This window comes from Amaranthus tricolor, chromosome 11 (assembly GCF_026212465.1).
Source record: "Amaranthus tricolor cultivar Red isolate AtriRed21 chromosome 11, ASM2621246v1, whole genome shotgun sequence".
Lineage (NCBI taxonomy): Eukaryota > Viridiplantae > Streptophyta > Magnoliopsida > Caryophyllales > Amaranthaceae > Amaranthus > Amaranthus tricolor.
In genome coordinates, this window is record NC_080057.1 from 6,585,556 (window position 1) to 6,716,620 (window position 131,065).

At 26.2% G+C, this 131,065-nt stretch overlaps 1 protein-coding gene across 1 annotated transcript; it reads left to right on the forward strand.

Moving 5' to 3' along the window:
• The first annotated feature begins 61,841 nt into the window (after positions 1 to 61,841).
• LOC130826470 (uncharacterized) lies at positions 61,842 to 114,189 on the forward strand. The gene is made up of 3 exons (XM_057692057.1): positions 61,842 to 62,027; positions 62,130 to 62,479; positions 114,114 to 114,189. Exons 2-3 carry the CDS (start codon positions 62,130 to 62,132, stop codon positions 114,187 to 114,189), a joined length of 426 nt encoding a protein of 141 aa, XP_057548040.1. The 5' UTR covers positions 61,842 to 62,027.
• The last annotated feature ends 16,876 nt before the right edge of the window (positions 114,190 to 131,065 follow it).

The window sequence follows — 131,065 nt, forward strand, 5'->3', positions numbered from 1 at the left end:
AAATCAGATCAATATTAATAAAAAAAATCAAAAACTAATCAAAATTAATAAAAAAAATCAAAATCAGATCCAAACAGAACTATTTACATGAGTAGGACACAACATAAAACTACAACAAAACAGATTAAAATTAATAAACAAATTGCAAGCCTCAAAAGGATAGTAAAAATCAGACCAATATTAATAAAATAAAAAATCAAAAACTAATCAAAAATAATAAAAAAAATCAAAATCAGATCTAAACAGAACCATTTACATAAGCATGACATAACATTAAACTACATCAAAACATATCTAAATGAATAAACAAAATAAACAAATTGCAAGGCTCAAAAGGATAGGAAAAATCAGATCAAGAGTAATAAAAAAAAATCAAAAAGTAATCAAAAATAATAAATAAAATCAAAATCAGAACCAAAAATAACCATTTACATGAGTATGACACAACTAAAAACTACAACAAAACAGATCAAAATCAATAAACAAAATTAACAAATGTAAAGCCTCAAAAGGATAGTAAAAATTAGTTCAATATTGATAATAAATAAAAAATCAAAAACTGATCAAAATTATTAAACAAAATCAAAATCAGATCCAAATAGAACCATTTACATGAGTATGACACAACATAAAACTACAACAAAACAGATCAAAATGAATAAACAAAATAAACAAATGTAAAGCCTCAAAAGGATAGTAAAAATCAGATCAATATTAATAAAAAAAAATCAAAAACTGATCAAAATTAAAAAAAAAATTCAAAATCAGATCCAAACAGAACTATTTACATGAGTTGGACACAACATAAAACTACAACAAAACAGATTAAAATTAATAAACAAATTGCAAGCCTCAAAAGGATAGTAAAAATCAGATCAATATTAATAAAATAAAAAATCAAAAACTAATCAAAAATAATAAACAAAATCAAAATCAGATCTAAACAGAACCATTTACATAAGCATGACATAACATTAAACTACATCAAAACTATTCAAAATGAATAAACAAAATAAACAAATTGCAAGCCTCAAAAGGATAGGAAAAATTAGATCAAGATTAATAAAAAAAAAATCAAAAAGTAATCAAAAATAATAAAAAAATCAAAATCAGATCCAAATATAACCATTTACATGAGTAAGACACAACATAAAACTACAACAAAACAGATCAAAATGAATAAACAAAATAAACGAATTGCAAGCCTCAAAAGGATAGGAAAAATCCGATCAATATTAATAAATAAAAAATCAAAAACTAATCAAAAATAATAAACAAAATCAAAATAAGATCAAAAAGAACCATTTACATGAATATGACACAACTAAAAACTACAACAAAACAGATCAAAATCAATAAACAAAATTAACAAATGTTAAGCCTCAAAAGGATAGTAAAAATTAGTTCAATATTACTAAAAAAAAAATCAAAAACTGATCAAAATTAAAAAACAAAATCAAAATCAGATCCAAACAGAACCATTTACATGAGTATGACACAACATAAAACTACAACAAAACAGATCAAAATCAATAAACAAAATTAACAAATGTAAAGCCTCAAAAGGATAGTAAAAATTAGTTCAATATTGATAATAAATAAAAAATCAAAAACTGATCAAAATTATTAAACAAAATCAAAATCAGATCCAAATAGAACCATTTACATGAGTATGACACAACATAAAACTACAACAAAACAGATCAAAATGAATAAACAAAATAAACAAATGTAAAGCCTCAAAAGGATAGTAAAAATCAGATCAATATTAATAAAAAAAAATCAAAAACTGATCAAAATTAAAAAAAAAATTCAAAATCAGATCCAAACAGAACTATTTACATGAGTTGGACACAACATAAAACTACAACAAAACAGATTAAAATTAATAAACAAATTGCAAGCCTCAAAAGGATAGTAAAAATCAGATCAATATTAATAAAATAAAAAATAAAAAACTAATCAAAAATAATAAACAAAATCAAAATCAGATCTAAACAGAACCATTTACATAAGCATGACATAACATTAAACTACATCAAAACTATTCAAAATGAATAAACAAAATAAACAAATTGCAAGCCTCAAAAGGATAGGAAAAATCAGATCAAGATTAATAAAAAAAAAATCAAAAAGTAATCAAAAATAATAAAAAAATCAAAATCAGATCCAAACATAACCATTTACATGAGTAAGACACAACATAAAACTACAACAAAACAGATCAAAATGAATAAACAAAATAAACGAATTGCAAGCCTCAAAAGGATAGGAAAAATCCGATCAATATTAATAAATAAAAAATCAAAAACTAATCAAAAATAATAAACAAAATCAAAATAAGATCAAAAAGAACCATTTACATGAATATGACACAACTAAAAACTACAACAAAACAGATCAAAATCAATAAACAAAATTAACAAATGTTAAGCCTCAAAAGGATAGTAAAAATTAGTTCAATATTACTAAAAAAAAAATCAAAAACTGATCAAAATTAAAAAACAAAATCAAAATCAGATCCAAACAGAACCATTTACATGAGTATGACACAACATAAAACTACAAAAAAACAGATCAAAATGAATAAACAAAATAAACAAATGTAAAGCCTCAAAAGGATATTAAAAATCAGATCAATATTAATAAAAAAAATCAAAAACTAATCAAAATTAATAAAAAAAATCAAAATCAGATCCAAACAGAACTATTTACATGAGTAGGACACAACATAAAACTACAACAAAACAGATTAAAATTAATAAACAAATTGCAAGCCTCAAAAAGATAGTAAAAATCAGACCAATATTAATAAAATAAAAAATCAAAAACTAATCAAAAATAATAAAAAAAATCAAAATCAGATCTAAACAGAACCATTTACATAAGCATGACATAACATTAAACTACATCAAAACATATCTAAATGAATAAACAAAATAAACAAATTGCAAGGCTCAAAAGGATAGGAAAAATCAGATCAAGATTAATAAAAAAAAAATCAAAAAGTAATCAAAAATAATAAACAAAATAGAAATCAGATCCAAACATAACCATTTACATGAGTATGACACAACATAAAACTACAACAAAACAGATCAAAATGAATAAACAAAATAAACGAATTGCAAGCCTCAAAAGGATAGGAAAAATCCGATCAATATTAATAAATAAAAAATCAAAAACTAATCAAAAATAATAAACAAAATCAAAATAAGATCCAAAAAGAACCATTTACATGAATATGACACAACTAAAAACTACAACAAAACAGATCAAAATCAATAAACAAAATTAACAAATGTTAAGCCTCAAAAGGATAGTAAAAATTAGTTCAATATTACTAAAAAAAAATCAAAAACTGATCAAAATTAAAAAACAAAATCAAAATCAGATCCAAACAGAACCATTTACATGAGTATGACACAACATAAAACTACAAAAAAACAGATCAAAATGAATAAACAAAATAAACAAATGTAAAGACTCAAAAGGATATTAAAAATCAGATCAGTATTAATAAAAAAAAATCAAAAACTAATCAAAATTAATAAAAAAAAATCAAAAACAGATCCAAACAAAACTATTTACATGAGTAGGACACAACATAAAACTACAACAAAACAGATTAAAATTAATAAACAAATTGCAAGCCTAAAAAAGATAGTAAAAATCAGACCAATATTAATAAAATAAAAAATCAAAAACTAATCAAAAATAATAAAAAAAATCAAAATCAGATCTAAACAGAACCATTTACATAAGCATGACATAACATTAAACTACATCAAAACATATCTAAATGAATAAACAAAATAAACAAATTGCAAGCCTCAAAAGGATAGGAAAAATCAGATCAACATTAATAAAAAAAAAAAGTCAAAAACTAATCAAAAATAATAAACAAAATCAAAATCAGATCCAAACATAACCATTTACATGAGTATGACACAACATAAAACTACAACAAAACAGAATAAAATGAATAAACAAAATAAACGAATTGCAAGCCTCAAAAGGATAGGAAAAGTCCGATCAATATTAATAAATAAAAAATCAAAAACTAATCAAAAATAATAAAAAAAAATCAAAATCAGATCCAAAAAGGACCATTTACATAAGTATGACACAACTAAAAACTACAACAAAACAGATCAAAATCAATAAACAAAATTAACAAATGTAAAGCCTCAAAAGGATAGTAAAAATTAGTTCAATATTAATAAAAAAAAATCAAAAACTGATCAAAATTAATAAACAAAATCAAAATCAGATCCAAACAAAACCATTTACATGAGTATGACACAACATAAAACTACAACAAAACAGATCAAAATGAATAAACAAAATAAACAAATTGCAAGCTTCAAAAGGATAGTAAAAATCAGATCAATATTAATAAAAAATCAAAAACTGATCAAATTTAATAAAAAAATCAAAATCAGATCCAAACAGAACTATTTACATGAGTAGGACACAACATAAAACTACAACAAAACAGATTAAAATTAATAAACAAATTGCAAGCCTCAAAAGGATAGCAAAAACCAGATCAATATTATTAAAATAAAAAATAAAAAAACTAATCAAAAATATTAAATAAAATCAAAATCAGATCAAAAAAGAACCATTTACATGAGTATGACACAACTAAAAACTACAACAAAACAGATCAAAATCAATAAACAAAATTAACAAATGTAAAGCCTCAAAAGGATAGTAAAAATTAGTTCAATATTACTAAAAAAAAAATCAAAAACTAATCAAAATTAATAAACAAAATCAAAATCAGATCCAATCAGAACCATTTACATGAGTATGACACAATATAAAAGTACAATAAAACAGACCAAAATGAATAAACAAAATAAACAAATTGCAAGCTTCAAAAGGATAGTAAAAATCAGATCAATGTTAATAAAAAAATCAAAAACTGATCAAAATTAATAAAAAAAATCAAAATCAGATCCAAACAGAACTATTTACATGAGTAGGACACAACATAAAACTACAACAAAACAGATTAATATTAATAAACAAATTGCAAGCCTCAAAAGGATAGTAAAAACCAGATCAATATTAATAAAATAAAAAATCAAAAACTAATCACAAATAATAAACAAAATCAAAATCAGATCTAAACAGAACCATTTACATAAGCATGACATAACATTAAACTACATCAAAACAGATCTAAATGAATAAACAAAATAAACAAATTGCAAGGCTCAAAAGGATAGGAAAAATCAGATCAAGATTAATAAAAAAAATCAAAAAGTAATCAAAAATAATAAACAAAATCAAAATCAGATCCAAACATAACCATTTACATGAGTATGACACAACATAAAACTACAACAAAACAGATCAAAATGAATAAACAAAATAAACGAATTGCAAGCCTCAAAAGGATAGGAAAAATCCGATCAATATTAATAAATAAAAAATCAAAAACTAATCAAAAATAATAAACAAAATCAAAATCAGATCCAAAAAGAACCATTTACATGAGTATGACACAACTAAAAACTACAACAAAACAGATCAAAATCAATAAACAAAATAAACAAATGTAAAGCCTCAAAAGGATAGTAAAAATTAGTTCAATATTACTAAAAAAAAAATCAAAAACTGATCAAAATTAATAAACAAAATCAAAATCAGATCCAAACAGAACCATTTACATGAGTATGACACAACATAAAACTACAATAAAACAGACCAAAATGAAAAAACAAAATAAACAAATTGCAAGTTTCAAAAGGATAGTAAAAATCAGATCAATGTTAATAAAAAAATCAAAAACTGATCAAAATTAATAAAAAAAATCAAAATCAGATCCAAACAGAACTATTTACATGAGTAGGACACAACATAAAACTACAACTAAACAGATTAATATTAATAAACAAATTGCAAGCCTCAAAAGGATATTAAAAACCAGATCAATATTAATAAAATAAAAAATCAAAAACTAATCAAAAATAATAAACAAAATCAAAATCAGATCTAAACAGCACCATTTACATAAGCATGACATAACATTAAACTACATCAAAACAGATCTAAATGAATAAACAAAATAAACAAATTGCAAGGCTCAAAAGGATAGGACAAATCAGGTCAAGATTAATAAAAAAAAATCAAAAAGTAATCAAAAATAATAAACAAAATCAAAATCAGATCCAAATATAACCATTTACATGAGTATGACTCAACATAAAACTACAACAAAACAGATCAAAATGAATAAACAAAATAAACGAATTGCAAGCCTCAAAAGGATAGGAAAAATCCGATCAATATTAATAAATAAAAAATCAAAAACTAATCAAAAATAATAAACAAAATCAAAATCAGATCCAAAAAGAACCATTTACATTAGTATGACACAACTAAAAACTACAACAAAACAGATCAAAATCAATAAACAAAATTAACAAATGTAAAGCCTCAAAAGGATAGTAAAAATTAGTTCAATATTACTAAAAAAAAATCAAAAACTGATCAAAATTAATAAACAAAATCAAAATCAGATCCAAACAGAACCATTTACATGAGTATGACACAACATAAAACTACAATAAAACAGACCAAAATGAATAAACAAAATAAACAAATTGCAAGCTTCAAAAGGATAGTAAAAATCAGATCAATGTTAATAAAAAAATCAAAAACTGATCAAAATTAATAAAAAAAATCAAAATCAGATCCAAACAGAACTATTTACATGAGTAGGACACAACATAAAACTACAACGAAACAGATTAATATTAATAAACAAATTGCAAGCCTCAAAAGGATAGTAAAAACCAGATCAATATTAATAAAATAAAAAATCAAAAACTAATCAAAAATAATAAACAAAATCAAAATCAGATCTAAACAGACCCATTTACATAAGCATGACATAACATTAAACTACATCAAAACAGATCTAAATGAATAAACAAAATAAACAAATTGCAAGGCTCAAAAGGATAGGAAAAATCAGATCAAGATTAATAAAAAAAAAATCAAAAAGTAATCAAAAATAATAAACAAAATCAAAATCAGATCCAAACATAACCAATTACATGAGTATGACACAACATAAAACTACAACAAAACAGATCAAAATGAATAAACAAAATAAACGAATTGCAAGCCTCAAAAGGATAGGAAAAATCCGATCAATATTAATAAATAAAAAATCAAAAACTAATCAAAAATAATAAACAAAATAAAAATCAGATCCAAAAAGAACCATTTACATGAGTATGACACAACTAAAAACTACTACAAAACAGATCAAAATCAATAAACAAAATTAACAAATGTAAAGCCTCAAAAGGATAGTAAAAATTAGTTCAATATTACTAAAAAAAAAAAAATCAAAAACTGATCAAAATTAATAAACAAAATCAAAATCAGATCCAAACAGAACCATTTACATGAGTATGACACAACATAAAACTACAATAAAACAGACCAAAATGAATAAACAAAATAAACAAATTGCAAGCTTCAAAAGGATAGTAAAAATCAGATCAATGTTAATAAAAAAATCAAAAACTGATCAAAATTAATGAAAAAAATCAAAATCAGATCCAAACAGAACTATTTACATGAGTAGGACACAACATAAAACTACAACGAAACAGATTAATATTAATAAACAAATTGCAAGCCTCAAAAGGATAGTAAAAATCAGATCAATATTAATAAAATAAAAAATCAAAAACTAATCAAAAATAATAAACAAAATCAAAATCAGATCTAAACAGAACCATTTACATAAGCATGACATAACATTAAACTACATCAAAACTATTCAAAATGAATAAACAAAATAAACAAATTGCAAGCCTCAAAAGGATAGGAAAAATCAGATCAAGATTAATAAAAAAAAAATCAAAAAGTAATCAAAAATAATAAAAAAATCAAAATCAGATCCAAACATAACCATTTACATGAGTAAGACACAACATAAAACTACAACAAAACAGATCAAAATGAATAAACAAAATAAACGAATTGCAAGCCTCAAAAGGATAGGAAAAATCCGATCAATATTAATAAATAAAAAATCAAAAACTAATCAAAAATAATAAACAAAATCAAAATAAGATCCAAAAAGAACCATTTACATGAATATGACACAACTAAAAACTACAACAAAACAGATCAAAATCAATAAACAAAATTAACAAATGTTAAGCCTCAAAAGGATAGTAAAAATTAGTTCAATATTACTAAAAAAAAATCAAAAACTGATCAAAATTAAAAAACAAAATCAAAATTAGATCCAAACAGAACCATTTACATGAGTATGACACAACATAAAACTACAAAAAAACAGATCAAAATGAATAAACAAAATAAACAAATGTAAAGACTCAAAAGGATATTAAAAATCAGATCAGTATTAATAAAAAAAATCAAAAACTAATCAAAATTAATAAAAAAAAATCAAAAACAGATCCAAACAAAACTATTTACATGAGTAGGACACAACATAAAACTACAACAAAACAGATTAAAATTAATAAACAAATTGCAAGCCTAAAAAAGATAGTAAAAATCAGACCAATATTAATAAAATAAAAAATCAAAAACTAATCAAAAATAATAAAAAAAATCAAAATCAGATCTAAACAGAACCATTTACATAAGCATGACATAACATTAAACTACATCAAAACATATCTAAATGAATAAACAAAATAAACAAATTGCAAGGCTCAAAAGGATAGGAAAAATCAGATAAAGATTAATAAAAAAAAAATCAAAAAGTAATCAAAAATAATAAACAAAATCAAAATCAGATCCAAACATAACCATTTACATGAGTATGACACAACATAAAACTACAACAAAACAGATCAAAATGAATAAACAAAATAAACGAATTGCAAGCCTCAAAAGGATAGGAAAAATCCGATCAATATTAATAAATAAAAAATCAAAAACTAATCAAAAATAATAAACAAAATCAAAATCAGATCCAAAAAGAACCATTTACATGAGTATGACACAACTAAAAACTACAACAAAACAGATCAAAATCAATAAACAAAATTAACAAATGTAAAGCCTCAAAAGGATAGTAAAAATTAGTTCAATATTACTAAAAAAAAAATCAAAAACTGATCAAAATTAATAAACAAAATCAAAATCAGATCCAAACAGAACCATTTACATGAGTATGACACAACATAAAACTACAATAAAACAGACCAAAATGAAAAAACAAAATAAACAAATTGCAAGCTTCAAAAGGATAGTAAAAATCAGATCAATGTTAATAAAAAAATCAAAAACTGATCAAAATTAATAAAAAAAATCAAAATCAGATCCAAACAGAACTATTTACATGAGTAGGACACAACATAAAACTACAACTAAACAGATTAATATTAATAAACAAATTGCAAGCCTCAAAAGGATATTAAAAACCAGATCAATATTAATAAAATAAAAAATCAAAAACTAATCAAAAATAATAAACAAAATCAAAATCAGATCTAAACAGCACCATTTACATAAGCATGACATAACATTAAACTACATCAAAACAGATCTAAATGAATAAACAAAATAAACAAATTGCAAGGCTCAAAAGGATAGGACAAATCAGGTCAAGATTAATAAAAAAAAAAATCAAAAAGTAATCAAAAATAATAAACAAAATCAAAATCAGATCCAAATATAACCATTTACATGAGTATGACTCAACATAAAACTACAACAAAACAGATCAAAATGAATAAACAAAATAAACGAATTGCAAGCCTCAAAAGGATAGGAAAAATCCGATCAATATTAATAAATAAAAAATCAAAAACTAATCAAAAATAATAAACAAAATCAAAATCAGATCCAAAAAGAACCATTTACATTAGTATGACACAACTAAAAACTACAACAAAACAGATCAAAATCAATAAACAAAATTAACAAATGTAAAGCCTCAAAAGGATAGTAAAAATTAGTTCAATATTACTAAAAAAAAATCAAAAACTGATCAAAATTAATAAACAAAATCAAAATCAGATCCAAACAGAACCATTTACATGAGTATGACACAACATAAAACTACAATAAAACAGACCAAAATGAATAAACAAAATAAACAAATTGCAAGCTTCAAAAGGATAGTAAAAATCAGATCAATGTTAATAAAAAAATCAAAAACTGATCAAAATTAATAAAAAAAATCAAAATCAGATCCAAACAGAACTATTTACATGAGTAGGACACAACATAAAACTACAACGAAACAGATTAATATTAATAAACAAATTGCAAGCCTCAAAAGGATAGTAAAAACCAGATCAATATTAATAAAATAAAAAATCAAAAACTAATCAAAAATAATAAACAAAATCAAAATCAGATCTAAACAGACCCATTTACATAAGCATGACATAACATTAAACTACATCAAAACAGATCTAAATGAATAAACAAAATAAACAAATTGCAAGGCTCAAAAGGATAGGAAAAATCAGATCAAGATTAATAAAAAAAAATCAAAAAGTAATCAAAAATAATAAACAAAATCAAAATCAGATCCAAACATAACCAATTACATGAGTATGACACAACATAAAACTACAACAAAACAGATCAAAATGAATAAACAAAATAAACGAATTGCAAGCCTCAAAAGGATAGGAAAAATCCGATCAATATTAATAAATAAAAAATCAAAAACTAATCAAAAATAATAAACAAAATAAAAATCAGATCCAAAAAGAACCATTTACATGAGTATGACACAACTAAAAACTACTACAAAACAGATCAAAATCAATAAACAAAATTAACAAATGTAAAGCCTCAAAAGGATAGTAAAAATTAGTTCAATATTACTAAAAAAAAAAAAATCAAAAACTGATCAAAATTAATAAACAAAATCAAAATCAGATCCAAACAGAACCATTTACATGAATATGACACAACATAAAACTACAATAAAACAGACCAAAATGAATAAACAAAATAAACAAATTGCAAGCTTCAAAAGGATAGTAAAAATCAGATCAATGTTAATAAAAAAATCAAAAACTGATCAAAATTAATGAAAAAAATCAAAATCAGATCCAAACAGAACTATTTACATGAGTAGGACACAACATAAAACTACAACGAAACAGATTAATATTAATAAACAAATTGCAAGCCTCAAAAGGATAGTAAAAATCAGATCAATATTAATAAAATAAAAAATCAAAAACTAATCAAAAATAATAAACAAAATCAAAATCAGATCTAAACAGAACCATTTACATAAGCATGACATAACATTAAACTACATCAAAACTATTCAAAATGAATAAACAAAATAAACAAATTGCAAGCCTCAAAAGGATAGGAAAAATCAGATCAAGATTAATAAAAAAAAAATCAAAAAGTAATCAAAAATAATAAAAAAATCAAAATCAGATCCAAACATAACCATTTACATGAGTAAGACACAACATAAAACTACAACAAAACAGATCAAAATGAATAAACAAAATAAACGAATTGCAAGCCTCAAAAGGATAGGAAAAATCCGATCAATATTAATAAATAAAAAATCAAAAACTAATCAAAAATAATAAACAAAATCAAAATAAGATCCAAAAAGAACCATTTACATGAATATGACACAACTAAAAACTACAACAAAACAGATCAAAATCAATAAACAAAATTAACAAATGTTAAGCCTCAAAAGGATAGTAAAAATTAGTTCAATATTACTAAAAAAAAATCAAAAACTGATCAAAATTAAAAAACAAAATCAAAATCAGATCCAAACAGAACCATTTACATGAGTATGACACAACATAAAACTACAAAAAAACAGATCAAAATGAATAAACAAAATAAACAAATGTAAAGACTCAAAAGGATATTAAAAATCAGATCAGTATTAATAAAAAAAATCAAAAACTAATCAAAATTAATAAAAAAAAATCAAAAACAGATCCAAACAAAACTATTTACATGAGTAGGACACAACATAAAACTACAACAAAACAGATTAAAATTAATAAACAAATTGCAAGCCTAAAAAAGATAGTAAAAATCAGACCAATATTAATAAAATAAAAAATCAAAAACTAATCAAAAATAATAAAAAAAATCAAAATCAGATCTAAACAGAACCATTTACATAAGCATGACATAACATTAAACTACATCAAAACATATCTAAATGAATAAACAAAATAAACAAATTGCAAGGCTCAAAAGGATAGGAAAAATCAGATAAAGATTAATAAAAAAAAAATCAAAAAGTAATCAAAAATAATAAACAAAATCAAAATCAGATCCAAACATAACCATTTACATGAGTATGACACAACATAAAACTACAACAAAACAGATCAAAATGAATAAACAAAATAAACGAATTGCAAGCCTCAAAAGGATAGGAAAAATCCGATCAATATTAATAAATAAAAAATCAAAAACTAATCAAAAATAATAAACAAAATCAAAATCAGATCCAAAAAGAACCATTTACATGAGTATGACACAACTAAAAACTACAACAAAACAGATCAAAATCAATAAACAAAATTAACAAATGTAAAGCCTCAAAAGGATAGTAAAAATTAGTTCAATATTACTAAAAAAAAAATCAAAAACTGATCAAAATTAATAAACAAAATCAAAATCAGATCCAAACAGAACCATTTACATGAGTATGACACAACATAAAACTACAATAAAACAGACCAAAATGAAAAAACAAAATAAACAAATTGCAAGCTTCAAAAGGATAGTAAAAATCAGATCAATGTTAATAAAAAAATCAAAAACTGATCAAAATTAATAAAAAAAATCAAAATCAGATCCAAACAGAACTATTTACATGAGTAGGACACAACATAAAACTACAACTAAACAGATTAATATTAATAAACAAATTGCAAGCCTCAAAAGGATATTAAAAACCAGATCAATATTAATAAAATAAAAAATCAAAAACTAATCAAAAATAATAAACAAAATCAAAATCAGATCTAAACAGCACCATTTACATAAGCATGACATAACATTAAACTACATCAAAACAGATCTAAATGAATAAACAAAATAAACAAATTGCAAGGCTCAAAAGGATAGGACAAATCAGGTCAAGATTAATAAAAAAAAAAATCAAAAAGTAATCAAAAATAATAAACAAAATCAAAATCAGATCCAAATATAACCATTTACATGAGTATGACTCAACATAAAACTACAACAAAACAGATCAAAATGAATAAACAAAATAAACGAATTGCAAGCCTCAAAAGGATAGGAAAAATCCGATCAATATTAATAAATAAAAAATCAAAAACTAATCAAAAATAATAAACAAAATCAAAATCAGATCCAAAAAGAACCATTTACATTAGTATGACACAACTAAAAACTACAACAAAACAGATCAAAATCAATAAACAAAATTAACAAATGTAAAGCCTCAAAAGGATAGTAAAAATTAGTTCAATATTACTAAAAAAAAATCAAAAACTGATCAAAATTAATAAACAAAATCAAAATCAGATCCAAACAGAACCATTTACATGAGTATGACACAACATAAAACTACAATAAAACAGACCAAAATGAATAAACAAAATAAACAAATTGCAAGCTTCAAAAGGATAGTAAAAATCAGATCAATGTTAATAAAAAAATCAAAAACTGATCAAAATTAATAAAAAAAATCAAAATCAGATCCAAACAGAACTATTTACATGAGTAGGACACAACATAAAACTACAACGAAACAGATTAATATTAATAAACAAATTGCAAGCCTCAAAAGGATAGTAAAAACCAGATCAATATTAATAAAATAAAAAATCAAAAACTAATCAAAAATAATAAACAAAATCAAAATCAGATCTAAACAGACCCATTTACATAAGCATGACATAACATTAAACTACATCAAAACAGATCTAAATGAATAAACAAAATAAACAAATTGCAAGGCTCAAAAGGATAGGAAAAATCAGATCAAGATTAATAAAAAAAAATCAAAAAGTAATCAAAAATAATAAACAAAATCAAAATCAGATCCAAACATAACCAATTACATGAGTATGACACAACATAAAACTACAACAAAACAGATCAAAATGAATAAACAAAATAAACGAATTGCAAGCCTCAAAAGGATAGGAAAAATCCGATCAATATTAATAAATAAAAAATCAAAAACTAATCAAAAATAATAAACAAAATAAAAATCAGATCCAAAAAGAACCATTTACATGAGTATGACACAACTAAAAACTACTACAAAACAGATCAAAATCAATAAACAAAATTAACAAATGTAAAGCCTCAAAAGGATAGTAAAAATTAGTTCAATATTACTAAAAAAAAAAAAATCAAAAACTGATCAAAATTAATAAACAAAATCAAAATCAGATCCAAACAGAACCATTTACATGAGTATGACACAACATAAAACTACAATAAAACAGACCAAAATGAATAAACAAAATAAACAAATTGCAAGCTTCAAAAGGATAGTAAAAATCAGATCAATGTTAATAAAAAAATCAAAAACTGATCAAAATTAATGAAAAAAATCAAAATCAGATCCAAACAGAACTATTTACATGAGTAGGACACAACATAAAACTACAACGAAACAGATTAATATTAATAAACAAATTGCAAGCCTCAAAAGGATAGTAAAAATCAGATCAATATTAATAAAATAAAAAATCAAAAACTAATCAAAAATAATAAACAAAATCAAAATCAGATCTAAACAGAACCATTTACATAAGCATGACATAACATTAAACTACATCAAAACTATTCAAAATGAATAAACAAAATAAACAAATTGCAAGCCTCAAAAGGATAGGAAAAATCAGATCAAGATTAATAAAAAAAAAATCAAAAAGTAATCAAAAATAATAAAAAAATCAAAATCAGATCCAAACATAACCATTTACATGAGTAAGACACAACATAAAACTACAACAAAACAGATCAAAATGAATAAACAAAATAAACGAATTGCAAGCCTCAAAAGGATAGGAAAAATCCGATCAATATTAATAAATAAAAAATCAAAAACTAATCAAAAATAATAAACAAAATCAAAATAAGATCCAAAAAGAACCATTTACATGAATATGACACAACTAAAAACTACAACAAAACAGATCAAAATCAATAAACAAAATTAACAAATGTTAAGCCTCAAAAGGATAGTAAAAATTAGTTCAATATTACTAAAAAAAAATCAAAAACTGATCAAAATTAAAAAACAAAATCAAAATCAGATCCAAACAGAACCATTTACATGAGTATGACACAACATAAAACTACAAAAAAACAGATCAAAATGAATAAACAAAATAAACAAATGTAAAGACTCAAAAGGATATTAAAAATCAGATCAGTATTAATAAAAAAAATCAAAAACTAATCAAAATTAATAAAAAAAAATCAAAAACAGATCCAAACAAAACTATTTACATGAGTAGGACACAACATAAAACTACAACAAAACAGATTAAAATTAATAAACAAATTGCAAGCCTAAAAAAGATAGTAAAAATCAGACCAATATTAATAAAATAAAAAATCAAAAACTAATCAAAAATAATAAAAAAAATCAAAATCAGATCTAAACAGAACCATTTACATAAGCATGACATAACATTAAACTACATCAAAACATATCTAAATGAATAAACAAAATAAACAAATTGCAAGGCTCAAAAGGATAGGAAAAATCAGATAAAGATTAATAAAAAAAAAATCAAAAAGTAATCAAAAATAATAAACAAAATCAAAATCAGATCCAAACATAACCATTTACATGAGTATGACACAACATAAAACTACAACAAAACAGATCAAAATGAATAAACAAAATAAACGAATTGCAAGCCTCAAAAGGATAGGAAAAATCCGATCAATATTAATAAATAAAAAATCAAAAACTAATCAAAAATAATAAACAAAATCAAAATCAGATCCAAAAAGAACCATTTACATGAGTATGACACAACTAAAAACTACAACAAAACAGATCAAAATCAATAAACAAAATTAACAAATGTAAAGCCTCAAAAGGATAGTAAAAATTAGTTCAATATTACTAAAAAAAAAATCAAAAACTGATCAAAATTAATAAACAAAATCAAAATCAGATCCAAACAGAACCATTTACATGAGTATGACACAACATAAAACTACAATAAAACAGACCAAAATGAAAAAACAAAATAAACAAATTGCAAGCTTCAAAAGGATAGTAAAAATCAGATCAATGTTAATAAAAAAATCAAAAACTGATCAAAATTAATAAAAAAAATCAAAATCAGATCCAAACAGAACTATTTACATGAGTAGGACACAACATAAAACTACAACTAAACAGATTAATATTAATAAACAAATTGCAAGCCTCAAAAGGATATTAAAAACCAGATCAATATTAATAAAATAAAAAATCAAAAACTAATCAAAAATAATAAACAAAATCAAAATCAGATCTAAACAGCACCATTTACATAAGCATGACATAACATTAAACTACATCAAAACAGATCTAAATGAATAAACAAAATAAACAAATTGCAAGGCTCAAAAGGATAGGACAAATCAGGTCAAGATTAATAAAAAAAAAAATCAAAAAGTAATCAAAAATAATAAACAAAATCAAAATCAGATCCAAATATAACCATTTACATGAGTATGACTCAACATAAAACTACAACAAAACAGATCAAAATGAATAAACAAAATAAACGAATTGCAAGCCTCAAAAGGATAGGAAAAATCCGATCAATATTAATAAATAAAAAATCAAAAACTAATCAAAAATAATAAACAAAATCAAAATCAGATCCAAAAAGAACCATTTACATTAGTATGACACAACTAAAAACTACAACAAAACAGATCAAAATCAATAAACAAAATTAACAAATGTAAAGCCTCAAAAGGATAGTAAAAATTAGTTCAATATTACTAAAAAAAAATCAAAAACTGATCAAAATTAATAAACAAAATCAAAATCAGATCCAAACAGAACCATTTACATGAGTATGACACAACATAAAACTACAATAAAACAGACCAAAATGAATAAACAAAATAAACAAATTGCAAGCTTCAAAAGGATAGTAAAAATCAGATCAATGTTAATAAAAAAATCAAAAACTGATCAAAATTAATAAAAAAAATCAAAATCAGATCCAAACAGAACTATTTACATGAGTAGGACACAACATAAAACTACAACGAAACAGATTAATATTAATAAACAAATTGCAAGCCTCAAAAGGATAGTAAAAACCAGATCAATATTAATAAAATAAAAAATCAAAAACTAATCAAAAATAATAAACAAAATCAAAATCAGATCTAAACAGACCCATTTACATAAGCATGACATAACATTAAACTACATCAAAACAGATCTAAATGAATAAACAAAATAAACAAATTGCAAGGCTCAAAAGGATAGGAAAAATCAGATCAAGATTAATAAAAAAAAAATCAAAAAGTAATCAAAAATAATAAACAAAATCAAAATCAGATCCAAACATAACCAATTACATGAGTATGACACAACATAAAACTACAACAAAACAGATCAAAATGAATAAACAAAATAAACGAATTGCAAGCCTCAAAAGGATAGGAAAAATCCGATCAATATTAATAAATAAAAAATCAAAAACTAATCAAAAATAATAAACAAAATAAAAATCAGATCCAAAAAGAACCATTTACATGAGTATGACACAACTAAAAACTACTACAAAACAGATCAAAATCAATAAACAAAATTAACAAATGTAAAGCCTCAAAAGGATAGTAAAAATTAGTTCAATATTACTAAAAAAAAAAAAAATCAAAAACTGATCAAAATTAATAAACAAAATCAAAATCAGATCCAAACAGAACCATTTACATGAGTATGACACAACATAAAACTACAATAAAACAGACCAAAATGAATAAACAAAATAAACAAATTGCAAGCTTCAAAAGGATAGTAAAAATCAGATCAATGTTAATAAAAAAATCAAAAACTGATCAAAATTAATGAAAAAAATCAAAATCAGATCCAAACAGAACTATTTACATGAGTAGGACACAACATAAAACTACAACGAAACAGATTAATATTAATAAACAAATTGCAAGCCTCAAAAGGATAGTAAAAATCAGATCAATATTAATAAAATAAAAAATCAAAAACTAATCAAAAATAATAAACAAAATCAAAATCAGATCTAAACAGAACCATTTACATAAGCATGACATAACATTAAACTACATCAAAACTATTCAAAATGAATAAACAAAATAAACAAATTGCAAGCCTCAAAAGGATAGGAAAAATCAGATCAAGATTAATAAAAAAAAAATCAAAAAGTAATCAAAAATAATAAAAAAATCAAAATCAGATCCAAACATAACCATTTACATGAGTAAGACACAACATAAAACTACAACAAAACAGATCAAAATGAATAAACAAAATAAACGAATTGCAAGCCTCAAAAGGATAGGAAAAATCCGATCAATATTAATAAATAAAAAATCAAAAACTAATCAAAAATAATAAACAAAATCAAAATAAGATCCAAAAAGAACCATTTACATGAATATGACACAACTAAAAACTACAACAAAACAGATCAAAATCAATAAACAAAATTAACAAATGTTAAGCCTCAAAAGGATAGTAAAAATTAGTTCAATATTACTAAAAAAAAATCAAAAACTGATCAAAATTAAAAAACAAAATCAAAATCAGATCCAAACAGAACCATTTACATGAGTATGACACAACATAAAACTACAAAAAAACAGATCAAAATGAATAAACAAAATAAACAAATGTAAAGACTCAAAAGGATATTAAAAATCAGATCAGTATTAATAAAAAAAATCAAAAACTAATCAAAATTAATAAAAAAAAATCAAAAACAGATCCAAACAAAACTATTTACATGAGTAGGACACAACATAAAACTACAACAAAACAGATTAAAATTAATAAACAAATTGCAAGCCTAAAAAAGATAGTAAAAATCAGACCAATATTAATAAAATAAAAAATCAAAAACTAATCAAAAATAATAAAAAAAATCAAAATCAGATCTAAACAGAACCATTTACATAAGCATGACATAACATTAAACTACATCAAAACATATCTAAATGAATAAACAAAATAAACAAATTGCAAGGCTCAAAAGGATAGGAAAAATCAGATCAAGATTAATAAAAAAAAAAATCAAAAAGTAATCAAAAATAATAAACAAAATCAAAATCAGATCCAAACATAACCATTTACATGAGTATGACACAACATAAAACTACAACAAAACAGATCAAAATGAATAAACAAAATAAACGAATTGCAAGCCTCAAAAGGATAGGAAAAATCCGATCAATATTAATAAATAAAAAATCAAAAACTAATCAAAAATAATAAACAAAATCAAAATAAGATCCAAAAAGAACCATTTACATGAATATAACACAACTATAAACTACAACAAAACAGATCAAAATCAATAAACAAAATTAACAAATGTTAAGCCTCAAAAGGATAGTAAAAATTAGTTCAATATTACTAAAAAAAAATCAAAAACTGATCAAAATTAAAAAACAAAATCAAAATCAGATCCAAACAGAACCATTTACATGAGTATGACACAACATAAAACTACAAAAAAACATATCAAAATGAATAAACAAAATAAACAAATGTAAAGCCTCAAAAGGACAGTAAAAATCAGATCAATATTAATAAAAAAATCAAAAACTGATCAAAATTAATAAAAAAAATCAAAATCAGATCCAAACAGAACTATTTACATGAGTAGGACACAACATAAAACTACAACAAAACAGATTAAAATTAATAAACAAATTGCAAGCCTCAAAAGGATAGTAAAAATCAGACCAATATTAATAAACTAAAAAATCAAAAACTAATCAAAAATAATAAAAAAAATCAAAATCAGATCAAAACAGAACCATTTACATAAGCATGACATAACATTAAGCTACATCAAAACAGATCAGAATGAATAAACAAAATAAACAAATTGCAAACCTCAAAAGGATAGGAAAAATCAGATCAACTTTAATAAAAAAAAAAGTCAAAAACTAATCAAAAATAATAAACAAAATCAAAATCAGATCCAAACATAACCATTTACATGAGTATGACACAACATAAAACTACAACAAAACAGAATAAAATGAATAAACAAAATAAACGAATTGCAAGCCTCAAAAGGATAGGAAAAGTCCGATCAATATTAATAAATAAAAAATCAAAAACTAATCAAAAATAATAAAAAAAAATCAAAATCAGATCGAAAAAGGACCATTTACATAAGTATGACACAACTAAAAACTACAACAAAACAGATCAAAATCAATAAACAAAATTAACAAATGTAAAGCCTCAAAAGGATAGTAAAAATTAGTTCAATATTAATAAAAAAAAAATCAAAAACTGATCAAAATTAATAAACAAAATCAAAATCAGATCCAAACAAAACCATTTACATGAGTATGACACAACATAAAACTACAACAAAACAGATCAAAATGAATAAACAAAATAAACAAATTGCAAGCTTCAAAAGGATAGTAAAAATCAGATCAATATTAATAAAAAATCAAAAACTGATCAAATTTAATAAAAAAATCAAAATCAGATCCAAACAGAACTATTTACATGAGTAGGACACAACATAAAACTACAACAAAACAGATTAAAATTAATAAACAAATTGCAAGCCTCAAAAGGATAGCAAAAACCAGATCAATATTATTAAAATAAAAAATAAAAAAACTAATCAAAAATAATAAATAAAATCAAAATCAGATCAAATTAGAACCATTTACATGAGTATGACACAACTAAAAACTACAACAAAACAGATCAAAATCAATAAACAAAATTAACAAATGTAAAGCCTCAAAAGGATAGTAAAAATTAGTTCAATATTACTAAAAAAAAAAATCAAAAACTAATCAAAATTAATAAACAAAATCAAAATCAGATCCAATCAGAACCATTTACATGAGTATGACACAACATAAAACTACAATAAAACAGACCAAAATGAATAAACAAAATAAACAAATTGCAAGCTTCAAAAGGATAGTAAAAATCAGATCAATGTTAATAAAAAAATCAAAAACTGATCAAAATTAATAAAAAAAATCAAAATCAGATCCAAACAGAACTATTTACATGAGTAGGACACAACATAAAACTACAACAAAACAGATTAATATTAATAAACAAATTGCAAGCCTCAAAAGGATATTAAAAACCAGATCAATATTAATAAAATAAAAAATCAAAAACTAATCAAAAATAATAAACAAAATCAAAATCAGATCTAAACAGAACCATTTACATAAGCATGACATAACATTAAACTACATCAAAACAGATCTAAATGAATAAACAAAATAAACAAATTGCAAGGCTCAAAAGGATAGGAAAAATCAGATCAAGATTAATAAAAAAAAAATCAAAAAGTAATCAAAAATAATAAACAAAATCAAAATCAGATCAAAATATAACCATTTACATGAGTATGACTCAACATAAAACTACAACAAAACAGATCAAAATGAATAAACAAAATAAACGAATTGCAAGCCTCAAAAGGATAGGAAAAATCCGATCAATATTAATAAATAAAAAATAAAAAACTAATCAAAAATAATAAACAAAATCAAAATCAGATCCAAAAAGAACCATTTACATTAGTATGACACAACTAAAAACTACAACAAAACAGATCAAAATCAATAAACAAAAATAACAAATGTAAAGCCTCAAAAGGATAGTAAAAATTAGTTCAATATTACTAAAAAAAAATCAAAAACTGATCAAAATTAATAAACAAAATCAAAATCAGATCCAAACAGAACCATTTACATGAGTATGACACAACATAAAACTACAATAAAACAGACCAAAATGAATAAACAAAATAAACAAATTGCAAGCTTCAAAAGGATAGTAAAAATCAGATCAATGTTAATAAAAAAAATCAAAAACTGATCAAAATTAATAAAAAAAATCAAAATCAGATCCAAACAGAACTATTTACATGAGTAGGACACAACATAAAACTACAACGAAACAGATTAATATTAATAAACAAATTGCAAGCCTCAAAAGGATAGTAAAAACCAGATCAATATTAATAAAATAAAAAATCAAAAACTAATCAAAAATAATAAACAAAATCAAAATCAGATCTAAACAGACCCATTTACATAAGCATGACATAACATTAAACTACATCAAAACAGATCTAAATGAATAAACAAAATAAACAAATTGCAAGGCTCAAAAGGATTGGAAAAATCAGATCAAGATTAATAAAAAAAATCAAAAAGTAATCAAAAATAATAAACAAAATCAAAATCAGATCCAAACATAACCATTTACTCAGTATGACACAACATAAAACTACAACAAAACAGATCAAAATGAATAAACAAAATAAACGAATTGCAAGCCTCAAAAGGATAGGAAAAATCCGATCAATATTAATAAATAAAAAATCAAAAACTAATCAAAAATAATAAACAAAATCAAAATCAGATCCAAAAAGAACCATTTACATGAGTATGACACAACTAAAAACTACAACAAAACAGATCAAAATCAATAAACAAAATTAACAAATGTAAAGCCTCAAAAGGATAGTAAAAATTAGTTCAATATTACTAAAAAAAAAATCAAAAACTGATCAAAATTAATAAACAAAATCAAAATCAGATCCAAACAGAACCATTTACATGAGTATGACACAACATAAAACTACAATAAAACAGACCAAAATGAAAAAACAAAATAAACAAATTGCAAGCTTCAAAAGGATAGTAAAAATCAGATCAATGTTAATAAAAAAATCAAAAACTGATCAAAATTAATAAAAAAAATCAAAATCAGATCCAAACAGAACTATTTACATGAGTAGGACACAACATAAAACTACAACAAAACAGATTAATATTAATAAACAAATTGCAAGCCTCAAAAGGATATTAAAAACCAGATCAATATTAATAAAATAAAAAATCAAAAACTAATAAAAAATAATAAACAAAATCAAAATCAGATCTAAACAGAACCATTTACATAAGCATGACATAACATTAAACTACATCAAAACAGATCTAAATGAATAAACAAAATAAACAAATTGCAAGGCTCAAAAGGATAGGAAAAATCAGATCAAGATTAATAAAAAAAAAATCAAAAAGTAATCAAAAATAATAAACAAAATCAAAATCAGATCCAAATATAACCATTTACATGAGTATGACTCAACATAAAACTACAACAAAACAGATCAAAATGAATAAACAAAATAAACGAATTGCAAGCCTCAAAAGGATAGGAAAAATCCGATCAATATTAATAAATAAAAAATCAAAAACTAATCAAAAATAATAAACAAAATCAAAATCAGATCCAAAAAGAACCATTTACATTAGTATGACACAACTAAAAACTACAACAAAACAGATCAAAATCAATAAACAAAATTAACAAATGTAAAGCCTCAAAAGTATAGTAAAAATTAGTTCAATATTACTAAAAAAAAATCAAAAACTGATCAAAATTAATAAACAAAATCAAAATCAGATCCAAACAGAACCATTTACATGAGTATGACACAACATAAAACTACAATAAAACAGACCAAAATGAATAAACAAAATAAACAAATTGCAAGCTTCAAAAGGATAGTAAAAATCAGATCAATGTTAATAAAAAAATCAAAAACTGATCAAAATTAATAAAAAAAATCAAAATCAGATCCAAACAGAACTATTTACATGAGTAGGACACAACATAAAACTACAACGAAACAGATTAATATTAATAAACAAATTGCAAGCCTCAAAAGGATAGTAAAAACCAGATCAATATTAATAAAATAAAAAATCAAAAACTAATCAAAAATAATAAACAAAATCAAAATCAGATCTAAACAGACCCATTTACATAAGCATGACATAACATTAAACTACATCAAAACAGATCTAAATGAATAAACAAAATAAACAAATTGCAAGGCTCAAAAGGATTGGAAAAATCAGATCAAGATTAATAAAAAAAATCAAAAAGTAATCAAAAATAATAAACAAAATCAAAATCAGATCCAAACATAACCATTTACTCAGTATGACACAACATAAAACTACAACAAAACAGATCAAAATGAATAAACAAAATAAACGAATTGCAAGCCTCAAAAGGATAGGAAAAATCCGATCAATATTAATAAATAAAAAATCAAAAACTAATCAAAAATAATAAACAAAATCAAAATCAGATCCAAAAAGAACCATTTACATGAGTATGACACAACTAAAAACTACAACAAAACAGATCAAAATCAATAAACAAAATTAACAAATGTAAAGCCTCAAAAGGATAGTAAAAATTAGTTCAATATTACTAAAAAAAAAATCAAAAACTGATCAAAATTAATAAACAAAATCAAAATCAGATCCAAACAGAACCATTTACATGAGTATGACACAACATAAAACTACAATAAAACAGACCAAAATGAAAAAACAAAATAAACAAATTGCAAGCTTCAAAAGGATAGTAAAAATCAGATCAATGTTAATAAAAAAATCAAAAACTGATCAAAATTAATAAAAAAAATCAAAATCAGATCCAAACAGAACTATTTACATGAGTAGGACACAACATAAAACTACAACAAAACAGATTAATATTAATAAACAAATTGCAAGCCTCAAAAGGATATTAAAAACCAGATCAATATTAATAAAATAAAAAATCAAAAACTAATAAAAAATAATAAACAAAATCAAAATCAGATCTAAACAGAACCATTTACATAAGCATGACATAACATTAAACTACATCAAAACAGATCTAAATGAATAAACAAAATAAACAAATTGCAAGGCTCAAAAGGATAGGAAAAATCAGATCAAGATTAATAAAAAAAAAATCAAAAAGTAATCAAAAATAATAAACAAAATCAAAATCAGATCCAAATATAACCATTTACATGAGTATGACTCAACATAAAACTACAACAAAACAGATCAAAATGAATAAACAAAATAAACGAATTGCAAGCCTCAAAAGGATAGGAAAAATCCGATCAATATTAATAAATAAAAAATCAAAAACTAATCAAAAATAATAAACAAAATCAAAATCAGATCCAAAAAGAACCATTTACATTAGTATGACACAACTAAAAACTACAACAAAACAGATCAAAATCAATAAACAAAATTAACAAATGTAAAGCCTCAAAAGGATAGTAAAAATTAGTTCAATATTACTAAAAAAAAATCAAAAACTGATCAAAATTAATAAACAAAATCAAAATCAGATCCAAACAGAACCATTTACATGAGTATGACACAACATAAAACTACAATAAAACAGACCAAAATGAATAAACAAAATAAACAAATTGCAAGCTTCAAAAGGATAGTAAAAATCAGATTAATGTTAATAAAAAAATCAAAAACTGATCAAAATTAATAAAAAAAATCAAAATCAGATCCAAACAGAACTATTTACATGAGTAGGACACAACATAAAACTACAACGAAACAGATTAATATTAATAAACAAATTGCAAGCCTCAAAAGGATAGTAAAAACCAGATCAATATTAATAAAATAAAAAATCAAAAACTAATCAAAAATAATAAACAAAATCAAAATCAGATCTAAACAGACCCATTTACATAAGCATGACATAACATTAAACTACATCAAAACAGATCTAAATGAATAAACAAAATAAACAAATTGCAAGGCTCAAAAGGATAGGAAAAATCAGATCAAGATTAATAAAAAAAATCAAGAAGTAATCAAAAATAATAAACAAAATCAAAATCAGATCCAAACATAACCATTTACTCAGTATGACACAACATAAAACTACAACAAAACAGATCAAAATGAATAAACAAAATAAACGAATTGCAAGCCTCAAAAGGATAGGAAAAATCCGATCAATATTAATAAATAAAAAATCAAAAACTAATCAAAAATAATAAACAAAATCAAAATCAGATCCAAACATAACCATTTACTCAGTATGACACAACATAAAACTACAACAAAACAGATCAAAATGAATAAACAAAATAAACGAATTGCAAGCCTCAAAAGGATAGGAAAAATCCGATCAATATTAATAAATAAAAAATCAAAAACTAATCAAAAATAATAAACAAAATCAAAATCAGATCCAAAAAGAACCATTTACATGAGTATGACACAACTAAAAACTACAACAAAACAGATCAAAATCAATAAACAAAATTAACAAATGTAAAGCCTCAAAAGGATAGTAAAAATTAGTTCAATATTACTAAAAAAAAAATCAAAAACTGATCAAAATTAATAAACAAAATCAAAATCAGATCCAAACAGAACCATTTACATGAGTATGACACAACATAAAACTACAATAAAACAGACCAAAATGAAAAAACAAAATAAACAAATTGCAAGCTTCAAAAGGATAGTAAAAATCAGATCAATGTTAATAAAAAAATCAAAAACTGATCAAAATTAATAAAAAAAATCAAAATCAGATCCAAACAGAACTATTTACATGAGTAGGACACAACATAAAACTACAACAAAACAGATTAATATTAATAAACAAATTGCAAGCCTCAAAAGGATATTAAAAACCAGATCAATATTAATAAAATAAAAAATCAAAAACTAATAAAAAATAATAAACAAAATCAAAATCAGATCTAAACAGAACCATTTACATAAGCATGACATAACATTAAACTACATCAAAACAGATCTAAATGAATAAACAAAATAAACAAATTGCAAGGCTCAAAAGGATAGGAAAAATCAGATCAAGATTAATAAAAAAAAAATCAAAAAGTAATCAAAAATAATAAACAAAATCAAAATCAGATCCAAATATAACCATTTACATGAGTATGACTCAACATAAAACTACAACAAAACAGATCAAAATGAATAAACAAAATAAACGAATTGCAAGCCTCAAAAGGATAGGAAAAATCCGATCAATATTAATAAATAAAAAATCAAAAACTAATCAAAAATAATAAACAAAATCAAAATCAGATCCAAAAAGAACCATTTACATTAGTATGACACAACTAAAAACTACAACAAAACAGATCAAAATCAATAAACAAAATTAACAAATGTAAAGCCTCAAAAGGATAGTAAAAATTAGTTCAATATTACTAAAAAAAAATCAAAAACTGATCAAAATTAATAAACAAAATCAAAATCAGATCCAAACAGAACCATTTACATGAGTATGACACAACATAAAACTACAATAAAACAGACCAAAATGAATAAACAAAATAAACAAATTGCAAGCTTCAAAAGGATAGTAAAAATCAGATTAATGTTAATAAAAAAATCAAAAACTGATCAAAATTAATAAAAAAAATCAAAATCAGATCCAAACAGAACTATTTACATGAGTAGGACACAACATAAAACTACAACGAAACAGATTAATATTAATAAACAAATTGCAAGCCTCAAAAGGATAGTAAAAACCAGATCAATATTAATAAAATAAAAAATCAAAAACTAATCAAAAATAATAAACAAAATCAAAATCAGATCTAAACAGACCCATTTACATAAGCATGACATAACATTAAACTACATCAAAACAGATCTAAATGAATAAACAAAATAAACAAATTGCAAGGCTCAAAAGGATAGGAAAAATCAGATCAAGATTAATAAAAAAAATCAAGAAGTAATCAAAAATAATAAACAAAATCAAAATCAGATCCAAACATAACCATTTACTCAGTATGACACAACATAAAACTACAACAAAACAGATCAAAATGAATAAACAAAATAAACGAATTGCAAGCCTCAAAAGGATAGGAAAAATCCGATCAATATTAATAAATAAAAAATCAAAAACTAATCAAAAATAATAAACAAAATCAAAATCAGATCCAAAAAGAACCATTTACATGAGTATGACACAACTAAAAACTACAACAAAACAGATCAAAATCAATAAACAAAATTAACAAATGTTAAGCCTCAAAAGGATAGTAAAAATTAGTTCAATATTACTAAAAAAAAAATCAAAAACTGATCAAAATTAATAAACAAAATCAAAATCAGATCCAAACAGAACCATTTACATGAGTATGACACAACATAAAACTACAATAAAACAAACCAAAATGAATAAACAAAATAAACAAATTGCAAGCTTCAAAAGGATAGTAAAAATCAGATCAATGTTAATAAAAAAATCAAAAACTGATCAAAATTAATAAAAAAAATTAAAATCAGATCCAAACAGAACTATTTACATGAGTAGGACACAACATAAAACTACAACAAAACAGATTAATATTAATAAACAAATTGCAAGCCTCAAATGGATAGTAAAAATCAGACCAATATTAATAAAATAAAAAATCAAAAACTAATCAAAAATAATAAACAAAATCAAAATCAGATCTAAACAGAACCATTTACATAAGCATGACATAACATTAAACTACATCAAAACAGATCTAAATGAATAAACAAAATAAACAAATTGCAAGCCTCAAAAGGATAGGAAAAATCAGATCAACATTAAAAAAAAAAATCAAAAACTAATCAAAAATAATAAACAAAATCAAAATCAGATCCAAACATAACGATTTACATGAGTATGACACAACATAAAACTACAACAAAACAGATCAAAATGAATAAACAAAATAAACAAATTGCAAGCGTCAAAAGGATAGTAAAAATCAGATCAATATTAATAAAAAAATCAAAAACTGATCAAAATTAATAAAAAAAATCAAAATCAGATCCAAACATAACTATTTACATGAGTGGGACACAACATAAAACTACAACAAAACAGATTAAAATTAATAAACACATTGCAAGCCTCAAAAGGATAGTAAAAATCAGATCAATATTAATAAAATAAAAAATCAAAAACTAATCAAAAATAATAAACAAAATCAAAATCAGATCTAAACAGAACCATTTACATAAGCATGACATAACATTAAACTACATGAAAACTAATCAAAATGAATAAACAAAATAAACAAATTGCAAGCCTCAAAAGGATAGGAAAAATCAGATCAAGATTAATAAAAAAAAAATTAAAAAGTAATCAAAAATAATAAACAAAATCAAAATCAGATCCAAACATAACCATTTACATGAGTATGACACAACATAAAACTACAACAAAACAGATCAAAATGTATAAACAAAATAAACGAATTGCAAGCCTCAAAGGGATAGGAAAAATCCATCAATATTAATAAATAAAAAATCAAAAACTAATCAAAAATAATAAACAAAATCAAAATCAGATACAAAAAGAACCATTTACATGAGTATGACACAACTAAAAAATACAACAAAACAGATCAAAATCAATAAACAAAATTAACAAATGTAAAGCCTCAAAAGGATAGTAAAAATTAGTTCAATATTACTAAAAAAAAAATCAAAAACTGATCAAAATTAATAAACAAAATCAAAATCAGATCCAAACAGAACCATTTACATGAGTATGACACAACATAAAACTACAATAAAACAGACCAAAATGAATAAACAAAATAAACAAATTGCAAGCTTCAAAAGGATAGTAAAAATCAGATCAATGTTAATAAAAAAATCAAAAACTGATCAAAATTAATAAAAAAAATTAAAATCAGATCCAAACAGAACTATTTACATGAGTAGGACACAACATAAAAATACAACAAAACAGATTAATATTAATAAACAAATTGCAAGCCTCAAATGGATAGTAAAAATCAGACCAATATTAATAAAATAAAAAATCAAAAACTAATCAAAAATAATAAACAAAATCAAAATCAGATCTAAACAGAACCATTTACATGAGCATGACATAACATTAAACTACATCAAAACAGATCTAAATGAATAAACAAAATAAACAAATTGCAAGGCTCAAAAGGATAGGAAAAATCAGATCAAGATTAATAAAAAAAAAATCAAAAAGTAATCAAAAATAATAAACAAAATCAAAATCAGATCCAAATATAACCATTTACATGAGTATGACTCAACATAAAACTACAACAAAACAGATCAAAATGAATAAACAAAATAAACGAATTGCAAGCCTCAAAAGGATAGGAAAAATCCGATCAATATTAATAAATAAAAAATCAAAAACTAATCAAAAATAATAAACAAAATCAAAATCAGATCCAAAAAGAACCATTTACATTAGTATGACACAACTAAAAACTACAACAAAACAGATCAAAATCAATAAACAAAATTAACAAATGTAAAGCCTCAAAAGGATAGTAAAAATTAGTTCAATATTACTAAAAAAAAAATCAAAAACTGATCAAAATTAATAAACAAAATCAAAATCAGATCCAAACAGAACCATTTACATGAGTATGACACAACATAAAACTACAATAAAACAAACCAAAATGAATAAACAAAATAAACAAATTGCAAGCTTCAAAAGGATAGTAAAAATCAGATCAATGTTAATAAAAAAATCAAAAACTGATCAAAATTAATAAAAAAAATTAAAATCAGATCCAAACAGAACTATTTACATGAGTAGGACACAACATAAAACTACAACAAAACAGATTAATATTAATAAACAAATTGCAAGCCTCAAATGGATAGTAAAAATCAGACCAATATTAATAAAATAAAAAATCAAAAACTAATCAAAAATAATAAACAAAATCAAAATCAGATCTAAACAGAACCATTTACATAAGCATGACATAACATTAAACTACATCAAAACAGATCTAAATGAATAAACAAAATAAACAAATTGCAAGGCTCAAAAGGATAGGAAAAATCAGATCAACATTAAAAAAAAAAAAATCAAAAACTAATCAAAAATAATAAACAAAATCAAAATCAGATCCAAACATAACGATTTACATGAGTATGACACAACATAAAACTACAACAAAACAGAATAAAATGAATAAACAAAATAAACGAATTGCAAGCCTCAAAAGGATAGGAAAAGTCCGATCAATATTAATAAATAAAAAATCAAAAACTAATCAAAAATAATAAAAAAAAATCAAAATCAGATCCAAAAAGGACCATTTACATAAGTATGACACAACTAAAAACTACAACAAAACAGATCAAAATCAATAAACAAAATTAACAAATGTAAAGCCTCAAAAGGATAGTAAAAATTAGTTCAATATTACTAAAAAAAAAATCAAAAACTGATCAAAATTAATAAACAAAATCAAAATCAGATCCAAACAGAACCATTTACATGAGTATGACACAACATAAAACTACAATAAAACAAACCAAAATGAATAAACAAAATAAACAAATTGCAAGCTTCAAAAGGATAGTAAAAATCAGATCAATGTTAATAAAAAAATCAAAAACTGATCAAAATTAATAAAAAAAATTAAAATCAGATCCAAACAGAACTATTTACATGAGTAGGACACAACATAAAACTACAACAAAACAGATTAATATTAATAAACAAATTGCAAGCCTCAAATGGATAGTAAAAATCAGACCAATATTAATAAAATAAAAAATCAAAAACTAATCAAAAATAATAAACAAAATCAAAATCAGATCTAAACAGAACCATTTACATAAGCATGACATAACATTAAACTACATCAAAACAGATCTAAATGAATAAACAAAATAAACAAATTGCAAGCCTCAAAAGGATAGGAAAAATCAGATCAACATTAAAAAAAAAAAAATCAAAAACTAATCAAAAATAATAAACAAAATCAAAATCAGATCCAAACATAACGATTTACATGAGTATGACACAACATAAAACTACAACAAAACAGATCAAAATGAATAAACAAAATAAACAAATTGCAAGCGTCAAAAGGATAGTAAAAATCAGATCAATATTAATAAAAAAATCAAAAACTGATCAAAATTAATAAAAAAAATCAAAATCAGATCCAAACAGAACTATTTACATGAGTGGGACACAACATAAAACTACAACAAAACAGATTAAAATTAATATACACATTGCAAGCCTCAAAAGGATAGTAAAAATCAGATCAATATTAATAAAATAAAAAATCAAAAACTAATCAAAAATAATAAACAAAATCAAAATCAGATCTAAACAGAACCATTTACATAAGCATGACATAACATTAAACTACATGAAAACTAATCAAAATGAATAAACAAAATAAACAAATTGCAAGCCTCAAAAGGATAGGAAAAATCAGATCAAGATTAATAAAAAAAAATTAAAAAGTAATCAAAAATAATAAACAAAATCAAAATCAGATCCAAACATAACCATTTACATGAGTATGACACAACATAAAACTACAACAAAACAGATCAAAATGTATAAACAAAATAAACGAATTGCAAGCCTCAAAGGGATAGGAAAAATCCGATCAATATTAATAAATAAAAAATCAAAAACTAATCAAAAATAATAAACAAAATCAAAATCAGATACAAAAAGAACCATTTACATGAGTATGACACAACTAAAAAATACAACAAAACAGATCAAAATCAATAAACAAAATTAACAAATGTAAAGCCTCAAAAGGATAGTAAAAATTAGTTCAATATTACTAAAAAAAAAATCAAAAACTGATCAAAATTAATAAACAAAATCAAAATCAGATCCAAACAGAACCATTTACATGAGTATGACACAACATAAAACTACAATAAAACAGACCAAAATGAATAAACAAAATAAACAAATTGCAAGCTTCAAAAGGATAGTAAAAATCAGATCAATGTTAATAAAAAAATCAAAAACTGATCAAAATTAATAAAAAAAATTAAAATCAGATCCAAACAGAACTATTTACATGAGTAGGACACAACATAAAAATACAACAAAACAGATTAATATTAATAAACAAATTGCAAGCCTCAAATGGATAGTAAAAATCAGACCAATATTAATAAAATAAAAAATCAAAAACTAATCAAAAATAATAAACAAAATCAAAATCAGATCTAAACAGAACCATTTACATGAGCATGACATAACATTAAACTACATCAAAACAGATCAAAATGAATAAACAAAATAAACAAATTGCAAGCCTCAAAAGGATAGGAAAAATCAGATCAACATTAAAAAAAAAATAATCAAAAACTAATCAAAAATAATAAACAAAATCAAAATCAGATCCAAACATAACGATTTACATGAGTATGACACAACATAAAACTACTACAAAACAGATCAAAATGAATAAACAAAATAAACAAATTGCAAGCGTCAAAAGGATAGTAAAAATCAGATCAATATTGATAAAAAAATCAAAAACTGATCAAAATTAATAAAAAAAATCAAAATCAGATCCAAACAGAACTATTTACATGAGTGGGACACAACATAAAACTACAACAAAACAGATTAATATTAATAAACAAATTGCAAGCCTCAAATGGATAGTAAAAATCAGACGAATATTAATAAAATAAAAAATCAAAAACTAATCAAAAATAATAAACAAAATCAAAATCAGATCTAAACAGAACCATTTACATAAGCATGACATAACATTAAACTACATCAAAACAGATCAAAATGAATAATTAAAATAATCAAATTGCAAGCCTCAAAAGGATAGGAAAAATCAGATCAACATTAAAAAAAAAAAATCAAAAACTAATCAAAAAAAATAAACAAAATCAAAATCAGATCCAAACATAACGATTTACATGAGTATGACACAACATAAAACTACAACAAAACAAATCAAAATGAATAAACAAAATAAACAAATTGCAAGCTTCAAAAGGATAGTAAAAATCAGATCAATATTAATAAAAAAATCAAAAACTGATCAAAATTAATAAAAAAAATCAGAATCAGATCCAAACAGAACTATTTACATGAGTAGGACACAACATAAAACTACAACAAAACAGATTAAAATTAATAAACAAATTGCAAGCCTCAAAAGGATAGTAAAAACCAGATCAATATTAATAAATTAAAAAATCAAAAACTAATCAAAAATAATAAACAAAATCAAAATCAGATCCAAAAAGAACCATTTACATGAGTATGAAACAACTAAAAACTACAACAAAACAGATCAAAATCAATAAACATAATTAACAAATGTAAAGCCTCAAAAGGATAGTAAAAATTAGTTCAATATTACTAAAAAAAAAAATCAAAAACTGATCAAAATAAAAAACAAAATCAAAATCAGATCCAAACAGAACCATTTACATGAGTATGACACAACATAAAACTACAAAAAAACATATCAAAATGAATAAACAAAATAAACAAATGTAAAGCCTCAAAAGGACAGTAAAAATCAGATCAATATTAATAAAAAAATCAAAAACTGATCAAAATTAATAAAAAAAATCAAAATCAGATCCAAACAGAACTATTTACATGAGTAGGACACAACATAAAACTACAACAAAACAGATTAAAATTAATAAACAAATTGCAAGCCTCAAAAGGATAGTAAAAATCAGACCAATATTAATAAACTAAAAAATCAAAAACTAATCAAAAATAATAAAAAAAATCAAAATCAGATCTAAACAGAACCATTTACATAAGCATGATATAATATTAAACTACATCAAAACAGATCAGAATGAATAAACAAAATAAACAAATTGCAAGCCTCAAAAGGATAGGAAAAATCAGATCAACATTAATCAAAAATAATAAACAAAATCAAAATCAGATCCAAACATAACCATTTACATGAGTATGACACAACATAAAACTACAACAAAACAGAATAAAATGAATAAACAAAATAAACGAATTGCAAGCCTCAAAAGGATAGGAAAAGTCCGATCAATATTAATAAATAAAAAATCAAAAACTAATCAAAAATAATAAAAAAAAATCAAAATCAGATCCAAAAAGGACCATTTACATAAGTATGACACAACTAAAAACAACAACAAAACAGATCAAAATCAATAAACAAAATTAACAAATGTAAAGCCTCAAAAGGATAGTAAAAATTAGTTCAATATTAATAAAAAAAAAATCAAAAACTGATCAAAATTAATAAACAAAATCAAAATCAGATCCAAACAAAACCATTTACATGAGTATGACACAACATAAAAAACTACAACAAAACAGATCAAAATGAATAAACAAAATAAACAAATTGCAAGCTTCAAAAGGATAGTAAAAATCAGATCAATATTAATAAAAAATCAAAAACTGATCAAATTTAATAAAAAAATCAAAATCAGATCCAAACAGAACTATTTACATGAGTAGGACACAACATAAAACTACAACAAAACAGATTAAAATTAATAAACAAATTGCAAGCCTCAAAAGGATAGCAAAAACCAGATCAATATTATTAAAATAAAAAATAAAAAAACTAATCAAAAATAATAAATAAAATCAAAATCAGATCAAAAAAGAACCATTTACATGAGTATGACACAACTAAAAACTACAACAAAACAGATCAAAATCAATAAACAAAATTAACAAATGTAAAGCCTCAAAAGGATAGGAAAAATCAGATCAAGATTAATAAAAAAAATCAAAAAGTAATCAAAAATAATAAACAAAATCAAAATCAGATCCAAACATAACCATTTACATGAGTATGACACAACATAAAACTACAACAAAACAGATCAAAATGAATAAACAAAATAAACGAATTGCAAGCCTCAAAAGGATAGGAAAAATCCGATCAATATTAATAAATAAAAAATCAAAAACTAATCAAAAATAATAAACAAAATCAAAATCAGATCCAAAAAGAACCATTTACATGAGTATGACACAACTAAAAACTACAACAAAACAGATCAAAATCAATAAACAAAATTAACAAATGTAAAGCCTCAAAAGGATAGTAAAAATTAGTTCAATATTACTAAAAAAAAAATCAAAAACTGATCAAAATTAATAAACAAAATCAAAATTAGATCCAAACAGAACCATTTACATGAGTATGACACAACATAAAACTACAATAAAACAGACCAAAATGAAAAAACAAAATAAACAAATTGCAAGCTTCAAAAGGATAGTAAAAATCAGATCAATGTTAATAAAAAAATCAAAAACTGATCAAAATTAATAAAAAAAATCAAAATTAGATCCAAACAGAACTATTTACATGAGTAGGACACAACATAAAACTACAACTAAACAGATTAATATTAATAAACAAATTGCAAGCCTCAAAAGGATATTAAAAACCAGATCAATATTAATAAAATAAAAAATCAAAAACTAATCAAAAATAATAAACAAAATCAAAATCAGATCTAAACAGCACCATTTACATAAGCATGACATAACATTAAACTACATCAAAACAGATCTAAATGAATAAACAAAATAAACAAATTGCAAGGCTCAAAAGGATAGGAAAAATCAGGTCAAGATTAATAAAAAAAAAATCAAAAAGTAATCAAAAATAATAAACAAAATCAAAATCAGATCCAAATATAACCATTTACATGAGTATGACTCAACATAAAACTACAACAAAACAGATCAAAATGAATAAACAAAATAAACGAATTGCAAGCCTCAAAAGGATAGGAAAAATCCGATCAATATTAATAAATAAAAAATCAAAAACTAATCAAAAATAATAAACAAAATCAAAATCAGATCCAAAAAGAACCATTTACATTAGTATGACACAACTAAAAACTACAACAAAACAGATCAAAATCAATAAACAAAATTAACAAATGTAAAGCCTCAAAAGGATAGTAAAAATTAGTTCAATATTACTAAAAAAAAATCAAAAACTGATCAAAATTAATAAACAAAATCAAAATCAGATCCAAACAGAACCATTTACATGAGTATGACACAACATAAAACTACAATAAAACAGACCAAAACGAATAAACAAAATAAACAAATTGCAAGCTCTAAAAGGATAGTAAAAATCAGATCAATGTTAATAAAAAAATCAAAAACTGATCAAAATTAATAAAAAAAATCAAAATTAGATCCAAACAGAACTATTTACATGAGTAGGACACAACATAAAACTACAACAAAACAGATTAATATTAATAAACAAATTGCAAGCCTCAAAAGGATAGTAAAAACCAGATCAATATTAATAAAATAAAAAATCAAAAACTAATCAAAAATAATAAACAAAATCAAAATCAGATCTAAACAGACCCATTTACATAAGCATGACATAACATTAAACTACATCAAAACAGATCTAAATGAATAAACAAAATAAACAAATTGCAAGGCTCAAAAGGATAGGAAAAATCAGATCAAGATTAATAAAAAAAAAATCAAAAAGTATCAAAAATAATAAACAAAATCAAAATCAGATCCAAACATAACCAATTACATGAGTATGACACAACATAAAACTACAACAAAACAGATCAAAATGAATAAACAAAATAAACGAATTGCAAGCCTCAAAAGGATAGGAAAAATCCGATCAATATTAATAAATAAAAAATCAAAAACTAATCAAAAATAATAAACAAAATAAAAATCAGATCCAAAAAGAACCATTTACATGAGTATGACACAACTAAAAACTACAACAAAACAGATCAAAATCAATAAACAAAATTAACAAATGTAAAGCCTCAAAAGGATAGTAAAAATTAGTTCAATATTACTAAAAAAAAAAATCAAAAACTGATCAAAATTAATAAACAAAATCAAAATCAGATCCAAACAGAACCATTTACATGAGTATGACACAACATAAAACTATAATAAAACAGACCAAAATGAATAAACAAAATAAACAAATTGCAAGCTTCAAAAGGATAGTAAAAATCAGATCAATGTTAATAAAAAAATCAAAAACTGATCAAAATTAATGAAAAAAATCAAAATCAGATCCAAACAGAACTATTTACATGAGTAGGACACAACATAAAACTACAACGAAACAGATTAAAATTAATAAACAAATTGCAAGCCTCAAAAGGATAGTAAAAATCAGATCAATATTAATAAAATAAAAAATCAAAAACTAATCAAAAATAATAAACAAAATAAAAATCAGATCTAAACAGAACCATTTACATAAGCATGACATAACATTAAACTACATCAAAACTATTCAAAATGAATAAACAAAATAAACAAATTGCAAGGCTCAAAAGGATAGGAAAAATCAGATCAAGATTAATAAAAAAAAAATCAAAAAGTAATCAAAAATAATAAAAAAATCAAAATCAGATCCAAACATAACCATTTACATGAGTAAGACACAACATAAAACTACAACAAAACAGATCAAAATGAATAAACAAAATAAACGAATTGCAAGCCTCAAAAGGATAGGAAAAATCCGATCAATATTAATAAATAAAAAATCAAAAACTAATCAAAAATAATAAACAAAATCAAAATAAGATCCAAAAAGAACCATTTACATGAATATAACACAACTATAAACTACAACAAAACAGATCAAAATCAATAAACAAAATTAACAAATGTTAAGCCTCAAAAGGATAGTAAAAATTAGTTCAATATTAATAAAAAAAAAATCAAAAACTGATCAAAATTAATAAACAAAATCAAAATCAGATCCAAACAGAACTATTTACATGAGTAGGACACAACATAAAACTACAACAAAACAGATTAAAATTAATAAACAAATTGCAAGCCTCAAAAGGATAGTAAAAATCAGACCAATATTAATAAACTAAAAAATCAAAAACTAATCAAAAATAATAAAAAAAATCAAAATCAGATCAAAACAGAACCATTTACATAAGCATGACATAACATTAAGCTACATCAAAACAGATCTAAATGAATAAACAAAATAAACAAATTGCAAGCCTCAAAAAGATAGGAAAAATCAGATCAACATTAATAAAAAAAAAAGTCAAAAACTAATCAAAAATAATAAACAAAATCAAAATCAGATCCAAACATAACCATTTACATGAGTATGACACAACATAAAACTACAACAAAACAGAATAAAATGAATAAACAAAATAAACGAATTGCAAGCCTCAAAAGGATAGGAAAAGTCCGATCAATATTAATAAATAAAAAATCAAAAACTAATCAAAAATAATAAAAAAAAATCAAAATCAGATCCAAAAAGGACCATTTACATAAGTATGACACAACTAAAAACTACAACAAAACAGATCAAAATCAATAAACAAAATTAACAAATGTAAAGCCTCAAAAGGATAGTAAAAATTAGTTCAATATTAATAAAAAAAAAATCAAAAACTGATCAAAATTAATAAACAAAATCAAAATCAGATCCAAACAAAACCATTTACATGAGTATGACACAACATAAAACTACAACAAAACAGATCAAAATGAATAAACAAAATAAACAAATTGCAAGCTTCAAAAGGATAGTAAAAATCAGATCAATAATAATAAAAAATCAAAAACTGATCAAATTTAATAAAAAAATCAAAATCAGATCCAAACAGAACTATTTACATGAGTAGGACACAACATAAAACTACAACAAAACAGATTAAAATTAATAAACAAATTGCAAGCCTCAAAAGGATAGCAAAAACCAGATCAATATTATTAAAATAAAAAATAAAAAAACTAATCAAAAATAATAAATAAAATCAAAATCAGATCAAAAAAGAACCATTTACATGAGTATGACACAACTAAAAACTACAACAAAACAGATCAAAATCAATAAACAAAATTAACAAATGTAAAGCCTCAAAAGGATAGTAAAAATTAGTTCAATATTACTAAAAAAAAAAACCAAAAACTAATCAAAATTAATAAACAAAATCAAAATCAGATCCAATCAGAACCATTTACATGAGTATGACACAACATAAAACTACAATAAAACAGACCAAAATGAATAAACAAAATAAACAAATTGCAAGCTTCAAAAGGATAGTAAAAATCAGATCAATGTTAATAAAAAAATCAAAAACTGATCAAAATTAATAAAAAAAAATCAAAATCAGATCCAAACAGAACTATTTACATGAGTAGGACACAACATAAAACTACAACAAAACAGATTAATATTAATAAACAAATTGCAAGCCTCAAAAGGATATTAAAAACCAGATCAATATTAATAAAATAAAAAATCAAAAACTAATCAAAAATAATAAACAAAATCAAAATCAGATCTAAACAGAACCATTTACATAAGCATGACATAACATTAAACTACATCAAAACAGATCTAAATGAATAAACAAAATAAACAAATTGCAAGGCTCAAAAGGATAGGAAAAATCAGATCAAGATTAATAAAAAAAAAATCAAAAAGTAATCAAAAATAATAAACAAAATCAAAATCAGATCAAAATATAACCATTTACATGAGTATGACTCAACATAAAACTACAACAAAACAGATCAAAATGAATAAACAAAATAAACGAATTGCAAGCCTCAAAAGGATAGGAAAAATCCGATCAATATTAATAAATAAAAAATAAAAAACTAATCAAAAATAATAAACAAAATCAAAATCAGATCCAAAAAGAACCATTTACATTAGTATGACACAACTAAAAACTACAACAAAACAGATCAAAATCAATAAACAAAATTAACAAATGTAAAGCCTCAAAAGGATAGTAAAAATTAGTTCAATATTACTAAAAAAAAATCAAAAACTGATCAAAATTAATAAACAAAATCAAAATCAGATCCAAACAGAACCATTTACATGAGTATGACACAACATAAAACTACAATAAAACAGACCAAAATGAATAAACAAAATAAACAAATTGCAAGCTTCAAAAGGATAGTAAAAATCAGATCAATGTTAATAAAAAAATCAAAAACTGATCAAAATTAATAAAAAAAATCAAAATCAGATCCAAACAGAACTATTTACATGAGTAGGACACAACATAAAACTACAACGAAACAGATTAATATTAATAAACAAATTGCAAGCCTCAAAAGGATAGTAAAAACCAGATCAATATTAATAAAATAAAAAATCAAAAACTAATCAAAAATAATAAACAAAATCAAAATCAGATCTAAACAGACCCATTTACATAAGCATGACATAACATTAAACTACATCAAAACAGATCTAAATGAATAAACAAAATAAACAAATTGCAAGGCTCAAAAGGATAGGAAAAATCAGATCAAGATTAATAAAAAAAATCAAAAAGTAATCAAAAATAATAAACAAAATCAAAATCAGATCCAAACATAACCATTTACTCAGTATGACACAACATAAAACTACAACAAAACAGATCAAAATGAATAAACAAAATAAACGAATTGCAAGCCTCAAAAGGATAGGAAAAATCCGATCAATATTAATAAATAAAAAATCAAAAACTAATCAAAAATAATAAACAAAATCAAAATCAGATCGAAAAAGAACCATTTACATGAGTATGACACAACTAAAAACTACAACAAAATAGATCAAAATCAATAAACAAAATTAACAAATGTTAAGCCTCAAAAGGATAGTAAAAATTAGTTCAATATTACTAAAAAAAAAATCAAAAACTGATCAAAATTAAAAAACAAAATCAAAATCAGATCCAAACAGAACCATTTACATGAGTATGACACAACATAAAACTACAATAAAACAGACCAAAATGAAAAAACAAAATAAACAAATTGCAAGCTTCAAAAGGATAGTAAAAATCAGATCAATGTTAATAAAAAAATCAAAAACTGATCAAAATTAATAAAAAAAATCAAAATCAGATCCAAACAGAACTATTTACATGAGTAGGACACAACATAAAACTACAACAAAACAGATTAATATTAATAAACAAATTGCAAGCCTCAAAAGGATATTAAAAACCAGATCAATATTAATAAAATAAAAAATCAAAAACTAATAAAAAATAATAAACAAAATCAAAATCAGATCTAAACAGAACCATTTACATAAGCATGACATAACATTAAACTACATCAAAACAGATCTAAATGAATAAACAAAATAAACAAATTGCAAGGCTCAAAAGGATAGGAAAAATCAGATCAAGATTAATAAAAAAAAAATCAAAAAGTAATCAAAAATAATAAACAAAATGAAAATCAGATCCAAATATAACCATTTACATGAGTATGACTCAACATAAAACTACAACAAAACAGATCAAAATGAATAAACAAAATAAACGAATTGCAAGCCTCAAAAGGATAGGAAAAATCCGATCAATATTAATAAATAAAAAATCAAAAACTAATCAAAAATAATAAACAAAATCAAAATCAGATCCAAAAAGAACCATTTACATTAGTATGACACAACTAAAAACTACAACAAAACAGATCAAAATCAATAAACAAAATTAACAAATGTAAAGCCTCAAAAGGATAGTAAAAATTAGTTCAATATTACTAAAAAAAAATCAAAAACTGATCAAAATTAATAAACAAAATCAAAATCAGATCCAAACAGAACCATTTACATGAGTATGACACAACATAAAACTACAATAAAACAGACCAAAATGAATAAACAAAATAAACAAATTGCAAGCTTCAAAAGGATAGTAAAAATCAGATCAATGTTAATAAAAAAATCAAAAACTGATCAAAATTAATAAAAAAAATCAAAATCAGATCCAAACAGAACTATTTACATGAGTAGGACACAACATAAAACTACAACGAAACAGATTAATATTAATAAACAAATTGCAAGCCTCAAAAGGATAGTAAAAACCAGATCAATATTAATAAAATAAAAAATCAAAAACTAATCAAAAATAATAAACAAAATCAAAATCAGATCTAAACAGACCCATTTACAGAAGCATGACATAACATTAAACTACATCAAAACAGATCTAAATGAATAAACAAAATAAACAAATTGCAAGGCTCAAAAGGATAGGAAAAATCAGATCAAGATTAATAAAAAAAAAATCAACAAGTAATCAAAAATAATAAACAAAATCAAAATCAGATCCAAACATAACCAATTACATGAGTATGACACAACATAAAACTACAACAAAACAGATCAAAATGAATAAACAAAATAAACGAATTGCAAGCCTCAAAAGGATAGGAAAAATCCGATCAATATTAATAAATAAAAAATCAAAAACTAATCAAAAATAAAAAACAAAATAAAAATATGATCCAAAAAGAACCATTTACATGAGTATGACACAACTAAAAACTACAACAAAACAGATCAAAATCAATAAACAAAATTAACAAATGTAAAGCCTCAAAAGGATAGTAAAAATTAGTTCAATATTACTAAAAAAAAAAAAATCAAAAACTAATCAAAATTAATAAACAAAATCAAAATCAGATCCAAACAGAACTATTTACATGAGTATGACACAACATAAAACTACAATAAAACAAACCAAAATGAATAAACAAAATAAACAAATTGCAAGCTTCAAAAGGATAGTAAAAATCAGATCAATGTTAATAAAAAAATCAAAAACTGATCAAAATTAATAAAAAAAATTAAAATCAGATCCAAACAGAACTATTTACATGAGTAGGACACAACATAAAACTACAACAAAACAGATTAATATTAATAAACAAATTGCAAGCCTCAAATGGATAGTAAAAATCAGACCAATATTAATAAAATAAAAAATCAAAAACTAATCAAAAATAATAAACAAAATCAAAATCAGATCTAAACAGAACCATTTACATAAGCATGACATAACATTAAACTACATCAAAACAGATCTAAATGAATAAACAAAATAAACAAATTGCAAGCCTCAAAAGGATAGGAAAAATCAGATCAACATTAAAAAAAAAAAAATCAAAAACTAATCAAAAATAATAAACAAAATCAAAATCAGATCCAAACATAACGATTTACATGAGTATGACACAACATAAAACTACAACAAAACAGATCAAAATGAATAAACAAAATAAACAAATTGCAAGCGTCAAAAGGATAGTAAAAATCAGATCAATATTAATAAAAAAATCAAAAACTGATCAAAATTAATAAAAAAAATCAAAATCAAATCCAAACAGAACTATTTACATGAGTGGGACACAACATAAAACTACAACAAAACAGATTAAAATTAATAAACACATTGCAAGCCTCAAAAGGATAGTAAAAATCAGATCAATATTAATAAAATAAAAAATCAAAAACTAATCAAAAATAATAAACAAAATCAAAATCAGATCTAAACAGAACCATTTACATAAGCATGACATAACATTAAACTACATGAAAACTAATCAAAATGAATAAACAAAATAAACAAATTGCAAGCCTCAAAAGGATAGGAAAAATCAGATCAAGATTAATAAAAAAAAAATTAAAAAGTAATCAAAAATAATAAACAAAATCAAAATCAGATCCAAACATAACCATTTACATGAGTATGACACAACATAAAACTACAACAAAACAGATCAAAATGTATAAACAAAATAAACGAATTGCAAGCCTCAAAGGGATAGGAAAAATCCGATCAATATTAATAAATAAAAAATCAAAAACTAATCAAAAATAATAAACAAAATCAAAATCAGATACAAAAAGAACCATTTACATGAGTATGACACAACTAAAAAATACAACAAAACAGATCAAAATCAATAAACAAAATTAACAAATGTAAAGCCTCAAAAGGATAGTAAAAATTAGTTCAATATTACTAAAAAAAAAAATCAAAAACTGATCAAAATTAATAAACAAAATCAAAATCAGATCCAAACAGAACCATTTACATGAGTATGACACAACATAAAACTACAATAAAACAGACCAAAATGAATAAACAAAATAAACAAATTGCAAGCTTCAAAAGGATAGTAAAAATCAGATGAATGTTAACAAAAAAATCAAAAACTGATCAAAATTAATAAAAAAAATTAAAATCAGATCCAAACAGAACTATTTACATGAGTAGGACACAACATAAAAATACAACAAAACAGATTAATATTAATAAACAAATTGCAAGCCTCAAATGGATAGTAAAAATCAGACCAATATTAATAAAATAAAAAATCAAAAACTAATCAAAAATAATAAACAAAATCAAAATCAGATCTAAACAGAACCATTTACATGAGCATGACATAACATTAAACTACATCAAAACAGATCAAAATGAATAAACAAAATAAACAAATTGCAAGCCTCAAAAGGATAGGAAAAATCAGATCAACATTAAAAAAAAAATAATCAAAAACTAATCAAAAATAATAAACAAAATCAAAATCAGATCCAAACATAACGATTTACATGAGTATGACACAACATAAAACTACTACAAAACAGATCAAAATGAATAAACAAAATAAACAAATTGCAAGCGTCAAAAGGATAGTAAAAATCAGATCAATATTGATAAAAAAATCAAAAACTGATCAAAATTAATAAAAAAAATCAAAATCAGATCCAAACAGAACTATTTACATGAGTGGGACACAACATAAAACTACAACAAAACAGATTAATATTAATAAACAAATTGCAAGCCTCAAATGGATAGTAAAAATCAGACGAATATTAATAAAATAAAAAATCAAAAACTAATCAAAAATAATAAACAAAATCAAAATCAGATCTAAACAGAACCATTTACATAAGCATGACATAACATTAAACTACATCAAAACAGATCAAAATGAATAATTAAAATAATCAAATTGCAAGCCTCAAAAGGATAGGAAAAATCAGATCAACATTAAAAAAAAAAAATCAAAAACTAATCAAAAAAAATAAACAAAATCAAAATCAGATCCAAACATAACGATTTACATGAGTATGACACAACCTAAAACTACAACAAAACAAATCAAAATGAATAAACAAAATAAACAAATTGCAAGCTTCAAAAGTATAGTAAAAATCAGATCAATATTAATAAAAAAATCAAAAACTGATCAAAATTAATAAAAAAAATCAGAATCAGATCCAAACAGAACTATTTACATGAGTAGGACACAACATAAAACTACAACAAAACAGATTAAAATTAATAAACAAATTGCAAGCCTCAAAAGGATAGTAAAAACCAGATCAATATTAATAAATTAAAAAATCAAAAACTAATCAAAAATAATAAACAAAATCAAAATCAGATCCAAAAAGAACCATTTACATGAGTATGAAACAACTAAAAACTACAACAAAACAGATCAAAATCAATAAACATAATTAACAAATGTAAAGCCTCAAAAGGATAGTAAAAATTAGTTCAATATTAATAAAAAAAAATCTAAAACTGATCAAAATTATAAAACAAAATCAAAATCAGATCCAAACAGAACCATTTACATGAGTATGACACAACATAAAACTACAACAAAACAGATCAAAATGAATAAACAAAATAAACAAATATAAAGCCTCAAAAGGATAGTAAAAATCAGATCAATATTAATAAAAAAAATCAAAAACTGATCAAAATTAATAAAAAAAATCAAAATCAGATCCAAACAGGACTATTTACATGAGTAGGACACAACATAAAACTACAACAAAACAGATTAAAATTAATAAACAAATTGCAAGCCTCAAAAGGATAGTAAAAATCAGATCAATATTAATAAAATAAAAAATCAAAAACTAATCAAAAATAATAAACAAAATAAAAATCAGATCTAAACAGAACCATTTACATAAGCATGACATAACATTAAACTACATCAAAACTATTCAAAATGAATAAACAAAATAAACAAATTGCAAGCCTCAAAAGGATAGGAAAAATCAGATCAAGATTAATAAAAAAAAATCAAAAAGTAATCAAAAATAATAAACAAAATCAAAATCAGATCCAAACATAACCATTTACATGAGTATGACACAACATAAAACTATAACAAAACAGATCAAAATGTATAAACAAAAGAAAAATCAGATCCAAAAAGAACCATTTACATGAGTATGACACAACTAAAAACTACAACAAAACAGATCAAAATCAATAAACAAAATTAACAAATGTAAAGCCTCAAAAGGATAGTAAAAATTAGTTCAATGTTAATAAAAAAATCAAAAATTGATCAAAATTAATAAAAAAAATTAAAATCAGATCCAAACAGAACTATTTACATGAGTAGGACACAACATAAAACTACAACAAAACAGATTAATATTAATAAACAAATTGCAAGCCTCAAATGGATAGTAAAAATCAGACCAATATTAATAAAATAAAAAATCAAAAACTAATCAAAAATAATAAACAAAATCAAAATCAGATCTAAACAGAACCATTTACATAAGCATGACATAACATTAAACTACATCAAAACAGATCAAAATGAATAATTAAAATAAACAAATTGCAAGCCTCAAAAGGATAGGAAAAATCAGATCAACATTAAAAAAAAAAAATCAAAAACTAATCAAAAATAATAAACAAAATCAAAATCAGATCCAAACATAACGATTTACATGAGTATGACACAACATAAAACTACAACAAAACAGATCAAAATGAATAAACAAAATAAACAAATTGCAAGCCTCAAAAGGATAGTAAAAACCAGATCAATATTAATAAAATAAAAAATCAAAAACTAATCAAAAATAATAAACAAAATCAAAATCAGATCCAAACAGAACCATTTACATGAGTATGAAACAACTAAAAACTACAACAAAACAGATCAAAATCAATAAACATAATTAACAAATGTAAAGCCTCAAAAGGATAGTAAAAATTAGTTCAATATTAATAAAAAAAAAATCTAAAACTGATCAAAATTAATAAACAAAATCAAAATCAGATCCAAACAGAACCATTTACATGAGTATGACACAACATAAAACTACAACAAAACAGATCAAAATGAATAAACAAAATAAACAAATATAAAGCCTCAAAAGGATAGTAAAAATCAGATCAATATTAATAAAAAAAATCAAAAACTGATCAAAATTAATAAAAAAAATTAAAATCAGATCCAAACAGAACTATTTACATGAGTAGGACACAACATAAAACTACAACAAAACAGATTAATATTAATAAACAAATTGCAAGCCTCAAATGGATAGGAAAAATCAGATCAAGATTAATAAAAAAAAATCAAAAAGTAATCAAAAAAAATAAACAAAATCAAAATCAGATCCAAACATAACCATTTACATAAGTATGACACAACATAAAACTACAACAAAACAGATCAAAATGTATAAACAAAATAAACGAATTGCAAGCCTCAAAAGGATAGGTAAAATCCGATCAATATTAATAAATAAAAAATCAAAAACTAATCAAAAATAATAAAAAAAATCAAAATCAGATCCAAAAAGAACCATTTACATGAGTATGACACAACTAAAAAATACAACAAAACAGATCAAAATCAATAAACAAAATTAACAAATGTAAAGCCTCAAAAGGATAGTAAAAATTAGTTCAATATTACTAAAAAAAAATCTAAAACTGATCAAAATTAATAAACAAAATCAAAATCAGATCCAAACAGAACCATTTACATGAGTATGACACAACATAAAACTACAATAAAACAGACCAAAATGAATAAACAAAATAAACAAATTGCAAGCTTCAAAAGGATAGTAAAAATCAGATCAATGTTAATAAAAAAATCAAAAACTGATCAAAATTAATAAAAAAAAATAAAATCAGATCCAAACAGAACTATTTACATGAGTAGGACACAACATAAAACTACAACAAAACAGATTAATATTAAGAAACAAATTGCAAGCCTCAAATGGATAGTAAAAATCAGACCAATATTCGTAAAATAAAAAATCAAAAACTAATCAAAAATAATAAACAAAATCAAAATCAGATCTAAACAGAACCATTTACATAAGCATGACATAACATTAAACTACATCAAAACAGATCAAAATGAATAATTAAAATAAACAAATTGCAAGCCTCAAAAGGATAGGAAAAATCAGATCAACATTAAAAAAAAAAAATCAAAAACTAATCAAAAATAATAAACAAAATCAAAATCAGATCCAAACATAACGATTTACATGAGTATGACACAACATAAAACTACAACAAAACAGATCAAAATGAATAAACAAAATAAACAAATTGCAAGCCTCAAAAGGATAGTAAAAACCAGATCAATATTAATAAAATAAAAAATCAAAAACTAATCAAAAATAATAAACAAAATCAAAATCAGATCCAAACAGAACCATTTACATGAGTATGAAACAACTAAAAACTACAACAAAACAGATCAAAATCAATAAACATAATTAACAAATGTAAAGCCTCAAAAGGATAGTAAAAATTAGTTCAATATTAATAAAAAAAAAATCTAAAACTGATCAAAATTAATAAACAAAATCAAAATCAGATCCAAACAGAACCATTTACATGAGTATGACACAACATAAAACTACAACAAAACAGATCAAAATGAATAAACAAAATAAACAAATATAAAGCCTCAAAAGGATAGTAAAAATCAGATCAATATTAATAAAAAAAATCAAAAACTGATCAAAATTAATAAAAAAAATTAAAATCAGATCCAAACAGAACTATTTACATGAGTAGGACACAACATAAAACTACAACAAAACAGATTAATATTAATAAACAAATTGCAAGCCTCAAATGGATAGGAAAAATCAGATCAAGATTAATAAAAAAAAATCAAAAAGTAATCAAAAAAAATAAACAAAATCAAAATCAGATCCAAACATAACCATTTACATAAGTATGACACAACATAAAACTACAACAAAACAGATCAAAATGTATAAACAAAATAAACGAATTGCAAGCCTCAAAAGGATAGGTAAAATCCGATCAATATTAATAAATAAAAAATCAAAAACTAATCAAAAATAATAAAAAAAATCAAAATCAGATCCAAAAAGAACCATTTACATGAGTATGACACAACTAAAAAATACAACAAAACAGATCAAAATCAATAAACAAAATTAACAAATGTAAAGCCTCAAAAGGATAGTAAAAATTAGTTCAATATTACTAAAAAAAAATCTAAAACTGATCAAAATTAATAAACAAAATCAAAATCAGATCCAAACAGAACCATTTACATGAGTATGACACAACATAAAACTACAATAAAACAGACCAAAATGAATAAACAAAATAAACAAATTGCAAGCTTCAAAAGGATAGTAAAAATCAGATCAATGTTAATAAAAAAATCAAAAACTGATCAAAATTAATAAAAAAAAATAAAATCAGATCCAAACAGAACTATTTACATGAGTAGGACACAACATAAAACTACAACAAAACAGATTAATATTAAGAAACAAATTGCAAGCCTCAAATGGATAGTAAAAATCAGACCAATATTCGTAAAATAAAAAATCAAAAACTAATCAAAAATAATAAACAAAATCAAAATCAGATCTAAACAGAACCATTTACATAAGCATGACATAACATTAAACTACATCAAAACAGATCAAAATGAATAATTAAAATAAACAAATTGCAAGCCTCAAAAGGATAGGAAAAATCAGATCAACATTAAAAAAAAAAAATCAAAAACTAATCAAAAATAATAAACAAAATCAAAATCAGATCCAAACATAACGATTTACATGAGTATGACACAACATAAAACTACAACAAAATAGATCAAAATGAATAAACAAAATAAACAAATTGCAAGCTTCAAAAGGATAGTAAAAATCAGATCAATATTAATAAAAAAATCAAAAACTGATCAAAATTAATAAAAAAAAATCAGAATCAGATCCAAACAGAACTATTTACATGAGTAGGACACAACATAAAACTACAACAAAACAGATTAAAATTAATAAACAAATTGCAAGCCTCAAAAGGATAGTAAAAACCAGATCAATATTAATAAAATAAAAAATCAAAAACTAATCAAAAATAATAAACAAAATCAAAATCAGATCCAAAAAGAACAATTTACATGAGTATGAAACAACTAAAAACTACAACAAAACAGATCAAAATCAATAAACATAATTAACAAATGTAAAGCCTCAAAAGGATAGTAAAAATTAGTTCAATATTAATAAAAAAAAAATCTAAAACTGATCAAAATTAATAAACAAAATCAAAATCAGATCCAAACAGAATCATTTACATGAGTATGACACAACATAAAACTTCAACAAAACAGATCAAAATGAATAAACAAAATAAACAAATATAAAGCCTCAAAAAGATAGTAAAAATCAGATCAATATTAATAAAAAAAATCAAAAACTGATCAAAATTAATAAAAAAAATTAAAATCAGATCCAAACAGAACTATTTACATGAGTAGGACACAACATAAAACTACAACAAAACAGATTAATATTAATAAACAAATTGCAAGCCTCAAATGGATAGGAAAAATCAGATCAAGATTAATAAAAAAAAATCAAAAAGTAATCAAAAATAATAAACAAAATCAAAATCAGATCCAAACATAACCATTTACATGAGTATGACACAACATAAAACTACAACAAAACAGATCAAAATGTATCAATAAAATAAACGAATTGCAAGCCTCAAAAGGATAGGAAAAATCCGATCAATATTAATAAATAAAAAATCAAAAACTAATCAAAAATAATAAACAAAATCAAAATCAGATCCAAAAAGAACCATTTACATGAGTATGACACAACTAAAAACTACAACAAAACAGATCAAAATCAATAAACAAAATTAACAAATGTAAAGCCTCAAAAGGATAGTAAAAATTAGTTCAATGTTAATAAAAAAATCAAAAATTGATCAAAATTAATAAAAAAAATTAAAATCAGATCCAAACAGAACTATTTACATGAGTAGGACACAACATAAAACTACAACAAAACAGATTAATATTAATAAACAAATTGCAAGCCTCAAATGGATAGTAAAAATCAGACCAATATTAATAAAATAAAAAATCAAAAACTAATCAAAAATAATAAACAAAATCAAAATCAGATCTAAACAGAACCATTTACATAAGCATGACATAACATTAAACTACATCAAAACAGATCAAAATGAATAATTAAAATAAACAAATTGCAAGCCTCAAAAGGATAGGAAAAATCAGATCAACATTAAAAAAAAAAAATCAAAAACTAATCAAAAATAATAAACAAAATCAAAATCAGATCCAAACATAACGATTTACATGAGTATGACACAACATAAAACTACAACAAAACAGATCAAAATGAATAAACAAAATAAACAAATTGCAAGCTTCAAAAGGATAGTAAAAATCATATCAATATTAATAAAAAAATCAAAAACTGATCAAAATTAATAAAAAAAATCAGAATCAGATCCAAACAGAACTATTTACATGAGTAGGACACTACATAAAACTACAACAAAACAGATTCAAATTAATAAACAAATTGCAAGCCTCAAAAGGATAGTAAAAACCAGATCAATATTAATAAAATAAAAAATCAAAAACTAATCAAAAATAATAAACAAAATCAAAATCAGATCCAAAAAGAACAATTTACATGAGTATGAAACAACTAAAAACTACAACAAAACAGATCAAAATCAATAAACATAATTAACAAATGTAAAGCCTCAAAAGGATAGTAAAAATTAGTTCAATATTAATAAAAAAAAAATCTAAAACTGATCAAAATTAAAAAACAAAATCAAAATCAGATCCAAACAGAATCATTTACATGAGTATGACACAACATAAAACTTCAACAAAACAGATCAAAATGAATAAACAAAATAAACAAATATAAAGCCTCAAAAAGATAGTAAAAATCAGATCAATATTAATAAAAAAAATCAAAAACTGATCAAAATTAATAAAAAAAATTTAAAATCAGATCCAAACAGAACTATTTACATGAGTAGGACACAACATAAAACTACAACAAAACAGATTAATATTAATAAACAAATTGCAAGCCTCAAATGGATAGGAAAAATCAGATCAAGATTAATAAAAAAAAATCAAAAAGTAATCAAAAATAATAAACAAAATCAAAATCAGATCCAAACATAACCATTTACATGAGTATGACACAACATAAAACTACAACAAAACAGATCAAAATGTATCAACAAAATAAACGAATTGCAAGCCTCAAAAGGATAGGAAAAATCCGATCAATATTAATAAATAAAAAATCAAAAACTAATCAAAAATAATAAACAAAATCAAAATCAGATCCAAAAAGAACCATTTACATGAGTATGACACAACTAAAAAATACAACAAAACAGATCAAAATCAATAAACAAAATTAACAAATGTAAAGCCTCAAAAGGATAGTAAAAATTAGTTCAATATTACTAAAAAAAAAATCTAAAACTGATCAAAATTAATAAACAAAATCAAAATCAGATCCAAACAGAACCATTTACATGAGTATGACACAACATAAAACTACAATAAAACAGACCAAAATGAATAAACAAAATAAACAAATTGCAAGCTTCAAAAGGATAGTAAAAATCAGATCAATGTTAATAAAAAAAATCAAAAACTGATCAAAATTAATAAAAAAAATTAAAATCAGATCCAAACAGAACTATTTACATGAGTAGGACACAACATAAAAATACAACAAAACAGATTAATATTAATAAACAAATTGCAAGCCTCAAATGGATAGTAAAAATCAGACCAATATTAATAAAATAAAAAATCAAAAACTAATCAAAAATAATAAACAAAATCAAAATCAGATCTAAACAGAACCATTTACATAAGCATGACATAACATTAAACTACATCAAAACAGATCAAAATGAATAATTAAAATAAACAAATTGCAAGCCTCAAAAGGATAGGAAAAATCAGATCAACATTAAAAAAAAAAAAATCAAAAACTAATCAAAAATAATAAACAAAATCAAAATCAGATCCAAACATAACGATTTACATGAGTATGATACAACATAAAACTACAACAAAACAGATCAAAATGAATAAACAAAATAAACAAATTGCAAGCGTCAAAAGGATAGTAAAAATCAAATCAATATTAATAAAAAAATTAAAAACTGATCAAAATTAATAAAAAAAATCAAAATTAGATCCAAACAGAACTATTTACATGAGTAGGACACAACATAAAACTACAACAAAACAGATTAAAATTAATAAACACATTGCAAGCCTCAAAAGGATAGTAAAAATCAGATCAATATTAATAAAATAAAAAATCAAAAACTAATCAAAAATAATAAACAAAATCAAAATCAGATCTAAACAGAACCATTTACATAAGCATGACATAACATTAAACTACATCAAAACAGATCAAAATGAATAAAAAAAATAAACAAATTGCAAGCCTCAAAAGGATAGGAAAAATCAGATCAACATTAATAAAAAAAAATCAAAAACTAATCAAAAATAATAAACAAAATCAAAATCAGATCCAAAAAGAACCATTTACATGAGTATGACACAACTAAAAACTACAACCAAACAGATCAAGATCAATAAACAAAATTAACAAATGTAAATCCTCAAAAGGATAGTAAAAATTAGTACAATATTACTAAAAAAAATCAAAAACTGATCAAAATTAATAAAAAAAATCAAAATCAGATCCAAACAGGACTATTTACATGAGTGGGACACAACATAAAACTACAACAAAACAGATTAAAATTAATAAACACATTGCAAGCCTCAAAAGGATAGTAAAAATCAGATCAATATTAATAAAATAAAAAATCAAAAACTACTCAAAAATAATAAACAAAATAAAAATCAGATCTAAACAGAACCATTTACATAAGCATGACATAACATTAAACTACATCAAAACAGATCAAAATGAATAAACAAAATAAACAAATTGCAAGCCTCAAAAGGATAGGAAAAATTAGATCAAGATTAATAAAAAAAAAATCAAAAAGTAATCAAAAATAATAAACAAAATCAAAATCAGATCCAATCATAACTATTTACATGAGTATGACACAACATAAAACTACAACAAAACAGATGAAAATGAATAAATAAAATAAACGAATTGCAAGCCTCAAAAGGATAGGAAAAATCCGATCAATATTAATAAATAAATAATCAAAAACTAATCAAAAATAATAAACAAAATCAAAATCAGATCAAAAAAGAACATTTACATGAGTATGACACAACTAAAAACTACAACAAAACAGATCAAAATCAATAAACAAAATTAACAAATGTAAAGCCTCAAAAGGATAGTAAAAATCAGATCAATATTAATAAAAAAATCAAAAACTGATCAAAATTAATAAAAAAAATCAAAATCAGATTCAAACAGAACCATTTACATGAGTATGACGCAACAGAAAACTACAACAAAAAAGATCAAAATCAATAAACAAATTCCAAGCCTCAAAAGGATAGTAAAAATAAGATCAATATTAATAAAAAAATAAAAAACTGATCAAAATTAATAAACAAAATCAAAATCAAATCCAAACAGAACCATTTACATGAGTATGACACAACATAAAACTACAACAAAACAGATCGAAATCAATAAACAAATTGTAAGCCTCAAAAGGAAAGTAAAAATAAGATCAATATTAATAAAATCAAAAATCAAAAACTAATCAAAAATAATAAACAAAATAAAAATCAGATCCAAACAGAACCATTTACATAAGCATGACATAACATAAAACTACAACAAAACAAATCAAAATGAATAAACAAAATAAACAAATTGCAAGCCTCAAAGGAATAGGAAAAATCAGATCAATATTGATAAAAAAATCAAAAACTAATCAAAAATAAGAAACAAAATCAAAATCAGATCCAAACAGAACCATTTACATGAGTATGACACAACAAAAAACTACAACAAAACAGATCAAAACAATAAACAAAATTAACAAATTGCATGCTTCAAAAGTATAGTAAAAATTAGATCAACATTAACAAAAAAAAAATCAAAAACTAATCAAAAATAATAAACAAAATTATAACAAGATCCAAACTGAACCATTTACATGAGTATGACACAACATAAAACCTCAACAAAACAGATCAAAATCAATAAAAAAAATAAACAAATTACAAGCCTCAAAAGGATAGTAAAAAGCAGATCAATATTAATAAAAAAAATCAAAAACTAATGCAAAATAATAAATAAAATCAAAATCAGATCCAAACAAAACCATTTACATGAGTATGATACAATAAAAAACTACAACAAAACAGATCAAAATCAATAAACAAAATTAACAAATTGAAAGCCTCATCAGGATAGTAAAAATCAGATCAATATTAATAAAAAAAAAATCAAAAACTAATCAAAATAATAAACAAAATCAAAATAAGATCCAAACAGAACCATTTACATGAGTTTGACACAACATAAAATTACAACAAAACAGATGAAAATCAATAAACAAAATAAAAAAATTGCAAGCCTCAAAAGGATAGGAAAAATCAGATCAATATTAATAAAAAAAAAATCAAAAACAAATCAGAAATAATAAACAAAATCAAAATCAGATCCAAATAGTACCATTTATATAAGTATGACACAGCATAAAATTACAACAAAACAGATGAAAATCAATAAACAAAATAAACAAATTGCAAGCCTCAAAAGGATAGTAAAAATAAGATCAATATTAATAAAAAAAATCAAAACTGATCAAAATTAAAAAACAAAATCAAAATCAGATCCAAACAGAACCATTTACATGAGTTTGACACAACATAAAACCACAAAGAAACAGATCAAAATCAATAAACAAAATAAACAAATTGCAAGCCTCAAATGGATAGTAAAAAATAGATCAATGTTAATAAAGAAAATCACAAACTGATAAAACATAATAACCAAAATAAAAATAAAAATCAAAATCAGATCAAAACATAACCATTTACATGAGTATGACACGACATAAAACTACAACAAAACAGATCAAAATGAATAAACAAAATAAACAAATTGCAAGCCTCAAAAGGATAGTAAAAATGAGATCAATATTAATAAAAAAAAATCAAAAACTAATCAAAAATAATAAACAAAATCAAAATCAGATCCAAACAGAACCATTTACATGAATATGACACAACTTAAAACTACAACAAAACAGATCAAAGTCAATAAACAAATTAATAAAATAAAAAAACAAAAACTCTCAAAAATAATAAACAAAATCAAAATCAGATCCAAACAGAACCATTTACATGAGTAGGACACAACATAAAACTACAACAAAACAGATCAAAATGAATAAACAAAATAAAAAATTGCAAGCCTCAAAAGGATAGTAAAAATCAGATCAATATTAATAAAAAAATTAAAAACAGATAAAAATTAATAAACAAAATCAAAATCAGATCCAAACAGAACCATTTACATGCACTAGTGGAAAAAACCTTGTTTGCTGCGGTTTTTTGGCCATTATTTGCTGCGGTTTTGGCCCCCAGCAATAGTGATAGCAGCAAATGTCCTAATTTAAATGCTGCGGTTAAAAACCGCAGCAATAAGTGGTGTTATTTGCTGTGGTTATGGGCAAAAACCGCAGCAAAAAGTGAAGCATTATTTGCTGCGGTCAGGGGGTAAAACCGCAGCAATAAGGGAAGGTTTATTTGCTGCGGTCAGGTCTCGAACCGCAGCAATAAGTCTCTTTTTTTTTTTTTTTCTTTTTCCGTTTAATCCTTATAATAATGCAATAATATTACAATGTAATAACAGTGATTAATCCAATGATAATCACAGATAATCAACATTAATCTCTTTGTAATAATAAACTCTCGCTCGTATATATATATAATATAATATGTACGTACATATATATATATATACATTAAATAAACTATAAAAAATAATCAATATATATACTAATTACAATTTATCAAGGACAAATATTAGCAAGATACACGGCAATCTTGTCTTTTAATTCGCGCATCTCTTCACTTCTCAAAGCACGTGTTTCCCTCGGAATGTCGTTTAAAACCTATATTATAATATTAAAATAAAAGCTATTAATATAGAAACATTTAGATTTTACCAATAATATATTTAATTAAGAACGTAACAAATACTTACGGCATCTATATTTTCGACTCCAAATTCCTTCACGGAATTTATAATATCGTCCATAAACTTCAGCGCGTAGTAGCCGCAGTCAACAGAAGAAGGAGGTTGTTGAAAGCACTAAGAGAAAATTGAAGTTAGTGTCAAAAACGGTTAAAAACGCATAAAATCGCAACTTAACACATAAATTCTAGAATATGACTATGATTTTCAATTCTAACAACTTCTACACAATAATATATACCAAATAGTGTTGTGTGCCAAGTTTCGTGCAAAACAAACAAAGTTTGAGCTACTTTACGCGCGGAATTGACAAAAACGCTTAAAAACGGATAAAATCGCAACTTAACTTCTAATTTCTAGCATATGACTATTATTATCAAGTCTAACCATTTCAACACAATAATATATGCCAAATAGTATTGTGTGCCAAGTTTCGTGCATAACAAACCATGTTTGACCTACTTTACGCGCGAAATTGACAAATAAAAACGCGAAATTGACAGCATCAAACTAGTGACCAGACCACCTTGCACGACACGTGGAGACCAAACCTATGCATCCAGGACCTAGGCTGAAGTGGAAATGGAATCTTGGTACTTGGATCTAGCTATCAAGGTCCTAAAACCATTCTAACAATCCCCGTGGACTCCTAGAAGCTGAGCCGAAGGAGGGCTAGTCGACAGTTTGCTAGATCAGAATTATGTTTAAGTGTTTGTGAATGAAAATAAAGATGAACACGTACAGTAGAACAAGCAAACGTTTGATTGAGAGAACAAAGCAGCAGTAGAACAGCAGTAGCAAACGTACAGTTCTGGGTTTTTGGTTTTCAATGGGTTCGTTTGAGAGAACAAAAGGCAGTTTAATCGTTTTGTATGAAGGGTTTTGTCAAGGGTTTATTTGTGAAAAAGAAACTGATGATTATGGCGGGCACTAGTGGAAAAAAACGTATTTTCTGCTAAGTATTTGCTGCGGTTATTGAATATACGCAGCAATAAAACGAAAAAAAAATAAGAGAAAAAAAAAAGCAAAGCAATTGCTGCGGTTTTTGGAGTTAACCGCATCAAATAATCCATTGCAAGCTTAATTGCTGCGGTTAGGCTGTGGACCGCAGCAAATATCAGTTTAAATTAAGCTTAATTGCTGCGGTTATGTGTGGGGCCCGCAGCAAATAATATAACAGCAAAATAGGTATACACGAGAAGCATTTATTGCTGCGGTTTTCTCCGTTGACCGCAGCAAATATCCCTTGGTTATTTTATTTTTTTTTGCAAAACCCGCCTTTTTATTATAACGTTTCATTTCTCTTGTCTTCTTCATCGAAAACTGCATACGAAAAAGCATACTGTACCATTGTCTTCTTCAACTTCTTCTTCTTCAAGTTCCATTCTTCTTCAATTTCGCATACACGAAAAACCCACACGGTTCTTCAAGTTCGTTAATTACATTCTTCTTCAAGTTCCTTCTTCTTGTTCAAGTAAGTTCTTTAAACCTATTTCAATATAAACCCACGACATTTCAATATAAACACACGGAATTTCAACGTATTGTTGAGTTTTGTTGTTTTAATCTATTACATTTCAACCCACCATTGTTGCTTTTCCTTCAAAAACTCACGAAACCCACGAATTTAGGGCTAACTCTTCACGAAACCCACGAAACCCACGCTGCTGCTACTGTTGGAAATTCATCTTTGGTCTTGTTCATCTTCAAAACCCACGAAATTAAGGTATTTTTTCTCATTTTAATTTGTTAAGCATTTAAGTTTTGCAAGATATTCATGAAAACAATCGAAAACTATGGCAACTGTGTGTATATTTAAGTTTTGGTCTCTGTTTTCGTTGTATTTATTATATTTATTTTACTAATTTGCATTATTCAAGTTTTTCATATATATGTTTTACATTATTTGAATATATATGTGTATATCTTTGAGCTTTTATGGCCGGTTACTCATTTGTACCTATTTTAATTAATAGAAGATTTTGGAATTAGACCATCAATATATCCAACTATTGATACTGTATAATACTCATTTGTATAATACTCAGTGTAAAATGGTAGGAATATGTATGTCTGTGTGAACCAATAGCATCAAAGGAGAAAAACAAAGTATAATGACAGCATATGGTTGAACTTGACAGGAATCAAGCTACTTCCTTTTAATGTTAAAGGTGGCTGGTGTGGTGGTGTTTGTATGGGTTGGGGTTGGGTTGGGTTGGGTTTGGTGTAATGAACATTGCAAGCGTGTGTAGTGAAACAGAAATGTAAAGCAATAAGATAGAAATGGAGATTTACTGATATTGTATTAGCTAAAAGGATAAGTGAGTATTTCGAGTATACTCAAGTTCCCAAAGTGTTTAAACAAACACTATTGTCTATACAAAATCATAATCCTATTCTTCCCCTCCTTTATATATACATAAAACTAAATGTCTTCCTTGGAAAGAAATAACAAACTAACAATTAACTAAAATATTCCTTCTAGATTATCCTTTCCCTAATGCCAATATTGCGCTCTTCCCCATTGAAAGTGATTCTTTAATTCATGACATTCATATTCATCATTAATGATCATGAGTTCATGACTATTGCACCGAACGTAAGGTTTTGACGTTTGTTGTGGTTCCTCTTTTTATTTCATGAAGCATAATGGAGAATAATAAAAGTATACCATGTTTCATGTGAGAAAACAGAGTTACACATAGAGAGACTAAGAAGTGCATTAACTACTAGCACTTGGTTTGTTTGGCATGAAACTTTGCACAGAACACTTATTTGTTATATATTATTGTGTTGAACGTACGTATTAGAATTGTAAATCATAGTCATATTCTTAATATTACTTAGCTTATGTTCTAATATATTTCTATTCATACTTTTTCAGGTACTAATATAATACAATGCATTTATTCAGAGACGAAATTGTCCCCGAGATTGAGAGTTCGGATAATGAGCATCGTAGTCATGACAGCGAAGAAGACCAAATTGTGAGATACGAGCGTATGGCTGAAGAAGCTCCACCGATTGACAATGATTTTGAAACTAAAGACGCCCCACCAATGGATGCTCTCACCACTACCAGTAAGAAAAGAAAAGGGCGAGGTCCCACAAAAAACCTCAAAGTCACAGAACCCATGCATTTGGAATACAATGCATTGGGTCAACCCTGCGGAAAATGGCGTAGGCAATATGGAAAACAAGTGGGTCTATGTATCCGAAAGCTTTCCATATTGCACGCATGGAACGAGGTTCCAGAGGGTTTGAAGAACTCTCTGTGGCATGATACTGTGGTAAGCAACTTTACTATTTTTACTCATTTATTTTCATTTTAAAATTAATTTTATTGATAGTAATAAATATAAATTTTTTTTGTAGAATCTTTTCCATATCGAGAGCGATGAGGATAAGAAGAATGTGTTTCTTTCAGCTGTTGCTGAAAGATTCAGAGATTTCAAATCCAAGCCTGTAACTGGCTGGATTACGAAGAGCCGTGCCCGTACGACCAAAAAGGTCAAAACGGGAAACGAAGGTGGAGAGCAAGCACCTTCGAAGATGCCTTACGAAATATGGGGTCACATAACGAAGAGGGATTGGGAGGCCTTTGTTGCCAAAAGAACAACTCCCATAGAAGTTGTAAGTATTTCATATTATATTATAGTTTACCAATTTGAATTTACTTCTTTTGATTCAGTCATTAAACTAATACATGACATTCGATTTCTATTGATTAATTAGGAAAAGCGTGGTAAAGCTTCTGATTCTGCAAGCAAAAGGAAGTTTTACCATCGCTTAGGCCAGAAAACGTACGATGAGGTCCGAAAAGAGTGGGTGGATGCGGGTTTATACCCCAATCAAAGTTCATCCACGCCCTCATCTACGACTACCTCCGCATCCGTGAATTTTGCTGGAGATCGGGTGCGTGATTGGTATTGCGGGCTTCATTCCCGAGATGTAAGTGGTAAATTTACCATTAATGATCCGGGAACGAAGAAGGTTGCTGATGCTGTGGTGAGTTTTGAAATTATTATGTATATTCTTCATTTGTTTTGTATTCTTTGGCTTTGATGTACTTTTACTAATTACTATATATGTCACTTTTTATTTGAACAGATGGGCTGGAAGGAAAAAGAAGCTACGGGGGAGTTCACCCCAAAAGGCAATGTTGACGCATTGCATATGGTCTTAGGGAAAGACCACAGTGGGCGGGTAGTCGGAAAAGGAGGCGTCCGCGTGGGGTTACAGAAGGCATTCGGCAAAGAGTGTGTTGCTACTCAATCCCGAACGGCACTGCGGGAAGAAGCAGCAACCCTCCGAGCGGAGATTACGAAGGACGTTCTCGCGAAGTTGGCCACCGTGTTGCAAAAGATGGGTGCACCCATTGTGGACTTGGCAGACCTGATTGTCGATGATCAGGGAAGTCAACATGGGGATTCTAACGCTTTGGTCGAGCCAACACCCGAGCCCAGTACCCCCGTAGCACCCCAGCTCTTTACTAATACCCCCGTTGCTCAAAATCCGGAGCCAACTCCGGTGCCAGTGCTACAGGTACATAGTTTTTAAATATAATAGCACTTATTAATTTAAATTGCAACGCGTAATTACAATTTTATTATGATGCTTATTATACTAAACGACACCATTTTCAGGAGGCGACTCCTTGTTCTCTTTTGCTGCCTCAGTTAGGTGTTGCTAGTGATGGCGACTTAACTGAGGTTGCATATGGTATGGCACAGCCAAATAAAGAAGGCCAAACAGTGCATTCAGTGCCTGTTACAAGTGGCCACATCAGTGTGGCCGTGGAGACTATTGTAAAGGGGTTTGAAGATTTCTCACTCCCAATTCCAATGCCAGCATGGAGCCTTGAGAAACTATCAGACGCCCTAGGTAGTTTCGTCACATGCCCATATGCTTGGGTCCGATTCACTAACACGGTAAGAATCATTTGTACCTTATTTATTTTTATTTTTTTAATTGCATGCTCACACTAATTTAATTTTATAAATTGAAATAGCAAAAGAGTCCAAAGGGATCTTGTAGAGAGGTCGGTTCCTCAGCAAAGGTGTCGACTGGGTCAAAGTCGATGCCAAGCACTCCAATTTTGACTGATGAGGAGCTAAAAGATCTCTCTCAAGATTGCAAATGGCTGCATTATTGTGCATCTCGCATAAGTGAGGAGGACCCAATCATGTTGCCCCTGCTGAAGGAGCAATACTGCTTTTCAGAAGACCCGTTTGTAATTATTTGTCCTAGTGACATCGGGCAATTTTTGAGAGGAGAGATGCTGAACGTAGCTATTTTCCATGTCTACATGAGGTGATGTTCATTATCTTACAAGTTAGGCATTATTGTTTAATTGTTTTAATGACCGAATTACTAACAAAATTCTCTTATTTGTGAGTTTAGTGCGGTTTACGAGGAGGTAAATTCTTGCGAACCTCCAATAAAAATTGGATGGTTTTGTCCGGAGACGATTTCGGGTAGTAAATGTAGAAATGATCCAGATGCCGTCAGAGCATACATTGAAACTGCTTTGACTAATTCCCTTGCATGTAAACACACATTCATTCTGGCTCCATATTGGGAAGAGTAAGTTTTATTTTTGAAATTGAACTTATCTTTTGATTTTTAAAGTCACCTAATCTCTAATTTGTTGATTTTAAATTTGTGCTTGTAGTTTGCATTGGATACTTCTGATCATATGTCCTTTAACGAACACCGTGCACGTCTTCGACTCATTACAAAAACCTAACAGCCTACCTCGCAACACAAGATTCAAAGCATTGTTGAATGCGTACGTAATATTAATTATTTTACCAATTTGATTTAATTAAGTGTTATATATATATATATAAATGGTATTACTTTTCCCATGCGTTTCAGCGCAATGAAAAGAGTGCGTGGACAAATGGGATCTACATCCAGAGCCACATTTCCAAAATGGATAGCAAGAAAGGTACACAAATTCGATTTTATGGGTTTTGTATAGCTTTGGTCAAATGATCATGAAAAGAACACGAAACAACCACAAACACTTAAACAAAATTCTGATCTAGCAAACTGTCGACCAGCCCTCCTTCGGCTCAACTTCTAGGAGTCCACGGGGATTGTTAGAATGGTTTTAGGACCTTGATAGCTAGATCCAAGTACCAAGATTCCATTTCCACTTTAGCCTAGGTCCTGGATGCATAGGTTTGGTCTCCACGTGTCGTGCAAGGTGGTCTGGTCACTAGTTTGATGCTGTCAATTTCGCGTTTTTATTTGTCAATTTCGCGCGTAAAGTAGGTCAAACATGGTTTGTTATGCACGAAACTTGGCACACAACACTATTTGGCATATATTATTGTGTTGAAATGCTTAGAATTGATAATAATAGTCATATGCTAGAAATTAGAAGTTAAGTTGCGATTTTATGCGTTTTTAAGCGTTTTTGTCAATTTCGCGCGTAAAGTAGGTCAAACATGGTTTGTTATGCACGAAACTTGGCAGACAATACTATTTGGCATATATTATTGTGTTGAAATGGTTAGAATTGATAATAATAGTCATATGCTAGAAATTAGAAGTTAAGTTGCGATTTTATGCGTTTTTAAGCGTTTTTGTCAATTTCGCGCGTAAAGTAGGTCAAACATGGTTTGTTATGCACGAAACTTGGCAGACAATACTATTTGGCATATATTATTGTGTTGAAATGGTTAGAATTGATAATAATAGTCATATGCTAGAAATTAGAAGTTAAGTTGCGATTTTATGCGTTTTTAAGCGTTTTTGTCAATTTCGTGCGTAAAGTAGGTCAAACTTGGTTTGTTATGCACGAAACTTGGCACACAATACTATTTGGCATATATTATTGTGTTGAAATGGTTAGAATTGATAATAATAGTCATATGCTAGAAATTAGAAGTTAAGTTGCGATTTTATGCGTTTTTAAGCGTTTTTGTCAATTTCGCGCGTAAAGTACTCAAACTTGGTTTGTTATGCACGAAACTTGGCAGACAATACTATTTGGCATATATTATTGTGTTGAAATGCTTAGAATTGATAATAATAGTCATATGCAAGAAATTAGAAGTTAAGTTGCGATTTTATGCGTTTTTAAGCGTTTTTGTAAATTTCGCGCGTAAAGTACTCAAACTTGGTTTGTTATGCACGAAACTTGGCACACAATACTATTTGGCATATATTATTGTGTTGAAATGGTTAGAATTGATAATAATAGTCATATGCTAGAAATTAGAAGTTAAGTTGCGATTTTATGCGTTTTTAAGCGTTTTTGTCAATTTCGCGCGTAAAGTACTCAAACTTGGTTTGTTATGCACGAAACTCGGCACACAACACTATTTGGTATATATTATTGTGTAGAAGTTGTTAGAATTGAAAATCATAGTCATATTCTAGAATTTACGTGTTAAGTTGCGATTTTATGCGTTTTTAACCGTTTTTGACACTAACATCTATTTTCTCTTAGTGCTTTCAACAACCTTCTGGGTCCGTTGATTGCGGCTACTACGCGCTGAAGTTCATGGACGATATTATTAATGCCGTGAAGGAGGTTGGAGTCGAAAATATAGATGCCGTAAGTATTTGTTACTTTCTTAATTAAATATATCATTGGTAAAATCTAATGTTTAATTTCTATATTAATCTTTTATTTTAATATTATATATAGGTTTTAAACGACATTCCGAGGGAAACACGCCCTTTGAGAAGTGAAGAGATGCGCGAATTAAAAGACAAGATTGCCGTGTATCTTGCTAATATTTGTCCTTGATAAATTGTAATTATAGTATAGATTATTTTTTATACTTTAATGTATATATATATATATATATATATATGTACGTACATAATATTATATTATATATACGAGCGAGAGTTTATTATTACAAAGAGATTAATGTTGATTATTTGTGATTGTATTATTATTGCATTATTAAAAGGATAAAAAGGAAAATAAAAAAAAATATATGCTATTTGCTGCGGTTTCGCCACGACCGCAGCAATTAATGGGCCAATTTATTTGCTGCGGTTTCTCCCAATGACCGCAGTAATTAACACACACTTTTTGCTGCGGTTTTGCCCACGACCGCAGCAATTAATGCAATTTTTTGCTGCGGTTTATAACCGCAGCATTTAAAATAGGCTATTTGCTGCTATCACAATTGCTGGGGGCCAAAACCGCAGCAAATAATGGCAAAAAAAACCGCAGCAAATGAGGTTTTTTCCACTAGTGGGGTTTTCTTAAAATTCCAAAGCTCATTTGCTGCGGTTCAAAGAAAACCGGAGCAATTAAGTTAATTTCCCGGTTTATTTGCTGCGGTTCATGAAAAACCGGAGCAATTAAGGAAATCATGAAGCGCTATTTGCTGCGGTTTGGCTTTAACCGGAGCAATTAATTTGTTTTGAATAATATTTGCTGCGGTCCACTGGTTAACCGAAGCAATTAAACGTTTTTTTTTTCCTTATTCATTCTCCTCTTTATTGCTGCGAATATGAAAAAACCGCAGCAAATAATGAGCAGTAAATACAATTTTTTCCACTAGTGATGAGTAGGACACTACATAAAAACTACAATAAAACAGATCAAAATCAAAAAACAAATTGCAAGCCTCAAAAGGATAGTAAAAATCAAAGCAATATTAATTAAAAAAATCAAAAACTAATTAAAATAATAAATAAATCAAAATCAGATCCAAACAGAACCATTTACATGAGTATGACACAACATAAAACTACAACAAAACAGATCAAAATCAATAAACAAATTGCAAGCCTAAAAAGGATAGTAAAAGTCAGATCAATATTAATTAAAAAAAATCAAAAACTGATCAAAGTTAATAAACAAAATCAAAATCAGATCCAAACATAACCATTTACATGAGTAGGACAAAACATAAAACTACAACAAAATAGATCAAAATCAAGAAACAAATTGGAAGCCTCAAAAGAATAGTAAAAATCAGATCAATATTAATAAAATAAAAAATTAAAAACTAATCAAAAATAAAAAACAAAATCAAAATCAGATATAAACAGAACCATTTACATAAGGATGACATAATATAAAACTACAACAAAACAGATCAAAATGAATAAACAAAATAAACAAATTGCAAGCCTCAAAAGGATAGTAAAAATCAGATCAATATTAATAAAAAAAAATCACAAACTGATAAAACTTAATAATCAAAGTCAAAATCAGATCCAAACATAACCATTTACATGAGTATGACACAACATAAAACTACAACAAAACAGATCAAAATGAATAAACAAAATAAACAAATTACAAGCCTCAAAAGGATAGTAAAAATCAGATCAATATTAATAAAATAAAAAATAAAAAACTAATCAAAAATTATAAACAAAATCAAAATCAGATCCAAACAGAACCATTTACCTGAGTAAGACACAACATAAAACTACAACAAAACAAATAAAAATGAATAAACAAAATCAACAAATTGCAAGCCTCAAAAGGATAGTAAAAATCAGATCAATATTAAGAAAAAAAAAAACAAAAACTGATCAAAATTAATAAACAAAAACAAAGGCAGATCCAAACAGAACCATTTACATGAGTAGGACACAACATAAAAACTACAACAAAACAGATCAAAATGAATAAATAAAATAAACAAATTGCAAGCCTCAAAAGCATAGTAAAAATCAGATCAATATTAATAAAAAAGATCAAAAAATAATCAAAAATAACAAACAAATTAAAAATCAGATCGAAACAGAACCATTTACATGAGTATGACACAACATAAAACCACAACAAAACAGATCAAAATCAATAAACAAAATAAACAAATTGCAAGCCTCAAAAGGATAGTAAAAATCAGATCAATATTAATAAAAAAAATCACTACCGGATAAAACATAATAATCAAAATCAAAATCAGATCCAAACATAACCATTTACATGAGTATGACACAACATAAATCTACAACAAAATTGATCAAAATGAATAAACAAAATAAACAAATTGCAAGCCTCAAAAGGATAGTAAAAATCAGATCAATATTAATAAAAACAAAAACAAAAACTGATCAAAATTAATAAACAAAATCAGAATCAGATCCAAACAGAATCATTTACATGAGTAGGACACAACAGAAAAACTACAATAAAAAAGATCAAAATAAATAAACAAATTGAAAGCCTCAAAAGGATAGTAAAAATCAGATCAATATTAATTAAAAAAAATCAAAAACTAATCAAAATAATAAATAAATCAAAATCAGATCCAAATCGAACCATTTACATGAGTATGACACAACAAAAAACTACAACAAAACAGATCAAAATCAATAAACAAATTGCAAGCCTCAAAAGGATAGTAAAAATAAGATCAATATTAATAAAAAAAAATCACAAACTGATAAAACTTAATAATCAAAGTCAAAATCAGATCCAAACATAACCATTTACATGAGTATGACACAACATAAATCTACAACAAAATTGATCAAAATGAATAAACAAAATAAACAAATTGCAAGCCTCAAAAGGATAGTAAAAATCAGATCAATATTAATAAAAAAAAACAAAAACTGATCAAAATTAATAAACAAAATCAGAATCAGATCCAAACAGAATCATTTACATGAGTAGGACACAACAGAAAAACTACAATAAAACAGATCAAAATAAATAAACAAATTGAAAGCCTCAAAAGGATAGTAAAAATCAGATCAATATTAATTAAAAAAAATCAAAAACTAATCAAAATAATAAATAAATCAAAATCAGATCCAAATCGAACCATTTACATGAGTATGACACAACAAAAAACTACAACAAAACAGATCAAAATCAATAAACAAATTGCAAACCTCAAAAGGATAGTAAAAATCAGATCAATATTAATAAAAAAAAATCACAAACTGATAAAACTTAATAATCAAAGTCAAAATCAGATCCAAACATAACCATTTACATGAGTATGACACAACATAAAACTACAACAAAACAGATCAAAATGAATAAACAAAATAAACAAATTACAAGCCTCAAAAGGATAGTAAAAATCAGATCAATATTAATAAAATAAAAAATAAAAAATTAATCAAAAATTATAAACAAAATCAAAATCAGATCCAAATAGAACCATTTACCTGAGTAAGATACAACATAAAACTACAACAAAACAAATAAAAATAAATAAACAAAATCAACAAATTGCAAGCCTCAAAAGGATAGTAAAAATCAGATCAATATTAAGAAAAAAAAACAAAAACTGATCAAAATTAATAAACAAAAACAAAGGCAGATCCAAACAGAACCATTTACATGAGTAGGACACAACATAAAAACTACAACAAAACAGATCAAAATGAATAAATAAAATAAACAAATTGCAAGCCTCAAAAGCATAGTAAAAATCAGATCAATATTAATAAAAAAGATCAAAAAATAATCAAAAATAACAAACAAATTAAAAATCAGATCGAAACAGAACCATTTACATGAGTATGACACAACATAAAACCACAACAAAACAAATCAAAATCAATAAACAAAATAAACAAATTGCAAGCCTCAAAAGGATAGTAAAAATCAGATCAATATTAATAAAAAAAATCACTACCGGATAAAACATAATAATCAAAATCAAAATCAGATCCAAACATAACCATTTACATGAGTATGACACAACATAAATCTACAACAAAATTGATCAAAATGAATAAACAAAATAAACAAATTGCAAGCCTCAAAAGGATAGTAAAAATCAGATCAATATTAATAAAAAAAAACAAAAACTGATCAAAAGTAATAAACAAAATCAAAATCAGATCCAAACAGAATCATTTACATGAGTAGGACACAACAGAAAAACTACAATAAAACAGATCAAAATAAATAAACAAATTGAAAGCCTCAAAAGGATAGTAAAAATCAGATCAATATTAATTAAAAAAAATCAAAAACTAATCAAAATAATAAATAAATCAAAATCAGATCCAAATCGAACCATTTACATGAGTATGACACAACAAAAAAACTACAACAAAACAGATCAAAATCAATAAACAAATTGCAAGCCTCAAAAGGATAGTAAAAATCAGATCAATATTAATAAAAAAAAATCACAAACTGATAAAACTTAATAATCAAAGTCAAAATCAGATCCAAACATAACCATTTACATGAGTATGACACAACATAAAACTACAACAAAACAGATCAAAATGAATAAACAAAATAAACAAATTACAAGCCTCAAAAGGATAGTAAAAATCAGATCAATATTAATAAAATAAAAAATAAAAAATTAATCAAAAATTATAAACAAAATCAAAATCAGATCCAAATAGAACCATTTACCTGAGTAAGATACAACATAAAACTACAACAAAACAAATAAAAATAAATAAACAAAATCAACAAATTGCAAGCCTCAAAAGGATAGTAAAAATCAGATCAATATTAAGAAAAAAAAACAAAAACTGATCAAAATTAATAAACAAAAACAAAGGCAGATCCAAACAGAACCATTTACATGAGTAGGACACAACATAAAAACTACAACAAAACAGAGCAAAATGAATAAATAAAATAAACAAATTGCAAGCCTCAAAAGCATAGTAAAAATCAGATCAATATTAATAAAAAAGATCAAAAAATAATCAAAAATAACAAACAAATTAAAAATCAGATCGAAACAGAACCATTTACATGAGTATGACACAACATAAAACCACAACAAAACAAATCAAAATCAATAAACAAAATAAACAAATTGCAAGCCTCAAAAGGATAGTAAAAATCAGATCAATATTAATAAAAAAAATCACTACCGGATAATACATAATAATCAAAATCAAAATCAGATCCAAACATAACCATTTACATGAGTATGACACAACATAAATCTACAACAAAATTGATCAAAATGAATAAACAAAATAAACAAATTGCAAGCCTCAAAAGGATAGTAAAAATCAGATCAATATTAATAAAAAAAAACAAAAACTGATCAAAAGTAATAAACAAAATCAAAATCAGATCCAAACAGAATCATTTACATGAGTAGGACACAACAGAAAAACTACAATAAAACAGATCAAAATAAATAAACAAATTGAAAGCCTCAAAAGGATAGTAAAAATCAGATCAATATTAATTAAAAAAAATCAAAAACTAATCAAAATAATAAATAAATCAAAATCAGATCCAAATCGAACCATTTACATGAGTATGACACAACAAAAAAACTACAACAAAACAGATCAAAATCAATAAACAAATTGCAAGCCTCAAAAGGATAGTAAAAATCAGATCAATATTAATAAAAAAAAATCACAAACTGATAAAACTTAATAATCAAAGTCAAAATCAGATCCAAACATAACCATTTACATGAGTATGACACAACATAAAACTACAACAAAACAGATCAAAATGAATAAACAAAATAAACAAATTACAAGCCTCAAAAGGATAGTAAAAATCAGATCAATATTAATAAAATAAAAAATAAAAAATTAATCAAAAATTATAAACAAAATCAAAATCAGATCCAAATAGAACCATTTACCTGAGTAAGATACAACATAAAACTACAACAAAACAAATAAAAATAAATAAACAAAATCAACAAATTGCAAGCCTCAAAAGGATAGTAAAAATCAGATCAATATTAAGAAAAAAAAACAAAAACTGATCAAAATTAATAAACAAAAACAAAGGCAGATCCAAACAGAACCATTTACATGAGTAGGACACAACATAAAAACTACAACAAAACAGATCAAAATGAATAAATAAAATAAACAAATTGCAAGCCTCAAAAGCATAGTAAAAATCAGATCAATATTAATAAAAAAGATCAAAAAATAATCAAAAATAACAAACAAATTAAAAATCAGATCGAAACAGAACCATTTACATGAGTATGACACAACATAAAACCACAACAAAACAAATCAAAATCAATAAACAAAATAAACAAATTGCAAGCCTCAAAAGGATAGTAAAAATCAGATCAATATTAATAAAAAAAATCACTACCGGATAAAACATAATAATCAAAATCAAAATCAGATCCAAACATAACCATTTACATGAGTATGACACAACATAAATCTACAACAAAATTGATCAAAATGAATAAACAAAATAAACAAATTGCAAGCCTCAAAAGGATAGTAAAAATCAGATCAATATTAATAAAAAAAAACAAAAACTGATCAAAAGTAATAAACAAAATCAAAATCAGATCCAAACAGAATCATTTACATGAGTAGGACACAACAGAAAAACTACAATAAAACAGATCAAAATAAATAAACAAATTGAAAGCCTCAAAAGGATAGTAAAAATCAGATCAATATTAATTAAAAAAAATCAAAAACTAATCAAAATAATAAATAAATCAAAATCAGATCCAAATCGAACCATTTACATGAGTATGACACAACAAAAAAACTACAACAAAACAGATCAAAATCAATAAACAAATTGCAAGCCTCAAAAGGATAGTAAAAATCAGATCAATATTAATAAAAAAAAATCACAAACTGATAAAACTTAATAATCAAAGTCAAAATCAGATCCAAACATAACCATTTACATGAGTATGACACAATATAAAACTACAACAAAACAGATCAAAATGAATAAACAAAATAAACAAATTACAAGCCTCAAAAGGATAGTAAAAATCAGATCAATATTAATAAAATAAAAAATAAAAAATTAATCAAAAATTATAAACAAAATCAAAATCAGATCCAAATAGAACCATTTACCTTAGTAAGATACAACATAAAACTACAACAAAACAAATAAAAATAAATAAACAAAATCAACAAATTGCAAGCCTCAAAAGGATAGTAAAAATCAGATCAATATTAAGAAAAAAAAACAAAAACTGATCAAAATTAATAAACAAAAACAAAGGCAGATCCAAACAGAACCATTTACATGAGTAGGACACAACATAAAAACTACAACAAAACAGATCAAAATGAATAAATAAAATAAACAAATTGCAAGCCTCAAAAGCATAGTAAAAATCAGATCAATATTAATAAAAAAGATCAAAAAATAATCAAAAATAACAAACAAATTAAAAATCAGATCGAAACAGAACCATTTACATGAGTATGACACAACATAAAACCACAACAAAACAAATCAAAATCAATAAACAAAATAAACAAATTGCAAGCCTCAAAAGGATAGTAAAAATCAGATCAATATTAATAAAAAAAATCACTACCGGATAAAACATAATAATCAAAATCAAAATCAGATCCAAACATAACCATTTACATGAGTATGACACAACATAAATCTACAACAAAATTGATCAAAATCAATAAACAAAATAAACAAATTGCAAGCCTCAAAAGGATAGTAAAAATCAGATCAATATTAATAAAAAAAAACAAAAACTGATCAAAAGTAATAAACAAAATCAAAATCAGATCCAAACAGAATCATTTACATGAGTAGGACACAACAGAAAAACTACAATAAAACAGATCAAAATAAATAAACAAATTGAAAGCCTCAAAAGGATAGTAAAAATCAGATCAATATTAATTAAAAAAAATCAAAAACTAATCAAAATAATAAATAAATCAAAATCAGATCCAAATCGAACCATTTACATGAGTATGACACAACAAAAAAACTACAACAAAACAGATCAAAATCAATAAACAAATTGCAAGCCTCAAAAGGATAGTAAAAATCAGATCAATATTAATAAAAAAAAATCACAAACTGATAAAACTTAATAATCAAAGTCAAAATCAGATCCAAACATAACCATTTACATGAGTATGACACAACATAAAACTACAACAAAACAGATCAAAATGAATAAACAAAATAAACAAATTACAAGCCTCAAAAGGATAGTAAAAATCAGATCAATATTAATAAAATAAAAAATAAAAAATTAATCAAAAATTATAAACAAAATCAAAATCAGATCCAAATAGAACCATTTACCTGAGTAAGATACAACATAAAACTACAACAAAACAAATAAAAATAAATAAACAAAATCAACAAATTGCAAGCCTCAAAAGGATAGTAAAAATCAGATCAATATTAAGAAAAAAAAACAAAAACTGATCAAAATTAATAAACAAAAACAAAGGCAGATCCAAACAGAACCATTTACATGAGTAGGACACAACATAAAAACTACAACAAAACAGATCAAAATGAATAAATAAAATAAACAAATTGCAAGCCTCAAAAGCATAGTAAAAATCAGATCAATATTAATAAAAAAGATCAAAAAATAATCAAAAATAACAAACAAATTAAAAATCAGATCGAAACAGAACCATTTACATGAGTATGACACAACATAAAACCACAACAAAACAAATCAAAATCAATAAACAAAATAAACAAATTGCAAGCCTCAAAAGGATAGTAAAAATCAGATCAATATTAATAAAAAAAATCACTACCGGATAAAACATAATAATCAAAATCAAAATCAGATCCAAACATAACCATTTACATGAGTATGACACAACATAAATCTACAACAAAATTGATCAAAATGAATAAACAACATAAACAAATTGCAAGCCTCAAAAGGATAGTAAAAATCAGATCAATATTAATAAAAAAAAACAAAAACTGATCAAAAGTAATAAACAAAATCAAAATCAGATCCAAACAGAATCATTTACATGAGTAGGACACAACAGAAAAACTACAATAAAACAGATCAAAATAAATAAACAAATTGAAAGCCTCAAAAGGATAGTAAAAATCAGATCAATATTAATTAAAAAAAATCAAAAACTAATCAAAATAATAAATAAATCAAAATCAGATCCAAATCGAACCATTTACATGAGTATGACACAACAAAAAAACTACAACAAAACAGATCAAAATCAATAAACAAATTGCAAGCCTCAAAAGGATAGTAAAAATCAGATCAATATTAATAAAAAAAAATCACAAACTGATAAAACTTAATAATCAAAGTCAAAATCAGATCCAAACATAACCATTTACATGAGTATGACACAACATAAAACTACAACAAAACAGATCAAAATGAATAAACAAAATAAACAAATTACAAGCCTCAAAAGGATAGTAAAAATCAGATCAATATTAATAAAATAAAAAATAAAAAATTAATCAAAAATTATAAACAAAATCAAAATCAGATCCAAATAGAACCATTTACCTGAGTAAGATACAACATAAAACTACAACAAAACAAATAAAAATAAATAAACAAAATCAACAAATTGCAAGCCTCAAAAGGATAGTAAAAATCAGATCAATATTAAGAAAAAAAAACAAAAACTGATCAAAATTAATAAACAAAAACAAAGGCAGATCCAAACAGAACCATTTACATGAGTAGGACACAACATAAAAACTACAACAAAACAGATCAAAATGAATAAATAAAATAAACAAATTGCAAGCCTCAAAAGCATAGTAAAAATCAGATCAATATTAATAAAAAAGATCAAAAAATAATCAAAAATAACAAACAAATTAAAAATCAGATCGAAACAGAACCGTTTACATGAGTATGACACAACATAAAACCACAACAAAACAAATCAAAATCAATAAACAAAATAAACAAATTGCAAGCCTCAAAAGGATAGTAAAAATCAGATCAATATTTATAAAAAAAATCACTACCGGATAAAACATAATAATCAAAATCAAAATCAGATCCAAACATAACCATTTACATGAGTATGACACAACATAAATCTACAACAAAATTGATCAAAATGAATAAACAAAATAAACAAATTGCAAGCCTCAAAAGGATAGTAAAAATCAGATCAATATTAATAAAAAAAAAACAAAAACTGATCAAAAGTAATAAACAAAATCAAAATCAGATCCAAACAGAATCATTTACATGAGTAGGACACAACAGAAAAACTACAATAAAACAGATCAAAATAAATAAACAAATTGAAAGCCTCAAAAGGATAGTAAAAATCAGATCAATATTAATTAAAAAAAATCAAAAACTAATCAAAATAATAAATAAATCAAAATCAGATCCAAATCGAACCATTTACATGAGTATGACACAACAAAACAGATCAAAATCAATAAACAAATTGCAAGCCTCAAAAGGATAGTAAAAATCAGATCAATATTAATAAAAAAAAATCACAAACTGATAAAACTTAATAATCAAAGTCAAAATCAGATCCAAACATAACCATTTACATGAGTATGACACAACATAAAACTACAACAAAACAGATCAAAATGAATAAACAAAATAAACAAATTACAAGCCTCAAAAGGATAGTAAAAATCAGATCAATATTAATAAAATAAAAAATAAAAAATTAATCAAAAATTATAAACAAAATCAAAATCAGATCCAAATAGAACCATTTACCTGAGTAAGATACAACATAAAACTACAACAAAACAAATAAAAATAAATAAACAAAATCAACAAATTGCAAGCCTCAAAAGGATAGTAAAAATCAGATCAATATTAAGAAAAAAAAACAAAAACTGATCAAAATTAATAAACAAAAACAAAGGCAGATCCAAACAGAACCATTTACATGAGTAGGACACAACATAAAAACTACAACAAAACAGATCAAAATGAATAAATAAAATAAACAAATTGCAAGCCTCAAAAGCATAGTAAAAATCAGATCAATATTAATAAAAAAGATCAAAAAATAATCAAAAATAACAAACAAATTAAAAATCAGATCGAAACAGAACCATTTACATGAGTATGACACAACATAAAACCACAACAAAACAAATCAAAATCAATAAACAAAATAAACAAATTGCAAGCCTCAAAAGGATAGTAAAAATCAGATCAATATTAATAAAAAAAATCACTACCGGATAAAACATAATAATCAAAATCAAAATCAGATCCAAACATAACCATTTACATGAGTATGACACAACATAAATCTACAACAAAATTGATCAAAATGAATAAACAACATAAACAAATTGCAAGCCTCAAAAGGATAGTAAAAATCAGATCAATATTAATAAAAAAAAACAAAAACTGATCAAAAGTAATAAACAAAATCAAAATCAGATCCAAACAGAATCATTTACATGAGTAGGACACAACAGAAAAACTACAATAAAACAGATCAAAATAAATAAACAAATTGAAAGCCTCAAAAGGATAGTAAAAATCAGATCAATATTAATTAAAAAAAATCAAAAACTAATCAAAATAATAAATAAATCAAAATCAGATCCAAATCGAACCATTTACATGAGTATGACACAACAAAAAAACTACAACAAAACAGATCAAAATCAATAAACAAATTGCAAGCCTCAAAAGGATAGTAAAAATCAGATCAATATTAATAAAAAAAAATCACAAACTGATAAAACTTAATAATCAAAGTCAAAATCAGATCCAAACATAACCATTTACATGAGTATGACACAACATAAAACTACAACAAAACAGATCAAAATGAATAAACAAAATAAACAAATTACAAGCCTCAAAAGGATAGTAAAAATCAGATCAATATTAATAAAATAAAAAATAAAAAATTAATCAAAAATTATAAACAAAATCAAAATCAGATCCAAATAGAACCATTTACCTGAGTAAGATACAACATAAAACTACAACAAAACAAATAAAAATAAATAAACAAAATCAACAAATTGCAAGCCTCAAAAGGATAGTAAAAATCAGATCAATATTAAGAAAAAAAAACAAAAACTGATCAAAATTAATAAACAAAAACAAAGGCAGATCCAAACAGAACCATTTACATGAGTAGGACACAACATAAAAACTACAACAAAACAGATCAAAATGAATAAATAAAATAAACAAATTGCAAGCCTCAAAAGCATAGTAAAAATCAGATCAATATTAATAAAAAAGATCAAAAAATAATCAAAAATAACAAACAAATTAAAAATCAGATCGAAACAGAACCGTTTACATGAGTATGACACAACATAAAACCACAACAAAACAAATCAAAATCAATAAACAAAATAAACAAATTGCAAGCCTCAAAAGGATAGTAAAAATCAGATCAATATTTATAAAAAAAATCACTACCGGATAAAACATAATAATCAAAATCAAAATCAGATCCAAACATAACCATTTACATGAGTATGACACAACATAAATCTACAACAAAATTGATCAAAATGAATAAACAAAATAAACAAATTGCAAGCCTCAAAAGGATAGTAAAAATCAGATCAATATTAATAAAAAAAAAACAAAAACTGATCAAAAGTAATAAACAAAATCAAAATCAGATCCAAACAGAATCATTTACATGAGTAGGACACAACAGAAAAACTACAATAAAACAGATCAAAATAAATAAACAAATTGAAAGCCTCAAAAGGATAGTAAAAATCAGATCAATATTAATTAAAAAAAATCAAAAACTAATCAAAATAATAAATAAATCAAAATCAGATCCAAATCGAACCATTTACATGAGTATGACACAACAAAACAGATCAAAATCAATAAACAAATTGCAAGCCTCAAAAGGATAGTAAAAATCAGATCAATATTAATAAAAAAAAATCACAAACTGATAAAACTTAATAATCAAAGTCAAAATCAGATCCAAACATAACCATTTACATGAGTATGACACAACATAAAACTACAACAAAACAGATCAAAATGAATAAACAAAATAAACAAATTACAAGCCTCAAAAGGATAGTAAAAATCAGATCAATATTAATAAAATAAAAAATAAAAAATTAATCAAAAATTATAAACAAAATCAAAATCAGATCCAAATAGAACCATTTACCTGAGTAAGATACAACATAAAACTACAACAAAACAAATAAAAATAAATAAACAAAATCAACAAATTGCAAGCCTCAAAAGGATAGTAAAAATCAGATCAATATTAAGAAAAAAAAACAAAAACTGATCAAAATTAATAAACAAAAACAAAGGCAGATCCAAACAGAACCATTTACATGAGTAGGACACAACATAAAAACTACAACAAAACAGATCAAAATGAATAAATAAAATAAACAAATTGCAAGCCTCAAAAGCATAGTAAAAATCAGATCAATATTAATAAAAAAGATCAAAAAATAATCAAAAATAACAAACAAATTAAAAATCAGATCGAAACAGAACCATTTACATGAGTATGACACAACATAAAACCACAACAAAACAAATCAAAATCAATAAACAAAATAAACAAATTGCAAGCCTCAAAAGGATAGTAAAAATCAGATCAATATTAATAAAAAAAATCACTACCGGATAAAACATAATAATCAAAATCAAAATCAGATCCAAACATAACCATTTACATGAGTATGACACAACATAAATCTACAACAAAATTGATCAAAATGAATAAACAAAATAAACAAATTGCAAGCCTCAAAAGGATAGTAAAAATCAGATCAATATTAATAAAAAAAAACAAAAACTGATCAAAAGTAATAAACAAAATCAAAATCAGATCCAAACAGAATCATTTACATGAGTAGGACACAACAGAAAAACTACAATAAAACAGATCAAAATAAATAAACAAATTGAAAGCCTCAAAAGGATAGTAAAAATCAGATCAATATTAATTAAAAAAAATCAAAAACTAATCAAAATAATAAATAAATCAAAATCAGATCCAAATCGAACCATTTACATGAGTATGACACAACAAAACAGATCAAAATCAATAAACAAATTGCAAGCCTCAAAAGGATAGTAAAAATCAGATCAATATTAATAAAAAAAAATCACAAACTGATAAAACTTAATAATCAAAGTCAAAATCAGATCCAAACATAACCATTTACATGAGTATGACACAACATAAAACTACAACAAAACAGATCAAAATGAATAAACAAAATAAACAAATTACAAGCCTCAAAAGGATAGTAAAAATCAGATCAATATTAATAAAATAAAAAATAAAAAATTAATCAAAAATTATAAACAAAATCAAAATCAGATCCAAATAGAACCATTTACCTGAGTAAGATACAACATAAAACTACAACAAAACAAATAAAAATAAATAAACAAAATCAACAAATTGCAAGCCTCAAAAGGATAGTAAAAATCAGATCAATATTAAGAAAAAAAAACAAAAACTGATCAAAATTAATAAACAAAAACAAAGGCAGATCCAAACAGAACCATTTACATGAGTAGGACACAACATAAAAACTACAACAAAACAGATCAAAATGAATAAATAAAATAAACAAATTGCAAGCCTCAAAAGCATAGTAAAAATCAGATCAATATTAATAAAAAAGATCAAAAAATAATCAAAAATAACAAACAAATTAAAAATCAGATCGAAACAGAACCATTTACATGAGTATGACACAACATAAAACCACAACAAAACAAATCAAAATCAATAAACAAAATAAACAAATTGCAAGCCTCAAAAGGATAGTAAAAATCAGATCAATATTAATAAAAAAAATCACTACCGGATAAAACATAATAATCAAAATCAAAATCAGATCCAAACATAACCATTTACATGAGTATGACACAACATAAATCTACAACAAAATTGATCAAAATGAATAAACAACATAAACAAATTGCAAGCCTCAAAAGGATAGTAAAAATCAGATCAATATTAATAAAAAAAAACAAAAACTGATCAAAAGTAATAAACAAAATCAAAATCAGATCCAAACAGAATCATTTACATGAGTAGGACACAACAGAAAAACTACAATAAAACAGATCAAAATAAATAAACAAATTGAAAGCCTCAAAAGGATAGTAAAAATCAGATCAATATTAATTAAAAAAAATCAAAAACTAATCAAAATAATAAATAAATCAAAATCAGATCCAAATCGAACCATTTACATGAGTATGACACAACAAAAAAACTACAACAAAACAGATCAAAATCAATAAACAAATTGCAAGCCTCAAAAGGATAGTAAAAATCAGATCAATATTAATAAAAAAAAATCACAAACTGATAAAACTTAATAATCAAAGTCAAAATCAGATCCAAACATAACCATTTACATGAGTATGACACAACATAAAACTACAACAAAACAGATCAAAATGAATAAACAAAATAAACAAATTACAAGCCTCAAAAGGATAGTAAAAATCAGATCAATATTAATAAAATAAAAAATAAAAAATTAATCAAAAATTATAAACAAAATCAAAATCAGATCCAAATAGAACCATTTACCTGAGTAAGATACAACATAAAACTACAACAAAACAAATAAAAATAAATAAACAAAATCAACAAATTGCAAGCCTCAAAAGGATAGTAAAAATCAGATCAATATTAAGAAAAAAAAACAAAAACTGATCAAAATTAATAAACAAAAACAAAGGCAGATCCAAACAGAACCATTTACATGAGTAGGACACAACATAAAAACTACAACAAAACAGATCAAAATGAATAAATAAAATAAACAAATTGCAAGCCTCAAAAGCATAGTAAAAATCAGATCAATATTAATAAAAAAGATCAAAAAATAATCAAAAATAACAAACAAATTAAAAATCAGATCGAAACAGAACCATTTACATGAGTATGACACAACATAAAACCACAACAAAACAAATCAAAATCAATAAACAAAATAAACAAATTGCAAGCCTCAAAAGGATAGTAAAAATCAGATCAATATTAATAAAAAAAATCACTACCGGATAAAACATAATAATCAAAATCAAAATCAGATCCAAACATAACCATTTACATGAGTATGACACAACATAAATCTACAACAAAATTGATCAAAATGAATAAACAAAATAAACAAATTGCAAGCCTCAAAAGGATAGTAAAAATCAGATCAATATTAATAAAAAAAAACAAAAACTGATCAAAAGTAATAAACAAAATCAAAATCAGATCCAAACAGAATCATTTACATGAGTAGGACACAACAGAAAAACTACAATAAAACAGATCAAAATAAATAAACAAATTGAAAGCCTCAAAAGGATAGTAAAAATCAGATCAATATTAATTAAAAAAAATCAAAAACTAATCAAAATAATAAATAAATCAAAATCAGATCCAAATCGAACCATTTACATGAGTATGACACAACAAAACAGATCAAAATCAATAAACAAATTGCAAGCCTCAAAAGGATAGTAAAAATCAGATCAATATTAATAAAAAAAAATCACAAACTGATAAAACTTAATAATCAAAGTCAAAATCAGATCCAAACATAACCATTTACATGAGTATGACACAACATAAAACTACAACAAAACAGATCAAAATGAATAAACAAAATAAACAAATTACAAGCCTCAAAAGGATAGTAAAAATCAGATCAATATTAATAAAATAAAAAATAAAAAATTAATCAAAAATTATAAACAAAATCAAAATCAGATCCAAATAGAACCATTTACCTGAGTAAGATACAACATAAAACTACAACAAAACAAATAAAAATAAATAAACAAAATCAACAAATTGCAAGCCTCAAAAGGATAGTAAAAATCAGATCAATATTAAGAAAAAAAAACAAAAACTGATCAAAATTAATAAACAAAAACAAAGGCAGATCCAAACAGAACCATTTACATGAGTAGGACACAACATAAAAACTACAACAAAACAGATCAAAATGAATAAATAAAATAAACAAATTGCAAGCCTCAAAAGCATAGTAAAAATCAGATCAATATTAATAAAAAAGATCAAAAAATAATCAAAAATAACAAACAAATTAAAAATCAGATCGAAACAGAACCATTTACATGAGTATGACACAACATAAAACCACAACAAAACAAATCAAAATCAATAAACAAAATAAACAAATTGCAAGCCTCAAAAGGATAGTAAAAATCAGATCAATATTAATAAAAAAAATCACTACCGGATAAAACATAATAATCAAAATCAAAATCAGATCCAAACATAACCATTTACATGAGTATGACACAACATAAATCTACAACAAAATTGATCAAAATGAATAAACAACATAAACAAATTGCAAGCCTCAAAAGGATAGTAAAAATCAGATCAATATTAATAAAAAAAAACAAAAACTGATCAAAAGTAATAAACAAAATCAAAATCAGATCCAAACAGAATCATTTACATGAGTAGGACACAACAGAAAAACTACAATAAAACAGATCAAAATAAATAAACAAATTGAAAGCCTCAAAAGGATAGTAAAAATCAGATCAATATTAATTAAAAAAAATCAAAAACTAATCAAAATAATAAATAAATCAAAATCAGATCCAAATCGAACCATTTACATGAGTATGACACAACAAAAAAACTACAACAAAACAGATCAAAATCAATAAACAAATTGCAAGCCTCAAAAGGATAGTAAAAATCAGATCAATATTAATAAAAAAAAATCACAAACTGATAAAACTTAATAATCAAAGTCAAAATCAGATCCAAACATAACCATTTACATGAGTATGACACAACATAAAACTACAACAAAACAGATCAAAATGAATAAACAAAATAAACAAATTACAAGCCTCAAAAGGATAGTAAAAATCAGATCAATATTAATAAAATAAAAAATAAAAAATTAATCAAAAATTATAAACAAAATCAAAATCAGATCCAAATAGAACCATTTACCTGAGTAAGATACAACATAAAACTACAACAAAACAAATAAAAATAAATAAACAAAATCAACAAATTGCAAGCCTCAAAAGGATAGTAAAAATCAGATCAATATTAAGAAAAAAAAACAAAAACTGATCAAAATTAATAAACAAAAACAAAGGCAGATCCAAACAGAACCATTTACATGAGTAGGACACAACATAAAAACTACAACAAAACAGATCAAAATGAATAAATAAAATAAACAAATTGCAAGCCTCAAAAGCATAGTAAAAATCAGATCAATATTAATAAAAAAGATCAAAAAATAATCAAAAATAACAAACAAATTAAAAATCAGATCGAAACAGAACCATTTACATGAGTATGACACAACATAAAACCACAACAAAACAAATCAAAATCAATAAACAAAATAAACAAATTGCAAGCCTCAAAAGGATAGTAAAAATCAGATCAATATTAATAAAAAAAATCACTACCGGATAAAACATAATAATCAAAATCAAAATCAGATCCAAACATAACCATTTACATGAGTATGACACAACATAAATCTACAACAAAATTGATCAAAATGAATAAACAAAATAAACAAATTGCAAGCCTCAAAAGGATAGTAAAAATCAGATCAATATTAATAAAAAAAAACAAAAACTGATCAAAAGTAATAAACAAAATCAAAATCAGATCCAAACAGAATCATTTACATGAGTAGGACACAACAGAAAAACTACAATAAAACAGATCAAAATAAATAAACAAATTGAAAGCCTCAAAAGGATAGTAAAAATCAGATCAATATTAATTAAAAAAAATCAAAAACTAATCAAAATAATAAATAAATCAAAATCAGATCCAAATCGAACCATTTACATGAGTATGACACAACAAAAAAACTACAACAAAACAGATCAAAATCAATAAACAAATTGCAAGCCTCAAAAGGATAGTAAAAATCAGATCAATATTAATAAAAAAAAATCACAAACTGATAAAACTTAATAATCAAAGTCAAAATCAGATCCAAACATAACCATTTACATGAGTATGACACAACATAAAACTACAACAAAACAGATCAAAATGAATAAACAAAATAAACAAATTACAAGCCTCAAAAGGATAGTAAAAATCAGATCAATATTAATAAAATAAAAAATAAAAAATTAATCAAAAATTATAAACAAAATCAAAATCAGATCCAAATAGAACCATTTACCTGAGTAAGATACAACATAAAACTACAACAAAACAAATAAAAATAAATAAACAAAATCAACAAATTGCAAGCCTCAAAAGGATAGTAAAAATCAGATCAATATTAAGAAAAAAAAAACAAAAACTGATCAAAATTAATAAACAAAAACAAAGGCAGATCCAAACAGAACCATTTACATGAGTAGGACACAACATAAAAACTACAACAAAACAGATCAAAATGAATAAATAAAAAAAACAAATTGCAAGCCTCAAAAGCATAGTAAAAATCAGATCAATATTAATAAAAAAGATCAAAAAATAATCAAAAATAACAAACAAATTAAAAATCAGATCGAAACAGAACCATTTACATGAGTATGACACAACATAAAACAACAACAAAACAAATCAAAATCAATAAACAAAATAAACAAATTGCAAGCCTCAAAAGGATAGTAAAAATCAGATCAATATTAATAAAAAAAATCACTACCGGATAAAACATAATAATCAAAATCAAAATCAGATCCAAACATAACCATTTACATGAGTATGACACAATATAAATCTACAACAAAATTGATCAAAATGAATAAACAAAATAAACAAATTGCAAGCCTCAAAAGGATAGTAAAAATCAGATCAATATTAATAAAAAAAACAAAAACTGATCAAAATTAATAAACAAAATCAGAATCAGATCCAAACAGAATCATTTACATGAGTAGGACACAACAGAAAAACTATAATAAAACAGATCAAAATAAATAAACAAATTGAAAGCCTCAAAAGGATAGTAAAAATCAGATCAATATTAATTAAAAAAAATCAAAAACTAATCAAAATAATAAATAAATAAAAATCAGATCCAAATCGAACCATTTACATGAGTATGACACAACAAAAAAACTACAACAAAACAGATAAAAATCAATAAACAAATTGCAAGCCTCAAAAGGATAGTAAAAATCAGATCAATATTAATAAAAAAAAATCACAAACTGATAAAACTTAATAATCAAAGTCAAAATCAGATCCAAACATAACCATTTACATGAGTATGACACAACATAAAACTACAACAAAACAGATCAAAATGAATAAACAAAATAAACAAATTGCAAGCCTCAAAAGGATAGTAAAAATCAGATCAATATTAATTAAAAAAAATCAAAACTGATCAAAATTAAAAAACAAAATCAAAATCAGATCCAAACAGAACCATTTACATGAGTAGGACACGACATAAAACTACAACAAAAAAGATCAAAATCTATAAACAAATTCAAAGCCTAAAAAGGATAGTAAAAATCAGATCAATATTAATTTAAAAAAATCAAAAACTAATCAAAATAATAAATAAATCAAAATCAGATCCAAATCGAACCATTTACATGAGTATGACACAACAAAAAACTACAACAAAACAGATCAAAATCAATAAACAAATTGCAAGCCTCAAAAGGATAGTAAAAATCAGATAAATATTAATAAAAGAAAATAAAAAACTGATCAAAATTAATAAACAAAATCAAAATCAGATCCTAACATAACCGTTTACATGAGTAGGACAAAACATAAAACTACAACAAAATAGATCAAAATAAATAAACAAATTGCAAGCCTCAAAAGAATAGTAAAAATCAGATCAATATTAATAAAATAAAAAATCAAAAACTAATCAAAAATAAAAAACAAAATCAAAATCAGATATAAACAGAACCATTTACATAAGCATGACATAATATAAAACTACAACAAAACAGATCAAAATGAATAAACAAATTGCAAGCCTCAAAAGGATAGTATAAATCAGATCAATATTAATAAAAAAAAATCACAAACTGATAAAACTTAATAATCAAAGTCAAAATCAGATCCAAACATAACCATTTACATTGTATGACACAACATAAAACTACAACAAAACAGATCAAAATGAATAAACAAAATAAACAAATTACAAGCCTCAAAAGGATAGTAAAAATCAGATCAATATTAATAAAATAAAAAATAAAAAACTAATCAAAAATAATAAACAAATTCAAAATCAGATACAAATAGAATCATTTACCTGAGTAAGACACAACATAAAACTACAACAAAACAGATCAAAATCAATAAACAAAATAAACAAATTGCAAGCCTCAAAAGGATAGTAAAAATCAGATCAATATTAAGAAAAAAATCACTACCGGATAAAACGTAATAATCAAAATCAAAATCAGATCCAAACATAACCATTTACATGAGTATGACACAATATAAATCTACAACAAAACAGATCAAAATGAATAAACAAAATAAACAAATTACAAGCCTCAAAAGGATAGTAAAAATCAGATCAATATTAATAAAATAAAAAATAAAAAACTAATCAAAAATTATAAACAAAATCAAAATCAGATACAAACAGAACGATTAACCTGAGTAAGACACAACATAAAACTACAACAAAACAGATCAAAATCAATAAACAAAATAAACAAATTGCAAGCCTCAAAAGGATAGTAAAAATCAGATCAATATTAATAAAAAAAATCACTACCGGATAAAACGTAATAATCAAAATCATTTACATAAGCATGACATAATATAAAACCACAACAAAACAGATCAAAATGAATAAACAAAATAAACAAATTGCAAGCCTTAAAAGGATAGTAAAAATGAGATCAATATTAATAAAAAAAAATCACAAACTGATAAAACTTAATAATCAAAGTCAAAATCAGATCCAAACATAACCAGTTACATGAGTATGACACAACATAAAACTACAACAAAACAGATCAAAATGAATAAACAAAATAAACAAATTGCAAGCCTCAAAAGGATAGTAAAAATCAGATCAATATTAATAAAAAAAATCACTACCGGATAAAACGTAATAATCAAAATCAAAATCAGATCCAAACATCACCATTTACATGAGTATGACACAACATAAAACTACAACAAAACAGATCAAAATGAATAAACAAAATAAACAAATTACAATCCTCAAAAGGATAGTAAAAATCAGATCAATATTAATAAAATAAAAAATAAAAAACTAATCAAAAATTATAAACAAAATCAAAATCAGATACAAAATGAACCATTTACCTGAGTAAGACACACCATAAAACTACAACAAAACAGATCAAAATGAATAAACAAAATAAACAAATTGGAAGCCTCAAAAGGATAGGAAAAATCAGATTAATATTAATAAAAAAAAATCAAAAACTGATCAAAATTAATAAACAAAATCAAAATCAGAACCAAACAAAACCATTTACATGAGTATGACACAACATAAAACTACAACAAACCAGATCAAAATGAATAAACAAAATAAACAAATTATAAGCCTCAAAAGGATAGTAAAAATCAGATCGATATTAATAAAAACAAATCAAAAACTGATCAAATTAATAAACAAAATCAAAATCAGATCCAAACAGAACAATTTACATGAGTAGGACACAACATAAAAACTACAACAAAACAGATCAAAATCTATAAACAAATTGAAAGCCTCAAAAGGATAGTAAAAATCAGATCAATATTAATTAAAAAAACCAAAAACTAATCAAAAATAATAAACAAAATCAAAATCAGATCCAAACATAACCATTTACATGAGTATGACACAACATAAAACTACAACAAAACAGATCAAAATGAATAAACAAAATAAACAAATTGCAAGCCTCTAAAGGATCGTAAAAATCAGATCAATATTAATAAAAAAATCAAAAACTGATCAAAATTAATAAAAAAAATCAAAATCAGATCCAAACAGAACCATTTACATCACTGGGACACAACATAAAACTACAACAAAACAGATCAAAATCAATAAACAAATTGAAAGCCTTAAAAGGATAGTAAAAATCAGATCAATATGAATAAAAAAACAAATCAAAAACTAATTAAAAATAATAAACAAAATCAAAATCAGATCTAAACAGAACCATTTACATAAGCATGACATAACATAAAACTACAACAAAACAGATCAAAATGAATAAACAAAATAAACAAATTACAAGCCTCAAATGGATAGGAAAAATCAGATCAATATTAATAAAAAAAAAAATCAAAAATTGATCAAAATTAATAAACAAAATAAAAATCAGATCCAAACAGAACCATTTACATGAGTAGGACACAACATAAAACTACAACAATACAGATCAAAATGAATAAACAAAATAAACAAATTGCAAGCCTCAAAAGGATAGGAAAAATCAGATTAATATTAATAAAAAAAAAATCAAAAACTGATCAAAATTAATAAACAACATCAAAATTAGATCCAAACATAACCATTTACATGAGTATGACACAACATAAAACTACAACAAAACAGATCAAAATGAATAAACAAAATAAACAAATTGCAAGCCTCAAAAGGATAGTAAAAATCAGATCAATATTAATAAAAAAAATCAAAAACTGATCAAAATTAATAAACAAAATCAAAATCACATCCAAACAGAACCATTTACATGAGTAGGACACGACATAAAACTACAACAAAAAAGATCAAAATCAATAAACAAATTGAAAGCCTCAAAAGGATAGTAAAAATCAGATGAATATTAATTAAAAAAAATCAAAAACTTATCAAAATAATAAACAAAATCAAAATCAAATCCAAACAGAACCATTTACATGAGTATTGTTGGCTCTTAAGGTTTTGATGATGACTTCACTTTTAAAGTAAACAAACATATTTTAGAGATTGTTTTGTAGGTAAATATCCAATTTTGTTGAAATCGTTGATGAAGCCTAGGACTTGATTCGTGGAGGTTGTACATGTCTTAAAGATCCAAGAAGTTAAATAAGTGTTATAATGTTGAAAGTACAGTCTATTGTTCCCAAAATGAACAATCTAACAGAAGTTGAAGCTGGAGACAGTACGCTGTTCCTACGTAGCAGGTCTGGAGAAAAATATCGACTGGAAAATTGCAGTTATTTTATTATTCTGTTTTTAGTTGATGTAAACGGTTAAAATTTAAATTAGTTGCTTAAATTAATAAGTAAGTTAATTGGCTAAACTATTTTTAGGATATCTAAAAATAGCTTAAGAATATTCTTTCAGAAAAAGAATCTACTTTTATTTAGGATCTTTGTTTTTACTTCCTATGCTATTTTTAGCTTAAGGAAACCGTTTTCCTCTTTGAGCAAATGACAGCTGGACGTTTATTTTTTGGCAAGACCACTATCTTTTTCTTTTGAGAACGTGGAGGATAGTGGTAGGTATGTCTAAGGTAACTGCTGGCTGTTCCTACTATATATAGGAGGAACTTTGCTCAAACCGTGAGGTGATCCAAGAGTGTCCATTAAAGGGAGATCATTTAAGAAAAATATTTTCTGTTTTTAAATGCCAATTAATTTATTATATTTTTCTTAAGTAATTATTTTAATTTTTATCCTCTTGAGAATTGGCCTTGTAAGGGTTATTGAGTGATTTGTTGTAATTAGACTTATGAGAAGTCTAAGGGAATAGAGAAGAGAAGCGTAAGAAGAGAAAGAGAAGGAGAAAGTAGAGAAAGAGAATTAGGCCTAGAGTAGAGAAGCTTCAAGTGAAGCAAACTGTTTTATATAATTGTAATTGATTGCCTAAAACATAGTGAGAATTTTGAAATCCCGGAGGGTCGTTTTCCTTCTTATTAGGCCAAGAAGGTTTCCACGTAAAATCTTTGTCTCCTTTTTATCTTTTGCTTTTTAATTTTAAGCTTTATTTTGTTTGTTAAAATTCCGCAAATTTGAAGAAAAACGTAGTAAAGCTTGATACACAACAATTCACCCCCCCCTCTTGTTGCATTCGACCATCTCTGTGTATTTCAACAATTGGTATCAGAGCCCTGTTCCTCATTTAATCAGGAAACCCTGAGAGCAGTATCCTGTTCCCTGGCAAGATGTTGAAGATGAACGAACGCATGGAAGAAGGGTACTCTACGCAAAGGCCACCCATGTTCCATGGGAAATTCTATACCTACTGGAAAAATAGGATGGAAATTTTCATAAAGGCCGAAAATTACCAAGTATGGAGAGTAATTGAAATAGGAGACTTTGAAGTGACGACCATCAACTCCAATAATGAATCAATTCCAAAACCAATCACTGAGTATGAAAAGGAAGACTTTCAAAAGATGGAGATGAACGCTCTTGCGATCAAGCTACTTCACTGTGGTCTCGGGCCAAATGAACATAATCATATCATGGGTTGTAAAACGGCAAAGCAGATTTGGGACCTGCTGGAAGTTACCCATGAAGGCACCAGTGAAGTGAAGCGCTCCAAGATTGATCTACTGATGTCCATATATGAAAGGTTCGTCATGGAACCTAGGGAGAACATTCAAGAGATGTTCACCAGGTTCACAAATATCACGAACGAATTAGTCTCTCTTGGTAAGATCATTCCCGTTGATGAACAAGTCAGGAAAATATTGAGAAGTCTTCCACAAGATGAGCGCTGGAGAGCTAAGGTCACAGCCATCCAGGAGTCCAAAGATTTCACCAAGTTCAATTTGGAGGAGCTGGCTGGTTCACTCATGACACACGAACTGCATTTGGGAACAGCGGACAGTTCCCGAAACAAAGGACTGGCTCTAGCAACTGATGATAGTGAAGAATCAGAAGCTGGTGAAGAGGAAGCTGTTATGTTGACACGTAAATTCAAAAAATTCTTCAGGAACAGCAAATATAGAAACCAAAGAAATAATAAGGAAAGAGGAACTGCTAACATGAATACAAATTTTGAATGCCACAAATGTGGAAGTACTGATCACTTCATCAAGGATTGCCCTCTATGGAAGAATGAGAAGGGCAAAGGGAAGACAAGGGAAGCTAGAAGAATGCCAAAGAAGGGAAACTTTAGAACAGATTTTCGTAAAGCAATGATCGCAGCTTGGGGTGACACTGAAAGCGAAGCTGAAACTGAAGTTCCAATAGAGGAAGAAACTGCAAATCTGTGTCTCATGGCATCTCATGAAGAGACTAAGGAAAGAGAGGTAATGTCTTCTAGTTCTTCTCCTAAACATCTATTCAGTTTAAGTAAGGATAAATTAATTAAGTTATTTTTGGAAACACAAGAAAAGTTGGAAGAAAAAACAGCTAAGTGTCTCCAAATTGAGAAAGACCTTAAGTTAAGTAAAGATCACTTCTCATACTTAAATACTTTTAGGATCGATGTGCAAAGTAGATTTTTTGATTTGTTAGATAAGAATATCATTTTAAAAGAGCAATTGGAGAAAATAAAGCAGGAATTCATCATTCTTAACATTGAAAAGAATCAAAACAAATTGCTAGAATTAAAATGGGATGAAAATGATAAATCCACTCATGTGTTTAGCACGGAATTTCAAGAAATGAAATTAAAATTAGAATCATGTGAAAGAGAAAATAAGTATCTAAAAGATCAACTTAATTTAAAAGGAAACGGGAAAATCATTGAAGTTCCCAAATGGATTCTAAATGCTAAACCAAAGAGTAAAGAAGGTCTAGGTTATGTTAAAAATGATAAAAAGAAAAAGGTCTATGTTGATCTCCCTAGTAGTAAAATCTGTTCCTTTTGTGGTAAAACTGGACACCTAAAATATCATTGTATAAAAATGGAACAGCATCATATAGCAAATAAAATTCATGTCGAACAGTTATGGATCAAGAAATATAATTCATGTATAATCGACAAGGAACCCAAGGATAACTGGGTTCCTAAACCTAACTCCTAATTTGCTGTGCAGGTTCAAGTGAGGGGGAACAACTCATGGTATCTCGACAGTGGGTGTTCCAAGCACATGACGGGTGACAAATCTAAATTTCTCTCACTTGAAGAATATGATGGGGGAACTGTAACCTTCGGTGATAATATGAATGGTGAGATAATCGCCAAAGGAAAGGTTGGAAGGTCAAGTTCCCATGCCATCGACCATGTATTTTTAGTCGAGAATTTAAAACACAATCTTTTAAGTATTTCTCAATTTTGTGACAAAGGTAACTCTGTTAAGTTTACTTCTGAACGATGCATAATTTCTAGTAACAACACAGGAGACCCTGTGCTTGAGGGAATCAGAAAAGGGAACACTTATGTTGTGGACCTGGACACTGTTCCCAAAACCAGTCTAACGTGTTTAAGCGTTATAGAAGAAGACCCACTGCTTTGGCACAAGCGTCTAGGTCATGCAAGCTATTCATTGATTAACACTTTAAAACTACAAGAAAACAAATAAAAATTAATTAACACAATAAACAACATGCAAGCCTTAAAAGGATAGTAAAAATGAGATCAAAACTAATAAAAAAAATCAAAAACAGATCAATATTAATAAAAAAAATCAAAATCAGATCCAAACAGAACCATTTACATGACTTTGACATAATATAATACTACAAAAAAACAGATCAAAACAATAAACAAAATAAAGAACATGCAACAGCCAAGAGGATAGTAAAAATCAGTTAAAAATTATTAAACAAAATCAAAAATCAATGAATATTAATATACAAAATCAAAATTGAATTCAAACAGAACCATTTACATGCGCATGACATAACATAAAACTACAACAAAACAGATCAAATTCAATAAACGAAATAAACAACATGCATGCCTCAAAAGAATAGTAATAATGAGATTAAAATTAGAAAACAAAATAAAAAGCAGATCAAATTTAATAAACAAAATCAAAAACAGATCAAAATTGATAAACAAAATCGAAATCAAATCCAAACAGAACCTTTTACATGAGTATGACATAATTTAAAACTACAACAAAACAGTTCAAAATCAATAAACAAAATAAACAACATGCAAGCCTCAAAAGGATAGTAAAAATCAGATCAAATTAATAAAATCAAATCAAAAACGGATGAAAATCAATAAACAAAATAAATATCAAATCTAAACAGAACCATTTACATGAGTATGACATAACATAAAAGTACAAGAAAACATATCAAAATCAATAAACAAAATAAACAACATGCAAGAGTCAAAAGGATAGTAAAAATCAGATCACTTTTAATAAACAAAATCAAAATCAGTTCCAAACATAACTATTTACATAAGTATGACGTAACATACAACTATAACAAAACAGATCAAAATGAATAAAACAAATTAAACTACTTGCAAGCCCCAAAAGAATAGTAAAAATAAGATCATATTTAATAAACAAAATCAAATACAGATCAATATCCATAAACAAAATAAAAATCAGATCCAAAGACAACAATTTACATGAGAATGACATAACATAAAACTACAAAAAAACATATCAAAATCATTAAAAAAAATAAACAACATGCAAGCCTCAAAAGGATAGTAAAAAAAGATAAAATTAACAAACTAAATTAAAAAACAGATCAATATTAATGAACAAATTTAAGATCAAATCCAAACAGAACCATTTACATGAGTATGACATAACATAAAACTACAACAAAACAGATCAAAATCAATAAACTAAATAAACAACATTCAAGCCTCGAAAAAATAATAAAAATCAGATAAAAATTAATAAACAAAATCAAAAATAGATCAATATTAATAAACAAAATAAAAATTAGATCCAAACAGAACCATTTAGAAGAGTATGACATAGCATAAAACTACAACAAAACATATCAAAATCAATAAACAAAATAAACAACATTCAAGCCTCAAAAGGATAGTAAAAATCTGATTTAAATTAATAAAAATAAATCAAAAACAAATCAATATTAATAAACAAAATTAAAATCAGATCCAAACAGAACCACTTACAAGAGTATGACAAAACATAAACTACAACAAAAAATAAAAAATCAATAAACAAAATAAACTACATGTAAGTCGCAAAAGGATAGTAAATAATCATATCAAAATTAATATACAAAATAAAAAACAAATCAAAATTAATAAACAAAATAAAATCAGATCCAAACATAGCCATTTAAACGAGTATGACATAAGATAAAACTACAACAAAAATGATCAAAATAAATAAACAAAATAAAGAACATGAAATTGTCAAAAGGATAGTAAACATCAGATAAAAATTAATCAACATAATCAAAATCAGATCCAAAAAGAACCATTTACATGAGTATCACATAACATAAAACTACAACAATACAGATCAAAATCAATAAACAAAATAAACAACATGCAAGCCTAAAAAGGATAGTAAAAATCAGATCAAAATTAATAAATAATAAAAAAAGATCACCATTAATAAACAAAATCAAAATTGGTTCGAAACAGATTCATTTACATGTGTATGACATAACATAAAACTACAACAAAAACAGATCAAAATCAATAAACAAGAAAAACAACTTGCAAGCCGTAAAAGGATTGTAAAAATCATATCTAAATTAATTAACGAAATCCAAAACAGATCAAAATTAATAAACAAAACTATTATCAAATGCAAACAGAACCATTTACATGAGTATGACGTAACATAAAAATACAATAAAACAGTTCAAAACAGAATTATTTACATGAGAATGACATAACGTGAAACTACTACAAAACAGATCAAAATCAATAAACAAAATAAAAAATTGATCAAAATTAATAAATAAAATAAAAATCAGATTCAAACAAAACCTTGTACATGAGTATGACATAACATAAAACTACAACAAAAAAGATGAAAATCGGTAAACAAAATCAACAAAATCCAAAACTAATCAAAATTAAGAAACAATATTAAAATCAAATGCAAACAGAACTATATATATGAGTATGACGTAACATAAAACTATAACAAAACAGATAAAATCAATAAATAAAATGAACAACATTCAAGACTTAAAAGGATAGTAAAAATCATTTTAAATTAATAAACAAAATCAAACACAGATCATAATTAATAAACAAAGTAAAAATCAAATCCAAACAGACCATTTACATCAGTATGACATTACATAAAACTACAACAAAACATATCAAAATCAATAAACAAAAAAAAAACAACATGCAAGCCTATAAAGGATGGTACAAATTAGATCAAAATTAATAAACAAAATTATAAACAGATCACCATTAATAAACAAAATCAAAATCAGTTCAAAATAGAACCATTTACATGAGTATGATATAACGTAAAACTACAACAAAAAAGATCAAAATCAATAAACAAAATAAACAACATGCAAGCCTCAAAAGGATAGAAAAAATCAGATTAAAATTAATAAACAAAATCAAAAACTAATAAAAATTAATAAACAAAATTAAAATCAAATCCAAACAGAACCCTTTACATGAGAATGACATAATATAAAACTACAACAAAAAAAATTAATATTAATAAACAAAATGAACAACATGCAAGCCTCAAAAGGATAGTAAAAATCCGATCAAAATTAATAAACAAAATAAAAAAGAGAACCATTTACATGAGTATGACAAAACATAACAGTACAAAAAAAATAGATCATAATCAATAAACAAAATAAACAACATTCAAGAGTCAAAAAGATAGTAAAAATCAGATCAAAGTTAATAAACAAAATCAAAAATAGATCCAAATAAAACCATTTACTTGTGTATGACATAACATAAAACCACAACAAAATAGATCAAAATAAATAAACAAAATAAACAACATGCAAGCCATAAAAGTATATTAAAAATCAAATCATAATTAATAAAAAAAATCACAACGGATCAATATTAATAAACAAAATTAAAATCAGATCCAAAAAGAACCATTTACACAAGTATGACAAAACATAAAATTATAACAAAAATGCATCAAAATCAATAAACAAAATAAACAACATGCATCAAAACATAAGATCAAAAAATTAATAAACAAAATAAAAAACAGATCAAAATTAATAAACAAAATCAAATCAGATGCAAACAGAACCATTTACATGAGAATGACATAACATAAAACTAGCTAGAACAAAAAAATCAAAATAAATAAGCAAAATAAACAACTTGCAATCCTCAAAAGGATAGTAAACATCAGATCAAAATTAATAAACAAAATCAAAAAACGATAAAAATTAATAAACAAAAGTAAAATCAGATCCAAATAGAACCATTTACATGTGTATGACATAACATAAACTACAACAAAACAGATAAAAATCAATAAACAAAATGAACAACATGCAAGCCTCAAAATGATAGTAAAAATCAGATCAAAATCAAAAAAACAAAATCAAAAACGGATGAAAATAATTAAACAAATCAAATATCGGATATAAACAGAACCATTTACATGAGTATGACATAACATAAAAGTACAAAAAAACAGATCAAAATCAATAAACAAAATAAACAACATGCAAGAGTCAAAAAGATAGTAAACAAAATAAAGAACAGATCATTATCAATAAACAATATCAATATCAAATCCAAACAGACCATTTACATGAGTATGACATTACATAAACCTATAACAAAACATATCAAAATCAATAAACAAAATAAACATGCAAGCCTCAATTGTAAAAATCAAATCAAAATTAATAAACAAAATCAAAAATAGATCACCATTAATAAACAAAATCTAAATCAGATCCATATAGAACCATTTACTTGTGCATGACATAACAGAAAACTAAAACAAAACAGATCAAAATCAATAACAAAATAAAGAACATGCAAGCCTCAAAGGATAATAAAAATCAAATCAATCTAATAAACAAATTCAAAAATAGATCACCATTAAGAAACAAAATCAAACTCAGATCCAAACAGAACCATTTACATGACTATTACATAACATAAAGGTACAACAAAATAGATTAGATACAAACAGAATCATTTACATGAGAATGACATAACACAAAACTCCAACAAAACAGATCAAAATCAAAACAAAAAAAAAAAACAACATTCAAGCCTATAAATGATAGAAAAACTCAGATCATAGTTAAAAAACAAAATCAAAACAGATCACCATTAATACACAAAATCAAAATCACTTCAAAACAGAATCATTTACATGAGTATGACATAACGTAAAACTGAAACAAAACAGATCAAAATCAATAAACAAAATAAAAAACAGATCAAAAATAATAAACAACATCAAAATTAGATCTAAACAGAACCTTTTACATGAGTATGACATAACATAAAACTACAACAAAAAAAATCAAAATCAATAAACAAAATAAACAACATGCAAGCCTCAAAAGGATAGTAAAATAAAATCAAAATTAATAAACAAAATTAAAATCAAATATAAACGGAACCATTGACATGAGTATGACGTAATATAAAACTACAACAAAATAGATCAAAATCAATAAACAAAATGAACAACGTGCATGCCTCAAAAGGATAATAAAAATCAAATCAAAATTAATAAACCAAATAAAAAACAGTTCAAAATCAATAAACAAAATAAAAATGAGATCTAAAAAGAACCATTTAAATGAGTATGACATAACATAAAAGTACAACAAAATAGATCAAAATCAATAAACAAAATAAACAACATGCAATAGTCAAAAGGATAGTAAAAATCATATAAACTTAATAAACAAAATCAAAAACAGATCATTATTGATAAAGAAAGTCAAAATCAAATCCAAAAAGACCATTTACATAAGTTTGACATTCCATAAACCTATAAAAAAACATATCAAACTCAATAAACAAAATAAACATGCAAGCGTCAAAAGGATGGTAAAAATCATCTCAAAATTAATTAACAAAATCAAAAAAAGATCACCAATAATAAACAAAATAAAAATCAAATACAAAGAGATTTATTTACTCGAGTATGATATAACATAAAACTATAACAAAGCAGTTGAAAATCAATAAATAAAATAAACAACATGCAAGCCATAAATGTATAGTAAAAATCATATCAAAGTTAATAAAAAAAATCAAAAATATATCAATATTAATAAACAAAATCAAAATCATATACAAACAGAACCATTTACATGAGAATGACATAACATAAAACTACAACAAAGCAGATGAAAATAAATAAAAAAATTAAAAACCGATCAAAATTTAAAAACAAAATCAAAATCTGATCCAAACAGAACCTTTTACATGAGTATGACATAACATAAAACTACAACAAAAAAAAATCAAAATCAATAAACAAAATGAACAACATGCAAGCCTCAAAAGGATAGTAAAAATTAGATCAAAATTAATAAAAATAAAAAAAAGTTCAAAATCAATAAACAAAACAAAAATCAGATCTAAACAGAACCATTTACATGTGTATGACATAACATAAAAGTACAACAAAACAGATCAAAATAAATAAACAGAATAAACAACATGCAAGCCTCAAAGGATAATATAAATCTGATCAAACTAATAAATAAAACTAAAAACAGATAACCATTAAGAAACAAAATCAGAATCAGATCCAAATAGAACCATTTACATGAGTATTACCATAAAGGTACAACAATATAGATCAAAATAAATAAACAAAATAAACTATATGCAAGGCATAAAAGGATATTAAAAAGAAGATCAAAATTAATAACTTAAATCAAGAACAAGTCACAATTAATAATTACAATCAAAATAAGCTCAAAACAAAACCATTTACATGAGTATTACATAACTTAAAACTACAACAAAAACATATCAATATCAATAAACAAAATAAGCAACATAAAAACCTCAAAAGAATAGTAAAAATAAGATCAAAATTAATAAATAAATTCAAAAATAGATCAAAATTAATCAACAAAAGAAAAATCATATCCAAATAGAACCATTTACATGAGTATGACGTAATATAAAACTACAACAAAACAGATCAAAATGAATAAACAAAATAAACAACATGCAAGGCTTAAAAGGATACTATGAATCAGATCAAAATTAATGAAGGAAATAAAAACAAATCAATATTAAAAAACAAAATTAAAATTAGATCCAAATAGAACCATTTACATGAGTATGACATAATATAAAACTACAACAAAACAGATAAAAATCAATAAACAAAATAAAAAACATGCAAGGCTTAAAAGGATAGTAAAAAATCAGATAAAAAATAATAAACAAAATAATGATAACAATTAATAAACAAAAAAAATCATTCAAAACAGAACCATTCACATGAGTATCACATATAATAAAACTACGACAATAAAGATCAAAGTATATAAACAAAATAAACAACATGCAAGCCTCAAAAGGATAGTAAAAATAACATCAAAATTAATAAACAAAATCAAAAACAAATCAAAATTAACAAACAAAATAAAAATCAAATCCAAGTCGAACCATTTACATGAGTATGACATGACATAAAATTACAACAAAACAAATCAAAATCAATAAACAAAATAAACAAACATGCAAGAGTCAAAAGGATAGTAAAAAAAAGATCAAAATTAATAAACAAAATCAAAAACTGATCAATATTAATAATCAAAATAAAAATCAAATCCAAAAAGAACCATTTATAAGAGTATGACATAATATAAAACTTCAACAAAATAGATCAAAATCAATAAACAAAAAAAAACAACATGCAAGCCTTAAAAGGATAGAAAAATCATATCAAAACTAATAAACAAAATCAAAAACAGATCACCATTAATAAACAAAATCAAAATCAGTTGAAAACAGAACTATTTACATGAGTATGACATAACATAAAACTACAACAAAACAGATCAAAATCAATAATCAAAATAAACAACAAGAAAGCCTCAAAAGAATAGTAAAAATCAGATAAAAATTAATTAAAAAAATCACAAACAGATCAATATGAATAAACAAAATCAAAATCAAATCCAAATAGAACCATTTATACGAGTATGACATAACATAAAATTACAACAAAACAGATCAAAATCAATGAACCAAATAAACAACATGTAAGCCTCAAAAGGATAGTAAAAATCTAATAAAAATTAATAAACAAATAAAAAATAGATAAAAATTAATAAACAAAATCAAAAACAGATCCAAATAGAACCATTATTAGGAGTATGACATAACATAAAACTACAAGAAAAATAGATCAAAATCAATAAACAAAATAAACAACATGCAAGCCTCAAAAGTATAGTAACAATAAGATCAAAATTAATAAAAACAAATCAAAATCTGATCAAATTAATAAACAAAATAAAAATCAGATCCAAACATAACCATTTTCATAAGCATGACATAACATAAAACTACAACAAAACAGATCAAAATCAATAAACAAATGAACAACATGCAAGCCTTAAAGGGATGTAAAAATAATATCAAAATTAATAAACAATACAAAAATCAGATCAAAATTAATAAACAAAATAATAATTAGATCTAAACGGAACTATTTACATGAGTATGACATAACATAAAAGTACAACAACACCAGATCAAAATAAATAAACAAAATAAACAACATACTAGCCTGAAAAGGATAGCAAAAATTAGATCAAAATTAATAAACAAAATCAAAATTGATAAACAAAATCAAAATCAGATCCAAATCAAACAATTTACATGAGTATGACATGACATAACATAATTCTACAATAAAACAATTCAAAATAAATAAACCAAATAAAAAACATGCAAGCCTCAAAAGGATAGTAAAATCAGATCAAATTATTAAACAAAATCAAAAACAGAACAAAATTCATAAACAAAATCAAAATCAGATCCAGATAGAACAATTTACACGAGTATGACACGACATAAAACTACAAAAAAATCGATTAAAATCAATAAAATAAAATAAAAAACATGCAAGCCTTAAAAGGATAGTGAAAAACAGATCAAAAATAATAAAAAATATAAAAAACTAATGAATATTAACAAACAAAATCAAAGTTAGATCCAAACAGAACCATTTACACGAGTATGAAAAAATATAAAAGTACAACAAAACAGATCAAAATCCATAAACAAAATAAACAATATGCAAGCCTCAAAAGGATAGTAAAAATTAGATCCCATATGAATAAACAAAATTATAATCAAATCCAAATAGAAGCATTTACACGAGTATGACATAACAAAAAGTACAACAAAACAGATCAAAATTAATAAACAAAATAAAGAACATGCAAGAGTCAAAAGGATAGTAAAAATCAGATCAAAATTAATAAACAAATTCAAAATCAGATCCAAACAGAACCATTTACATGAGTATGACATAACATAGAACTACAACAAAACAGATCAAAATTAATAAACGAAATAAACAAACATGCAAGAGTCAAAAGGATTGTAAAAAAAAAAATCAAAATTAATAAACAAAATCAAAAACTGATCAATATTAATAATCAAAATCAAAATCAAAACCAAAAAGAACTATTTATAAGAGTATGACCTAACATTAAACTTCAACAAAACAGATCAAAATCAATAAACAAAAATAACAACATGCAAGCCTCAAAAGGTTAGTATAAATCAAATCGAAATTAATAAACAAAATCAAAAATAGATCACCATTAATAAACAAAATCAAAATCAGTTCAAAACAGAACCATTTACATGAGTATGACATAACGTAAAACTACAACAAAACAGATCAAAATCAATAAACAAAATAAACAGTAGGCACGCCTCGATTGAATAGTAAAATTTAGATCAAAATTAACAAACAAAATCAAAAACAGAATACTATGAATAAACAAAATCAAATCAAAATAGAACCATTTACACGAGTATGACATAACAAAAAACTACAACAAAACAAATCAAAATCAATAAACAAAATAAAGAACATGCAAGTGTAAAAAGGATAGTAAAATGAAGATCAAAATTAATAAACAAATTCAAATTCAGATCCAAAACAGAACCATTTACATGAGTATGACATAACATAAAACTACAACAAAACAGATCAAAATCAATAAACAAAATAACCAAACATGCAAGAGTCAAAAGGATAGTAAAAATAAGATCAAAATTAATAAACAAAATCAAAATCAGTTCAAAACAGAACCATTTACATGAGTATGACATAACGTAAAACTAAAACAAAATAGATGAAAATCAATAAACAAAATAAACAACAGGCATGCCTCGAAAGAATAATAAAAATCAGATCAAAATTAACAAACAAAGTCAAAAACAGATCAATATAAATAAACGAAATATAAATTAAATCCAAATAGAACCATTTACTCAAGTATGACATAACAAAAAACTACAACAGAAAAGATCAAAATCAATCAACAAAAAAAACAACATGTAAGCCTCAAAAGGATAGTAAAAATCAGATAAAAATTAATAAACAAAATCAAAATCAGATCCAAACAGAACTATTTATAAGAGTATGGCAAAACATAAAACTACAACAAAAACAGATCAAAATCAATAAACAAAATAAACAACATGAAAACCTCAAAAGGATAGTAAAAATAAGATCAAAATTAATAAAAAAAATCAAAAACTGATCAAAATTAATAAACAAAATCAAAATCAGATCCAAACGGAACCATTTCCATAAGTTTGACCTAACGTAAAACTCCAACAAAACAGATCAAAATCAATAAACAAAATGAGCAACATGCAAGCCTTAAAGGGATAGTAAAAATAATAACAAATTAATAAACAAAATAAAAAGAGTGATCAAAATTGATAAAGAAAATAGAAATCAGATCACAACAAAACCATTTACATAAATTCGACATAACATAAAACTACAACAAAACATATCAAAATCAATAAACAAATTAAATAACATAGAAGCCTCAAAAGGATAGTAAAAATTAGATCAAAATTAATAAAAGAAAATCAAAATCAGGTCCAAATCGAACAGTTTACTACTGTATGACATGACATAAAACTACAACAAAATAGATCAAAGTAAATAAACAAAATAAAAAACATCCAAGCCTTTAAAGGATAGAAAAATCAGATCAAATTAATAAACAAAATCAAAAACAGATCAAAATTGATAAACAAAATCAAAATCAGATCTAGATAAAATTATCTACACGTGTATGACATGACATAAAACTTCAAAAATAAAAAGATCAAAATAAATAAAATAAAATAAAGAACATGCAAGCCTTAAAAGGATAGTAAAAGTCAAATCAAATTTAATAAACAAAATAAAAAACAGATGAATATTAATAATCAAAATCAAAGTCAGATCCAAACAGAACCATTTGTATGAGTATGACATAACATAAAACTTCAATAAAACAGATCAAAATCAATAAAACAAAATAAGCAACATGCAAGCACTAAAAGAATAGCAAAAATCAGATCAAAATAAATTTACAAAATCATTAACAGATCAATGTTAATAAACTAAATCAAAGTCAAATTCAAACAGAACCATTTATAAGAGTATGAGATAACATAAAACTACAAAAAACAGATCAAAATCAACAAACAAAACATGCAAGCCTTAAAAGGATAGTAAAAATCAGATCAAAATTAATAAACAAAATCAAAACCAAATCAAAATTATTAAACAAAATCAAAATAAGATCCAAACAAAACCATTTACATGAATATGAAGCAACAAAAAACTACAACAAAATAGACCAAAATCAATAAAACAAAATTAACAACATGGAAGCCTCAAAAGGATAATAAAAATCAGATGAAAATTAATAAAATAAATAAAAAACATATCATAATTAATAAACAAAAGCAAAATCATATCCAAATAGAACCATTTACATGAGTATGACATAACATAAAACTACAACAAAACATATCAAAATCAATAAACAAAATAAAAAACATGCTAGCCTCAAAAGGATAGTACAATCAGATCAAATTAATAAAGAAAATCAAAAAAGGATAAAAATGAATAAACAAAATCAAAATCAAATCCAAACGAAACCATTTATGCGAGTATGAATTAAAATAAAACTACAACGACACAGATCAAAATCAATTTAATAAAATAAACATGCAAAATTCAAAAGGATAGTATAAATCAGATCAAAATTAATAAACAAAATCAAAAAACAGATGAATATTATTAAATACAATCAAAGTCAGATCCAAACAGAACCATTTACACGAGTATGACATAACATAAAACTACAACAAAACAGATCAAAATCAATTAACAAAATAAACAACATGCAAGCCGCAAAAGGATAGTAAAAATTAGATCAAAATTAATAAACAAAGTCAAAAACAGATCAAAATTAATAAACAAAATCATTATCAGATCCAAATAGAACCATTTACATGAGTATGACATTACATAAAACTACAACAAAACTGATTAAAATCAATAAACAAAATAAACAACATGCAAGCCTCAAAAGGATAGTAAGAAGCAGATCAAAATTAATATACAAAATTTAAAACAGATCAAAATTAATCAACAAAATCAAAAACAAATCCAAATAGAACAATTTACATGAGTATGACATAACATAAAACTACAACAAAACAGATCAAAATCATTAAAATAAATAAACAAAATGCATGCCTCAAATGGTTAGTAAAATCAGATCAAATTAATAAACAAAATCAAAAACATATCAAAATCAATAAACAAAATCAAAAGCAGAACCAAACAGAACAATTAACACGAGTATGACATAACATAAAACTACAACTTAACATATCAAAATCAATAAACAAAATAAACAACATGCAATCCTCAAAAGGATAGTAAAAATAAGATCAAAATAAATAAACAAAATCAAAAACAAATCAAAATTAATAAAAAAAATGAAAATCAGATGAAAACAGAACTATTTGTATGAGTATGACATAACATAAAATTAAAATAAAACAGATCAAAATCAATAATACAAAATAAACAACATGCAAGCCCTAAAAGAATTGTAAAAATCGGAACAAAATTAATTTACAAAATAAAAAACAGATGAATATTAATAAACAAAATCAAAATTAAATCCAAACAGAACCATTTACATGAGCATGACATAACATAAAACTACAACAAAACAGATCAAAATCAATAAATAAAATAAACAACATGCAAGCCTCAAAAGGATAGTAAAAATCAGATCAAAATTAATAAAAAAAATCAAAAACAAATCAAAATTAATAAACGAAATTAAAATCAGATCCAAAAAAACCATTTACATGAATATGACACAACAAAAAACTACAACAAAACATATCAAAATCAATAAAACAAAATAAACAACATGCAAGCCCCAAAAGAATAGTAAAAATCAGAACATAATCCAAATCAAAACAACATGCAAGAATATCATGAATGGAAAATAGATCAGAGCAAGTAGTAAAATCAAATCATGATTATCGAATTAAACCCAAGTCAAAGGGATAATCAAAATCAAAACATAACCAAAATCAAAATCAGATCAAAACAACATAACATAAAACTACAATTGAATAGATCCGAATCAGAACATAATCAAAATCAAAACAACATGCAATATTATAAAGATCTTACAAAATTAAACCCAGATTCCATGTAGAGTAACTCATAACAACATGCAAGTAAAAGGAAAACAGATCAGCAAAAAAAAATCATGATCATGATAATCTTACAAAATAAAATCTAGATCTGAAAACAAAATAAGAACATAGTCAAAATCGAAACAACATGCAAGTAAATGGAAAAACAGATTGGAACACACAAAACATGATAATCTTACAAAATAAAACCCAGATCCCATGTAGAGGAACTCAAACTAAATCAGAGCCAAGAGTAAAAAGACCATACCAGATGATTATTAAACCAAAATATATCATGATTAAACCGAAATAAATCAAAGCCAAGAGTATAAAGACTATATACCAGAACCAACAGGATGAACTCGAAAAAACCAGATCAAATGCAAATCAAATAAAAAACCAAAGAAAATCAAATCCCCATTTCGTGAACGATTGGAATCATGAATAATAAACCAAATCACCATTTCCACAAATTTGTTCAGATAATTGTGTTGGACCTCTTGAGTTTTGATGATGACTACACTTTATTTAAGCGAACATGTTTTTAGAGATTGTGCAGGTCGATATCCGATTATGATTATGATCGTTGATAGTACCTATGCCTTAGCTTATGGAAACGTACATGTCAAAATGTTTCAATTGATGTTAGGAGAAGTATATCGCTTGGGATGTAAAATGGAGACAGCAGATCTACTGTTCCTAAGTTGGATGTTCTAGCTAAACTGAAGTCTGGAGACAGCACACTGTTCCTGAGCTGAAGGTTGACTACGTTGACTAAAAATTCTGATTATCATATTTTAATTATTATTTTTTTTGTTAATGTATTTAATAAAATTAATTTGTTGCAGTAATAATTTATTAAATTAATTGGCAAATCGTTTTTCTTAAATAAAATGAATTAACGTCCTTATTTTCTAAGATCCTTTATTTTAGGATCTATTTTTAGTAAATATTGGATTTACTAAAAATAGAATTAGTGGTTGTTGAATGGGTCTTGGCTATCATTCTTGACCGTCCTTATACCTACAAGTTAGCAAGTAACCATTCGTAATAAGCATAACCGTTTCTATTTATAGCAAACACGTTCTAGCAATTAGTACTGGAACAGGAACAGCTATTGAAGAAACTGCTGCTTGAAGGGAACAGAAGACAGCGGTTATTTCTGTCTAGTTTGACTTAATCAAATAACCGTATGGCTGCATTATCCACATTACTCCCATGATCTTTTGATAATGGAATAATGGATTGGAATATTCCTTTTTATTAGGGACTTTAGCTCTATAAATAGTGGACTCGGTTATTCTTCAAAACTCGCCTTAGTATGAGCCATTAAATCATACGTAATTTTGGGAGAATTTTTACAAGAAAATTTTGTTTTTAAAATGCCAATTAATTTATAATATTTTCTTGTGCAACTCATTGATTTTATTTTTAGAGAATTTTTATCCTTTGTAAGGGTTTTTGAGAGAATTTGTAATTAGACTCGGGTGAGTCTAAGGGGGAAATTAGATAGCTTTTAATGAAGCTAGAGAAGAGATTAGCTTTGAGTAAAGCTAAGGAGAAAACTTCTAGTGAAGCTAGTGGTGAGAATTAGCTTTTAGTGAAGCTAAGTTTTTTGCTTTGAGTGAAGCAATTTAAGAGAGAAGAGTTGGCCTAGTTGATGCGCTTCGAGTGAAGTAAGATGTTTAATGTAATTGTAACGAGTTGCCTTAAACATAGTGGAGAATTTAGAAATCCCGTAGGGTCGTGGTTTTTCCTTCTATTTAGGCCTAGAAGGTTTCCACGTAAAAATCGTTTGTCTCTTTTAATTATTTCGCTCTAAGTTTAAGCTTTATTTATTTTATTCAATTCCGCAAAAACAGGGCAAAAACGCTTAAACTAGTAACAACAACAATTCACCCCCCCTCTTGTTGCTGTTCCCGTTCCTAATTGAGTCTACAATTGGTATCAGAGCCCTGTTCCCAGTAGATCAGGAAACCCTGAGGGCAGAATCCTGGTGTTCCCGCAAATGTCAATTATGAACGAGCGAATGGAAGAAGGGTATTCTACTCAAAGACCAACCATGTTCAATTGAAAATTCTATACATAATGGAAAAATAGGATGGAGATCTTTATCAAAGCGGAAAATCATCAAGTTTGGAGATTTATCGAAATTGGAGATTTTGAGGTATCCACTACTAACTCCAACAATGAAATTGTTCTCAAACCCGCAACAGGTCCAAGTGAGGGGGAACAGCTCATGGTATCTCGACAGTGGGTGTTCCAAGCACATGACGGGTGACAAATCTAAATTTCTCTCACTTGAAGCCTATGATGGGGGAACAGTAACCTTCAGTAACAATATGAAGGGTGAGATAATCGTCAAAGGAATGGTTGGAAGGTCATGTTCCCATGCCATTGACAATGTTTTTTTTAGTCGAGAATTTAAAACACAATCTACTAAGTATTTCTCAATTTTGCGTTAAAGGTAACTCTATGAACTTTACTTCAAAAAGGGTGCATTATTTCTAGGAATGACACAGGAGACACCGTTCTTGAGGGAATCAGAAAAGGGAACACTTATGTTGTGGACCTGGACACTGTTCCCAAAACCAGTCTAACATGTTTAAGTGTCATAGAAGAAGACCCACTTCTTTGGCATAAGCGTCTAGGTCATGCTAGTTATACATTGATTAATACATTAAGATCAAAAGACCTAGTTAGAGGATTACCAGCTATAAAATTCCTTAAGGATGAAATTTGTGATCCTTGTGCCAAAGGAAAACAAGTGATGTCATCTTTTAAATCAAAGAATATTGTGACCACCACTAAACCACTTGAATTATTACATATGGATCTATGTGGACCTATGAGAACACAAAGCCGTAGTGGCAAAAGATATGTGTTTGTTATTGTTGATAATTATAATAGATTTACTTGGATTTTATTTTTAGTTAGTAAAGATGAAGCCTTTAATGAGTTTGTTTCTTTCGCTAACAAAATACAAAAATCTACCATTAATCAAATTATTCACATAAGGTCAGATCATGGAAGAGAATTCGAAAATTCAAGTTTCATGAATTATTGCAATGAGCATGGATTAAGTCATAATTTTTCGGCACCAAGAACACCACAACAAAATGGTGTAGTAGAAAGGAAAAATAGAACTTTAGAGGAAATGGCTAGAACCATGTTAATTGCTAGTGGTTTACCTAGAAATTTTTGGGCCGAGGCTGTTAACACTGCATGTTATATTTTGAATCGAGTATTAATAAGACCAATTACTTCTAAGACACCTTATGAATTTCTTAAAGGTGTTAAACCAAATATTTCCTATTTTCGTGTGTTTGGATGCAAATGTTTTGTTCATGTGAATGGTAAAAGAAACATAGGTAAGTTTGATGAAAGAAGTGATGAAGCAGTATTCCTCGGTTACTCATCACATAGTAAGGCATACAGAGTTTATAACAAAAGAACAATGAGTGTGGAAGAATCCGTTCATATAATTTTCGATGAATCTAACTTTTCGACAAGTGAACAGGAAACAAGTAATATTAAAATAGGTCTTGCAAACTTGGAAGATGATGATGAAGGAATTAAAGTGCAAGATCAAGGAACAGAACAGCCGGTTCCAGCAGAAGCAGAAAGTACTGATCAAGTTCAGGAACTGCCAGAACATCAGGAACAGCAGACTGTTCCCAATCCAGCTGTTCCCACAGATGAGCAGAACAATCCAGTAGCTGAACAGAATGTTAATCAAGCTGATGAACCAGAACATGCTACTGTTCCCACAAGATATTTTGTGCCAAAACCTTGGAGATATCAAAAATACCATCCTCTTGATTTGATTATAAGTGATTTGAATAAAGGAACACAAACTAGATCTCAAATGAGAAATTTTTGTGCACACTTTGCGTTCCTATCATCACTTGAACCTAAAAGTCACGAGGAAGCTTTAAAGGATTCCGATTGGATAGTTGCCATGCAAGATGAATTGAACGAGTTTGAGAGAAATAAAGTGTGGCACTTGGAACCCAAACCGAAACACAAGAAGGTAATTGGTTTGAAATGGGTATTTCGGAACAAGCTAGATGAACATGGAACAATTGTTAGAAACAAAGCAAGACTCGTGGTTAAAGGATATATTCAACAAGAAGGTATTGATTACACGGAGACTTTTGCTCCAGTAGCAAGGTTAGAGGCTATCAGAATCTTAATTTCTTTTGCTGCATTCATGAACTTTAAATTATATCAAATGGATGTGAAATGTGCTTTTTTTTAAATGGCTATCTTGATGAAGAAGTTTTTGTAGAACAACCCCCAGGTTTTGAGAATACCTCTTGTCCTGATCATGTCTACAAGCTTGATAAAGCCCTATATGGCTTGAAGCAAGCTCCTAGGCAATGGTACGAAAGACTTTCAAAGTTTTTGATTCAAAATAACTTTATAAGAGGAAAAATCGACAAAACCTTGTTCTTTAAGAATAAAGGTTCTAATATTTTGGTTGTTCAAATTTATGTTGATGATATTATTTTTGGAGCTACTAATGATTTATTGTGTAAAGAATTTGCTAACCTTATGAGTACAGAATTTGAAATGAGCATGATGGGAGAACTAAATTTCTTTCTTGGTTTGCAAATTAAACAAACTGAAAATGGTATTTTTATTCATCAACAAAAATACATCAAAGAGCTTCTTAAGAAATATGGACTAAACAGTGCTAAAACCAACCTTACACCTATGGCTACCAATGTTAGACTAGATGAAGACCTAAATGGGACTAACGTAGATCAAACTGTGTATAGAGGCATGATAGGTTCTTTGTTATATCTAACTGCTAGTAGACCCCATATTTCTTTTAGTGTTGGTTTATGTGCTAGATTTCAGTCCAACCCCAAAGAATCACATCTCACAGCAGTAAAACGGATTTTGAGATACTTGAAGGGAACAGACGACTTGTCCTTATTTTACCCTAAAAGTGATGTTTATGATTTGAAAGGTTTTAGTGATGCAGATTATGCAGGTGATCTTGTAAATAGAAAAGGTACATCAGGTATGGTACAATTTCTTGGCTCATGTTTAGTTTCATGGAGTTCCAAGAAACAAAACACTGTTGCACTATCCACTGCCGAAGCTGAATATGTAGCAGCAGCAGCTTGTTGTTCCCAAATGCTTTGGATAAAACAACAGCTAAGAGATTTTGGTATTAAGTTTGAATGTGTTCCTATTTATTGTGATAATACCAGTGCCATATGCATTTCAAAAGATCCAGTGCATCATTCTAGAGTAAAACATATTCACATTAGGCATCATTTTCTTAAGGACAACGTCGAAAATAAAAATATTATCGTCAAGCATGTAAACACCAACGAGCAAATAGCAGATATCATGACTAAACCGCTTCCAAGGGAACAACATGAAAAAATGAGATTGGAACTTGGCATGATCAAGCTGCATTGAAGTGGGTGACATATGTGATCCTTAAAGTCAGAATGAAAATTGAAAAGGTCAATCAACCACAAAATCTTGATTGAAAAATCGATTATCGAAAGGATCAGGTACGCACCATTTAAAAGTATATACTGTGAATGCTCATATGATTGCTTGTTTGATTTGATCAGATTATAGTAGCATAAAATTTCCATTTATTTTTCATTTTCATAAAAAATTTCCATAATATTTAATATATATATTTACCCAGCAATTTCCATTAAAATAGCGGGAGTTAAATCATCATAGTTCTTCACTAAACTAGTCTGTTTCCATTTCACTTTCTGTGTCCATATACCTAAATAAGAACAATGAAGCACCAAAACTCATTAAAGTAACCGTCACCTCACACTTATTAAAGCCACTCTCTCACGTCAAATCCTTCATTTCATCATCAATTGCATTTCACTCCCAAAACCGTCTTCAATCTTGCTTTTCCCTTTCTTGATTCTTCAAACCGCCATGAAAACCAAGAACCAAACACCAAAGATGAAGCAACCCAAACCTCTACAAATCATCCATCCAACACCTCTCATTACCGAAACTGAGTCCTCATCAAGAAAGGGACTCAACAGGAAACCCTGGTTGCCTCTGGAGTGCATGAAACCAAAAAGAGAGAAAGGGACTCTACATTAAAGAAATTATCTTCAAAAAGGGCAAAAGTTGTTATTCCAGTTAGTGCTGAGGAGATATCCAAAGAAATGATTGTTGGTTTCGGGCTAGACAAACAATGGTATGAATCTAATTTCTTTTCTCAATTTCACGCCATTTTGCAAGATCAATGTTGGGAATCTTTAATGGCAGAACACTGTTGCAACCTAATGTACCCCAACTTGATGCGCGAGTTTATTTCAAATTTTTCTTTTGACCATGGCGTTTGTACTAGTGTTGTTAAGGGGATTAAAATTGAATTTAATAGTTTGATTTTAGGAGGGTGGTTAGGTGTTCCCTCCACTGGATTTGATATATATGTTGTTGGATCAGAAATCAATTTTTCTGGGATAAATGAGAAGGTAGTTTGGAAGTTTCTAGGGATAAAAGAGAAAAGAGGAAAAGTTAGTCATAATGTGCTATCACCTATGCACAAACTGTTGTACAACATAGCAAGAAGATTCATTTTGCCTCGCACATCCAAAAGAAGTGAGGTTAGTCTTAGAGATGCTACGTTAATCTACTGTCTGGCGAACCACATCAAGATTAATTTTCCTTCTTTAATGATTTGTCATTTAAATGATTGTATTTTTAAAAGGAATGTGTTAGGATATGGTGGACTGTTGACCTGGATATTTAAGAAATTGGGTGTTCCTCTTGATGGTCCAAACTATCCCATGGGTCCAAACAACAAAGTGGGTGTAAAATGTTTGAAAAATTTACGCCTAAGATTAACTGAAAATGGGACCCTTGAGAACATTTTTGAACAATCAGAGGACACCAATGAAGAAGAAGAAGTTGAAGAAAATGTTGAGGAGGAGGAAGTAAACAAGGAGGAACAAGAGGAGCCTGTTCCCTCTGCCACTGAGAAGGCAGAAGGGCATTCTGAGGAGGAAGAACAGGAGGAAAACTCTTGTAAGGGGGAAGTAGAGAAGGAACTGGTGAAGGTTGCTGTGGAGGAAGAAGAAAAGAAAAATGAGAAGGGTTCTTCACCTGGTTTGACCCCTAGGAAGAGTAGAAGGCTAGCTTCTAAAGGAAAGAAACCTGTTGTTGTTATTGATGATGACTTTACCTCATACACAACAGCACAACCAAGCCAACCTTCCTCACCTAGACCTGCCACACCGTCATACCATAAACCATCACCACCACAATCACCAATACGACCATCTTCACCACCTAAGTCACCTATACCATCACCATCACCTGTACCCCCTTCACTACATCAAGGTTTAGGTGACACTACAGTTCCCACTGACCCTCTAACCTCCATTCTCCTGAAACTCAATGATTTGCAGTCAAGCTTCCTTGTGTTTAAAGATGAAATTCGTGTCTCTATAGCCTCACTATCTGCTCAAATGGACCAAATGGAAGCACGTTTAGGGGCCAAACTAGACACAGTAGAGGTGGAGACAGAATATGTTGATGATGAAGCTCCTGCAACTTAATTTCTCCTTTTTCATTCCTTCTTATTTGTTGCAACTATCACTCTCATTAAACAATCTTTTTATGTTTTTCATTTTGTACCAGCTGGGGTACTGCTTAATAAACTGAATCATATTTTCTTTTTGTGCTACTTAATATTTGTTATTTTCATCATTGGTGATCATGTTTGCATTCATTGGTACTCGCTTTTAATTTTTGCATCCTTATTCTCTCTTTGACTATAACTATATGTTTAGTGCTGTGGCTTGATTGCTCCAATTCTTTTTGAATGATGTCAAAAGGGGAAATATTTAGCACAAACTTAAATAATGCTTGAGTATGCTTAGTCTGATATACATTTATGCTTGAGTATGCTTAGTCTGATATACATTTATTCTGTTGAACATTAGGACTGTGGCTATGCTCTATGATCTGAATGCTATATGTTTTACTACTGCATACATGCTCATACATGCTCTGATATGAACTGGATTATATGTGATGATTTATTTGAATTAAGCTTTGATTAGTAATAAGTTTAGCTCTGATATACATACTGAGATACATACTTTGATTGTTATGATTTATATGCTCTGATGATTACTTGAATGCTATGATAAAAGTTCTTACAGTGCTTTAAGTTTTGTTTGGTAAGTTTTGTTTTGTTTTAGTTCTATTTGAAATCTTAAGTTATAAACTACTTTGGATGTTTTGATTATGCTTAAGTTATTTTAAATAATTCTAATTAATAGAGTAATTTGTTTTTAATGTATGCTTGGTAAATTATATTGTAACGAGTTAATTTACTAAGTAATGTAGAGTTGTTTTAATCTCGAACATGCTCTTCAATATTGGTTTTACTCTATTTTGTTTAAGTTTGTTTAAAAAGTTTGTCATCATCAAAAAGGGGGAATTTGTTGGACCTCTTGAGTTTTGATGATGACTACACTTTATTTAAGCGAACATGTTTTTAGAGATTGTGCAGGTCGATATCCGATTATGATTATGATCGTTGATAGTACCTATGCCTTAGCTTATGGAAACGTACATGTCAAAATGTTTCAATTGATGTTAGGAGAAGTATATCGCTTGGGATGTAAAATGGAGACAGCAGATCTACTGTTCCTAAGTTGGATGTTCTAGCTAAACTGAAGTCTAGAGACAGCACACTGTTCCTGAGCTGAAGGTTGACTACGTTGACTAAAAATTCTGATTATCATATTTTAATTATTAATTTTTTTGTTAATGTATTTAATAAAATTAATTTGTTGCAGTAATAATTTATTAAATTAATTGGCAAATCGTTTTTCTTAAATAAAATGAATTAACGTCCTTATTTTCTAAGATCCTTTATTTTAGGATCTATTTTTAGTAAATATTGGATTTACTAAAAATAGAATTAGTGGTTGTTGAATGGGTCTTGGCTATCATTCTTGACCGTCCTTATACCTACAATTTAGCAAGTAACCATTCGTAATAAGCATAACCGTTTCTATTTATAGCAAACACGTTCTAGCAATTAGTACTGGAACAGGAACAGCTATTGAAGAAACTGCTGCTTGAAGGGAACAGAAGACAGCGGTTATTTCTGTCTGGTTTGACTTAATCAAATAACCGTATGGCTGCATTATCCACATTACTCCCATGATCTTTTGATAATGGAATAATGGATTGGAATATTCCTTTTTATTAGGGACTTTAGCTCTATAAATAGTGGACTCGGTTATTCTTCAAAACTCGCCTTAGTATGAGCCATTAAATCATACGTAATTTTGGGAGAATTTTTACAAGAAAATTTTGTTTTTAAAATGCCAATTAATTTATAATATTTTCTTGTGCAACTCATTGATTTTATTTTTAGAGAATTTTTATCCTTTGTAAGGGTTTTTGAGAGAATTTGTAATTAGACTCGGGTGAGTCTAAGGGGGAAATTAGATAGCTTTTAATGAAGCTAGAGAAGAGATTAGCTTTGAGTAAAGCTAAGGAGAAAGCTTCTAGTGAAGCTAGTGGTGAGAATTAGCTTTTAGTGAAGCTAAGTTTGTTGCTTTGAGTGAAGCAATTTAAGAGAGAAGAGTTGGCCTAGTTGATGCGCTTCGAGTGAAGTAAGATGTTTAATGTAATTGTAACGAGTTGCCTTAAACATAGTGGAGAATTTAGAAATCCCGTAGGGTCGTGGTTTTTCCTTCTATTTAGGCCTAGAAGGTTTCCACGTAAAAATCGTTTGTCTCTTTTAATTATTTCGCTCTAAGTTTAAGCTTTATTTATTTTATTCAATTCCGCAAAAATAGGGCAAAAACGCTTAAACTAGTAACAACAACAATTCACCCCCCCTCTTGTTACTGTTCCCGTTCCTAATTGAGTCTACAAATTGTGTGTGTGAGAGAGAGAGAATGAGAGAAGGAGATGGGGGATGAACGTCTGATTTAGGGTTTGGATTGGGGGTGGGTTTATATGGGGGGGGGGGGGGGGGGTGGGGTGTTAATTTAGGGTTTTAAAATGAACGGTGGGGATCAACATATTTTGCGTTTGACATATCAAAAAGAAACTCACCATTTATGTGAGGGACTTGGGAAGGTGGGTTTAAATGAGAGAATGTGTGAATTAGGATGGTGGGTTTACTAGGAGATTAGGTGGGTTTTTAATGGGAGAAATAAATATGGAGGGAATATTAATTTTAGTTGGGAATACATAAAGATTAAATAATGGTTGGTATAAAAGTTAATGAGGTATAGAGTAGGATAAAAATAGGGGTAGGTAGAACTTTAAATGATTGTTTTATTAATAAAAATAGAAATGTATCAAGTAATATGAAATTGCCAAAAATAGAAAATGTAGCGAGTATTATGGAACGGAGGAAGTAATACACACTCAATTAGTTATTTATTATATAAGTATAGAATGTATAATATAATTGATAAAAATAAAAGTTCAAATATTAGCGTATATAGTATAATTGATAAACTAAAGTTCAAGTATTAAATTAGTGTGGTATAAGCAGTTAATTTTTATTGTAATACATGCTTATATATCAGTAAATCTTCTGTGAGATGGCCGCATACATGCGACCACTCACAGGTCCAAGTCATAATTTAGAAATTGTTATTTTAAAGCTTAAATTGGATATTTTGGACCTTAAAATAAACATTTTAAGTCTATTCGAAAAATTTTAAACCATTGGAATAGACATTCTAAGTCTTCCAATGAATATTATACAGTTGATAGCTAAAAAATTAAATGAAGCCTTTGGAGAAGGAACATTAACGCTTGGTGTACGGGTTTTAAGTGTTAGATTTGACTTTTTAAGTTTTGAAATGGGGTTTTAAAGGCTTGAATTCGGCTATATAAAATTTTTTTGTCACATGCGTGAGGCGGCTGTATACAAAATTTTTGTGGACATAAATAGTGTTTCTTCGAAATGGCTCAAATGACTTTTAGGAAATTGACAACATTCTACATATTACAATACACACTTAGTTAAAGTCATTTATAATATGAGTATAGACTATATACTATGATTGATAAAACTAAAGTTCAAATCATATATTTTATTAATTTTACTGTATAATAACAAAAAGAAAGTTTGATTGTGAGCATGTCATTTGTCTTTTTTTCATTGGTTAATATTAATGAAAATTTAACTAATTTGCCTTTTTTACACTTACCATATTTACAAATTTATATTTCCGGAAAAACTCATATATTAATGGATGCAATAAATCACAATTATTCCAATTACACAGCTGCATATAAATGCACTATTTAAAACTTATAATGGGAAATATATAATACTGTGTAGAACATTATATATTGTTTGATAAAATTCTGGAATTACACCGCGTAGAAAATTATACCACAGACAAATTAAATATGTAATTGAAATTGTACAATTTAGAAAATTATACTTCAAAATTATACTGTGTATAAAATTATATATCAATTTAAGAAATTACTTGAAGTACAAAATAGCCCCTTTTCCATCAATTGCTATTTAAAACTAAAATGATATAAAATTCAATTAATTGATCATTAAAATTAGTCATTTATATTATTAGATCACCATAATTACATTTTTGAATTTTAGGAAAAATGTGAAGTATGGTTTGCAATCTAAAATTTCATTAAAGTATTAACGTATTTAAGAATTCGTGCATTGCACGGGTTTCTATCATAGTATTATATAAGTATAGTATAAAAAGTTAATTTTTATTACAATACATAGATATTATATACTTAGTTCAATCTGGAAAGTTGAAAAAGTATTAGGCTCAAAGCATAATATAAAGTGGACTCAAATTGGTTTAATAATAGCTACCTACTAAATGGCTTAGAATATTACAGATTTCACTACACTAACTGCTATGACAAATGACATCTTATTTGACCAATCTCAATTACTTGGCATTTTCTTTCAAACTTGGCAATTGTCAAAAAATAGAACTTGAAAAGAGACTAATAATAAGACCATATATGAACTGTGGATTGTTAAAAAGCTGAGTCTAAAATATTTTCATATTTAGCGATCTCCAACTAAGACACGGCTTTACAAGCCCAATGAAAAGAAATTGGATTCCCAAACAATTAGTTTCAATTTTGTTCGTTACTCTGAGAGCTAAATCATTTTTTGAGACGATTAATGTTAGGTTTCTTGAGGATGTTGATTTTGTGGAGGGAGATACAGTTAGGAACATTATTTTTGAAGAAGAGAACATTATTATTCCTTCAGATGTCATTGGTATTAAAACAATTCCCGATAAGACATTACTTATGACGCAATTTAAAACAATGTTGTTGAAGAACCTTCTAGAGAACAAACACTCGCTACTTAAGAAGTTGTGCCATTAAGAAAATCCGCTAGAAAGAAGAAGTGCATTGCTAGATGATTAAATTGCATATCTTCAAAACATGAAAGTTTTGCCTCTCTTAAGTGGTAAAATGCCGAAAAGAGACGAGTTTGAACACATGGTAATTAATGGAAGATGACCCAATAAACTTTCATTAAGCTACGCGAAGTGTAAAATCTAACAATGGCTTGATGCCATGAATGAGGAAATGCAATCCATGAAGGACAATGGTGTTTGCCCGAAGGCATAAACTTATTGGTAATAAATGGATATGTAAAACCAAAAAGGATTCAAATGGCAATATGGATAGATTTAAAGCTCATCTAGTAGTGCAAGGTTTTACACAAAAGGAAGGCGTTGATTACAAAGAGACTTTCTTATTGGTTTCTTTGAAAGTCTATTTGAGGATTATAATGGCATTACTAGCTGATTTTGATCTTAAGTTCATTAGATGGATGTAAAGACATTGTTTTTCAATAGTAATATTGATGAGACAATATATATGAAACAACATGAAAATTTTGCGGTGGGTGACCCAAAGAAGATGGTTTGTAATAAACTCAAGAAATCCATCTATGGACTCAATTAGGCGTCTTGCCAATGGTATTTGAAGTTTCATCAAGTGATTCTCTCATTTGGTTTCAAGATGAATTTGAATGTTAATAAGAGGTTGAATACTCTCTAGAGGGGGGATGAATAGAGAGTTTTGGGCTATTTAAAATTTTGTCTGGAAACTTGTCTCAAGAGTTTGAGGAGTCTGTCAAAACTGTTTTCTGGAAAAATTTCGAGTCAATTCGTAAACAATAACGTATGTGTGGAAAATAAACTTTAAAGTATAACACACGATATGTTAACGAAGTTCGGTTCTAACCAACCTACTCCCCGCCTATGGGTTCTCTTTCAACCTGTAGGATTTTAACGCCTTTTATTAATCCGACTTTAATACAAACAAGAAGATCTCACTATCTCCTTACACCACGTTCTTCCCCTTGAAGAACTGTATTACAAGTCCCTTTAATAAAAGCAAATCCCAAATCTCACAATAGAGATTCACAAGTTGAACACTTTGAAAAGTATCCTTGGTTAGGCGTATTAAACTTAATCTAACTCTTTTTAAACTCTTAAGTCTATTACAAAATGTAAGATTTAGATGAACTAAGAATTGCAACTCTTTAAACACTTAGAGAATTTCTAATTTCTAAATCTTAAGTCAAGAGAGAAAGAAGTGCATAGAGATGTATCCTTAATTCTGAAATGAAGCCTCATATATATAGTGTTACGCCTCAACACATCTTGGAAAACAAGAAGGCTCATTTCCGTAATTTTCTGTTGACCTGGTCATTCTGCGCCTGTCCTCAAGATCTTGAGCTTAACTTCAAACTGACGTGTATTGACAGCTAAAATAATTTTGTCATTGTGTGCTGTAATTTGTCTTTAATATCCATTGTTATGCTGCCACGTTAGTACTCATACAAGATATTGAAAACTAAGCACAAACTAGATTTATCAACGTTTAAATAATCATTCAAATTAATTCCTATTTCTAGTATTAAATCAAATAGTCATTTTCTATTTTTAGTGTTAATTCAAATATCATCATATTTATAGAAAACTCTATAATTTGTATAATAACTAATTTAACATCAAATATAGCCGTGTACTATAATTAACAAAACATGTGTACCTTGTACTATATTTAATCATCAAATTAATTTAAGCACATATTTAAATTCAAGTTTAAATATAAAACATTTGAACGTTTAGTAACAAAACGTGTAATAAAATATTCAAACTTAATTTCAAATAATATCAAAGTTAATTTTAATGAACCTTGACCTATTAAAATATTTCAAATATAATTACGAAATTAACCTGATTATAAACGTAATTATCTTCAAGACTTTGAAGCGTATTTCAAGACTTATAAAATCAACTTTAAGATAAACTTAAGTTCTTTTAACATATTCCATTATCTTCAAATTTAAACATATATATCAAATACTCAGTTTATATCCAATATAATTTTGGACTAACTTAAACAACTAAATGTAATTACTTAATTTATTTGTTTAATCAATGTGTGTTTTGAATTATCATCACTTAAGAGAGTTAAGTCTTCAATCTCCCCCTTGATGAAAGTCAAAACCATATTTTCCTAAATCATATTTCTAGATTAATATGAATTAAAAACATGATAAGAATAAACAATATATCTTTAAACAAAATATTTTCAAGACTTTATCATCAATCAGAATGTTCTTCAAAATTTTGAAAACAGTTTCAAATCAGAATAGTATAGTATAATCCAGTGAATTTTCATGCTTCAAATCATCACATTCAAATAGGATTTCATGTTTCATTATCTATGTATGCAAACAAATATCCAATCACAATACATGCAAATATAATAATCATTATTGTAATGTAGCATCATATCAATGCTTTAATATAAAAAAAACATGATTATCAAACATTATATTATGAACATGAACAATAGTCGATAATCAGCAACTATCAATTTTTATATCTATATCTCCTTTTTTTAACAGAAACATAAAAGTTAACATGTTTACAATATCTGCACAAATTTTCATATCTCCCCCAAGCATAAATGTTGAATGAATGCATAGCAATAAACAAAACAATTCAACCATAAATCAGAGCAAGCAAACTATCCATTCATTAATAAATCAATAAATCAGAGCATCTAAAAACAAACTATCTATCCAACAAATATTATATCCAGCAAGCAAAGAAAATAAGCATGCAAATGCAAATTACAATAAATATAAATATATACATATCTCCCCCTTTTTGACTTTCATCAAAAAGTAAACAAGGAGAGGAAAATGTTGGGATTGTTAATAAAAACAATGTTTGCCGAAATTAAAAAAAAAATTGTTTATCATCCATCAACAATTAAGATTACTTCCTGGACCTAGTCTTCCTTTTCTTGGAAGGTTTTGGTTTACCAGGTGAAGTGGTTTCATCAACAGTTGGTGGAATGGTTTGGATTGGGGTGGTATTAACATCAACAGGAATCTCCATTTCCTTGTCTGCATGCATCTCATCATCTTCCTTCTCTTTTTCTCCTTCTTTCTTCTTTGCCTCCTCCATGACAATATCATCTTGTGGCACAGCAGCAACACCCTCATCAACATCGTCTTCCACTACCACATCTTCAACTACCAAACTGTTGGCTCTTAAAGTTTTGATGATGACTTCACTTTTAGATAAACAAACATATTTTAGAGATTGTTTTGTAGGTGAATATCCGATTGTGTTAATCGTTGATGAAGCCTATGACTTTGTTCGTGGAAGCTGTACGTGTCTTGAATATCCAAGAAGTTGGACAATTGCTTTAGAAGTCAGCTTACTGTTCCTAGAGTAAACATTCTGACGAAAGTTGTAGATGGAGACAGTACGCTGTTCCCCACGATACAGGTCTGGAGAAGACATTGACTGGAAGTTACGAAAATTATGTTTTCTGTTTTTTAGTTAATGTAAAAGATTAAAAGTTTTATTAGTTTCTTAATTAAATTAATTTATTAATTGGCAAAAAGTTTTTTTAAACGCCTAAAATGTGGAGAAGACTTATTCTTCATTTTGAATAAGTCTCCTTTCAAATTTGGACGGCTAAAACAAGATCTCCTATTTTTTAGGATCTTGTTCTTTTTAACTCTTATGCTATTTTTAGCTTAAGGAAACTGATTTTATCTTTGAGCAAATGACAGCCGGTCATTTATTCTTTTGGCAATTCCACTATCTTTGTTTTGAGAACGTGGATGATAGTGGGAGGTGTGCCTGAGGTAACTGCTGTCTGTTCCCACTATAAATAAGAGGAACTTTGCTCAAACCGAATGTCGATCCAAGAGTGTCCATTATAGGGAGATCATTTAAGAAAAATATTTTCAGTTTTTAAATGCCAATTAATTTATTATGTTTTTCTTAAGTAATTATTTTAATTATTAATCTCTTGAGAATTGGCCTTGTAAGGGTTATTGAGTGATTTGTTGTAATTAGACTCATGAGAAGTCTAAGGGAATAGAGAAGTGAAACGTGAGAAGAGAAAGAGAAGGAGAAAGTAGAGAAAGAGAATTAGGCCTAGAGAAGAGAAGCTTCAAGTGAAGCAAACTGTTTTATGTAATTGTATTTAATTGCCTAAAACATAGTGAGAATTTTGAAATCCCGGGGGGTCGTGGTTTTCCTTCTTATTAGGCCAAGAAGGTTTCCACGTAAAATCTTTGTCTCCTTTTTATCTTTTGCTTTTTACGTTTAAGCTTTATTTTGTTTGTTAAAATTCCGCAAATTAGAAGAAAAACGAAGTAAAGTTAGATACACAACAATTCACCCCCCCTCTTGTTGCATTCGACCATCTTCGTGTATTTCAACACATACCTTTCATTTCTTTCATAAATGTGTCTAACATAAAAGTCAGAGTAGACACCTTATCATGTAAATCAAGTAAAGAAGATTTCATTTCACCAACCTCTAAGTCAAGAGACTGGAGTCGGGAAAAAGTGGTGTGTTCTTTAATGTGAGGTTCAAGACGTGAAAGCCGCTTACCATAGATCTTTTGCAGATCCTCTTTGTCAGTTGAAGACAAATGTGAGTATAACTCATACTTGCCATGGATTTTAAAAATACCAAGAGGAGGGAGGATTTCACTTGACAGAGATAGAGGACCAGAATAATCCACTTCCTCTGAATCAGACAGTAGATTAAAATGATCAAAGATCAATGTCAATAGGTTGGCATAAGGAAGAGAACAATTGCGAGTATGAGAACTGCAAAATCGCATTGTAGAGAAAATTACAGAAGCAAAATCAACATTCTTAAGAGAGGCAATTTTCCACATCAATATTAGATGAGCATCTGTAACTAATTCACATGAGGAGTTGCGTGAGAAGACAGTTCTAACAAGAATATAATGTAGTAATTTACCACATAAATTCAAGGCATTGTGGGTCAATTGTTTAACAAAAGAGAAATCAAAATAGGATTCAAGATTAAACATATCCTTAGCATTTTGTAAAGCTAGAATGTTAGGAGTTTTATCATCAGCATCATGTGAGAATTTTAACAAATCATTCATTAGGATTTTAGAGATGAGAAGCTCATGTCCTTTGACAAAGCTTCTTAAAGTCTGATTGCCATCAATCATAGTAAAACACAAGTTTGAATAAAAGACTTTCACAAGAGTAGGATAAGTAGTAGAACCAGGGTTTAACATCATACCAGGAGTTGATTGAATAAAAGCAGAGATAATCTCAAGATTTTCAAATAAAAAGAAATTGTAATCAAGAAGATCAACATAAGAAAGTGAGCGATGTCTGAAAATATCAATCCATCTCCCATACGCTGTATGATTCTCAAACCACTGTTTTGGAACGTCTACAATGTTTAAAGGTGAGTGAATGATAGGGGTTATTGGTTCAGCCATTTTGTTTTTAGAAGATTCACCTTTTTCTGATTTTGAACCAGATTTGTTCGTTTTTCTTTTGGGTGCCATTGAAAGAGATTTTGAAGGCTTGAAAAGGAAGGTGAAAGAGACGGTTTGAAACGCAAATCAGAGAGTGTAGTGGTGAGTGAATGAGAAATGCGTTTCACTCTCTATTTAAGGAGTATAGTACAATGCATTTGTACTTCCATAAATGTTGATTTGAAAATACAGGGAGTGCAAAAGGTGAGTTACTTGACCGGTTGTTCAATGATGTGAATAGGTGTTTGATTTGGAAATTCAATTATGAGATTAATTGGATTTGAACCAAAGTTATGAACAAGATCTTAATGCATGGATGACGTCCATAAGTAATTTAAACAAACAATTTTTGTTTAAAAATAATTAAATATCCTTTATTGATTAAAGTTATTTAATTATAAATCCCATTTTTATAGAACAAATAATTTTTAAGAAATTGAACTTAAATTTTCAATTCTCAAACTCATGCATAAACACACACATATATTGACAATCAAACATGCAAATATAATGCTCCCCCTTAATAAATACTAAGTATTAAGTAAAAATTAACGTTTAATATTTAACCATTTTACTCTTTGCCATTACTCCCCCTTAATTCATGCAACATCATTTAGCATGCCAAGTTCCATACGTATATAAGCAAAACGATCAGCACTTAAAGGTTTTGTAAATATATCCGCTAACTGATTTTCAGTAGGTATAAAGGATAAAGAAATATTACCTTTTTCAACATGATCTCTTATAAAATGGTGACGTACCTCAATGTGTTTTGTGCGTGAATGTTGTACAGGATTCTTAGTAATACAAATTGCACTTGTATTATCACACTTTATTGGTATACCTTTGAAATTAATTCCAAGATCTCTAAGTTGTTGAGCAATCCATAAAATTTGAGAGCAACATGCACCTGCAGCTATGTATTCAGCTTCAGCTGTAGATAAAGCAACTGAATTTTGCTTTTCAGAATAACATGAGATTAATGATTTTCCTAAGAATTGACACGATCCTGAGGTGCTTTTTCTATCAACCTTGTATCCAGCATAATCAGCATCTAAAAAACCAATCAAACTAAAATTTCCACAGCTAGGGTACCACAGACCAAAGTCCTTAGTCCCATATAAATATCTAAAGATTCTCTTAACTACTGTTAAGTGAGATTCTTTTGGGTTAGCTTGAAAACGAGCACATAAGCAAACACTAAACATGATATCAGGATGACTAGCAGTTAAATACAATAAAGAACCAATCATACCTCTATAAGTCTTTTGATCAACACTCTTACCATTTATATCTTGGTCTAGACTTAGTGTTGCACTCATAGGCGTATTAACGTTTTTACATTGATCCATATTGTACTTCTTTAACAAATCTTTAACATATTTACTTTGACAAATAAATATGCCATCTTTCTTTTGCTTTATTGTAGTCCAAGAAAGAATGTTAAGTCTCCCATCATGCTCATTTCAAATTCCTTGCACATAATCTCAGAAAATTCCTTGCACAAAGAATCATTAGTAGCTCCAAACAATATATCATCAACATATACTTGAACAACTAGAATATATTTTCCTTTAGTTTTAATGAAAAGTGTTTTATCAATTTTACCTCGTTGAAATACATTTTCAAGTAGATGTGAGCTAAATCTGGCATACCAAGCTCTTGGAGCTTATTTCAAGCCATATAGCGCTTTATTTAGTTTGAACACATGATTAGGTAGATCAGAATTTTCAAAGCCGGGTAGTTGTTTAACATATACTTCCTCTTGCAAGTATCCATTTAAGAATGCACATTTAACATCCATTTAATATAGTTTAATATTCATGTATGAAGCAAAAGCAAGCATAATACGAATAGATTCTAACCTTGCAACTGGTGCGAAAGTTTCATCATAATCTATACCTTCTTCTTGATTATAGCCTTGAGCTACCAGTCTTGCTTTAATCCTTACAATGTCTCCATCCTCTTGAGTTTATTACGAAAGACCCATCTAGTTCCACTGATAGTACGATTTGGAGGTCTTTCAACTAGATTCCAAACTTTGTTCCTTTCGAATTCATTTAATTCATTTTGCATCGCAATGATCCACTCTGGTTCTTGTAATGCTTCTTTAACATCCTTTGGTTCTACAAGAGAAACAAAAGCAGAAAATGCACATAGATTCTTAAGAGAGGATCGAGTTTGTGTACCTTTGTTTGGATCACTTATAATGTTTTCTGGAGGATGTTGAAATGACTTTTCTAATTCTTCTTCGTGATATGGATGGTGTGTTTTCATTCAAAGAACTTGTACTTACTTCATTTAAGGTTTTTCTAATTGGTGTATCTAAAGCAGTATGTTCAGGAACTATCTCAAGTTCTTGAGATTGGGTCTTAAGATCAGACTGTGAGTCTTCAATGTTTACAATCTGTTCTCCTTCATCATCAATATTTTGTATGGTATCCTGCATGTTATTCCTTTTAACTGCACTAATATCATTAACATCCAGTTCGTCATCACTCAAATCATCAAAATGTTTATTAAGGTTTAACTCTTTAAATCCTTCATTTAATGTTCCATTGTCGGATTCATCAAAAACAACATGTATACTTTCTTCAACTATACTTGTACGCTTGTTAACTCATAGGGAGTTCTCTTAAGTATAGGTCTTATATGGAATCTATTTAAAACATAATTAGCTGTGTTAACAGCCTCAACCCAATAGTGTTTAGCTAAACCATTTTCAATAAGCATTGTCCTAGCCATTTCTTCTAAGGTTCTATTCTTCCTTTCAACTACACCGTTTTGTTGGGGTGTCCTAGGAGACGAAAAGTTATGGGTTATTCCATATTTTTCACAAAAGGAGTCAAAGCCTAGTTGATCAAACTGTCTCCCATGGTCACTTCTAATCGAGACTATTGGAAGGTTCAGTTGAGTCTGCATCTCTTCACAGCGTCTTGAGAATGGTTTCAAGGCTCCACTTAATTCCTTCAAAAAATCAACCCATGTAAATCTAGAATAATCATCAACTGTAACTAAGATGTAAGATTTACCTCTTATGCTCCGTATACGCATTGGTCCACATAAATCAATATGTAAGAGTTCACATGGTCTTGATGTACTTACCATTTTCTTTGGTTTGAATGAACTTCTTACTTGTTTACCTTTTAATGCATGCGTCACAAATAGGACTTTGTTTATAGTCAAGAGCTGGAAGTCCCTTAACTAGATCTTTACTTACCAACTTCTGCATGGTGTGAGTATTGATGTGACCAAGACGTCTATGCCATAGTTTTGGATTATCTGTAATAGCTTTCAAGCACTTGAATTCTGAGCTGCAATTTTCGTTAGTATGCAAGGCATAAACATTATCATTTCTAAGGGCAGTAATGAAAGTATCTCCGGTATTAGGATTTTTAACAACACATTTTTCTTTATCAAATATTACTTCATTACCTTTATCACATAGTTGAGACACACTTAGCAAATTAAATTTTAGACCTTCAACTAAATAAACATTGTCAATAGTTTTAGATGGATTCTTACCAATTTTACCAACACCTAAAATTTTGCATTTAACTTTATCTCCTAGGGTGATTGAGCCATTGTATCTTTCCCTAATTTCAGAAAATAAAGAGATTTTACCACTCATATGCCTCGAGCATCCACTATCTAGAATCCACTTTTGTTTATCCCAAAAAAAAAAAAAAAAAAAAAAAAAAAAAAAAAAAAAACCTTTCTCAACCTTACTTGGCTATCCATGTGACAAATTTGGAACCATATTCGGGATAGACCATGTTTGGTGGTCTTGTCCCTTTAGGAAACCATATTTGCTTTATCTGTCCACGCAATTCAAGAGGAAAGGAATTCTTAATAATATGATTTTTCCTTACGTCTGTATGGACATGCAAGTCTAATATGTCCTTCTTTGCAACAAAAGGTGCAAGTAGGTGTACGTTTATATTTATATGCACTTTTCACAAATGTGGTTTTAATCTTATAGTTATGTGTAGCATTATTATAACCAATACCACGTTTATCACTAGTTGGTTTTTGTCGTGTAACATTTTAGTGAATTTGGATTCAGATTCATTTAGCTTGGTTAATGCTTGTAGATTTTTCTCAGACTCATTTTTCAAGGTTTTGATCCTGGCTTCAAGATCATTGTTCTCTTTCTTAAGGTCAATAAGCTGTTTAGTCTGGCTGAGATTCATTTTTATTTATGATTTCTTCACAACCTTCAGCATAATGACGTACTTTATCCACTAAGATATCTTTCTCATCTTTTAACATCTTTTCAATTTGAAACATATTGACGAGAGTTGTAACTAATTCATCTTTTGAGCATGTGTTAAGAAAGTCACGTACCTCTTTATGATTTTGATCTAAGTCATCATTGTTATCATTATCAGCCATAAGACATACATGAGCTTGTCCATCTTCACTTTCAGATTCGGATGATCCTTCGGAATCACTCCAATGTGCAACCATCGCTTGTTTCTTCTTGTTCTTTTTGTAGGATTCCCTTTTCTTCTTAGGGCAGTCCTTTACAATATGTTCTGTAGATCCACACTCAAAACAAGCAAGTTTGTTAGTCTTAAAGTTTGAATTATAGTTAGAAGACTTACCTTTATTTCTGGATTTAAATTTCTTAAATCTTTTTCGCATCTTCATAATTCCTTCAAGACCTTTTGTGATCAATGCAAATGGATCTTCTTCATCATCGCTATCTTCATTATCACTTGAAGATTCATGACGTTTCTTAGCTTTTAAAGCAAGATTTTTCATGGAAGGTATTACATCATTTTCTCCATCATCATGTAGGGTAAGTTCATGAGTTGTGAGTTTTCCAAGGAGATCGTCAAGTGATAGAACTCTCAAGTCTTGAGCTTCCTCAATGGCAGTATCTCCTCACACCACGTTCTTCCCCTTGAAGAACCGTATTACAAGTCCCTTTAATAAAAGCAAATCCCAAATCTCACAATAGAGATTCACAAGTTGAACACTTTGAAAAGTATCCTTGGTTAGGCGTATTAAACTTAATCTAACTCTTTTTAAACTCTTAAGCCTATTACAAAATGTAAGAGTTAGATGAACTAAGAATTACAACTCTTTAAACACTTAGAGAATTTCTAATTTCTAAATCTTAAGTCAAGAGAGAAAGAAGTGCATAGAGATGTATCCTTAATTCTGAAATGAAGCCTCATATATATAGTGTTACGCCTCAACACATCTTGGAAAACAAGAAGGCTCATTTCCGTAATTTTCTGTTGACCTGGTCATTCTGCGCCTATCCTCAAGATCTTGAGCTTAACTTCAAACTAACGTGTATTGACAGCTAAAATAATTTTGTCATTGTGTGCTGTAATTTGTCTTTAATATCCAATGCTATGCTGCCACGTTAGTACTCATACAAGATATTGAAAACTAAACACAAACCAGATTTATCAACGTTTAAATAATCATTCAAATTAATTCCTATTTTTAGTGTTAATTCAAATATCATCTTATTTATAGAAAACTCTATAATTTGTATAACAACTAATTTAACATCAAATATAGCCGTGTACTATAATTAACAAAACATGTGTACCTTGTACTATATTTAATCATCAAATTAATTTAAGCACATATTTAAATTCAAGTTTAAATATAAAACATTTGAACGTTTAATAATAAAACGTGTAATAAAATATTCAAACTTAATTTCAAATAATATCAAAGTTAATTTTAATGAACCTTGACCTATTAAATATTTCAAATATAATTACGAAATTAACTTGATTATAAGCGTAATTATCTTCAAGACTTTGAAACGTATTTCATGACTTGTAAAATCAACTTTAAGATAAACTTAAGTTCTTTAAACATATTCCATTATCTTCGAATTTAAACATATATATCAAATACTCAGTTTATATCCAATATGATTTTGGACTAACTTAAACAACTAAATGTAATTACTTAATTTATTTGTTTAATCAATGTGTGTTTTGAGTTATCATCACTTAAAAGAGTTGAGTCTTCAGAATTTTCTTGATGAATACATTTACCACAAGTTTAGTGGAAGGAAATACATTTTTCTTGTTTTATATGTTGAACACATATTGCTTGCCAGCAACTATATAAGCTTTTTGCGCGAAACCAAGAACTTTTTATCAAATAATTTTGAGATGAATGATCATGGTGATGCCTCTTTCAGTATTAGATTTAATATACATCGGGATCGTTCCCAAGGTGTTCTTGCATTATCACATGAGAGTTATATCAAAATTGTGTTAAAAAGGTATGGCATGCAAAACTGCAAACCAAGAGATACCTTGTGGTTAAAGGAGACAAGTTCTGACTTGATTAGTTCCCCAAGAATGAATTTGAGAAAAAAAGAAATGGAAAATATTCCTTAGTACGGAGTTTAATGTATGTTCATATTTGCACTTGTCAAGTTTGCACTCGTCTAGATATAACATACATGACAGAGATGTTGGAATATTAAAGAGCAGTCAATAGGGTCTTGTGATATTTATAAAGGACAAAGAAATACATGCTCATGTATAGGAGGTCAGATAAGCTTGAGATTATTGGGTATACTGAGTTAGATTTTACAAAAAAAATTTACGGGATTACGTTTAGTGGATTTTATTCAAATATCACTTAAGTTATTCAGTGACAAGGACTTCGCTTCTAATAACAATAAGAGTTCGAGGAACTCAAAGTTTGTGGCTCTTAAATTCTTAGTGGTTAAGAACAAAGTTCATGGTAAAGAATTGTCAATTACACATATTGATACAAACTCTATGAGTGCAGATCCGTTTTCCAAGGCGTTACCACCCAAGTGGTTTTTTGAGCTTGTGACTTATATGGGTGTTGTTTCCGCTATGAAAAATGTTCAGTTTTAGTGTGAGTTTGTAAATTCAATGAATTGAACATGTGTTGATATTATGGTTATAAAGTTTTCTGCAGAATTAATGTTAAGACAAAGTTTGGTTATATACCCTGATTATGTTTTGGTAATAATTTGATCTCACTATTATCAAAGTGGACTAGTTGGATGCAGACATGT

Bases quoted from the DNA above. Each gene is read 5' to 3' on its own strand.
- LOC130826470 (XM_057692057.1), top strand. From the start codon at position 62,130: ATGGGCTGGAAGGAAAAAGAAGCTACGGGGGAGTTCACCCCAAAAGGC. The intron at 62,480-114,113 runs GCCCAGTACCCC...GTTGAACATTAG, and splicing joins TTGGTCGAGCCAACACCCGA to GACTGTGGCTATGCTCTATG.